Source organism: Somniosus microcephalus, chromosome 14, assembly GCF_052327205.1.
Source record: "Somniosus microcephalus isolate GS21.2 chromosome 14, FLI_Smic_1.0, whole genome shotgun sequence".
NCBI lineage: Eukaryota > Metazoa > Chordata > Chondrichthyes > Squaliformes > Somniosidae > Somniosus > Somniosus microcephalus.
Window position 1 is genome coordinate 89,175,167 of NC_141000.1, and position 118,206 is coordinate 89,293,372.

At 44.4% G+C, this 118,206-nt stretch overlaps 1 protein-coding gene across 2 annotated transcripts; it reads left to right on the plus strand.

The window, feature by feature from the left end:
- The first annotated feature begins 20,804 nt into the window (after nt 1-20,804).
- cip2a (cellular inhibitor of PP2A) lies at nt 20,805-102,726 on the plus strand. 2 transcript variants are annotated; one of them, XM_086006903.1, is made up of 22 exons: nt 20,805-20,985; nt 23,214-23,317; nt 26,284-26,431; nt 38,850-38,959; nt 39,501-39,595; nt 44,465-44,561; nt 45,886-46,008; nt 47,183-47,328; nt 53,121-53,196; nt 63,290-63,517; nt 67,037-67,196; nt 67,923-68,064; nt 75,646-75,745; nt 77,094-77,212; nt 78,949-79,129; nt 79,662-79,736; nt 94,992-95,102; nt 96,992-97,188; nt 97,719-97,832; nt 97,980-98,062; nt 99,420-99,559; nt 101,533-102,726. In XM_086006903.1, exons 2-22 carry the CDS (start codon nt 23,216-23,218, stop codon nt 101,701-101,703), a joined length of 2,718 nt encoding a protein of 905 aa, XP_085863029.1. In that variant the 5' UTR covers nt 20,805-20,985; nt 23,214-23,215; the 3' UTR covers nt 101,704-102,726. The 2 variants fall into 2 exon arrangements, with proteins under 2 accessions (XP_085863029.1, XP_085863030.1); XM_086006904.1 differs by lacking the exon at nt 63,290-63,517.
- Nucleotides 102,727-118,206: the final 15,480 nt, after the last annotated feature.

The window sequence follows — 118,206 nt, forward strand, 5'->3', positions numbered from 1 at the left end:
CACTTCCACGGATAGAAGATATTTTCGCCTAACTATCTGGAGGGAAACGCTTTACAAAGATTGATCTGGCCCAAGCGTATCTACAAATGGAGGTGGAAGAAGCGTCTAGGAAATACCTCACGATAAACACTCACAAAGGCCTTTACCAGTACAATTGACTGGTATTCAGGGTAGCATCAGCCCCGGCTATTTGGCAGAGGGCGATGGAACAAGTCCTGCAAGGGATCCCGGGGACACAGTGTTATTTGGACGGCATCCTGGTTACGGGCGAAAATGACAGTGAACACCTTGCCAACCTGGAGCAGGTGCTCACGAGATTGCAGGAATATGGGCTACGAGCCAACCACCCCAAATGCGAGTTCTTCAGGAGACAAATCTCGTATTGTGGCCACATGATTGATGAGGAAGGGTTGCATAAGTCGCTGGACAAGATTGAGGCTGTAGTCAAGGCTCCAGCACCAGAAAATGTGTCGCAACTGAGGTTGTTCCTCGGGTTGGTGAACTACTACCATAAGTTCTTGCCGAATTTATCTACAATTCTGCACCCACTGAACGCCCTACTGCAAACTGGAGTAACGTGGAAATGGAGTGATGCGTGCAAGCATGCCTTTCAGAAATGTAAATGCCTAATCAGTTCAAAAGAAGTATTGGCCCACAACAATCCAACACTACCGATTCGGTTAGCATGTGATGCGTCTCCCTACGGCATCAGAGCGGTGCTGTCACACAAATTCCCTGATGGTTCAGAGAGGCCAATAGCCTTTGCGTCGCGCTCGTTAACCTCAGCCGAGCGTAACTACGCCCAGATTGACAGGGAGGCCCTCAGCCTGGTGTGGGGGGTGAAGAAGTTCAATCACTATCTGCACGGGCAGAAATTCACCCTACTGACTGATCATCAGCCCCTGGTCTCCATTTTTAACCCAAAGAAGGGCGTTCCGGTGATGACGGCACAACGGCTGCAAAGATGGTCACTTTTTCTAGGGGCACATCAGTACGACATAGAGTACAAGGGTACGAAACAGCATGGAAACGCTGATGGGCTGTCACGCCTACCGTTGCCTACGGTAGATGAAGCACCTGCAGTGGACCCTGTTGAGATATTCCATGCGACCATAGTCGAATGTCTATCTGTTACAAACTCAAGTATAGAGAAGGAAACCCGAAATGACCCGACACTCTCTCGGGTCTATGATTTGACGGTGAAGGGATTGCCAGCACATGGCGACTCACTGTTGCCAGCCTTCTCGCCAAGGAGAGAACAGCTGTCAGTGTGCCGGGGGACCTTGATGTGTGGATCCCGAGTGGTAATTCCACCCAAGTTGAGAGATAGAGTGCTCAATGAGCTTCATGAGGGTCATCTGGGAGGGGTAAAAATGAAGAGCCTAGCCAGGGCATTTGTGTGGTGGCCGGGAATCGATAAAGAAATCGAGGATATGACCAAGAGATGCACAGGATGCCAGAAGGTCCAAACCGCTCCACCACAGGCCCCGCTACATCCATGGGAGTGGCCCTCATCTCCATGGCAACGGGTACACATTGATTTTGCTGGTCCATTTATGGACTCAATGTTCCTAATCACTGTGGACGCCCATTCGAAATGGCCAGAGGTCATCAAAATGTCCTCCACCACCACAGAGAAAACTATTGCAGCCCTACGGACCATCTTCGCCAGGAATGGCTTGCCAGAACAGATTTGCTCCGACAATGGGCCACAGTTTGTGTCAGAGGATTTCCGGAGGTTTCTGAGGAATAATGGGGTGAAGCATTACACATCTGCCCCATATCATCCAGCCATAAAGGCAATGCATAATGACGACATACCACTACAACACAAGGTGGATAATTTCTTGTTTGCTTACCGGAATGCGACACATGCAGTCACCAACCAAGCTCCAGCCATAATGTTCTACAACCAAAGGCTAAGATGTCGCCTGGATTTGCTCAAACCAAACATAAGACGAGATGTTGAGGATAAGCAATTCCAGCACATAAATGAGAAGCCAACCAGGAGCTTCAAGATAGGGCAACCAGTCTTGGCCCGCGACTACCGAACAGAAAAATGACAGCCAGGAACGATATGCACACAGCAGGGACCACTAATGTACACAGTGGACGTTGGAGAGAGCATCGTGAGACGCCATGCTGACCAGATTCTAGAGTCACAGGAACAAGCCAAACCCATACCACGAGCAGGTGCACCTGGTAATCAACCCGAAGTACAGATTGCGTCTACCTCAGAAGCAGTGGTATTGGAAGCTGACGAACCAACCAATGACAATGAGCCAGAATCAACTCCACCACAAGAACAGGATACTCGAGAAAGGCGCTATCCAGTCAGGATCAGGAAGCCTCCTCAAAGACTGAACTTATAAATGATTATTTCAGTTGATGTATATAGTACAGAGAAAATTGTAATTGTAATTAGTTATTATTTAGTTGTTAAATGAATGTTATGTACTGTTTATCTAAAAGGGGAGGAATTGTTGTGTATGTACCTTTAAGAGAAGAACTGATTCTATACTGCAGTACCGGCAGTGACCACCCCTGTATATAAAGCCATAGCAGGCTTCTGTATTTCAGTCTTCAGTACCTCATTCACAGCATTGCTGGCTGTGCAGCTGCAAGCAGAAGGAGAAGGAGCAGCCAGACTAGGAGAGTGGACTAAAGTGGTGGTCCCCTGACCAGGAAGAGGAGGAGAACGCTGGACCACCACCACCACCAACTCCACCATCATAACATCAACTGAGGTGCCTGGAGAGAGAGGACAGAGGAGGAGAAGGAGAGAGGAGGCCAGCAACAACACCAACCAGGGGAGAGGCCTTTCCCATTACTGCCTCCCCAAATTGGCTTCCATTCCAGGAGAGAGGGGAGAGAAACAACCAACAACCACCAACTGTTTGGAAGGAGGGAAGAACAACATCATCTTTCAGGTGGGTGTTGTAATGATATCAGCAAATAGTGATGTTATTTGCCTGTTTGATTATCATGCCTTACCAGCATAGTTGCATGTATTGATTACTTATGCCTGACCAGCAGAGGTCATGTGAGAGACAAGCAGAGGAGTTTAGTTTCAGTTTCACTTTAGATGGATTTCTAACATGATGTCTCCTGTAAATGCTGTTGAACTGAGTTGAACAAACTTTGGATTAAAAGACATTCTCTTTCATAAATGTCTCATCATTGAACCCACAAAGAAATCAATACATGGTGTCAGAAGTGATTGAAAGAGATGAAGAGAAAAAATCTGAAGTTAAATCAGCTCTCCACAAATTAGCAAGCCAAAAGAGAACATCGTTGCTTACCATTGGAGAATAGCTAACGAAGTGAAAAATGGAAGGTTTACTCCCACCGGCGACGCTTCAGTTGACAGGTAATGTGGCTGAAAATTGGAGGAGGTTCAAACAACGTTTGGGGTTGTATTTATCAGCAATCGGAGCTGACGAGAAAGGTGATAAAATGAAAGCGTCACTGTTCTTACATGTCGTGGGTGATGAAGCGCTGGAGGTGTATAATAACTTCACATTCGCTGCTGATGGAGACAAAATGAAGCTAGATAAAATAATGGAACAGTTTGAGGCCTACTGCATACCTAAACGTAACATGACGTTTGAGAGGCACAGATTTTTCACATGTGTACAGAAAACGGGTGAGACTATTGATCAGTATGTGACTGAACTGAGAAACAGAAGCAAATCGTGTGAATTTGGGGGACTGACAGACTCGCTGATAAAAGACAGACTGGTGTGTGGTATTCCGAATAATGGTCTAAGGGAAAGACTGCTAAGAGAGCAAGATCTAGACCTGGGAAAAGCCATAGCACTGTATAGGGCTACAGGGACTGTGAAGTTGCAGGCAAAGGAGCTGTTCAGTGACAGTAGCTGCAACGTGGATGCAGTGAGAATGAACGGATACAAACCGTTTAACAAAAAGAGCGCCAATGTGAAAAAAGAGGCGTGGCCAGCGAACGAAAATGAAAGGGACAATCGAAAGTCATGTAGTCGATGCGGTACACAGCATCCACCAAGAAAGTGTCCAGCATATGGTAAAACATGCAATAGTTGCAACAAGAACAACCATTATGCCCGTTGCTGTAAGAACCAAGCGCAACAAAGCAAGGTCCATGCAGTAGATGAAAGCGACATAGAGGAGTTCTATGTAGATGTTGTGTCTGAAAACAAAAAAGAACGAAGAGACTGGATGTTGACACTAAAAGTGAATGACATACACATTCCATTTAAATTGGATACTGGAGCACAAGTTAATGTGATATCAGAGACTGATTTTAAGAAAATTAGACCCAGACCAAAGATACATGGAATCAAAGTGAAAGTGACAGGATACTCAGGTACTGAAATACCAGTGAAAGGAAGATGCATTGTCAAAGTGACACACAAGGACAGAGAGCACACGCTAGCATTAATCGTGGTGCCAAAGGAGGTGCAAGCCATACTAGGTTTAAAAGCCTGTGAGAGACTGAACCTGGTAAAGAGAGTCCTCGTTGTGGAAAGCGAAGGAGAAACAGTCTATGATGAACTGAATGTTGCGTACACACCGGGTAAGCTGATGTATACAGCAGACACGTTGTCCAGAGCTGTTGACCCAGGAGAGCCCGCAAACACAGTGAAAAGACTGATGTACAAGGCAAAAGACAGTGGAACTGACTTCTACCAGAGCATGCTTGTATACCGCACAACGCCGCTCGAGTGTGGTAAGTCACCAGCCCAACTCCTGATGGGACGTCGGCTAAGGTCAAACCTACCCATCCCGGAGAACCTCCTGAAAACAAAAGAGGGGGAGAAAGTGAGGAAGTTCAAAGAACAACAGAAAGAAAAGCAAAAGTACTACTATGACAGAGGAACACAAAACCTACCCGAACTCCACACTGGTGACCAAGTAAGGTTGAAAGACAAAACAAACACATGGACTCAGAAGGGAACTGTCCTGAGTGAAGTTCAACCAAGATCATACACCATTCAGACAGATGAGGGTGCTGTTCTGAGAAGAAATCGTCGAGATCTTCTCATGGGACCAGCCACAGCAGGTCAAGAGACTGATACTGTTGAACAACCTGATCACACAGCTGAGAAACAATCATCTGAGGCAACAACTCAGATTCAAGGACAATCAATCAGAAAATCCTCAAGACATGTGAAGCCTCCTGAGAGACTCATTGAGCAAATTTAAGGACTATTGTTATAGAAGGAAGTAATGTTATCTTATTCTTTCTTCAAGTTCTAGTGTATTTACATATTTCATGTGAACACACAAAGCAAGGTTAAAAAACCTTGATCATGATAATGATAATGTAAGTTCATTAAGTGTTACAGTTAAAATGCAGATTAATACAAAGAAAAGGCAATTGTCTTTTGACAATGGGGAAGTTTCTAAAGTGATCATTAATTAACCAAATTGTACTGATCACAAATAAATTGAAATAACATAACAACTTTTAGTTATATAGTGCCTTTAATGGAGCAAAATGTCCAAAGCAGTTCAAAGGAGCGTTATCAAACAAAATTTGACACCGAGCCACATAAGGAAATATTAGGGCATATGACCAAAAGCTTGGACAAAGAGGTAGGTTTTAAGGAGCGTCTTAAAGGTGAAAAGAGAGGGAGAGAGGCGGAGAGGTTTAAGGAGGGAATTCCAAAGCTTAGGGCCTAGGCAGCTGAAGGCATGACTGCCAATGGTGGAGTGATTAAAATCGGGGATGCTCGAGGCCAGAATTCAAGGAACGCAGATGACAAGGAGGGTTGTAGGGCTGGAGGAGATTAGAGATAAGGAGGGGTGAGGCCATGGAGGAATTTGAAACCAAGGATGAGTATTTTAAAATCGAGGTGTGGCTTAACCAGTAGCCAATGTAGGTCAGCGAGCACAGGGGTGATGGGCAACGTCTCCTGTAAGTTGCACTGCCTCCTGCGTGGCCTGCCTCCCCCAATGTACAGCCCATCCAAATTTTTGCGCATGCAATGGAAAAACCGGTGAGCAGCCTGCGCAGGATCTTGCAGATGACTGCACGGTCACACAGCTAAGCAGGAACGTAGTGATGGGTGAACAGGACTTGGTGCGAGTTAGGACACGGGCAGCAGAGTTTTGGATGAACTCAAGTTTATGAAGGGTAGTATTAAATGAGTTGTGGTTTGGTTCATTATAAGAAATTGATTACTAGAAACTATGGGCTGAATTCTGCCAGAGCTGCACGTGCCAGAAGAAACCAGCCAGAGGACCAGCCAAAATTGATCCTTGGGCCTTCTCTTTATAATTCGGGCAAGCTGCTGACACCTGTTATACCTCCAGAGGCAGCTCGCTGCTTTAGTGCCCTCCAATTTGGGCTGGCTGCCTCATCAAGAGCAGGAGGGGCTGTGTAGGAATTAACAGCGGGATTGGGGTTATTTGTCTCTTGCCAGTCAGAAGCCTCTGAGCTGCTCCAGGGATCCCCTTGCGGTTTCGAAGCGCTCCCCTATTCCTGAGTTCTGACCACCGGACTTATTCGGTAGCAATGTAGACAGAAAAAAAAACGTGACTCGTGGTTTGGGTGCAAAACAGACCAGTATTTATTGAAAACAAAAGAAAGAAACAACTTAAAATAATCGATATAGCTCTTATGCCTGGTACAGCACTTTTGCTTAACACAGTACCCTCAGTGTCCACTAGACTGCTCCCTGCTCAGTGCAACACTCCTTTATTTTAATATACACACAGTACACTCAGTGTCCACTAGAGCGCTCCCTGCTCAGTGCAACACTCCTTTATTTTAAATCCAGCACTTTAAAAATAGAAACCCCTTGCTCACTACAGCACCTTAGCTTAGTGGCTTTTACTTAAAAACCACACTTTAATACAGCTGTACAGTGTTCACTGAAGCACTTCTCTGCTTAGCGCAACACTCCTTTAAATACAATGGGCCAGAAATTAGGATTGGGTGCTTGCCGCGCATGCAAGCCCCCGATGTGCACTCACCCGACGCGCCGACATCTGAAGCCTGGGCCTGCTTGGAATTCCTGTCACTGGCCCGGTTCAGATGTCGGCACGATGTGCTTGCCTGATCCAGCGGCGTAGTTAGTGCGATGTGCCGGCTGGGATCAGGTGAGCACTGTGCAGCCAATCAGGGGAGGGGAAACTTCATTCATGAGTTTGACAGTAAGAACTGTCAAACTCATGAAAAGTACGGGTGCCCAAAAGACTACTTTAACTTTAAATAAAATTTTAAAAAACATCCCAATAGTTAAATAAACTATAAATAACTTTAAAAAACTATTTTAAACAATTAATCAAATTTTTGAAAAAAATAATTTTTTAAGAAATCGAGTCTAAAAATAAACTTACCTTACTGTAAAGTCCTTAAAAACAATGAAGCTGTGGAAAAAATGTAATAATTTTAAATAATAGACCACTTACCTTCAAGAATCCAGTCCTTACGCCTCCTTTTTATATGTGTAAAAAGTTCAGGCCCTTGCACACGGGCAAACCTGTCAAAAAGAAGGAAGTTCAACGCGTGCGCGCAGAGTCCTGCGCGCACACATTTGACCTCTGAAACCCTTGGAGGAAATGCCGGTTTCCCGCGCATGCGCTGTGCATGCTGAAATCCGGCACTTCCAACGGGCCCACGCGTGAGTACCCTGTCCGTACTCATGTGTTGGGACCGGAATTACTGGCCCAATACTTTAATATCGAAACACAGCGTTCACCACAGCACTTCTCTGCTTGGTGCAACACTCCCTTTTAATACAGTTACTTTAAAAATAGCTACACAGCATTCACCACAGCACTTCTCTGCTAGGTGCAACACCCCTTTTAATACAGTTTTAAATACAGTACTTTAAAACAGCTACAGCGTGTTCACCACAGCACTTCAGCTTGATGCAACACCCCTTTTAATACAGTTTTAAATACAGTACTTTAAAACAGCTACTCCCTTTTAATACAGTTTTAAATACAGAACTCAGTGTCCAACTGAAGCACTTCCTCTGCTCAGTGCAACACTGTCTTACTTAAATAGGGGAGGAGAGACAGACACAACGAGGGAAAATCGACTAAAATCACAGTTCTAACAAAATTCCCTTTAATTCTCACCCCTATACCTATCCTAAGTTGCCTTGTGAAGGGCCAGAAAAATATATGCTCACCACTGGAATGGCCTGCTCCGTGCCCTGCGAACTTAGATCTTCACTGCCCCGAAGTAAAAACACCCCAGTGTTTTAAAAATAAACTGCTGGTGTTTCACTTCTTTAGGCAGGCTCCCACACTGTAGAGGGACACGGAGGCAAGGCCAGAGAGAAAGAGCTTCTGGGAAGCTATCTTTTATACCCCCTTTTGGGGCCCGCCCAGATCCGGATGTTTCTGGGCTAAAACAAAAGGGATCCAACTGCCCCATTGTCCAGTAATGGGGTTGGATGAATCACCCATTCATTTTAAACTGTTCCTTTTCTCAGTTTAAATGTCTCTTCAAATTGTCTGTGCTGAGCTTTGAATGTATTTTCCATTCATGATAGGTTTTGAATGGAGCTGTCCTGGTTTGAAAAAAACATGTCTTTCTGTGTTTACTATGTAAACAGCTTGGGAGGCTAGTGTAAACAGAAGCCATTGTTAGCCATTGTTCTTGTGGTCAGGCTGAAACCGCAGTCAAGTGGTTAATCCTTTGTGCAAACATCTTGTAGCAGTTTCTGTAAACATATCGATTATCTGCTGCAGGGGGGTGGGGACTCCCCTTTGATTGGCAGCTCCATTGAACCTTTCTTCCACAGACACAGAAAGCTGTTTTCCAAGTCCTTTTGTCTTCGGCCATGTGGTCTGACGGCCATTTTGATCCCTGGAATTTTAAAGGCATATCACCCAGGGATTCTTTAATCAAAAAATTAATCTTCAGAGCTGTAAATTATTGCGAAATCTTACAGCTGCCAGGGATGCCTGAAAAATCATCTGGCCCATTATCGGGTCCAATGATTTTCATGCATCCTTGAGGCAGAGGACATAGTGCCGCAAAATTGGTCCTTTTTACCCCCGAGAATGTGTGCAATGAAATCCGATTTCTCTCCTATAAATCAGAGGAAATAATAATCAAATTGTATAGTGCTCTGGTCAGACTGCACCTTGATTACTGTCTAAAGTTCCATTCACCAAGAAACCAGAGAGACTTGCAAGAGCTGGAGATGATGCAGAGAAGAGCCACGCGGCTGATCCCCAGTGTAAGGGGCCTGAGTTATGAAAAAAGACTGGAGGGACTTGAGTTTTCAGCCTGAGAAGGAAGGGTCTGAGAGGTGATTTTATATGGATAGTTAAGGATATAGAAAAAGTTAACCTGGAATATTACTTTAAATTAAACTGTGCAAGTAGAACTAGGGGACACAGGGTCAAGCTAGTAAAAAGTTATTTTAGGACGTAGCAGGAAATTCTTTTTCACACAGTGATCAATGTGTGAAATAAACTGCTAGATAGAGAAGTTGAAGGTAAAAACAACAACTTGCAGTTATAAGCACCTTTAATGTAGAAAACCATCCCATGGCACTTCACAGATATCTAAGGAAAAAAAGACACTGAGCCAAAAAACAAATATTAGGAGGGGTGACCAAAACCTTGGTCACAGAGGTGTGTTTTAAGGAGGGTGTAGGAATCAACAGATTCCTATCTAAATCACAGGTCGAGGCAGTTCAGTAAATTAACCGAATTTAATTAAACTGGTGAACAAAACAAAAACATGCAGGAGCAACAGCAAACAGGTCTACACAGTAACTAGTTCCACGAGGTCTGAACTCAGAACCTCCCACCTCTGACGTCATGACGTCATCACGTTTCCCGCCACTCGGGGCACCACGTGACCAACGTGATGACGTCATCGCGTTGTTTCAGGGTTTTTACAGAAAGCTTGTTTACACTCAGCAAACGGACATAGGTGCTGTAACATTGCTTTAAAGACAGTTATTCATTTGTACAGGAGTTCATTGGTGGTTTTACCACATGCGCCCCCCCAGAAGTGTCTTTAATCATCAAAGTCAATCGCCGAGGAGGTCGGACAATCCTGTCGGAGCGACTCCGATATTCCCAGAGAGGAATGGATGGTGCAGGAGAGGAGCTGGGCTGATGGGCCAGGCGTAGCGGCCGCGGGCGGTCGTCCACGACACGGCGGTTGCGCTGTTTCGACTGGCTGGCCGAGGTCCAGGTGTGCAGCCTTGAGGCGGTCCACGGAAATGTAGTCGGGCGTCCCGCCGACGTCTACCAGAAAACTCTTGGCGCCCGCCTTCAGTACCCGGAAGGGGCCCATGTATGGAGGTATGAGGGGACTACGGTGGGCATCGTGCCGTACAAAAACAAATTTAGCCCTCATGAGCGTTGGCGGAACATGTGAGGCAGGCAGTCCATGCTGTGAAGTCGGAATGGGCCGGAAAGCGTGCGCCGCGGCTCGGTGAGCCTTCAGCTGTTCAGTGGCGGACCACGGACGCGTCGGCGACGGGAGAAACTCGCCGGAGACCCTGAGCGGCTGGCTGTAGACCAATTCGGCGGCCAACGCCTGCAGGTCCTCTTTAGGCGCCGTGCGCAACCCGAGCATTACCCATGGCAACTTATCCATCCACGCGGTCCCTTGGAGGGTGGCCCGCAGCGATGCCTTCAGAGAACGATGGAAGCGTTCGCATAACCCATTGGCCTGCGGGTGGTAAGCCGTGGTGCGATGAAGCTTGGCGCCCAAATCTGAAGCCACGGCATTCCACAGAGCAGAGGAGAACTGCGGCCCGCGGTCCGATGAAATGTCCGATGGCACGCCGAAACGGGCAACCCAGGACGAAAGAAAAGCCCGGGCGACGCCTGCGGAGGTGGTGGACATCAATGGAATGGCCTCCGGCCATCTGGTGGTACGGTCGACGATTGTCAGCAGATGCATGAACCCTTGTGACGGTGGTAGTGGGCCCACGTGGTCGATATGAACATGATCGAATCGCCGCTCCAGTACCTCGAAAATGGCGACAGGAGCTTTAACATGGCGCTGCACCTTCGCTCTCTGGCACACGACACAGGTGTTGGCCCAGTCGCGCACATCTTTTCGCATTCTCCTCCAGACAAACTTGGATGCTAACAACTTCTGTGACGCCCGCACACCTGGGTGGGCGAGGTTGTGCATGATATCGAAGACTTTCCTGCGCCAGGATGATGGAACGATCGGGCGTGGGTCTCCCAGGGAGACATCGCAGAGCAAGGATGTGCCATCTGAGTGGAAAAGTACGTCCACTGGCCGCAAGAATCGGAACGGAAAGCGTGCGTCTCCGGGTCAGCCACTTGGTCGACCGCCATTAGTGAATAGTCGAGACCCAGTTGGACGGCCTGGACGGCCGCACGCGAAAGGCAGTCGGCAACCACGTTGTCCTTGCCGGCCACATGACGGATGTCGGTGGTAAACTCGGAGATGAACGTGAGTTGCCGTTGCTGTCGGGCCGACCACGGCTCAGTTGTCTTGGCCATGGCAAACGTCAGGGGCTTGTGATCCACGAAAGCGACGAATTGGCGTCCTTCTAATAAAAAACGAAAGTGGCGGATGGCCAGGAACAACGCCAACAGCTCTCGGTCAAATGTGCTATAGCTACGTTCGTTACTACGTAACTGGCGGCTAAAAAACACCAGCGATTGCCATGCCCCGTCGACCCATTGCTCTTGCACGGCGCCGACGGCGTAGTCCGATGTATCTGTCGTGAGCGCGATGGTGGCACCGGGCAGCGGGTGCGCTAACATCGTCACATTGGCGAGGGCCTCCTTCGTGTCCCCAAATGCGCGGTCCATGACCGACGACCAGATCACCGGTTCTTTCCCCGGTTTCCCTCGGAGTGCCTCGTAGAGCGGCCGCATGAGCTGGGCGGCCCGGGGGACAAAGCGATGGTAAAAGTTTACCATGCCGAGGAATTCTTGGAGCGCCTTGACGGATTGCGGCCGTGGGAACGCCGCGACGGCTGCCACTTTCGCCCTGAGTGGCAGTGCCCCTTCCGCGGTGATGCGGGGGCCCAGAGAATCGATCTGCCTCAGACCAAATTGGCACTTGTTTGGGTTAACTATAAGGCTGTGCTCCTGGAGACGACGGAAAAGGACACGCAGGTGACGTAGGTGTTCTTCCTTTGATGCGCTGGCGACGAGGATGTCATCGAGGTATACGAAAAGGAATTTGAGGTCCCGGAGCACCGAATCCATGAGGCGTTGGAATGCCTGCGCCGCATTTTTAAGCCCGAAAGGCATCCGTAAAAATTCAAAGAGGCCAAATGGGGTAATGACCGCCGTTTTCTGGACATCCTGAGGGTGGACGGGCACCTGGTGGTATCCGCGGACGAGGTCGATCTTGGAGAACCACGACGTGCCGGCCAAATGGGCGGAAAAATCTTGAATATACGGTATCGGATACCGGTCTGGAGTTGTGACCTCGTTGAGGTGCCGATAATCACCACAGGGCCGCCACCCGCCGCCGGGCTTTGGCACGATGTGTAGCGGGGATGACCAGGGACTGTCAGATCGGCGAATGATGCCCAACCGCTCCATAGTGGCGAATTCCGCCTTCGCAGCCTCGAGTTTACTGGCCTCTAATCGCCGAGCCCGGGCGTAAACCGGGGGGCCGGTTGTCGCGATGTGGTGTTCAACACCGTGTTTGGCGGTCGTCGCAGAGAAAGTGGGTCGAGCGAGCTCCGGAAATTCCTTGAGCAGGCGGGCAAACTCGTCGGGCGGCAACTCGGTGCGGGCAACCGCGTGGGTCGCGCCGAGGCCCCAAAAACCGGGGATGGGGGCTCGTGAGGTGGCATGGATCAGGCGGCGATTACGTACGTCGACCAGTAGGTCATGTGTGCAGAAAAAAATCAGCACCGAGGATTGCCAGTGGTATCGTGGCGGTGATAAACTCCCAGTGGAAGAGTTGGCCGCCGAGATACAGTCGGATACGCCGCTTCCCGTACGTACGGATGGTGCTGCCATTGGCGGCCTGTAGTGGAGGACCGCGCCGCCCAGATCGGACATCGAGAACCGAAGCGGGGAGGATGCTGCACTGAGCGCCCGTGTCGCATAAGAAACGCCGGGCCGAAATGGAGTCAGTGATGTACAACAATTTCCCGGAATCACCAACTGTCATTGTGGAGGCGAAACCGACCTCGGGGCTTCCCTTCCGGTCGCGCAATCGGTGTTGCTGCTTTCTCGGTGCCGGTGGCACGAATTTACACGGGGGTCGGCAGCATCTGGCTTTCTGACCAAAACGGGCGTGGTAGTAGCAAAAGCCGGTCTGTGGAGGTGCCGAGGCGGGGTTCTTGGAGGCGGGGCGCGTCGAGGTGGTGCAATACTGTTGCATCACCGCGTAAATGGTGTCGGCTTCGGCCGCGAGCGCCACACCGTCCGTAGCCGTCGACCTGGCCAGGTCTGCTTGTACCTGCTCAGGGAGCTGGCTGAGGAACAGTTCACGAAATATAAAACACTACGGCTCAGACTCGAGGAGGGTGAGCATGTGGCTCATCAACTCGGAAGGCTTAGCATCGCCTAACCCGGGGAGTGCGAGCAAGCGTCGTGCGCGCTCCGCCTTTGTGAGACCGAATAACTGCAGGAGGCGCGCCTTGACCGTTTCGTACTTGTTCTCCGTGGGCGGGGTCTCCAGCAGGCTGATAATGCGGGAAGCCGTCGAGCTGTCCAGTGCGGAGACCACATAAAGGTAACGGGTCTGATCCAGCACTATGTTTCGCAGTTGGAACTGAGCCTCCGCTTGAACGAACCAGGAGGCTGCCTGTTGTTCCCAAAATTGAGGGAGCTTCAAACTCGCTGCATTTACATCCATCTTGTTCTCGAGCTTGTCTCCGCGAAAATCGTCCGCGAAGCTTCGGGGTCACCAATGTAGGAGCTTCGGGGTCACCAATGTAGGAATCAACAGATTCCTATCTAAATCACTGAGGTCGAGGCAGTTCAGTAAATTAACCGAATTTAATTAAACTGGTGAACAAAACAAAAACATGCAGGAGCAACAGCAAACAGGTCTACACAGTAACTAGTTCCATGAGGTCTGAACTCAGAACCTCCCACCTCTGACGTCATGACGTTTCCCGCCACTCGGGGCACCACGTGACCAGCGTGATGACGTCATCGCGTTGTTTCAGGGTTTTTACAGAAAGCTTGTTTACACTCAGCAAACGGACATAGGTGCTGTAACATTGCTTTAAAGACAGTTATTCATTTGTACAGGAGTTCATTGGTGGTTTTACCACAAGGGTCTTAAAGGAAAGGGAGGTGGAACGGTGAAGAGGAGTAGCCAGGGTATTGCAGAGTGTGGAGCCGAGGTGACTGAAAGCATTGTTGCTAATGGTGAGGTGAAAAGTGGGGATGTGCACAAAAATCCAGAGTTGGAGGAACAGAGAATTCGGAGGGGGGTTGTATGTTAAGAGGCTTACAGAGATAGGGAGGGGCAAGGCCATGAAGGGATTTAAACACAAGGATTAGAATTTGAAATTGGAGCCACTGGAGACTTGGAGCCAATGTAGGTCAGCAAGGACAAGGGTGATAGCTGAGCAGGATTTTATGAGGGACAAGTTACAGGCAGCAGAGTTTAAAGAAGGTGGAGGAAGGGAGACCAGCCAGCAGATCATTGGAACAAAAAGAAAATACTGCAGATGCTGGAAATCTGAAATAAAAACAGAAAATGCTGGAGATACTCAGCAGGTCAGGCAGCATCAGTGAAGAGAGAAACAGAGTTAACGTTTCAGGTCGATGACCTTTCATCAGTTCTGACGAAAGGTCATCGACCTGAAACGTTAACTCTGTTTCTCTCTTCACAGATGCTGCCTGACCTGCTGAGTATCTCCAGCATTTTCTGTTTTTATTTCAGATCATTGGAATAGTTGAGTCTGGAGGTGACAAAGGCACGGATGAAGGTTTCAGCAGCAGATGGGCTGAGGTAGGGGCAGATACAGGCGATTTTACAAAAATGGAAGTAGACAGCCTTTGTAATGGAGAGAATATAAGGTCATAAGTTCAGCTCAGGGTCTAATAGGATGCCTAGGCTGTGAACCATCTGGTTTAGCTTGACACAGTGGCTGAGAAGGGGGCTGGAATCAATGGGAAGGTACGGAATTTGTGGCAGGGACCAATCATCGCTTCGATCTTACCAATGATTAACTGGAGGAAACTGTGGCTTATTCAGGATTTGAAAACATAGAGGCAGCAGAGGGGTTGAGAGGGTGCAGAGGATCTCTCTGGGTTGATGAACTAAGATGGGAAAAATGGCCTTTGCCGTCTGTAATTATCTTGTGGTCTTTAAAGGGAGGTTGTTCCTTAAGTGGTTTTTCTCAAGGATTTGACTGAGTGCATGCTCAGTTCAGCTATCCTTGAAGCATGAAGAGATACACATTCAAAACGTAAATATCCTGTTTTTTCTCCTTACAGATGCTGCCTGACTTGCTGTGCATTTCCAGCATTTTCTGTTTTAATTTCATATATCCAGCATTTGCTGTATTTTGTCTTTTTATTTTATGTTTGTTTCTTAGAAGAAAGATGAAGACTCTACTAATCTCCACCGTCTCCAGCTACTGATCTGCTCAACCACACCCTCACCACCACCTTTGCTGCCCTAGTCACTAGTAAAACCATTACTCTCTCTCTCTCTCACTCTGGCTGTTCCCCCGGTACAGCCCTCATCTTCGCTCCCTTAAGTCAAAGGGGTGCAGACTTGAACGGATATGGCGGACAACTGGTTTCGCCATTCAACGCCAGATCTGGCTGGACCACATGAAGCATTATCGGGTCCTGCTCGTCTGCCAAAACTGCTCACTATTCCGGGATCATTTCTCTACTGCTTCTTTTCTCTACTGCTAACTGTCTTCTTAAACCCCTCTCCCCTGTCTCCTCCAACATGTGCGAGGAGCTCATGGATTTCTTTGTCTCTAAGATTGAAACAATCCGATCAGCTGCCTCTGCCACTTCCCTTTCTTCCCCTAGCCCACTGGGCCAAACTTCCTCTAAGGTTCCTCCCTGCCCTAGCCCTGAACTCGCATCTTTCTCCAGTTTTTCTCCGATCACCCCCCATGACCTCTCCATGCTCATCTTGTCCATGAGACCCACTTCCTGCTCCCTCAACCCTATTCCCACTAAACTGCTGATCACCCAACTTCCTTTTCTGGCTCCCATGTTAGCTGACATTGTTAATGGTTCTCTCTCCTCAGGTTCTGTCCCCCTCTCCTTCAAATCTGCCATCATCACCCCTCTCCTCAAAAAAAAAACCTTGATCCTTCCATCCTTGCAAACTACTGCCCCATCTCCAACCTCCCTTTCCTCTCCAAAGTCCTTGAGCGTGTTGTCGCCTCCCAAATCCGTGCCCATCTTTCCTGGAACTCCATGTTTGAATCCCTCCAATGAGGTTTCCGCCCCGCCACAGTATCGAAACTGCTCTCATCAAAGTCACGAATGACATCCTTTGTGACTGTGGCAAAAGTAAACTATCCCTCCTCATCCATCTCAACCTGTCTGCAGCCTTTGACACAGTTGGCCACTCCATCCGTCGTCCAGCTGGGTGGGACTGCACTCGCCTGGTTCCATTCTTATCTATCTAATCGTAGCCAGAGAATCTCCTGCAATGGCTTCTCTTCCCACTCCCGCATCGTTACCTATGGTGGACCCAAGGATCTATCCTTGGCCTCCTCCTATATCTCATCTACATGCTGCCCCTCAGCGACATCATCCGAAAACAGATTCAGTTTCCACCTGTACACTGACGACGCCCAGCTCTACCTCACCACCACTTCTCTCGACCCCTCCACTGTCTCTAAATTGTCAGACTCCGTTCCCTAGCCATCGACTCCATCCCTCTCCCTGATAACTGGCTGAGGTTGAACCAGACTGTTCGCAACCTTAGTGTCATATTTGACCCAGAAATGAGCTTCCGACCAGGTATCCGCGCCATAACTAAGACCACCTATTTCCCCCTCTGTAGCATCGCCCGTCTCTGCCCCGCCTCAGCTCATCTGCTGCTGCAACCCTCATCCATGCCTTTGTCACCTCTAGGCTTGACTATTCCAATGCACTCCTGGCTGGCCTTCCACATTCTACCCTCCGTAAACTGGAGGTCATCATAAACTCGGCTGCCCATGTCCTAACTTGCACCAAGTCCAGTTCACCCAACACCCCTGTGCTCGCTGACCTACATTGGCTCCTAGTTAAGCAACACCTCGATTTTAAAATTCTCATCCTTGTTTTCAAATCCCTCCATGGTCTCGCTCCTCCCTATCTCTGTATCACCTCCAGCCCCACAACCACACCTCCACGAGTTATCTGCGCTCCACTAATTCTGCCCCCTCGAGCATCCCTGATTATAATCGCTCAACCTTTGGTGGCCGTACCTTCTGTTGCCTAGGCCCTAAGCTCTGGAATTCCCTGCCTAAACCTCTCTGGCTCTTTCTGGCTTAATTGGCTGTAAAGCGCTTTGAGACATCCAGTGGTCGTGAAAGGCGCTATATAAATGCAAGTCTTTCATTCTGTTCTCTGCTGCCAGGAGCGTGAGTCCCAAAGGCTATGTTGCCTACCCGGTGCCAGGGTAAAGGACATCTCCTCCAGGTTGGAGAAGAACTTGGAGTAGGAGGGGGAGGGGGAGGACCCAGTTGTCAGGTCCATCTCTGGATTATTACCGGAGCCACGAGCAAATTGGTATAGGGTCAATAGGATCAGGGAGATGAATGTGTGGCTCAAAGATTGGTGTGGGAGAAGTGGGTTTTGATTAGAGGGGCACTGGCACCAGCACTGGGGAAAGAGAGAGCTGTTCTGTTGGGGCGGACTACGCCTGAACCATGCTGGGACCAGAGTTCTAGCGAATCGAGTAACTAGGGAGGTAGATAGGGCTTTAAACTAAATAAGGCGGCGGAGAGTTCCGGTGGAGAGAAATCTAGAATGCTAAAGAGAAAAGACAAGGAAGCAGTGCAGGAAAGTGATTGGGGTAAGGATAACCAGATTGTGTCAGAAAGGGACAGAACGTACAAACAAAGGAGTGCACTAACAAATAGGGTCCAGGTAAGAAAAAATGGTAAGACAAATAGCGCCATAGTACAAAAAAATGTTAAGATGTCTAAAAATGTTAAAAAGACAAATCTAAAGGCACTGTATCTGAATGCACGAAACATTTGTAATAAGGTAGACGAATTAACAGCGCAAATAGATGTAAATGGATACGATATAATTGCGATTACGGCGATATGGCTGCAGGGTGACCAAGGCTGGGAGCTGAATATCCAAGGATATTCGATATTTAGGAAGGACAGGTAAAAAGGAAAAGGAGGTGGGGTGGCATTGTTAGTAAAGGATGAAATAAGAGCAATAGTGAGAAAGGATATTAGCTCAGAAAATCAAGATGTAGAATCAGTCTGGGTGGAGCTAAGGTGGGAGTTGTCTATAGGCCTCCAAACAGTAGTGGTAATATAGGGGATGGCATCAAACAGGAAATTAGAGATGCATGTAACAAGGGTGCTACAGTAATCATGGGTGACTTTAATCTACATATAGACTGGCAAAACCAAATTAGCAATAATACTGTGAAGGATGAATTCTTGGCGTGTGTACGAGATGGTTTTTTAGACCAGTATGTTGAGGAGCCAACTAGGGAACAGGCTATCCTAGATTTGGTATTGTGCAATGAGAAGGGGTTAATTAATAATCTTGTTGTGCGGGGTCCTTTAGGGAAGAGTGACCATAACATAATAGAATTCTTCATTAAGATGGAAAGTGAAGAAGTCCAATCCGAAACTAGGGTCCTAAATCTAAACAAAGAAAACTATGAAAGTATGAGGAGTGAGTTGGCTATGATAGATTGGGGAGCTTCATTAAAAGGCATTGATAGGCAATGGCTAATATTTAAGGAATGAATGCATGAATTGCAACAGTTATACATTCCTTTCTGGCGCAAAAACATAAAAGGAAAAGCGGCCCAACCATGGTTAACAAAAGAAATTAAGGATAGTATTAGATCCCAAGAGGAGTCATATAAAGTTGCCAGGAAAAAGTAGCAAGCCTGAGGATTGGGAGCAGTTTAGAGTTCAGCAAAAAAGGACCAAGAGATTGATTAAGAGGGGAAAAATAGAGTATGAGAGTAAACTTGCAAGGAACATAAAAGTGGACTGTAAAAGCTTCTACAAGTATGTAAAAAGAAAAAGATTAGTGAAGACAAATGTAGGTCCCTTACAGTCAGAAACGGGAGAATTTATAATGGGGAACAAGGAAATGGCAGAGCAATTAAACAAATACTTTGGTACATCAGTAGTAGGGAAAATGCTAGTCTATTATAAAGGATGTGATAACAGGACATTTAGAAAATATCAACGGGATTAGACAAAGTCAACATGGATTTATGAAAGGGAAATTGTGTTTGACAAACCTACTGGAGTTTTTTGAGGATGTAACTGGTAGAATAGATAAGGGAGAACCAGTGGCTGTGGTGTATTTGGATTTTCAGAAGGCCTTTGATAAAGTCCCACATAAGAGGTTAGTGTGCAAAATTAAAGCACATGGGACTGGGGGTAATATACTGGCATGGATTGAAAATTGGTTAACAGACAGGAAAAGAGAGTAGGAATAAATGGGTCTTTTTCGGGGTGGCAGGTGGTGACTAGTGGCGTACCGCAGGGATCAGTGCTCGGGCCCCAGCTATTCACAATATATATCAATGATTTGGATGAAGGAACCAAATGTAATATTTCCAAGTTTGCTGATGACACAAAACTAGGTGGGATTGTGAGTTGTGAGGAGGACGCAAAGAGGCTTCAAGGCGATTTAGACAAGTTGAGTGAGTGGGCAAATACATGGCAGATGCAGTATAACGTGGATAAATGTGAAGTTATCCACTTCGGTAGGAAAAACAGAAAGGCAGAGTATTATTTAAATGGTGATAGATTGGGAAATGTTGATGTACAAAGGGACCTGGGTGTCCTTGTACACCAGTCACTGAAAGTAAACATGCAGGTGCAGCAAGCAGTCAGGCAGGCAAATGGTATGTTGGCCTTCATTGCAAGAGGATTTGAGTATAGGAGCAAGGATGTCTTACTACAGTTATACAGGGCCTTGGTGAGACCACACCTGGAGTACTGTGTGCAGTTTTGGTCTCCTTACCTAAGAAAGGATATACTTGCTATAGAGGGAGTGCAGCGAAGGTTCACCAGACTGATTCCTGGGATGGCAGGACTGTCGTATGAGGAGAGATTGGGTCGACTAGGCCTGTATTCTCTAGAGTTTAGAAGAATGAGAGGGGATCTCATTGAAACGTATAAAATTCTGACAGGGCTAGACAGACAGGATGTAGGGAGGATGTTTCCCCTGGCTGGGGGGGTCTAGAATGTCCTACCCCGTATCTCAGGATACGGGGTAGGACATTTAGGACTGAGATGAGGAGAAATTTCTTCACTCAGAGGGTGGTGAGCCTGTGGAATTCTCTACCACAGAAGGCCGTGGAGGCTAAGTCACTGAATATATTTAAGAAGGAGATAGATTTCTGGACACAAAAGGCATCAAGGGGTATGGGGAGAGAGCGGGAATATGGTATTGAGATAGAGGATCAGCCATGATCATATTGAATGGCGGAGCAGGCTCGAAGGGCCGAATGGCCTACTCCTATGTTTCTATGTTTCCTCCTTTAAGACGCTCCTTAAAACCTACTTCTTTGACCAAGCTTTTGGTCACCTCTAATTTATCCATAGGTGGCTTGGTGTCAAATTATTTGTCTTAAAATACTCCTGTGCAGCACCTAGGGACGTTTTACTACGTTAAAGGCGCTATATAAATACAAGTTGTTGTAGTAATTGTTGTCTGCACTCTGGTCAGGAAGGAAATCCCCAGCTGCAGTTCAGAAAGCTACACGTTGTGACGTCAGGCAACTGTTAGTGACAACATCACAATCCACTGCGCATGCGTCGAATGGCGAACCGCTTCAAGCTGGCGGAGCCTGTAACGTACGAGGCGGCAATTGTTCAGCTCTTGGGGAAACTTTCTGCCGCGGTGCATAGCTTTTCGAGCAGCGAAGAGGTCAGAAATCCAACTATTCTCTTTTAAAGCTGATTGCAGCGACGCACTCAATTCCAATTATACAACCTGCCAAAAACGCTCCACTTGTCGGGAAGTTTAAACCGTTGGACGTTGTAAATTGTGGGTGTGGGGAGGGGGTGAGTTCGAAAACGTCCACCATGTTTACCCAACTTTCTTGATGATTATAACAAGTGAATTTAGTGGATTCGTAAGCAACAGAGCGTCAATAGTTGCAGCAGTTCTGGATTAGTATTTTAGGGGATCGGTTTGCTCTAATTCCTCCTCTCCCCCGCGCCCCCCCCCGGCGCCCCAGTGGTACGTGCCGGCGATTTAAACTGGGAGCGCGAGGTGGCGACGGCTGGAAGGCGCGCGATGGGGCCGGTGATCGTGAGAAGCTGCTCGAGCGCCGACTCCAGCTGCAGCTCCGACTCGCCCTTCCCTTCCTCTTCTCCACCCCCCCCGGGTCTGGCCTCGGAAGATCCTCAGTCCCCAGGCCTTTTTTTTTTGGAGAGAGCGAGAGGGGAGAGGGAGTTTTGGTTGGCACTCTGCATTAAGACAGAATTAGTTCTGTGTCACAACTACTGACCCATTTACTTCTAGTTGTGTTGTTTCAAATATTGTCTTGTACAATATATTTTCGCAGAGGATACAGAATTATAGAAGGAGGATTAATGGAAAAAAATAAATTTTTTCAGGTTTTTGCTGTCATTTTAGGTAATGGTCTATTTTTTGTTTTATTTTAACTTCATCTCAAAATCAAATCAAATCAACTTTTATTGTCATTGTTAGTGCACAAGTGCAGTACAACGAAATGTAGGCTTGCGGCTCCCGAGAGTACATTTGGATTAAGACATTTAAACATTCAACATACATTTGGCTTGTAGTATATTAACATAACATAACCATAATAAAGTGCATTGGCAGATGTGCAGGCTTTAGAGTTTGTTTGTGCAGTTCAGTAGGATGACAGCCCTGGGAAAGAAGCTGTTCCTAAATCTGGTCGTACGGGTGCGAATGCATTCACTGGTACGGGTGCAAATCCATTCACTGCTTGTACCTACCACCCTGTGCAACACCTCAGAAACATACTTTTATAACATTTTAAGATTTATTAATTAAGAATTTTTGCATTTGTGTTTGTCACGCTTTACATTTTTCCAAAAATGCCAATCAGACCCACTCCAAGAATAGACATTTTGTACAAATTCAAAAAGAGGAGTGAGTTTTATTTATTTAATAAACACAAACATTACTGAATATGGTACAAGAAAGACAGACTTGCATTTATATAGCACCTTTCAAGACCACTGGACATCTCAAAGCGCTTTACAGCCAATGAAGTACTTTTGAAGTGTAGTCACTGTTGTAATGTAAGAAATGCGGCAGCCAGTTTGCACTCCGCAAGCTCCCATAAACAGCAATGTGATAATGACCAGATAATCTCTCTTTAGTGATGTTGTTTGAGGGATAAATATTGGCCATGGCACCGGGGAAAATTCCCCTGCTCTTCGAAATACTTTTACGCCCACCAGAGAGAGCTCTGTTTGACGTTTGGAAAAAAATCAAAGTCCTTCTGTGTTTATTGCAAAGAGTGACTTTTTTAAAACAAATGTTAATTTTCTTATCCATTGGGAGACACATTAGGCTGCCCTATAATGACATTGACGGACGGGGACTGTCTCCAGTTTAAATGTCTTTGACCTGGTAATTGAAATCTGACTTTGGATTTCCTTGTGGGAGCCTGATACTTTCAGTTTGACAGACTCCAAACAGACCCACAATCGATGTTGATGGTTAGTATGTTAGTACATGGCTCCATAGAATCAGCAGAGTGTTTCTGCACTTTTGGGTCTCTTAGATAAACTTTAAATGAAGTTCCTCATATGCCTATGTTTTTTTTAAAATTAGTAATTGAATGGGAAGTATTTTGCACAGGAACTTGCTTTGACTGACATCTCAACATAAATATTCCTGACTGGAATATGAAATGGAGGTGATTAAAGTATGTATAGAAAGTGCAAATTGAAGTCTGCAGTCTCCTGGTCACAATGCAATTTGTGTGTGGCTACATTATAGCCAATCTGCCATTTGATATGGAGCCCCTTTCAGAATGTATAGTTTTTATATTTACATTGTGCTGCAAAGATGGGGCTAAGGTTTTTTTGATAGTAATGCTGTTAAAATTGTGAAATCTATTAATCTGCCTTGAATTCCCTTTTTTTGCCTAGAAATGGATGTAACTTCTTCCATGAAATCTCTGTTACTGGCTATCACCCAGTATAAAAATGCCAAATCTGAAAACAATGCTTTACAAGTCCAAAGGCAATTGGATGTAAGTACAGCACCTACTGTATGAAAGAAAAGTTCAAATATATTTGTTTGTATCTATCTACCTATGTATCTATCCGATTACACTACAAAAGCAATTAATTAATTGGCTGTGGAGTGCTTTTGGCACTATAAAATGCTGGCTCATTTGTTCTTTTGTCTCCCACTCTTTTTTTTTCTCCCCCTCCTTCTTCCTTCTCTCTTTGGCATGGCACACATTTCCTAGCCACAGTTTTGGCTCTAACATTTTATGTCAACATTTATAATGGAATCTTTCTGTGTCAACATTTAGAATATGTAAACTCTTGTTTAAATGTGTGAACATTTTATAATTGGACAGCTGTACTTGGAGATGGGTTTTAGGGTCTGGGATGATTTGAGAGGGGTAGAGTATGGAACTCTTGGGTGATGGCTTAGAATGTGGTTATGTTTGGGGGGGCTGGTAATGTTTTGGAAGGGGGATGAAGAAATTTCCTTCATGAATTTCCCCTGCACTCAGCTGAGCTGCTGTTCAGTTCTTTAAAGCATTTAGTGCATGTATTGTAATTACCAACTGTACGCTGGCAAAAGGGAGTGAAACTAATTGGATAGCTCTTGCAAAGAACTGACAGACACAATGGGACGAATGGCCTCCTTCTGTGCTGCATGATTCAATGAATTGCAGTTTAAGCACATTAAGCATTTTAGGTAACTAAAACATGGCTTTTTGTTCATTTTTGAAAAAAATCTTTGCCTTTTTTTTCTCTAGCTGAAATGTCCAATATCCAAAATAAGGATATAAACAAAATAAAACACTGGAGAAAAAAATAGATATTTCACAATAACATGATGCAATTTACCTCTTTGAATTGTTTTGAGCTTTTTAATACCTTCATTGAAGTGTTTGCTTGAAGGCCTCAAGCTCTCCCAAAAGCCTGAGCTTAGATTGCACATTTTTGCACTGCAATAGTGACTGTTTTAGATGAAGGCAGATCCTGCAGACTGAGTATGTACAGTGTGAATAATTTTCCATAATGCATTAGTAGCAAATGAGCTCGCTAAATGATGGAATGCTTCTTTCTCCGTCTCAAACAAAATATTATTCGGTTGTTTTCAAACTTATTTGAAGAAAACCTAAAGGACCAATTTCAAAAGCTTTATTCAGGTAAAATTTATATTGTATTTATTTTAAAATAGAGAGGGCGCGAGTGAGTGGGGGGGAAAATGTTGTTTTTCTATCTCGCAGCCTTCCATTAGAGAATAGTGTGAAGTAGTTGAAGGATTCTTGGGTTGATAAACAGGCCAGAATATAAACGGTACTTCTATGGCTGTAGCAATCATTACACAAGCCGATAAGTTGGTTAGTCTTATACAGCAGGAGGGTTTTATCGGCTCCTACAACCCATATGATGAGGAGGGGCCACCCCACAGTGGGGTAAAATGGCAGACTACTAATGTTTTTTTATCCCTACAGAGCACTTTCGGGCCCATGTCTTCCCCTTCCTCTCACTGCTGACAGACAGACAGCAGGAATCCACTATTGAGCCAGACTCCATATTTGGACACCACAACTCCTCCAGTTCTGGCAAACTTCATGCTCTCCCTCCACAATTCTGCCAAATCTCATGTACCCCTCCAAAGTGATGATAGACCAACAGATTCCTCCACTCCAATACTGAAAAACCTCAGCAGCCTCCTGCAGTTCCCCATCTAGGTTTGCCAAAGCCCAGGACAATTCTTAAGTGCAGTACTGGCCCTAGTGCAGCTAAACATCACTCCCCCTACCCAGTATTACTAAATACCAAGGCCTGGAAATTCCTGGGAGCCCGTGCCACCGACGCAAGTGCTCAGAGTGGAGCCTTCGCCCAAGACCGGAGTCAATTACATAGCCAGGGCAGGCCGCAGATGCCTGCAAGGACAAATCAGCAGCAGCCACCCTGGACCGAGCCATCCACTCTTCGAAGGCAGAGTAGAATCCACATGGCTCCAAATGGGCCTGAAGGGGGTTGGGGGGGGGGAATTCTTTTAACCCCTTGGCTTCCAGTGGAGCCATTCCAAATAGAGAAGGCCACTGATCCATTGTGAGAAGGGTTTGGGCCTTCAAAAGACTGCAAAGGAACTAATGCCGGCTCATGACTGATGTAATTTCCGCTAAGGCCTTTCAAGGGAGGAACTCCCCGACCTGTCACTTTGACATGTCCTCAGGTGCCCATGGCTCCCAACTGGAATTTCAAGTCCTGGTCAAAAGAGCAGCATCTCAGCGCACCCAGGATCTCGCCCATATTCCAGGTCACACTCCCAGTGTAAATGGGACTTGTGCCCCCTCCAGCCCCAGGAATTGTGGAGCCCAGTTGTCCACCCGTAACTGGTACATTTTGCATACTGTATTGCTTTGTATTTTTGGTTTTAAAACTAGTAAGGGATAAAAATTAGATACATTAGCAAAGAAGGAAATTATATAAAATAAGGACCACTGATTTATGGCTTTCACAGGATAATGGAGTTTTGATCCCCAAAGCATCAGCAAAAATTCCAGAGTACCATTTGATACAAATGTAATTTGACTTGTTCAGCCACTCTTAGTGGCCCTGATGTTATTTCCTACATGGCTTAAACACCCCTATCTTATATAAAACAATATTTTCCAACTGTAAGCAATGTATTAATGCTGGTAAAAATTCCAATGATCGCAAAGTGTATAACATTGTCTTTGTGAAGTCAATGGAGGAATACAGTATATGCAATAATGCATCAGTGTTCACGGCAGGGATCCAACCTTTAGGATGGCTAAATCCTGTTCTTGTTTAATAGACAGTTTAAAATACTATGTACTATGTATTGATATTCCTATGAACAGTAGAATAATGGATAAGCAGATTTGAAGGGCCAAGGACTATGTTTATTGCACTGTCCTTGATATAAAATTAAACATTTTCTAGCCTAGAAATATCTGGGAAACAACTTTTGAAATATTCTTTCTTATCTTTCTAGGTAATTTGTGGAATGAAAGCAGTAATGGTATTTGCAACAAATCAAAGTTTACCAAGTGAATGTCTGAACAGCCTTGTGGAACTTGTTGGTGATCCAAACATAAAAGTGACACTGACTCTGAAAATTATTGGATTACTCACACAGTTAGGTATGATATTTTACTAGATTAAGTTGAATGCTCTGGTTCAATTACAACCATTTACATTTTCTTTTTATGATTTGTTTTATTTTCACAAATATAATACAAGACCATTGCAGACTTTATACTGTAATATTAATATTGGCCTTGACAACATATGCATGTGTACAAGTATAATTTCAGCCATGTACTTGTACAGATCTGTGAAAGGTAAAGAAAGAGAAACCAACCTTCTCCAAAAACATTTTTTTTAAATTACCAATACCCATCATGGAAATGCTGTACACTTCTGATTCAAAAGAAAAAATAAAACAACTTTATAAATTAAATCACTTCTTTTGGGTTTCTGTGTTGCTGCATCGAAGGGGTGTATGATGCCAAATTTTAGCACTCCTGGGTCTCCTTAGAGAATAATTTATACCACTGGTTCACAAACTGTAAAGTGTGTCTACTGGTGGGTTGCAACATGTATCCAGGGGTGATGTGATAAGCCACAATAAGAATCAAACTGACAGCATTAGTGGAAGGTGAAAGAAAGGGAAAGGGGATAATTGCAGAGAAGTAAAACATTTGCAGGGACTTTGAAAGTAGAAGTCTGAAGGAGATAAAGCTCAAAAGGGGAATAGTAACTAGCAAAAGACACGAAAACCAGAACAGGAGTAATTAGTATAAAATAACTTTAGCGGAGCACAGAGCTATATGAGAATTTTTTTGCCGGGGTCTGGCCTGAAAAAGTTTGAGAACCACTAGTTTGTATCCTTTGCTGAATGAAGGTGAATATCGCTTTAGAAATAATGGATATTACTGTTTGTTTATTTTAAGGGAATGGTATACAGGGGGGGGGGGGGGGGAAGAGAGAGAGAGACTTGTCATTCCCTCTCCCCTGAAAAAGAAAGGGAGGGGAGGAAATTTGAGAGAACCCCACGGTTCCCTGTTTTCTGTTTCCACAATTGGTATCTAGGACTAGGAAGGATCATTCTTGTTTACTTCAGTGACAGTTGGATGAAGCCAGGTTTGTCAGATAAATGATCTGAACAGACCTCCCGTGAAGCTGCTTTTTGGCAGAAGACTGAAAGAGAAAACTGACAAAAAGTGAGTATTCTTGTCTAGTTTTAGCTTGGTGGTGATCACTTTAAATCCAGTCACAATACACAAGGAATTTAAAAGCCAGCTGCCTGAAAGGATGGTAGAGGCAGGAACCCTCACAATATTCAAGAAGCATTTAGATGAGCACTTGAAACTGTAGTGTCCGCGCCTTAATAATACACGGACTGCAGGAGAACAATAAAACAGGTATTTACTGAACAGAGGGTAACTTAAGACTGACGTACAGAAGCCTGTTATGGCTTTATATACAGGGGTGGTCACTGCCGGTACTGCAGTATAGAATCAGTTCTTCTCTTAAAGGTACATACACAACAATTCCTCCCCTTTTAGATAAACAGTACATAACATTCATTTAACAACTAAATAATAACTAATTACAATTACAATTTTCTCTGTACTATATAAATCAACTGAAATAGTCATTTATAAGTTCAGTCTTTGAGGAGGCTTCCTGATCCTGACTGGATAGCGCCTTTCTCGAGTATCCTGTTCTTGCGGCGGAGTTGATTCTGGTTCATTGTCATTGGTTGGTTCGTCAGCTTCCAATACCACTGCTTCTGAGGTAGACGCAATCTGTACTTCGGGTTGATTACCAGGTGCACCTGCTCGTGGTATGGGTTTGGCTTGTTCCTGTGACTCTAGAATCTGGTCAGCATGGCGTCTCACGATGCTCTCTCCAACGTCCACTGTGTACATTAGTGGTCCCTGCTGTGTGCATATCGTTCCTGGCTGCCATTTTTCTGTTCGGTAGTCGCAGGCCAGGATTTGTTGCCCTATCTTGAAGCTCCTGGTTGGCTTCTCATTTATGTGCTGGAATTGCTTATCCTCAACATATCGTCTTATGTTTGGTTTGAGCAAATCCAGGCGACATCTTAGCCTTCGGTTGAAGAACATTATGGCTGGAGCTTGGTTGGTGACTGCATGTGTCGCATTCCGGTAAGCAAACAAGAAATTATCCACCTTGTGTTGTAGTGGTATGTCGTCATTATGCATTGCCTTTATTGCCTTTTTAAAGGTCTGAACAAACCTCTCAGCCAATCCATTTGTGGCTGGATGATATGGGGCAGATGTGTAATGCTTCACCCCATTATTCCTCAGAAACCTCCGGAAATCCTCAGACACAAACTGTGGCCCATTGTCGGAGCAAATCTGTTCTGGCAAGCCATTCCTGGCGAAGATGGTCCGTAGGACTGCAATAGTTTTCTCCGTGGTGGTGGAGGACATTTTGATGACCTCTGGCCATTTCGAATGGGCGTCCACAGCGATTAGGAACATTGAGTCCATAAATGGACCAGCAAAATCAATGTGTACCCGTTGCCATGGAGATGAGGGCCACTCCCATGGATGTAGCGGGGCCTGTGGTGGAGCGTTTTGGACCTTCTGGCATCCTGTGCATCTCTTGGTCATATCCTCGATTTCTTTATCGATTCCCGGCCACCACACAAACGCCCTGGCTAGGCTCTTCATTTTTACCCCTCCTAGATGACCCTCATGTAGGGTTGCAAAATTCTGGGAATTTTTAAGAGGAAACTTTCCATGGGAATTTTCGGGAATTTATGGGAATTTTGAGTTTTTTTGCACACTGATGGTTTTTGTCTCTGACCCTTATATTATCTTTGTCGTCAAAATAGACATACTGTTCCATACAAATAAAAACAGGCTTTCAAAACTTTATTTAGGTTATAATTTTGAACTTTATTGAACCCCCACAAAAAAGACCCATCTAAAATAAAATAAAAAGAGCGTCAGCTTATTTAGCCTGTAATTTGTCCTTATTTTGTCCCTTTGAGTCTTCTACTCATGAGTCTTCTGAGTCTTCTACTCCTCATTGCTCCTCCTGATTCTCTGGTTCTGACGTGTCCATTTCCTCCTCTGTGTCAGTGTCTAGCTGTGTGGTGGACACTTCTGTATCTGGCTCAATAAGTTGTAGGTTCGCCCGGATAGCCACCAGTTTCTCCACTCTCTTGTTAGTCAGCCTGTTGCGCACCTTTGTATGCGTATTCCCAAAAAGTGACCAGTTTCGTTCAGAGGCTGCTGATGAAGGTGGGATTTGGAGTATCACCGATGCAATAGGTGACAGGGCCTCGGATGCACAAAGTCCCTTCCACCAGGTATGTGCACTGATATGCTTGCATGATTCCCATATCCCATCCCCATTCCAAAGACCTTGCTTGGTAGAGAACTTTGCCAGACTTCCCAGAACTTTGCCCACATCCAGATTGAGATGGTGTGAGAGGGTAGAAATCACACTGTAAGCGCTGTTGATCTGTTCTCCAGAAAGTTTTGGTCTCTCAACATGCTTTGGGTCCAGCATGTATGCTGCAGCATGAATCGGCTTGACACAAAATTCTTGACGCGTCTGTATGAATTGCCTTCTCCTCTGCTTTGAGCAGCAGGGATGTGGGTAGGGCAATGCTGATTTGTTCTTTTAAATCAGTAAAAAGCCTGAGAACATCTGACAAGACAGCGTCATCTCCTTCAATCTGAGCAATTGCAGATGCTACTGGTGAGAGTAGTTTAAGGCTGCTAACCACTCTCTCCCAAAACACATCATCCAGCAGCATTTTCTTGATGGTGGTTTCCATATCCCCAGACTGGGATATTGCCATTTCTTGCAGCGACTCCTTACCCTCCAGAAGGCTGTTGTACATTATGACAACACCACCCCATCTAGTGTTGTTGGGCAGCTTCAGTGTGGTGTTCTTGTTCTTTGTCATTTGCTTGGAGTTGTAGGTTGCTGCAACTACCTGTTTTCCCCTGACATACTTAACAACTTGCTTGGCTCTCTTGTACAGTGCTTCCATGGTTCTCAAACCCATGATGTCCTTGAGGAGCAGGTTAAGCCCATGAGCTGCGCACCCAATAGACGTAATATGAGGGTAGGCCTCCTCCACTTGAGCCCAAGCAGCCTTCATATTCGCAGCATTGTCAGTAACTACTGCAAAGACCTTTTGTGATCCAAGATCGTTGATGACCGCTTTCAGCTCATCAGCAATGTATGTGCCTGTGTGTCTGTTGTCCTTCGTGTCTGTGCTCTTGAAGAACACTGGGAGAGGAGTGGAGACGATGTAGTTTATGATGCCCTCCCCTCGTACATTTGACCACCCATCTGAGATAACTGCAACACAGTCTGCTATCGTTTCTTTGAGCTTTCTTTGGACTCTGTTATACTCAGCCTCCAGCAAATAAGTAGACAAAGCATGTCTGGTGGGAGGACAGTATGCAGGGCGAATAACATTGAAAAATCTCTTCCAGTACACATTGGCTGTGAGCATGAGGGGTGAGCCTGTTGCATATACAGCTCGAGCAAGACACTCATCTGCATTCTTCTGGCTACGGTTATCCATTGTATCAAAGAACCTTCCAAGTGGGCCAGGAGTTGCTGATGATAAGGAGCCTGATGCTGAATGAGAACCATCATCTTCTTGAATGGAAGCAGAGGAACTCTGGGCTGACTGCTGTGAGCTTTGAGTGAAGTTGTTGCATTTGGATAAATGCTGCTGCATCTTTGTGGCATTCTTTACATATGGCTTTCTACAGTGTTTGCACATGTACACAGTCTTTCCATCTTTAATGCCTGGGGTAAAATGCTTCCACACATCCGACGGTAAACATGGCATTGTTCTATGCAGAGAAATAAAGGGCATTCATCTCTGTGTCGAACTGCGGTCGATCAGCACGATTGCAACCGGGTGAGTACATTTTTGCTGATGCTCCATGTGATGGAAGCATGACCTGTAACACACACGACGCTACATCACCAATAGTGTATTATTTTGTATATTTTAAATTGAAGGACAACAGAGTTCAACAAGTAACTGGTTTATTTGGTATAAAGTCTGATTTACTTACTGCATCATAACATCAGCAGAAAACAAAATGACTTCCCTCAGGACCCCTAACCTGGATCTTAAAAAAACTATAGCAGTCTTACAGATGCCTGCAGGCCAATCACAATTCGATATGCAAATATTACAAATAGAAGGAGCTAATCGCTCATCCACTCATCCAACCAATCAGTACACATTTGTTCACAGTCACACACAAAACTTGTAATTATTAAAACAAGCCAAGTAAGAAGATAAACATATATTGATTAAGAAATTCCTTAATAATTAAGATTCCATCTCTGTTAGTAATTTTAAGAGAGGACCTGTGGGGGAAAAAAAAAAGAGAGAAATACAAAAAAAACAATATTATGCTAGCATGTGCTTTATTGGGCAAAATTCCCAAGCTAAACTTCCCGTGGAAAATTTCCGTAAATTTACCGGAAACTTTCCACCCCTTTGCAACCCTACCCTCATGAAGCTCATTGAGCACTCTATCTCTCAACTTGGGTGGAATTACCACTCGGGATCCACACATCAAGGTCCCCTGGCACACTGACAGCTGTTCTCTCCTTGGCGAGAATGCTGGCAACAGTGAGTCGCCATGTGCTGGCCATCCCTTCACCGTCAAATCATAGACCCGAGAGTGTCGGGTCATTTCGGGTTTCCTTCTCTATACTTGAGTTTGTAACAGGTAAACATTCGACTATGGTCGCATGGAATATCTCAACAGGGTCCACTGCAGGTGCTTCCTCTACCGTAGGCAACGGTAGGCGCGACAGCCCATCAGCGTTTCCATGCTGTTTCGTACCCTTGTACTCTATGTCGTACTGATGTGCCCCTAGGAAAAAGTGACCATCTTTGCAGCCGTTGCGCCGTCATCACCGGAACGCCCTTCTTTGGGTTAAAAATGGAGACCAGGGGCTGATGATCAGTCAGTAGGGTGAATTTCTGCCCGTGCAGATAGTGATTGAACTTCTTCACCCCCCACACCAGGCTGAGGGCCTCCCTGTCAATCTGGGCGTAGTTACGCTCGGCTGAGGTTAACGAGCGCGACGCAAAGGCTATTGGCCTCTGAACCGTCAAGGAATTTGTGTGACAGCACCGCTCCGATGCCATAGGGAGACGCATCACATGCTAACCGAATCGGTAGTGTTGGATTGTAGTGGGCCAATACTTCTTTTGAAGTGATTAGGCATTTACATTTCTGAAAGGCACGCTTACACTCATCACTCCATTTCCATGTTACTCCAGTTTGCAGCAGGGTGTTCAGTGGGTGCAGAATTGTAGATAAATTCGGCAAGAACTTATGGTAGTAGTTCACCAACCCGAGGAACGACCTCAGTTGCGACACATTTTCCGGTGCTGGAGCCTTGACTACAGCCTCAATCTTGTCCGGCGACTTATGCAACCCTTCCTCATCAATCATGTGGCCACAATACGAGATTTGTCTCCTGAAGAACTCGCATTTGGGGCGGTTGGCTCGTAGCCCATATTCCTGTAATCTCATGAGCACCTGCTCCAGGTTGGCAAGGTGTTCAGTCATTTTCGCCCGTAACCAGGATGTCGTCCAAATAACATTGGGTCCCCGGGATCCCTTGCAGGACTTGTTCCATCGCCCTCTGCCAAATAGCCGGGGCTGATGCTACCCTGAATACCAGGCGATTGTACTGGTAAAGGCCTTTGTGAGTGTTTATCGTGAGGTATTTCATAGATGCTTCTTCCACCTCCATTTGTAGATATGCTTGGGCCAGATCAATCTTTGTAAAGCGTTTCCCTCCAGATAGTGAGGCGAAAATATCTTCTATCCGTGGAAGTGGATATTGTACTGTGTGCAGGACTGGGTTCACAGTTACCTTGAAGTCCCCACAGATGCGAACCACCTTCGGTTCCCCAGGCGTGCTGCTCAATGATTTCTTCATTACAGGAACGATGGGTGTGGCCCACTCGCTCCAGTCCACCTTGGACAGCACACCCGAACGCTCCAGACTCTCCAGCTCTGCTTCAACGGCTGGGCGGATCGCGTAAGGTACCGGTCTGGCCTTAAAAAATTTTGGGTTTGCGTTATCTTCGATTTTTATCGTTGCCGTTACTCCTTTAAAAGTCCCAAGTCCTTGTTGGAACACCTCTTTCGCGTCAGTTAGAATTTTTGACAGTAGTCCCGGTGTGACGTCATCATCCTTTTTATCAGTCACAGTTAGCGCCTGAATGGAATGCCAATCCAATTGTATTTTTCGGATCCATTCACGTCCCGATAATGGTGGTCCTCCATCTGGTAGTATATATAGATACAGTTTCTGTGTTTCCTTGCCGTTGTATTCAACTGGCACCCTTATTTTTCCTCTGGGGTAGACTTTTTGCCCCGTGTATGTCTTCAGTACAATGGACGTGTCCTTCAAGGGTATGTGTGGGAATAGCCGCTCATAGTCTCGTCGATTCATGACAGTTAGGGCTGATCCTGTGTCCAATTCCATCTTTACTGGGGACCCTGCTATCATGAGGGTGACCCAAATGGTTCGGTGATCCTCCTTTGCGATCACGTTGTGTAACTTTAGACAACTTAATCTCTTGCTCCCGGAGTCCTTATCACTCTCCTGATCTTCCGAACTACTGTCTGTCAATTTCTTTACTTTCTTGTACTTTCCTTAGTAGTTCTTGTAGTGTTGGTTTTCTTTCCCGACCTGCAGACTCTTGCTATGTGTCCCATTTTCCCACATTGCCTGCATACTTTGTCCTTAAACCAGCAGTCCTTCTGATCATGGGTTGTTCTGCCGCAGCGATAGCACTTTTCTGCTCCATACGCCATTTCGTCAGCGCTGTATTCTTGCGGTTTCTGTTGTATTTCCGCAGCTCCCCGTGCTGCTGCTTCGTAGGATACTGCCACGCTGAAAGCCTGTTCTAGCGTCCGGTCCTTTTCCGAAAGTAGTCGTTTCTGGGTTCCTTCACTCTGGAGCCCGCAGACAAACTTATCCCGTAAGGTGTCTGCCAGTCCTGCTCCGAACTGGCAGTGCTTCGATAACTTGCGTAGTTCCGTAAGATAGTCAGCATTGCTCTCATCTTTGTGCTGGTTTCTTTTATGGAACTTGAATCTTTCTGCTATCAGCAGCGGTGTAGGGTTTAGGTGTTCCTGTAAGATATTAACAATCTCTTCAAAACTTTTCTCCATTGGTTTAGCTGGGGTAATTAAATTCCGCAATAGGCCGTACGTTCTCGCGCCCATCAAATTTAATAATACCGACGCCTTCTTTCCATTGGCCACCTCATTTGCCTTGCAGTACACTTCAATTCTTTCCACATAAGTGGTCCAGTCTTCTACCTCGTTGTCGAAAGCAGTGATACTGCCACTTTTCGGCATCTTGGATGATTTAAAATGGCGCCTTCCGTGCTTTTCTCCTTCACCAATGGATTAAAATGGCGCCTCCCGCGCTTTTCCTCCTTCCCCAATGGAATAAAATGGTGCCTCCCGTGCTTTTCCTTCTTCCCCTTGCTGCCACGCTGCTCCTAGCGTTCTGCAGGGTAATGGCGGCGACCCACGGCTTCGGCGCGTCTCACTTTTCCTTCCCCTTGTTTTATTTTCGCTACGCTGCCCGGTTCTCGAGCACCGACCGCGCCCTGTGCGCTCCACCCTCTCTCTTTTCCTCCCGACGACGCTGCGTGGCCCCTTTGCAGAGCCACTCGATCGAGCTCGAGCCCGCCGCAGTCCGGAAGGTTCAGCGCACTACCTGCTACCAGCACGATTTGCTGGAACACCTTGACTGGGGAGCCAAGCCCAGCTCTCCACAGCCTCTCCTGCAACTCTCCGAACTCCGATGGATCCTTGGGCGGTTGCCCGCAGTCGACGCCTGTTGTTCTGACTTCGACGTCCAAAAGCTTCTTCTCAGGGAAAGATCCCCGTGAGGTGATGCAGTACTGCAGGTGAGTTCAAACCTGCTCGTCGCCACTGTAGTGTCCGCGCCTTAATAATACACGGACTGCAGGAGAACAATAAAACAGGTATTTACTGAACAGAGGGTAACTTAAGACTGCTATGGCTTTATATACAGGGGTGGTCACTGCTGGTACTGCAGTATAGAATCAGTTCTTCTCTTAAAGGTACATGCACAACAGAAACGCCATAGCATACAAGGCTATGGACCAAGTGCTGGAAAATGGGATTAGAATAGATGGGGCTTGATGGCTGGCATGGACACGATGGGCCGAAGGGCCTCTTTCTGTGCTGTATAACTCTATGGGGGAGAAATTCGGTTGATGGCGCCACCGATTAACGCCTAAAGAGGCCGAGAAGTGGGGCGCTAGCCAATTTCCGGGCGGGCGCAAGGCGCATAGCGCCTCGCCCCATATTGAGCATGCATTTAGCACCGGCGCTAAATCTTAGCGCCTGCTCATGGGCGCAGGCTGATTATGACGTCATTTGAGTGTGCAACGCCTTTTGGGTGTCCCGGACCGGAAATTCAGTGGCGCCCCCCTCCATAGCGCCTGGCGCTAATAGTGACAGCTTACATGGGCCATACCAAGTCGCTCTCGGGCTGGAGGAGCCTTTTTTGGATCACAACTTCCTCGAGAGCTACAAAGAGTTGCTGAGCTGCACACTGAGAGCCATTTGACCACTGAGCCAGCGCAGGCAGACGATCTTCAGCCTTCTGACCATCACCTTGCTGCTGGTGAGCCTTGACAACGGGGACCTTCCTGTGGGCACTTATTATGGGGGCTGCATTGGAGGGGAACGTCCTGCTGCTGAATCATCTGGAAAGGGCACTGAGACGCAGGGAGAGGGGGGGCGGGCATGACCAGATGGAGGAGGGCCAACAGACGTCGCCACAGCAGACCGTACGCTGGCAGGGTTTTCCGACAGCAGTTTTCCTACGTGAACATGCCGGAGGAGCAGTGTGTCAGAAGGCTGCGATTTAGAAAGGAGGTGGTGACTGAGCTGTGCCAGCTGCTTCAGCCAGATCTGCAGCCTCAGATAAGGTGCAGGACATCTCTGTTGGTGGCTGAGAAGATGCCTGCTGGCCTGAACTTCTACGCGAGCGGCTCTTCTCAGGCTGCGCGTCAGAGGCTGATCAGAAGTAGCTTCTAGGCCCCTCTCACGGAATGCTTGCTGCCATTCCAAGAACAGGAATGGAACCGGTCTGATACCCCCAAGCCTGTGAAGGGCAAGATGCATGTAAATAGCAGGCATGGCCATTGTAAATGAAGAAAGTGTTTCATTACACAAAATGTGGTTCCTTCAAACATGAGAAAGCTATGGCAACAGAAAGCAAAACTAATACACTGACACATAACTGCCTCTCTCTCACCCGGGAGACTGTCCAAAACATAAATCACATTCCGACCATCTTCCTTGGCCTTGATTCCACTGCGCCAACCAAAGCATCCAATGGCCCATCAGTGAGGCGTTCCGCCCTCTGCCTCACCCTTTCCATGTCTTGCTAGGCTGGTGCGCCACAGGTAGGCTCCCACCGCTTTGAAGGCCTACAAGGCAGTGAGTGTGTCTGGTGATGCCAATTGACCTGCCCCTTTAAGAGCTGGCCGGCGCCACTGTGTCTCAGGGAAAGTGATTATTGACAGCACCCTCGCTGCGCCCTGCCGCCGCGAAATTGGGTGGTGCTGCCGGGTTAGCGCCTTAAGAGTAGCGTGCAGCGCCTGATTTAGCAACGCAATCACCTTTAGGGGCGCTGCAACCCAATATCACGCTAGGTGGCGCTAAATTGCGCCTGGCGCTAAACTTTGCGCATCGCCAGGACTAGCGCCCCAAACGCGGCTATACCGAATTGCGAGGCCTATGATTCTACAGTTAAAATCCATATCCCAGCTACATTCAGAAATATACAAACTTAGGTTTGTTCAGTTACGTGGATGGCAGCCGGTTATTTTTGAATGTGGTAGGCAGTTATTCAGTACAACAAGCCCGGTGGTATTTAAGGAGCTAGTTGAGTTGAAAGAGAGACAGACACTGTTTGGAACTTTCAAAGGATTTCTTTCAGACTAGCTCCCACAGTGCTAAGAAATACTAGAAATGAAATACTCTACAGAAGAATAGCATATTGATTGCTACCTTTCATTGTTTTTCCTTTGACTAGTTAAATAATGGAATTTCTGCTGCAAATATAAATATGTATCTTGTTGCTATTATGTAGTTGCTTGTTCCTGGTTTGTTTAATAAATTTGCTTAACCCTTTAAACTGAAAACAAGGTCTGATGTGATATTCTACTGCTTATCAAGGATAGAAGAATCCTGAGGAAGTATAGGATAACATATAGCAGTTAAAACAATTAAAAGGTTGTGGGGGAAAAATTCAGTTGGTTGCGCCACCCGTTAGCGCCTTAAGAGGGCGCTAAGTGGGGCACAAACCAACTAGCACCTGGGCACGGCACTGCTCACCCCTCCCGCCAAATTCAGCGGGAGGTTAGTGGTGGCGCTAGCCAGTAGCGCTGTGCCGCTGGCGATGACGTCATCGGTGTGTGCAGCGCCCCACTCACGCCCTGGCCACGATCTTCGGGAGCGCCCCCTGATTTACCGCTGGGCGCTATGTCCGACGGTCAGGGTGGCGTACCTGCAGCCGGGGAGGAGCAAATTAAAGGCGAGGTGCGGGGCGGCCATTTTTGTTGTTGGCCGCCTGCCAGCACCTGCCTGCGCTCCCGTCCCCGGCCTCCGGAACACCACCCCCCCCCCCCCCCCCCCCTTGCGGAGTGCTGGCTGTGCTCCAAGAGCCCGGCACTTCTCTTGGGTGCCGGGCTCTCTTGCCTGCACTCCCGATCCCCGGGGGCCCAGCTGGGCCCCAGATCGTGCTGCACAAGGCCCCTCCCCTTTAAGGGGAGGAAGGCCTGCAATACCGCAGCGCGTAGCGCCACGATATTCACTCGCAGTGCCCCAAGAGGGTTGCGGGGCGCCTCCAGTAGCGCCCCGCTTCCCTTTGGGGCGCAACCGACCAATTTCCGGCGCGGGGGCGCTAATTTTTCCAGGGCACTACTTTTAGCGCCCCGGCAAAGTTAGCACCCCAAACAGGGCTATACTGAATTTCTCCCCGTGCGTTTTATCCTGAGTAGGTTACTTGGAGCTACTCGGCTATCGAGACTACTGGAGATACTTTTGAAGTTGTAGGGAAGTGGGAATCACCTATGTGAATAATCTAAATTGCGAATGCTGAAAAATCTAGAGCAATAAGAGTAGAAAAACCCAAAGATATGAGACATTCTCTTCTGTGTTTCTGCAGTGAGTTCTTGAATTAAAAATGGCCCTCCCTGACTTTTTGAATATTCTTTTAAATTTCTGAATAAAAAGCTGTTTTTGTGACTTTCAGTTTAACACAAGTCACAGTGCAAACATCAAATGAGACTTTTCTTTCCAAATTAATGAACTTTAATATGAACTAAGCTGCTTATTGTGCAGATAATTGCAGGAGTGGACATTTTTGACATGGGACTATTTCCCCTTATTGCACCTTGGATCAGTACCTTTTTTTTCAATGTTTTCTTTTATGTTTCTATTCCAGCATCAGACATTGAGAGCAGAGAGGCTTTGCACACATACAACCTTATCAGTGCACTTGCAGCCGTGGTTCAACATAACAGTACAACCCCCAATGAGCATGTTGTACTACAGGTATGAATCCAATATAATTGACAATCTACCTTTTGTAGTTTTGGTGGGGGTGGGGTGGTTGCTGAGAGGAGAGGATTCCAGGATGGAATAAATCAATAGATGTTTAATTATAAGAAATTTGGAGAAGGATTTTTAAAACTACCTTCTATATCAGACCAAAATCTGCTTGTCAACTGCCCTTCTATGGTATTTAAGGGTTAAACAGGACATCAAACCAGCATAACTATTGTTGTATCCTTAAAGCAGGGTAAAGGGTTTTGGATTTTCTGATTTTAAATACTAACCTGCTTAACAAAGGTGTTACTTTGCCAGTTGAGAAGTTTATTTATTAGCTGTCAAAGAATATTTCTGAAAACAAGTGTCAGGTAAACATAATGAAGCCTTTTCTAGCACACAGTTCTGTGGCCAGGTATTTCTTGCCCTTGAAAGTAATTATATGAACATTTTAACACCAAGGATTTATGTTTAATTACTTTTAAGGTCCATGTTGATTTGCACAGTTTTGAATTTTAATAAATTACTTCACTTTCTTTTTCAACAGAGCCTGCAGCTTCTACAGAAAACGACTTACAATGCCAGGGTTTTTCATTGTAGTGCAAATATTGATGAACTGATTGCATTTCTGGTGAAACATATGTAAGTTTATAATAACTTTATTGCTGTTAACAACCTGAATTGAACAACTCTCGTGAATTATGCAGCTTTGATAGTGCCACCATATTGAAATTATTACTCGCCATTTCCAATTACTTCCATATTACTGGCCCCTTGATATGGTCACCTGCTTTCTCATTCCCCCTCACCATCCCTCCATTCCCCCTCCCCTCAACAACCAAACTGCTGCCTGTCCAACTTCCCCTGCTTGGCTGGTGTAATCAACTTCTCCCTGTCACATCATTGTCTTCAACCCTTTCAAAACGATTATCATCCTTCCTTAAATCCTCCATCAATCCTTCTACTTCCAACTGAGCCTTTCCAGCATCTTTGAATATGTTATAATCACACAACTACATGCTCACCACCTTCATGAATTCTGTTTAAGTTCTTCTAATCTGATTTCCAATCTACCTAAAGCACTAAGACAACTCTGGTCAGAGTTGCTGAAAACATCTTGTGTGACTATGATTCTCGCTTGTTCTATCTCGTCCTCCTTAACCTTTTACACTATTGAGCACTCTGTTCTCGACTACCTTTCTTCCACAGTCTGTTCTCTTGTCGTTCCATGTAAATCTATGCCAATGTAAAACTTCTCAAACAATTTCTTGTCCCATAAACATACTGCCATCTCCAGTATGTTCCAGAGCTCCATTCTTGGTCCTCTTCTATTCATCATTTACAGGTTACTCCTCGGCAATGTCACCAACACAAGCACAGGGTAAGCCTCTGTACAGGCCAATGACATCCAAAACTACCTATCTACCACTGCGACCAAGAGCTTTGTGGCACTTCTGACTGTCCATCAGGGCCCGAATGAGTCAAATTTACTTCAACTTAATGTCAGCAAAATCGAAGCCATCCTTCATGCACCCGCCAGCACCTACATGCCCCTGGCCTCAACTCTGTTCTGTGCTGTCCTCTAAAGTTAAATCTAGTGGTGTCTTCTTGCTTCACATTCAGTCCAAGATTGCATTTTCCATCTGCAGAGCATTGTCTGCTAACACCTCTGTCTCTTCCCTTACTGCTGCTGAAATATAATCCATGTCTTCTTCACCTTTGCAGTTGATATCTGCAATGCTTTCCACACCAACCTCCCTGATTCCACCCTTCACAACATTCAGCTAATCCAGAACTCCAGGCTGTGTCCCCTCTCCTACAATATCCTACTCACCCATCTTTCCTTTCCTGTTCAGTTTTGTAGCATATAAAACGTGAAATGCTATTACGTTTTATCTCCTATTCTTGGCTAAAGAAACCGGGCATGGCTTATAGAATTGATGTTTGAGCACCTTAAGTGGAACATTTGTTAAGGTCAATGATTCTAAATTAGAAATGGCTACAAACAAGAACAGGAAGTGAACATATTGGACAGCATTATCTAACATCAGGGAAATTGGATCTTTTTTAACTTTTCAATTTTTGTATTGAAAAACACATAGATAGAAGTATTATTTATAACGTGAATTTAAAAGAAAATTGTACTGCTGACTCGAGGATAGATTATTTTGGTTTTGGCCACCAGATAATCAAGCTCACAACAACAGATTGGCCTAGAAATTCGGTATAGCCGCGTTTGGGGCGGTAGTCCTGGCGATGCGCAAAGTTTAGCGCCACCTAGCGCGATATTGGGTTGCAGCGCCCCTAAAGGTGATTGCGTTGCTAAATCAGGCGCTGCACGCTACTCTTAAGGCGCTAACCCGGCGGCGCAACCCAATTTCGCGGCGGGGCGCAGCGAGGGTACTGTCAATAATCACTTTCCCTGAGACACTGGCGCCGGCCAGCTCTTAAAGGGGCAGGTCAATTGGCATCACCAGACACACTCACTGCCTTGTAGGCCTTCAAAGCGGTGGGAGCCTACCTGTGGCGCACTAGCCCAGCAAGACATGGAAAGGGTGAGGCAGAGGGCAGAACGCCTCACTGATGGGGCATTGGATGCTTTGGTTGGCGCAGTGGAATCAAGGCCAAGGAAGATGGTCGGAATGTGATTTATGTTTTGGACAGTCTCCCGGGTGTGAGAGGCAGTTATGTGTCAGTGTATTAGCTTTGCTTTCTGTTGCCATAGCTTTCTCATGTTTGAAGGAACCGCATTTTGTGTAATGAAACACTTTCTTCATTTACAATGGCCATGCCTGCTATTTACATGCATCTTGCCCTTCACAGGCTTGGGGGTATCAGACCGGTTCCATTCCTGTTCTTGGAATGGCAGCAAGCATTCCGTGAGAGGGGCCTAGAAGCTACTTCTGATCAGCCTCTGACGCGCAGCCTGAGAAGAGCCGCTCGCGTAGAAGTTCAGGCCAGCAGGCATCTTCTCAGCCACCAACAGAGATGTCCTGCACCTTATCTGAGGCTGCAGATCTGGCTGAAGCAGCTGGCACAGCTCAGTCACCACCTCCTTTCTAAATCGCAGCCTTCTGACACACTGCTCCTCCGGCATGTTCATGTAGGAAAACTGCTGTCGGAAAACCCTGCCACCGTAAGGTCTGCTGTGGCGACGTCTGTTGGCCCTCCTCCGTCTGGCCATGCCCGCCCCCCTCTCCCAGTGTCTCTGCCCCTTCCAGATGATTCAGCAGCAGGACGTTCCCCTCCAATGCAGCCCCCATAATAAGTGCCCACAGGAAGGTTCCCCGTTGTCAAGGCTCACCAACAGCAAGGTGATGGTCAGAAGGCTGAAGATCGTCTGCTTGCGCTGGCTCAGTGGTCAAATGGCTCTCAGTGTGCAGCTCAGCAACTCTTTGTAGCTCTCGAGGAAGTTGTGCTCCAAAAATGGCTGCCGCTTTTAAACCACACCAGTCCCCTTTAAATAACGCTCCTCCAGCCCGAGAGCGACTTGGTAAGGTTCCAGGTAAGCTGTCACTATTAGCGCCAGGCGCTACGGAGGGGGTGCCACTGAATTTCCGGTCCGGGGCGCCCAAAAGGCGCTGCACACTCAAATGACGTCATAATCAGCCTGCGCCCATGAGCGGTCGCTAAGATTTAGCGCCGGCGCTAAATGCATGCTCAATATGGGGCGAGGCGCTAGGCGCCCTGCGCCCACCCGGAAATTGGCTAGCACCCCACTTCTCGGCCTCTTTAGGCGTTAATCGGTGGCGCTATCAACCGAATTTCTCCCCCCTTGTCTCTTAAATCTTTATTAATAACACTGTAAAATATAGAGCGGATATAATTACCCAGTCTAGCGAACAGAAGTGCAGTGGCTTCAGCGTGCTAGCTTCTCATGTTTGTTATGCTACCTAAATACACTATGCATCATGGGAAATGTAGTTGTTTTGACTGTCTATAGACCCCTTCCTTAACTTCTGCTTATTCAAAGGAATGCTTGTAACACACACCTGTGAACTTCTTCCAATTCCATTGGCCCAGATATTCCGATCCATAGGGACATTGGAAATGCTGGTTTCAGGCATGCACAGCGCATGTGCTGAAAACCGGCATTTCCGATCTGTCAAGAATCCTCTTGACAGATCCTCCGGCTGCCCTGCCTTCTGCGGGCGGATGGTTCTGCTTTTTGGAGACCCTCCGCCCGTAGAACACCCTTAACAATTCTTACGCCTGCTTTTACCAGGATAAGTTTTTAAAAATGTTTCACTGATTTATCATTTAAAAATACTTTAAAAAAAAAAAAAGTTGTTTATTTTTAGCCCTGTAAAAAAACTTTAATTACTTTTTTCAAAAAATTAAATTTTTGTTTAAAGTGCTTAATTTATTGTAATTTCAAGTCATTTTAAAAATGTGATTTAAAAAAAAAAATTATTTAAAGTTTTACTATTTTTTCATTGATCTCCATTCATATATTTGACAGGTCTTCCTGTCAAATGTATGAAGGGAGATTCCCTTCTGTGATTGGCTCCACATGGCCCACGTGATCCCAGGGACGCTGCGAACTACAGGAATCCCTCCCCAACCGCGGGGGATACGTCCTTGAAAACCCCCGTGGTTAGTAAAACTGTGGTTGGCAAATTCACTATAAACACAATAAAAAAGAATATAAAAAGCATAAAAATCATGTTTTTTACCTTGTTCCTAAATTAAAAACTGCGGATACGCGACTTTCACTGCCGCGGTTGACAAAAATTGTCGCAGAGTGGAAACCGTCTATGTGAAATTCGCGTATGGCTAACCCGCGGTTGGGGCGGGATTCCTGTACATGCACTTCTGGGATACGTGGGCCCTGCGCACTTCAAGTTTGGTGAGGCCCAGGAGCAGAAGCGTGTACATCCCGGGAGCCGTCGGGTAAGCGCGCAGATTTTTCCAGATTGCAGGCCTCTGCCCGTGGGAGGCTTGCGATTGGAAAATACGGGCCATTGTCTTTTTCAGATTGGAACATTGCCTTATGCATGGTCAGGTCATTCTCCAGTCATCCTTTATCTTCATTTCATATTGCAAATGTTTATTTTCTACCATGACACATTATTCCACGTTTTAGTTGCAGCAACTTGTACACAAAATAAGCAACTCATTTCAGTATTTTCAGAAAGTAGTAGTATACAACCATATCACAACAACTCTATCAACTAGTTAATTGCACCAAATATAAGCAAGTTAGCAATCTTAACTTCTGCAGTAGCTCTGATCTTAATTTATCAACTTCTTTTTAATCCAGTTCTGTTTCTCCAAGGGAGTTAGAGTTCTGCTTTACAATATATACACTTAAGCAGACCAGATGTTGCATAGCCAAATGATTATCAGCTCTAATTTGTTATTTACATTGCAGTTGACATTGATGTAACCAGTCCTTTTATTTGCAAGCTTAATTTTTAGCACCTTTTGCAGAGAGCAAGATGCCACTTTAATATCGTCAATGGATTAATTCAAGATGAGCTAATTAATGTAAATTCTGTTCTAATATAGTCAAACCCCAGAAGATGAGCTAACTATGCCATGTCTAGGGTTGATGGCAAACCTGTGTCGTCACAACCTTTCTGTTCAAGCCTATATAAAATCTTTGGTAAGAAATTTACTTATACATTAATGTCATTTTTTTTCTGTTTGGAATATACTAAACTGAAATTATGACTGCAGCAAATCTGATTGTAGAGTCTATTCCTATTAGTTGTAAATTCTGCTCTGCTCAAAAAAAATCAAATTGTCCAGTACATTGAATAGAGTAATTTTAATGAAACCGTACAGGAACACACTTTTTTAACCATTGAACACCAAACCAACTATTGAAATGCATGTAATCAAAACTTGAGCTCTATACAAGCTGTGCAGTGCAAAGTTCAATCATTTCACAAAATATTCATTGTGGTTTGCTTCCTGCACATTTGTCCACAAAATTGAACCATTCTCTCTGCTAAATAGAATGGATAATCAGAACATCTAGCTTAATTGTATCGGTCAAGATCAGACGTCAGGACTTCATTATTGATGCCGACAATGTATTGAAAGCAGAGGGCAGTTGCAACAGCGAACTTGATCGTTCATGTTCTGATTGATTGGACCTTCTATTTTTTTTTTTTTAAAGCCTGTTTCATTAGCATTAAAGATGTCTTCAGGCTTGTAATGAGATTAAAAACTTGAATTTTATCATGCACCCAGCTGTTGACAGCTTCTACATGCAGGTTACTTGCCTTCCCATGTTTTGACCTGGAGTTGATTGAGCAGTGGTTTTTGAAGTGGCTGATCCACAATGTAGAAACTCTTTGTTCCAAATTTTTCAGTGACTTTATTCATCTTTTCTGGCCAGACAAGGTTGTTTAACCTAGGAAGGTTAGTTGTTCTGGCCTGCTTGAACTAGCTCAGCAAAACTGATCTGGTACTGGATCAAGCTGATGTGTTCATCCTTTCCTTTTGGCTGGAAAATTCTGCCTGTAATCAGCAGTGATTCTCTCTTTGTATTTTCCAGTAAGTTGAGAGGATGGTGGTAGGATGTTAACGTTCTGTGCTACGACTTTCATTTCTCCAGGGTGTTCCTTCATATATTTGATCTTTTATTTGTCTTGAATGGCAAGGGTTTTGTACTTCTGGCTAGCCATGTGCTTGATCTGCTCCCAAAACTACTGTCTCCACTCAGTGATTCTGCTTGATATTTATCACTGTTAAATTTAAATTAAGCAGCAGAATTTACTGGACCCATTTGGGGATGGAATTTGAATTAAGTAATGACATTTAAAGTGAGTTTTTTTGTATTTTCAATTTGAATTAACATAATTCAAACTAAAAACTTCACATTAAGAGTAGACTGCAGTAATAGATGTTATGGTGCTTGATTAGCAACTGAATAAATGTTCATTTGAATTTTCTCACCTTTTATGTTGTCATTTCCACAGAACTACATAAAGGGATTTTATCGGTCTCTTATTAAATTCTTAGCTCACAGTAGTTTGACTGTGGTGGTTTTTGCACTTTCTATACTGGCAAGCCTAACTCTCAATGAAGAGGTTGGAGAGAAGGTAAGATCTAAAATGCCTTTTATTGATCTAGTTCTTGACCCTTCGTCAAAAAACCTATACTACTATACATTGTACTGCTAACTGTTAATGAAGAAGCATTTTATGGACTAATTGAGTAATATTACAGTCTGACTGTCACCGAGGCAGTGGAGAGGTCGAGAAAGGCAGTGGTGAGGTAGAGCTGCGTCTTGTCAGCATACGTGAAACTGCACGTGTAGTGAGCAAGGCCCAATATTGCTCGATGTGGTCCAGTTAGATTTGGCAACGAATGGCTAAACCAGTTGTGTGCCATAAATGTTCAAATTTGCGACCAGGGAACCACCAGGGTGAGAGAAATTAAGGGTTTTACTGGGGACAAGGACATTGGAGGTGAGGGTGTGATTGAGCGGATTGGTAGCTGCAGAAGTATCGTGGCGAATGGAGAGCCAAAGGCTAGACAGTTGTGAGTTTGAAAGTTCTGTTCTAAGTGACTTGGATGGCAGAGTTTTTTCTGGGGCAGATACAAAAGGAAGTGATGTTAGAGGGGGAATGCGAGTGGTGAGGATGCAAGGAAGTGATCAGAGATGGCCTTGTGTGATTTGAGATGATCGGAATAGAGAGGCCACGTGAGATGGCAAGATCTAGGGGAGTGGGCATGAATATGGGTAGGAGAGTTTATATGAAGCGAGGTAGGTAGGCTTGTAGTTGCTGGTAAGCTGTGTAGTTTTAGCTGGTTAAACTCGAGCAGAACCCTACACACACCTGGGTCCCTAAGCTTTAGATTTGCCAATCTGCACTTAAGCTGTCTGGACTTGGGTAAGTGGAAAATGCTCCTATAGTGAGAGTGTGTGCACTGTATTGCACAGCAAAATTCTACCTGCACAAATTTCTTAGTACTGTAGCTGTTTGGAGACTCCTAAATGTGGTGGTGGGTTTCTGTGAATGGTGCACATCTGGCTGATTGGTGGAGGGGGCAGTGTGGGCTGGATTAAAAACATTGTAGTAGAGGTGAATACCGATTGACCTGCTAGCATACAGAGCTTCCTCAAATGCTTTTAGAGGTGTTGCGTGTTAGAAGCAATGTGACCTATTCAAATTATTGTAGGCAAGTTCTTTGTCAATAGAATGAGATACCAGGGTGTTCATTCTCTCATTTTGATTTTCTCCCTTAAATTTTCTTTGTTTTTAAACACAGCTGTTTCATGCCAAGAATATTCACCAGACCTTTCAGCTTATATTTAATATTCTTGTCAACGGAGATGGAACACTGACCAGAAAATATACTGTAGATCTGCTGGTGGATCTCATTAAGAATCCCAAGATTGCAGATTTCCTCCAAAGGTAGAGTATTCTTTGCTGGCATTGTTGTATGAGAATTGCACCTGTGAACTTCTGGTCAGGAAGCTCCAAACTATTTTTTGAACCATTAGCTGTGGATCTACGTTTCTCTCATAATGGCTGCAGGTCTACAATTCCTAAGCAGGAAGGAAAGTCTAGGGAGAGTACTGTCTGTTCAAAATGCCAGTCTAATCTTTTTTGTGCAAAATACAATTGTAAAAATGTGCCACAAGCTTAAAAATGTCATTTAAAAAAATTCATGTAGATCAGCTATTTCAGATCTCTTCCACCCTCAGGCACTTGAAGTAAAGGTCACCCTCTTAATTACATAGAATTCCATAGAATATATAGCACAGAAACAGGCCAACCAGTCCATACCAGCGTTTATGCTCCACTCGAGCCGCCTTCCTCAGAATAACCCTCTAATCCCTTCTCCCTCGTATGCTTATCTAGCCCCCTCTTAAATACAGCTATACTATTTGCCTCAACCACTCCCTGTGGTAGCGAGTCCCACATTCTCACCACTCTCTGGGTAAAGAAGTTTCTTCTAAATTCCCCATTGGATTTCTTGGTGACTATCTTATATTGATGGCCTCTAGTTTTGCTCTTCTCCACAAGTGGAAACACTCTCTCTCTATCTACTCTATCAAACCTTTCATAATTTTAAAGACCTCTATTTGGTCACCCTTCAGCCTTCTCTTTTCAAGAGAAAAAAGATCCATCCTTTCCTGATCGGTATAACCTCGCATTTCTAGTACCATCTTTATAAATCTTTTTTGTACCCTCTCCAGTGCCTCTATATCCTGTTGTGACCAGAATTGTACACAGTACTCCAAGTGTGGTCTAACCAAGGTTCGATACAAGTTTAGCGTAACTTTTCAATTCTATCCCTCTAGAAATAAACCCTGGCGTTTAGTTTGCTTTTTATGGCCTTATTTACCTGCGTCACTACTTTGTGATTTGTGTATTTGTACTCCGAGATCTGTTTGTTCCTCTACCCCATTTAGATTCTTATTTTCCAAGCAATACGTGACCTCCTTATTTTTCTTGCCAAAATGTAATACAGGTAGACTACCCTTTATCCGGACTTCCGAAAACCGAAACCCTCTTAAAAACCGAAGGTTTTTTCGTTCAGCGTAAGTCGTGCGTACGACTTACGCTGAACGAAAAAACCGAAGGTTTTTAGAGGGTTCTGGTTGCGGAAGTTCGGATAAAGGGTAAGTCGTGCGCACGACCCCCCGCCGACCCCCCCGCCAGCCCCGACAACCGCCAGCCGCCGACCCCGCCAGCCCCGACAACCGCCAACCCCCCCGCGGACCCCGCCAGCCCCGACAACCGCCGACCCCGCCAGCCGCCGACCCCCCCGCGGACCCCGCCGGCCCCGACAACCGCCGACCCCCCCGCGGACCCCGCCAGCCCCGACAACCGCGGACCCCCCCGCGGACCCCGACAACCGCCGACCCCCCCGCGGACCCCGCCAGCCCCGACCCCCCCGCGGACCCCGCCAGCCCTGACAACCGCCGACCCCCCCCCCCCCCCCCGCGTACCCCGCCGGCCCCGACGCCGACTGACTTACGCTGAGCGTCAGCGTAAGTCGTGCGCACGACCCCCCGCGGACCCCCGCCAACCCACCTTCCGAAATCCGAAATTCTCCTTTATCCGAAACTCGGCTGGTCCCGAGGTTTTCGGATAAAGGATAGTCTACCTGTACCTCACATTTATCTGTGTTGAAATTCACTTGCCAATTATATGTCCATTCTGCAAGTTTATTAATGTTGTCTTGTAATTTGTTGCAGTGCTCTTCAGTATTGACTATAAGAACATAAGAAATAGGAGCAGGAGTAGGCCAATCGGCCCCTCGAGCCTGCGCCGCCATTCAATAAGATCATGGCTGATCTGATCCTAACCTCAAATCTACTTTCACTCTCCATCCCACCCGAACCCATGTGATCTCCCGGGAGAGGCGAAAAACCAGATAAAAAACCCAAGGCCAATTTGGGAGAAAAATCTGGGAAATTCCTCTCCGACCCATCTAGGCGATCGAAACTCGTCCAGGAGATCACTCTGTCCCTGTATTTCCTGCAGTACTTACCTTCTGTAAGAGGTGATCTCCACCCCAGCCAGGAACAGGCCCAATTTACTCTTGAAGGGCTCCTAGCTGGCAGCCTGTTCCCGAGGTCTCCACTAATCCCCGTGAATAGAACCATCTCCTGAAATCTAACACAGAATTAGAACACAAGAAGCAGGAGCAGGACCAGGCTACACGGCCCCTGGGCCCGCTCCGCCACCCACAGGGCTATGACCGATCCGAACCTAGCCTCATGTCCGATTTCCTACCCGCTCCCCGTAACCCCTAATTCCCCTTACTTCTAGGAAACTGTCTATTTCTGTTTTAAATTTATTTAATGATGTAGCTTTCACAGCTCTCTGGGGCAGCAAATTCCACAGACCTACCACCCCCTGAGTGAAGAAGTTTCTCCTCCTCTCAGTTTTGAAAGAGCAGCCCCTTATTCTAAGATTATGCCCCCTAGTTCTAGTTTCACCCATCGTTGGGAACATCCTCACCGCATCCACCCGATCAAGCCCCTTCACAATCTTTTATGTTTCAATAAGATCGCCCCTCATTCTTCTGAACTCCAATGAGTAGAGTCCCAATCTACTCAACCTCTCCTCATATGACCACCCCCTCATCCCCGGGATTAACTGAGTGAACCTTCTTTGTACTGCCTCGAGAGCAAGTATGTCTTAAGTATGGACACCAAAACTGTATGCAGTATTCCAGGTGTGGTCTCACCAATACCTTGTACAACTGCAGCAATACCTCCCTGTTTTTATATTCCATCCCCCTAGCAATAAAAGCCAACATTCCATTGGCCTTCTTGATCACCTGCTGCACCTGCATACTAACTGTGTTTCGTGCACCAGGACCCCCAGATCCCTTTGTACTGCAGTACTTTACAGTTTCTTGCCACTAAGATAATAACTTGCTCTATGATTTTCCCTGCCAAAGTGCATAACCTCACACTTTCCAGTATTATATTCCATCTGCCAAATCTCTGCCCACTTACTTAGCCTGTCTATGTCCCTTTGCAGGTTTTTTATGTCCTCCTCACTCACTACTTTCCCTCCCATCTTTGTATCATCTGCAAACTTTGATATGTTACACTCGGTCCCTTCCTCCAAATCGTTAATATAGATTGTAAAGAGTTGGGGACCCAGCACTGACCCCTGCGGAACACCACTAGTTACTGATTGCCAGTTTGAGAATGAACCATTTATCCCAACTCTCTGCTTTCTATTAGATAGCCAATCCTCCACCCATGCCAGAATATTACCCCCAATCCTGTGATTTTTTTATCTTGAGCAATAATCTCTTATGTGGCACCTTGTCAAATGCCTTTTGGAAGTCTAAATACACTACGTCCACTGGTTCCCCTTTATCCACCCTGTATGTTACATCCTCAAAGAACTCAAGCAAATTTGTCAAACATGGCTTCCCCTTCGTAAAACCATGCTGACTTTGTCCTATTAAATTATGTTTATCCAAATGTCCCGTTACTGTCTCCTTAATAATGGACTCTAAAATTTTACCAACCACAGATGTTAGGCTAACTGGTCTATAGTTTCCAGCCTTCTGCCTACTACCCTTTTTAAATAAGGGTGTTACATTAGCAGTTTTCCAATCTGCCGGGACCTTTGCTGAGTCCAGGGAGTTTTGGAAAATGATTACCAATGCATCCACAATCCCTACCGCCACTTCTCTCAAGACCCTAGGATGTAAGCCATCAGGTCCAGGGGATTTATCTGCCTTAAGTCCCATTATTTTACCGAGTACCACTTCCTTAGTGATTTTAATCATATTTAGCTCCTCCCCCCCCCCCCCAGAGCCCCCTGTTTGTCCAGTGTTGGGATATTCTTAGTGTCCTCTACTGTATAAAGACTGATACAAAATATTTGTATGTCACCTGAAAATTTAAAAATAGAAATTATGTTTTTAATCGTTTTGAAAGAAAAGCTTTCATGACCACCAGTCGTCCCAATGCGTTTTACAGCCAGTGAAGTACTTTTTGAAGCATAGTCACTGTTGTAGTGTAGGAAGACTGAGGAGGAGCACTTCAGACTGATCCAGAGCTGCTTGACCACTGGCTGTGTGTACAGCACCACCCAGCTGGTAGTCTTTTAGATTTTTCTGTGCTTTCTGTAACTCTTAACTCAAACTCCTGAGATATGTATCTTTATTACCTCAGAATCAGAAGGTTTAAGGTTCGAATCTTACTCCAGACTTGAGTACATAATCTAGGCTGATATTCCAGTGCAGTGCCGAGGGAGTACTGCATTGTCAGCTGTGATGTCTTGCAGATTGGGCATTAGGGAGAGGCCCTGTCTACCTGTTCAGGTGGATGTAAAAGATCCCATGGTCCTATCCAAGGAAGAGAGGGGTTCTCCTAATGTTTTGGCCAACATTCATCCTTCCACCAAAATTATTTATTTATTTATTTATAGAAACGTGTTCCTAAGATTGGCTGCCACATTTCCCTACATAACATACACTTCAAAAGTAATTTATTGACCGGGATGTCCTGGGGATGTGGCATGTGCTATATAAATGCAAGTTTGTTCTTTGTATTTGACTTCAATTATACAAATTAATTGGGAGGCTAAATTATGTTTAAATTTGCATTTAACAATACTAGTATTTACTGTGGAACTGTCAAAATATTAAGATAAATCTATTGAGGAACCTAAACAGCCTTGGCTCTGAGTCAGAAGGTTGCACTTCAGAGACTTTGAGCACATAATCTAGGCTGACACTTCAGTGCAGTACTGAGAGAGTGCTACTGTCCGAGGTCCGATCTAGGCTGACACTACAGTGCAGTGCTGAGGGAGTGCTACTGTCTGAGGTCCGATCTCTCAGATGAGAAGTTAAACCGAGACCTTGTCTGCCCTCTCAGGTGGACGTAAAAGATCCCATGGCACTATTCAAAGAAGGGCAGAGGTGTTCTCCCCGGTGTCCTGACCAATGTTTATCCCTCAACCAACATCACAAAGATTATCTGGTCATTATCTCAATGCTGTTTGTGGGACCTTGCTGTGTGCAAATTGGCTGCCTTGTTTCCTGCATTACAATAGTGACTACACTTCAAAGGTACATCGTTGGCTGTAAAGCGCTTTGGAACGTCCTGAGGTCGCGAAAGGTGTTATATAAATGGAAGTTCTTTCTTTCTAAACTTGGTTTTCCTTTAGTAACTCTAAATTTAGATATACAGATCTGAAGTTCAGTCTTGAATTTCCCTTAACTGTACTTTACTCTTTAAAAAGTGGTAAATGTAGTCATTTAGGTTGACTTTTTGGAAAAATTGACGAATTTTGTTTTCTATATGTAAGTTCTTTGAAGATGGCACCAACACCAAACACCTGCTTAATTGCCCTACTAGCTAAGAGTATAACTGAAGTGATGACAAGACTTTCCTTTTTAAATATAAATTAACTTTGAACAAGATGGTTCACTGGTTCCTAAAATAACATAACCCTGTTTCTTTGCTCAAATCTACAATGAAATAAGTAAAAGTTTATTCTATCGTGTGTACGTGCCTGTAATTGCTGCTTTCCTACCTTTCAAATTGTTAAACCTCAAAAGTGCAAATTCCTAGTAGTGATTGTATTGTCATAATTCAAAACAATAGAAAAAATTGAGAAGTTATGAAGACTTTTGATGTACATGTTGGTAGCAACAATTTGACATGGTGAATGTTGAAAAAGTGACTTGATGTTCAAGTTCTTTTCTCTCATCTTAGGTATGAACACTTTAAATCATGCCTGTGTCAAGTACTAGGTCTTCTGCGTGGTAAGGACTCAGATTCAGCAGCCAAGGTATGTGATATTTAATTCTCTGGTGTATCACAAATGTAACCATAAATGTTTCATTTTTATTTAATTTAGAAAGGGTTTTGAAGTCTGGGATTGCAGTATCCGCTGGAATGTTATCTTTGAAAGTGGTTTTGCTCATACTATTCTTGTTACAGCATGGTGTTTGCTTTGTAATTTACATAACTTAACTGAACAACTTGCTCAAATCTTGAAGAAATTTTCTATCCCTACTCAAAGAAAGGAATGTATATGATACTTTTTCTCTTTCCATCTTGTCATTTTCTCCCTGCATGTAGTGCTCTTACGGTGCTGTTATGCTGAAGGTATTTCATTTCGAGGTTCAATTTCTCTAACGCTCTCCTACCCAGCCTGCACAGTTTGCAACCTATTCAGAATGCTGCAATTTGTGTCCTTATCCGCACTTCTGTCGTCTTCATTCTTTCCAAGCTTCAGTAGCTCCCATAAATTGACCTGATGGTCCCGATCACCTCTTTCAAATCTCCATAGCCATTCCCACACGACCTCAGCAATCTTCCATTCCTCTGAAACCAGCTTATTTCTTATCCTCCACTTCCTCTGCTACTCATTCAACCACTACACAACTGTCCTCTCGAACTGCCTTCCTAGTTCAGCCTACCTTGCCGCCTCTTTCCCTGCTTTCAAAAACCACTCCAAGACACTTTTTTTCTCTCTCGGTTGGATTTTGCCTGCGCGCCCCCCCCCCCCACCCCCAACACCAACCTAACCCACCCCATTTTCACATTTCCCACATCCTTAACGTCCACTGTATCTCCTTAATAAAAAGCGCTTTGAGGCATTTTCCTGCATGTGAGGAGTGTTACAGAAATGGCTGTGTTGGTGGTTGTTCACCGCACCATTGTATCAGTCACTATCCTCGATCCTTCGGAACTCCTTTCTAAATCCCTCCATTTTACCATTTATTTCCCTATTTGTCAGTGTTCGCTGTGGCTCAGTGAGTAGCACACTGATGAGGTGGTGGTTGCTTGAGTCAGAAGGTTGTGGGTTCAAGTCCCACTCCAGGGACTTGAGGCAAATAAATCTAGGCTGGCACGCTAGTGCAGTGCTGAGGGAGTGCTGCACTATTGGAGGTGCCGTCTTTCGGATGAGACGTTAAACCGAGGCCCCGTCTGCGCTCTCGGGTGGATGTAAAAGATCCCATGGCACTATTTTGAAGAAGAGCAGGGGAGTTATCCCCGGTGTCCTGGCCAATACTTATCCCTCAATCAACATAAAAAAACATTATCTGGTCATTATCATATTGCTGTTTGTGGGAGCTTGCTGTTTGCAAATTGGCTGCCGCGTTTCCCACATTACAACAGTGACTACACTCCAAAAATGTACTTCATTGGCTGTAAAGCGCTTTGAGATATCCAGTGGTCGTGAAAGGTGCTATATAAATGCAAGTCTTTCTTTTTACTTACAAAAACCTCTTCAAAACTTTTTTACTCCTTAATTTTTCTGTTTAGCTTATTTTTCTCTGCCCTATAAAGTGTTTTGAGACATCTTTCTGTTTGAGGAACACTATAGACCTATGAGGTGGTGGTTGCTTGTGTCTGAGTTACTTGGGGTACTCCAGAGCCACCAGTGTCAGGTTATTGGCTTTGCACCATGTGGTAAACCACTGTTTGTATTCCACTGTGTACATGCCTGGACATGCCTCGGCTGACTCCTCCCACAAGTCCTAGTATAAAGGTGACTGCTCCCCAGCCCTTTGTATTCTGGACCGGTCGACCACTCGAGGCAGACCTTCATTCTTTTGTTAATAAAAGCCTTTAGTTACTCTCTTAACTCTCAGTCTTTTATGAGTAATTGATAGCGCATCAATTTTATTAACAAAATTTTTATAATGGAGAAGATCCTCACACCAGCATGCCTGGACTTAGATCATCGGGAGGCGGACTCATCCGCCAAGTTTACTCACTGGCTTAAGTGTTTCGAAAAATTCCTGACCGCCTCCGCAGCAATCAAATCGGACGAGGACAAACTGGATGTCCTGACCGCCAAAGTGAACCACCGAGTGTACTCGGTCATCCAAGACGCGACCTCGTATGCGGACGCTATCAAGCTCCTCAAGGACCAGTACACGCGCCCAGTGAACGAAGTGTACGCCAGGCACCTTCTGGGGAGTCGTAAACAACAACCTGGGGAATCGACCGTGGAATACCTTCAGGCACTGTCTGTGCTTGGCCGGGCCTGTGGTTGTAAGGATGTAAAGGCCGCCGTGTACACAGAGGAACTTATCCGGGACGCTTTTGTAGCGGGCCACAGATCCAATTACACCCGACAGCGACTGTTGGAGCAGAGTGACCTCGACCTCAACAAGGCCTCTGAACTCGCACTATCATTGGATGCAGCCTACCGGGGCATGGATGCCTACTCCTCTGCACCGTGGACGCCGCGGGGAATGACAGCCTGGGACACGGTAGGACCGCCTCATAGCGCTGTGCCACCCCAGCAACGGCCCAACTACCGCAGCAGTGTCCCAAGGCCAGACAGCAGTGCCCCAAGGCCAGAAATGCTACTTCCGTGGCCAGGCAAAACACCCCAGAGCGCGCTGCCCGGCGAAAAACGCGATCTGCTCGGGCTGCGGGAAGAAGGGACACTACGCTAGCGTCTGCAGGGCCAAAGCCATCCCGAACCCCAGCAGCGCCGCGTGTGGGCCATGCGGGCCGCCATCTTGGGCCTCCCCGGCCATGTGCGAACCACCGGTACAGCAGCCATTTTGGACGCCTCCAGCCACATGGGGATCATGGACGCCGCCATCTTGGACGACAGCCGGAACGCAGCAGGCCCCCAACACCGCCTCATCTGATACCCGCAGCGACACACCGACCCCTACGCTGGCATCCGTTACACTGGACCAAGCGAGACCGCACCAGCTGGCCAGTTCCACAATGGACATTAAGGTAAATGGTCACGATACAATCTGCCTTTTTGACTCTGGGAGCACGGAGAGCTTCATCCACCCCGACATGGTGCGGCGTTGCTCTCTCCCAGTCCTGCCTGCGCACCAGCGGATTTCTATGGCCTCCGAGTCCCAGTCGGCGGACATCGGCGGCTACTGCGTGGTGACACTCGTAGTAGACGGGACTGTGTACGATCATTTTAAACTTCTGGTCCTGCCCGACCTCTGCGCTGCCGTCCTGCTGGGGTTAGATTTTCAGTGCCACCTTAAAAGTGTTACGATGGCGTACGGTGGACCCCTACCCCCACTCACAGTCCGCAGCCAGCAGCTTCCAAATTGCCCGCCGCGCACCAGGTGCAACCTCTCCACACTCAGAATCACCCCCCCCCCCACTGTTTGCTAACCTCACCCCCGACTGTAAGCCCATCGCCACAAAGAGCAGGCGATACAGTGCCGGGGACAGGGTTTTCATTAAAACCGAAGTGGAGCGGCTCCTGAAGGAAGGGATTATTGAGGGCAGCACCAGCCCCTGGCGAGCCCAGGTTGTGGTCGTTAAGACCGGCGAGAAGCAGCGCCTGGTCATCGACTACAGCCAGACAATAAATCGCTACACCCTGCTGGACGCCTACCCACTCCCCCGCATGGCTGATATGGTCAACCAGATCGCGCAGTACCGCGTCTTCTCGACCATTGACCTGAAATCAGTGTACCACCAACTCCCTATCCGCCCTGAGGACCGCCAGTATACTGCCTTTGAGGCAAACGGCCGCCTCTATCACTTCCTTAGGGTTCCCTTTGGCGTCACCAACGGGGTCTCCGTCTTCCAAAGGGAGATGGACCGGATGGGAGATCAAAATGCGTTGCAGGCCACTTTCCCATATCTGGACAATGTGACCATCTGCGGCCGTGACTTGCAGGACCATGACGCAAACCTCGAAAAATTTCTCCGCACCGCCCAACTCCTGAACCTGACATATAACAAGGAGAAGTGCATATTCCGCACAAACCGCCTCGCCATCCTTGGCTGTGTTGTGGAACACGGAGTCATCGGCCCCGACCCTGACCGGATGCGTCCCCTTATGGAACTCCCACTGCTTCAAGGCCCTGAAGAGGTGCCTAGGGTTTTTCTCCTATTATGCCCAGTGGGTCCCCTACTATGCGGACAAGGCCCGTCCGCTGATCAAGTCCACCTCTTTTCCCTTGACGGCAGAGGCCCGCTTAGCCTTCCACCGTATCAAGGAGGACATTGCCAAAGCCACCATGCACGCAGTGGACGAATCCATCCCCTTCCAGGTGGAAAGCGACGCGTCCGACTTTGCCCTGGCCGCTACCCTCAATCAGGCGGGGAGACCCGTGGCCTTCTTTTCACGAACCCTCCAAGGCCCGGAGACCAGACACTCCGCTGTTGAGAAGGAGGCCCAGGCGATTGTGGAGGCTGTGCGTCATTGGAGGCACTACCTGGCCGGAAAACGATTTACCCTGCTCACTGACTAGCGTTCAGTTGCTTTCATGTTTAACAACAAGCAGAGGGGCAAAATCAAAAATGACAAGATCTTGAGGTGGAGAATCGAACTTTCCACCTACAATTACGAGATCTTGTACCGGCCCGGGAAGCTCAATGAACCCCCGGATGCGCTATCGCGTGGCACCTGCGCCAGCGCGCAGATCGATAGACTGCGGGCCCTCCACAATGACCTCTGCCACCCGGGGGTCACCAGGTTCTTCCACTTCATCAGGGCCCGCAACCTGCCTTACTCTATTGAGGAGGTCAGGACCATGACCAGGAACTGCCAAGTCTGCGCTGAGTGCAAACCGCACTTTTATAGACCAGACAGAGCCCACCTGATAAAAGCCACTCGCCCCTTCGAGCGCCTGAGCGTGGATTTTAAAGGGCCTCTCCCCTCCTCCGACCGCAATGTGTACTTCCTCAATATTATTGATGAGTACTCCCGTTTCCCGTTCGCCGTCCCCTGCCCGGACATGACCAGTGCCACGGTCATTAAATGTCTGAACGACCTCTTCACCCTGTTCGGTTTCCCCAGCTATATCCATAGCGACCGGGGCTCATCGTTTATGAGCGACGAACTCCGTCAGTACCTGCTAACTAGGGGTATTGCCACAAGCAGGACCACCAGTTACAACCCCCGGGGGAACGGACAGGTGGAAAGAGAAAATGCGACAGTTTGGAAGGCCGCCCTGCTAGCCTTAAAGTCTAGGGGCCTTCCAACCTCCCGCTGGCAGGATGTGCTCCCCGATGCGCTCCACTCTATTCGGTCACTGCTCTGCACTGCCACTAACGCCACCCCTCATGAGAAAATGTTTGTCTTCCCAAGGAAGTCCACATCGGGGACATCGCTACCGCCATGGCTGACGTCCCCAGGGCCGGTCCTACTGAGAAGACACGTGAGGACCCATAAAACGGACCCCCTGGTCGAGAGGGTCGACCTACTCCACGCCAACCCCCAGTATGCTTACATTGCATACCCGGACGGGCGGGAGGACACAGTCTCCATAAGAGACCTTGCACCCTCGGGGGCCGCAGTAACCCACTACCACCCCCCCCCACCCCCCCACGATCCGATATCCAGCCCCAGCAGACGGCAGGCCTGGGCCCCGCGACCCGCTCGACATCTACGAGGACGACACGCCTGTGTCACAGCCTACGCAGGACTCGACGCCGGAAGCTCCACTACCCCTGCTGTCGCCACGCCGATCACAGCGGCAGACAAGACCTCCGGAGAGACTCCAATACACTAACTTTTAATACACTTCACCCCGCCGGACTCAATTTTAAACAAGGGGTGAATGTGGTAAACCACTGTTTGTATTCCACTGTGTACATGCCTCGGCTGACTCCTCCCACAAGTCCTAGTATAAAGGTGACTGCTCCCCAGCCCTTTGTATTCTGGACCGGTCGACCACTCGAGGCAGACCTTCATTCTTTTGTTAATAAAAGCCTTTAGTTACTCTCTTAACTCTCAGTCTTTTATGAGTAATTGATAGCGCATCACACCACACAGGCATCCAAATACCAGTTTCATTTTTAATGTTGGTGGAAAGCTAAGAGGACAATTGGGCCTTTGCCAGTTAGCTGTCCTCCAGTCTTCTGGCACCTCCCCTGTGGCCAGAGAGGTTCTGAAAATGTGTGTCAGAGCCCCTGCAATCTCCTCCCTTGCCTCACACAGCGGCCTTGGATACATCTCATCTGGGCCTGGAGATTTATCCACTTTTAAGCCCACTAAAACCGCTAGTGCCTCCTCCCTCAATACTAATTTGTTCAAGTATATCACAAACCCCTGCCTGATTTCTATGCCTACATCGTCCTTCTCCATAGTGAACACAGATGCAAAATATTCATTTAAAACCTCACCTACATCTTCCGACTCTACACAGATTGCCACTGGTCCCTAATGGGCCCTACTCTTTCCCTGGTTATCCTCTTGCCCTTAATATACTTATAAAACACCATGGGATTTTCCTTTATTTTGCCCGCCAGTGTTTTTTCATGCCCCCTCTTCGCTTTCCTAATTTCTTTTTAAGTACCCCCCTGCACTTTCTATACTCCTCTAGGGCTTCCACTGTTTTTAGTCCTTTGTATCTGCCAAAAGCCTCCCTTTTTTTCCTAATCTATTCTTGTATATCCCTTGACATCCAGGGTTCCCTGGGCTTGTTGGTCCCACCCTTGACCTTTCTGAAAGACTCCCACTGCTCTGATGTGGATTTTCCTGCTCTGATGTGGATTTTCCTGCAAGTATCTGATCCCAGTCCACTTTGGCCAGATCCTGCCTTATAGTATTAAAATCGGCCTTCCCCCAATTTAGAACCTTTATTTCCGGTCCATCTTTGTCCTTTTCCATGACTACCTTAAATCTCACCGAATTATGATCGCTGTCACCAAAATGCTCTCCTACTGACACTTCCACCGCTTGCCTGGCTACATTGCCTAGAATTAGGTCCAGTACCGCCCCCTCTCGTAGGACTTTCTACATGCTAGCTCAAAAAACTCTCCTGGATGCACTTTAAGAATTCCGCACCTTCTAAGCCTTTCACACTCTGACTATCCCAGTTAAGTGCTGCAATGTAAAGTGGTAGTTTAAATTTATTCCTGTTGGCACCTGGTAAAATTTAAAACTAGAACAGCAATCGACTTTGCATTAACAGAAAATGAGTATAACAAGCATGGAAATCTGGACACTGGAGTGGCATTGGGTGACATGCTTGCTGAATTTTCTTAGTCTGTGGCAATGCTCCGAGCTTTCATTGATGTCTCAACTGATTGTACTGCTGCCTTTTTTAAATTAGACTTTTAAAGGTGGGACCGGACAAAGAATTAATACTGCAAGTGTGCCCTTTAGGAGGCACCACTAAAAATAATCTAACCAGGTTTAATAAAACTAATAGAGACTTAGAAATAATGAATTATTTACTTAGATTATCAGTTATGCAATGACCGTCCTGCGGTGCCCACTGGTTGTGTAAGGCCTTGAGAATACCGGTGGACACCGCATTAGCCCTCTCCAGAGCAACCCGGGTGCGGACAAGATCGCGGAAGAGAGGCAGGCAGCCAGAGCAACACTCCCTGCAGGTCATACTCATCCTGGATCTGTGAATGGATGTCTTTGTCAGGCCAAGGAGCAGACCCACGAGATGGTCCTCCAACTTGTCCGCCCCATTCTCTACCGGGTGGCCAAAGATCAGGAGCACGGGACTGAAGTTAAACCAAGCATTGAGGATCAGCTCCCTTAGATAGTAAAACAAGGACTGCAACCTCTCGCACTCCACATATTTGAAGTATGGTTTTCTCCAGGCCGCAGAAATTACATGCAGCCTGGGTGTCTGAAGTGGTTCAGCACAACGTTTGACGCCACTGCTCCGTGCAATACTCTCCACTCCAGATTCCCAATGGTGTAGGGAAGGATCCCCACAGGGATAGCCTTACATTGGGGGGAGGCCTCTGTCGGACGGCAGGATGGAACACCAGGACATGCCCTGGCGGTAGACGAGAGCAAGGAAGTGGAGAGTGATCAGGAGCATCCCATACAGGAAATCCCTCCATGCAGAGTGGAATGACATGGAGGGAATTTTAGAGAGACTGCTCAAGTTGTGAGGCAGAGATTTCTGAGGGAGGTTTCGGGACTTCATACTGAGAAATTTCGCTCGAACGGGGATGCTGCACACCCTTGAGTCTCTTCAATACACCTGGTGGAGTCGGGACCGAGTGATACTCAGCGCCTGGATGGCTTTGGCCGCAGGCTGGGTGTGACGCCAGTACATCCTGGCTGCTAATAGTTCTGGTGAAATCCAGCCTGCTGCACCACCATCCAGTATGTCCCCGACTCGGCCTTCCTCTCCGTCAGCCACGTGTAACTAAATCTGACCATGCAGAAGTATGGTTTTCGAAGCAGCGGCTCCATCACAATGGCCGCTACCTCTGACTGGGGAGAGCTCGTGCTGGAGGCAGCCATATTCCAGACTCTGATTAGGTCCTGATAGAAGACAGGCAGCTGCAAGAACGCAAATATTCCATGTAACTTTATGAAAAGAGCTGCCTGCCATAGTTCAGTCTGTGTATCTGGCGGGAAAAAACGTTGCCAGATTACACTATTTGGGAGGATCCACTATGTACAGGATTGAAGGTGGAAAGTCGCAACCTGGATACGGGTGATTCCCAACAGAGCAGCACAGACACAGTGCTTCCTTTATCCCAGAAGAAGTCTGAGCTTCCTCTGGATCTTGGCGATTAAACTTGAGGAAGGATCAAAGTGACCAACTGGTACCAAAACTGTACTGCTGTGATTTTTGAATTGGCTGTGGTGAATTGTGGCTCGAAATCAGTGTCATGTCCGTCCATAAAAGTTAGAGTATGAACATGCTTTTATTTTTATGCATTTCTCTCGTTCTGTGTTCTTTTATTTCAAAAATATTGTTACACTGGGGTAGGAACAGGTGTAGGTCATTCAACCCCTGAAGCCTGTTCCGCTGTTCTCTTAAGATCATGGCTAATCTATACCGCAACTCCAGTTTGCTTCACATCCCTTAATATCGAGTCCAACAAAAATCTATCGATTTCAGTCTTGAAAATTTTAAATAATCCAGCATCCGCAGCCTTTTGGGGAGCAAGTTCCAAATTTCCACTACCCTTTGCATGAAAAGGTGCTTTAGGATTTCACTCCTAAATGGCCTAGCTCTAATTAAGATTATGCCCTCTTGTTCTGGATTCATCCAGAAGAAGTCGTTTCTTTTTATCCACCCTATTGAATTCCTTAATCTTTTTAAACATCTGTATTAGATCACCCCTCAACTTTCTAAACAGAATGGACTACAAACCAAGTTTATACAACCTGTCCTCATAATTTAACACTTTGAATCCTGGTATCCTTCTGGTGAATCTGCACAGTACCCCCTCCAAGGCCGATATGTCTTTCCTGAGGCTCGATGCCCAAAACTGAACATCGTTTTCCAGATGGGGTCTGACCAAGGCTCTGCACAACTGAAGCATAATTTCTGAATTCCACTGCCTTTTTAGATGAGGCTAACATTCAATTAACTATTTTGACTACTTTTTGCACCTATGCATCAGCTTTTAGTGATTTGTGTACATGGACCCCTAAATTCGTTTGCTTCTCCACAGCTGCTAGTCTCTCCTCATTAAGAAAAATATTCTGATTTGTCTTTCTCTGATCCAAAATGGATGACCTCACAGTTATCTACAAGGATGTAGCGCTGTAGAGTCTCAACACTTAATAAACCTAGTGTTGAGGTTTTATCTCTTGAACCTGATATTTCAAAGATTTTGATAAACTTTTCTCTTGCATCTCTTTTATATTCAGAACTTGCAACAACTGGAGTGAAACAGTTCCTTTTACTTGATTTAGTATTCATGGAACCAATTTGATATTTCAGTAAGGTGCAGGCCCAAGAAACACATTAAACAGAAAGTGTAGTACAGACCACATTGTCCTTTCTCTGCTATAATCAACCAAATTTAAAACTTGAAGCACAGCTGTAATGGAAGGCAGACAGAAACCGTTTGATGGTCTTCAGTGATGTGTCGCTAATAGTCTACTGATGGATACAGAAAAATAGAGGCTACAGTTAGACTGGCACTGCACTGATTCAGTATCTCGTGCTTGAAGTCTGTATTAAAATTTATACTTTTCTCCCCCACAGATCCTTGAATTACTTGTTGCTTTCTGTTCAGTGAGCAGTCTCAGGAGAATATTGTGTCATGCAATGTTTGGAACTTCCTCGGAGCAACGATTTACAGCAGCTAAGCTCAAATCACAAGTTAAACCTTCAGAGCCAATTGTTACTCTTATCCACTGGTCAAGCCAACCACTAGAGAACCCTGAGAGGTGTTCATTGCTGGCTCTAGTTCTTCTAAAGGAGCTGTTTGAGGTACAGTCTTTCAGTACACCTAAATGGATAATTGAAGGGTGAAAGAAGAGCTATTTAACCATATTTAAGATGCCTAATGGCCAGTGAAATATCACACCTTTAGCTGTATTGGCCAGTTAGAGCAGTGTGACTTAGGCGTGCACTTTGTCTAGAAGTTGTAGTTCTGTAGAATAAAGTTTAGCAATCACACATTATAATGCCCCACTTCAGTACTGGACCAAACCTATACTTGCAACAACAGTTACGACAGACTAGACTAGGAAGGTTCAACAAGCATTAAAACTGTTGGGGGAGAGGAAAGCAAGAACAAACATCCAACTTTACTTTGACATCTGGATCTCTAAATCTGCTGTAAATAAACAGTGTCTGGCTAGATAAGTGAGCCCATTTGATGCTAAGCTAATGAATTATCAGTGTTGATACAGGAGGCTAGTGCTGTTGCCGTTATCATAGAAATTTATGGCACAGAGTTTCAAGTATGCGTGTAGTTTTGAAGGTTATCTAAGGCTGCCATTTGGAATAATAATCTCACCATTGCCAGGCAGTGGTGTTTAAATCTCTAAGCTCAGTGGAAAATCCAGTTCCATACATTTGTTCTCTCTCCCGAACTCTACTTATAGAATGTACCTATGCTCGAATTACCTATGTTTTGTGGAGGAGAGTAATGAAAAATAAAAATCACACTTTAGTCATCCCCTTTTAAATCTGCACATGGTGTTTCCCTTTCCACTTTCCATTTTTCTGGATTATTGTATGAAATTTCTCCCTATTTCCATTGTTACCATAGCATGTCTAATGTTTGGAAAATTTCTATTAATTGCATTGCGTCCTGCTAGCAAGGAAAGTAAATATGTGTGGGTTGCAGATTGACTGATATTGCTCACGTCTCCAATAGCAATCTAGTCCCAAGGGAAAAAAGTTCAGTGCTGCAAGATTTGCATTTATATAACGCCTTTCACGACCTCTGGATGTCCCAAAGTGCTTTACAGCCAATGAGGTTGAAGTGCAGTCACTGTTGTAATGTAGGAAACGCAGCAAAGTCCCACAAACAGCAATGAGATCATCTGTTTTTAGTGATGTTGGTTGAAGGATAAATATTGTCTTTGACCAAGTTTTTGGTCACCTGTTCTAATACCTCTTTGTGGCCTCTCCTTTTGTCCGATGATGCTCCTGTGAAGCGCTTTGGGACGTTTTACTACGTTAAAGGCGCTATATAAATGCAGGTTTCTGTTCTAATTTCAATGCACCCATCCGTACCTGGGTGATCATATTGAACATCTAATGTCATTTCTGGCACAACAAATCCTGGTTAGCAAGAAGCTGATGGAATGGCTTCCTGCCCAATTTTCTACCTTTCCTTTCTGGAGTTAGGCCAGGGAACAGGAGTAAATCCAGAGAGAAATGAGCCCCCAATATTGTTAGTGGGTTTGACTTGTGATCATGAAAAGAGTTGCTGGGTGCTTTTACTTTCCCCCAGATAATTTTCCAAAGAGCTCTTGTGAAATTAGCATTAACTTGATGAAAATTAACTTAGAATTCCCCGTCTGTGTTAGTCAGCAGTATAGGCGTTGGATAGTCATTGGCCCAGAAATTCGGGTCGGAGGCTTCCCGCGGGTGCAGGCCTCCGACCTGCACTTGCCTAGCGCGCCAGCCGTTGAGCTGTGGGCCCGCGTGGGATTCCGATCCTGGGCCTGCTCCAACTGCTGGCGCGCAGTGCTTGCGTATCCCAGGGGCGCAGTTAGTTTGATGCGTCCCCTGGGATCACGTGGGCCATGGAGAGCCAATGGTAGCAGGGAATGCCCATTCATAAAATTGACAGGAAGTGCTGTCAAAACTATAAATATTATAGCCCCAAAACATCACTAAAACTTCAAATACATTGTTTTAAATCACATTTTTAAAATAACTATAAATTACATATATAAAATAACTATTTTAAACAATTTAAATTTTTGAAAAAATTAATTACATTTTCTAACAGGACTAAAAATAAACTTACCTTTCTTTAAAGTATTAAAAAATAATAAACCTGTGGAAAAAATGTTTTAATTTTAATTAATTCACCACTTACCTTGTTAAAAGCAGGCCTTGTGCCTGCTTTTTACATATGTAACTCCTGGAGACTTAGCCTCCTGCAGAAACCTGCAAAAAAAAGGTAAGTTCGATGCGCACGCGCTGCCTCTCCGGCGCATGCGTTCCACCTGTCAACCCCTTCCTTTAAGGGAACGGAAGTTCCGGTTTCCCGCGCATGCACAAAACCGGCACTTCTGTTGGGCCTGCGCGTGAGTACCCCGTGCGTACTCACCCGTGGAGACCTGAATTTCTGGGCCATTGTGCCTGTGTAGGACCTCGGATAGGTAATTTCTAGTTCTTTTTGTGGCCTAAGTAATTGCTGAACTTACCTCAGGATTGACTGTTCAAGTGTAGTAGCTGGAATTGAAGTGGGGGAAGGAAAAACAATTGGCTAAAACAAATTAGCATATGACTGTAGAGAGGAGATTCTGACAGAGCAGCATTACACCCCCAGTGTACATAATATTGTCCAGCAAGATCCCATAACTGCTATAAGCTCTGCTGCCCATAAACTAACTTGCCCCTAGTCCTGTTCACCCATCACCCCTGTGCTTGCTGACCTATAATGGCTCCCAGTCCACCAACACCTCAAATTAAAAACTTTCACCCTTGTGTTCAAATCCCTGGGTGGCCTCGCCCCCTCCCTATGTCTAGGGGAGTTGAGAAGAAATTATTTTACGCAGCGAGTTGTGATCTGGAATGCAATGCCTGAAAGGGGTGGTGGAAGCCGATTCAATAGAAACATTCAAAGGGGAATTGAATACTAGAAAAGGAAAAAATTGCAGGGCTATGGGGGTAGAACAAGAGAGTGGGACTAATTGGATAGTTCTTTGAGAGCCGGCACAGGCACGATGGGCCAAATGGCCTCCTGTGCTGTATCATTCTATAATATACATTTTTTTTTAAAAGCCTTGCGCTGTCGGCAGCAGCAGGAAAGTAAATGCCTCACTGGACAAGATGGTTGTTTATATTTTCAGCTTGCATGCTGCAATGATGAAATGAATGCTAATGTAGTAGCAAAATAATGCTGTTAAATATTGAATGACTTTATTACTGTAATAATCCTAAACTAGTAAAATAATTACTTACTCAATTTAATTCTAATTTCAACACTAGTTCGGCTCATCCTGTTGTCTTTTCCCCACTCTTATGCTTTTTATTCTTTAACTTTTTTTGCAAATTTGACTTGATGGGGAAGGGAAGATGCAACAGATGCAGTTGAACAGATGGCTTCAATCTTAGTGAGCTGCTTGCACTTGTTGGAGATGAGGGTGGAGGGGGCAGGGGTGAGGGATTTAAGGAGATGGTTGGTAGTGGAGGAAATAAACCAGGGATTATCTCTGCATTCCAGAATGATCCTGGAATATTGAGAAGTTTAATAAAATAATTTATCCCAGGCTTGGTTTTATTCTGTGACTAAACCTTATTTTCTGTAACACTGTCCAGGAAACAATAGACTCTACCCTTTGGACTACAGTTGAGCCATTTATGGAGCTGCTTTTTCCTGTTATCTTGGAGCAGTTACAGACTCCAGACTATGCTCAAGAGGACACACTGGTGAAAAAGAAATATGATCGAATTGCAAAGGCTCTTGATGTCCTATTAGATATCCTTTTTGATTAGATACAGCTGTCTAAAGTATAAGTAGTTAAATGAATACAAGTAGTGATGGAATTTAAAATTCTGAACTATTTCTATCCATTTGTTATATTCATTTCCAGTAATTGAAGTTTGCCCTTGTTAATTGAATTTATATTACAGTTCAAAGAGGGAAAAATATTTTTGCAAAATGCAGCAAAACCGATGTGCATAATCTTCAGTCTGGAAACTGTCAACAGACACAATTTTCCTCAATTCCTGATGAACAATATTCTTCCTCATGATTTCAATGCCCATATATAAGTAAATATGCTTCCACCCTATAAGTGAGGGCTGAAGAGATGTGATCATCGGCTATTTATTTGCGTCTATTGAGTGTTCATATGTGCATATATAAAAATAAAAAGGTTGTTTTTATACTTCACTAATTTGTTGCTTCCTAGTTGAATGTAAAGGCTTGACTGTTGCAGACTTTTTCTTGTTTGGAGAGTAATCAAGTTTAGTTGAGGTTGAGTGACAACATAATTCCCTGGTGCTAAAACTATGGGTATAATTTGATGAATACTAAGAATTGGCAGTGTTTTTTGGGTCATTACAATTCTGTTTTTTTACCTGACTAAAGGACAACCTAATGGCATGAGAATGAATCTCAGGCTATTAAGATTGGAGAATGTGACGCTAATGAAGGAGGAAGTGAACAAAAGCTTTGTCCTTTTCCTTAACTTTATTCTACTGCTTTGTGGCGATGATACAATAAAGTTGCAGGTTGCTAAGGTTCTCACAGCCAGAAACTGTCTCTCAATTCTGGAATATCAGTTCACGTACAATAGGATGGAAATTGGCTACAGGAGCAATATAGCAGATGTGGAGCTATGGTAAGCTATGGGATTGTCGTAGAAAGTACATAAGAACATAAGAAATAGGAGCAGGATTGGGCCATTCGGCCCCTTGAGCCTGCTCTGCCATTCAATAAAATTATGGCTGATCTTCTACCTCAACTCCATTTTCCCGCCCGATCCCCATATCCCTTGATTCCCTTAATATCCAAAAATCTATTGATCTCTGCCTTGAATATACTTAATAATGGTGTGGAGATGCCGGAGTTGGACTGGGGTGGACAAATGTAAGAAGTCACACAACACCAGGTTATAGTCCAACAGCTTTATTTGAAACCACAAGCTTTCGGAGCGCTGCTCCTTCGTCAGGTGAAGTGGAGAAATGCATAAAGACACAGCTTATATAGTCAGAGAATAATGCCAGATGATTACAGGTAATCTTGCCAACTGCCATTTATCACACCTCGGCAGAGAGATAATCACAGCAATCAAAGGTGTGAATGGTGTCCAAACAGGTCAGTCAGGAAAACATTACATCAAAGAACAATGAGGTGGGGTCACAAGGGGTCAAATATTGCAGATGCTGGGGTCTGTATGAAAAACAAAAAAACAGACAAAAAACATTTTTTTTTGCTGGAAATCACAGCAGGTCCGGCCACATCTGTGTAGAGAGAACAAGCCAATGTCGACTCGAGTCTGGATGACCCTGCGTCAGGTGGGGTTACATGTAGCGTGACATGAACCCAAGATCTCGGTTGAGGCCGTCCTCATGGGTGCGGAACTTGGCTATCAGTTTCTGCTCGACGATTTTGCGTTGTGTGTCTCGAAGGCCGCTTTGGAGAATGCTTACCCGAAGATCGGAGGCTGAATGTCCTTGACTGCTGAAGTGTTCCCCGACTGGGAGGGAACACTCCTGCCTGGTGATTGTTGCGCGGTGTCCGTTCATCGATTGTCGCAGTGTCTGCATGGTCTCGCCGATGCCCCGGAGCATGGTACATCGGCGAGACCATGCAGACATTGCAACAACGGATGAACGGACACCGCGCAACAATCGCCAGGCAGGAGTGTTCCCTCCCAGTCGGGGAACACTTCAGCAGTCAAGGACATTCAGCCTCCGATCTTCGGGTAAGCATTCTCCAAGGCGGCCTTCGAGACACACGACAACGCAAAATCGTCGAGCAGAAACTGATAGCCAAGTTCCGCACCCATGAGGACGGCCTCAACCGAGATCTTGGGTTCATGTCACGCTACATGTAACCCCACCTGACGCAGGGTCATCCAGACTCGAGTCGACATTGGCTTGTTCTCTCCACACAGATGCGGCCGGACCTGCTGTGATTTCCAGCAAAAAAAAATGTTTTTTGTCTTTTTTTGTTTTTCATACAGACCCCAGCATCTGCAATATTTGACCTCTTGTGACCCCACCTCATTGTTCTTTGATGTAATGTTTTCCTGACTGACCTGTTTTGACACCATTCACACCTTTGATTGCTGTGATTATCTCTCTGCCGAGGTGTGATAAATGGCAGTTGGCAAGATTGCCTGTAAACATCTGACATTATTCTCTGACTATATAAGCTGTGTCTTTATGCATTTCTCCACTTCACCTGACGAAGGAGCAGCGCTCCGAAAACTTGTGATTTCAAATAAAGCTGTTGGACTATAACCTGGTGTTGTGTGACTTCTTACATTTATACTTAATAACTCAGCCTCCACAGCCCTCTGGGGTACAGAATTCCAAAGATTCACCATCCTGAGTGAAGAAGTTTCTCCTCATATTCTGAGACTGTGACCCCTGGTTCTAGACTCCCCAGCCAAGTGAAACATCCTCCCTGCATCTACCCTGTCAAGCCCTGTAAGAATTTTGTATGTTTCAATGAGATCATCTCTCATTTTTCTAAACTCCAGAGACTACAGGCCTAGTCTACTCAATCTCCCCTCATAGGACAATCCCCCATCCCAGGAATCAGTCTGGTGAACCTTTGTTGCTCTCCCTCTATGGCAAGTATCTCCTTCCTTAAGTAAGGAGACCAAAACTGTACACAATACTCCAGGTGTGATCTCACCAGGGTCCTATATAGTTGAAGTCTTTACTCTTATACTCAAATCCTCTTGTAGTAAAGGCCAATATTCCATTTGCTTTCCTAATTGCTTGCTGTACCTGCATGTTAACTTTCAGTGATTCATGTACAAGGACACCCAGGTCCCTCCGAACACCAACATTTCCCAATCTCTCACCATTTAAAAAATACTCTGCTTTTCTATTTTTCGTACCAAAGTGGATAACTTCACATTTCTCCACATTATATTCCATTTGTCATGTTCTTGCCCAATCACTTAGCCTGTCTATATCCTCTTGAAGCCTCTTTGCATCCTCCTCACAACTTACATTCTTGCCTAGCTTTGTATCATCAGCAAACTTGGATATATTACATTTGGTCCCCTCATCCAAATCATTGATATAGATTGTGAATAGCTGAAGCCCAAGCACTGGTCCTTGTGGTACCCCACTAGTTACAGCCTGCCAACTGGAAAATGACCCGCTTATTCCCATTATTATCTGTTTTCTGTCTTGTCAACCAATCCTCAATCCATGCGCGTATATTACCCCCAATCCCATGAGCCCTAATTTTGTTTAATAACCTCTTGTGCGGCACCTTATCGAATGCCTTCTGAAAATCCAAATATACCACAATCTACTGGTTCCCCCTTTGACACGGTTGACCACTCCATCCTTCTCCAACGTCTCTCCACTGTCGTCCAGCTGGGTGGGACTGCACTCTCCTGGTTCCATTCTTACCTATCTAATCATAGCCAGAGAATCACCTGCAACAGCTTCTCTTCCCGCTCCTGTATCGTTACCTCTGGTGTCCCCCAAGGATCTATTCTTGGCCCCCTCCTATTTCTCATCTACATGAGGTCCCTTGGCGACATCATCTGAAAACACGACTTCAGTTTCCACATGTACTCTGACGACACCCAGTGCTATCTCTTGACCCCTCCACGGTCTTTAAATTATCAGACTGCTTGTCCAACATACATTTCTGGATGAGCAAAAATGTTCTCCAATTAAATATTGGGAAGAACGAAGCCATTGTTTTCGGTCCCCGCCACAAACTCCGTTGCCTGGCTACTGACTCCATCTTTTTCCCTAACATCTGCCTGAGGCGGAACCACAATGTTCGTATCCTTGGTATCATATTTGACCCTGAAATGAGCTTCCGACCGCACATCCGCAGCATAACCTACTTCCACCTCCATAACATTGCCTGTCTCCGCCTTTGCCTCAGCTCATCCGCTGCTGAAACCATAATCCATGCCTTTGTTACCTCTAGACTTGACTCTTCCAATGCACTCCTGGCTGGCCTCCCACATTCCACCCTACATAAACTTGTCATCCAAAACTCGGCTGCCCGTGTCCTAACTCGCACCAAGTCCTGTTCACCCATCTCCCCTGTGCTCGCTGATCAACATTGGCTCCCGGTTAAGCAGCGCCTCGATTTAAAAATTCTCATCCTTGTTTTCAAATCCCTCCATGGCCTCGCCCCTTCCTATCTCTTTAATTTCCTTCAGCCCCACAACCCCCCGAGATATCTGCGCTCCTCTAATTTTGCCCTCTTGAGCATCCCTGATAATCGCTCAACCTTTGGTGGCCGTGCCTTCTGTTGCCTAGGCCCTAAGCTCTGGAATTCCCTGCCTAAACCTCTCCACCTCGCTACCTTTCTTTCCTCCTCTAAGATACTCCTTAAAACCTACCTCTTTGACCAAGCTTTTGGTCACCTGCCCTAATTTATCCTTATGTGCCTCTGCATCAAATCTTTTGTCTTACAATCCTCCTGTGCAGCGCCTTGGGATGTTTTACTATGTTAAAGGCGCTATATAAATACAAGTTGTTATTGTTCTCTATCCTGCTAGTTACATCCTCAAAAACTTTTAATAAATCCGTGTTGACTCTGCCTAATCCTATTATTATTTAAGTGCCCTGTTACCATGTCCTTAATAATAGACTAGCATTTTCCCTACTACTGATGTCAGGCTAACTGGTCTGTAGTTCCCCGTTTTCTCTCTCCCTCCTTTCTTGAATAGTGGGGTTACATTTGCTACTTTCCAATCCGTGGGAGCCGTTCTAGAATCTATGGAATTTTGGAAGATGACAACCAATGCATCCACTATCTCTATAGCCACCTCTTTCAAAACCCTAGGATGTAGGCCATCAGGTCCAGGGGATTTATGGGCTTTCAGTCCCATTAATTTCTCCAGTACTATTTTTTTTTACTAATACTAATTTCTTTCAGTTCCTCATTCTCGCTAGACCCTTGCTTCTCCACTATTTCCGGGAAGTTTTTTGCATCTTCCGTGAAGACAGACACAAAGTGTTTGTTTAATTTCTCTGTCATTTCCTTATTCCCCATTATAATTTCTCCTGTCTCAGCCTGTAAGGGACCCATGTTTACTTTCGCTAATCTTTTCCTTTTTACATACCTATAGAAGCTTTTACAGTCTTATGTCTCTCGCTAGTTTACACTCGTATTCTATTTTCCCTTTCTTTATCAATTTCTTGGTCTTCCTTTGCTGAATTCTAAAATTTTCCCAATCCACAGGCTTGCTACTGTTTTTGGCAACATTATATGCCTCTTCCTTTGATCTAATACTATCTTTAGCTTCTCTTGTTAGCCACGGTTGGACCACTTTTCCTGTGGGGTTTTTGTGCCTTAAAGGAATGTATATTTGTTGTAAATTATGTATTAATTCTTTAAATGCTAGCCATTGCTTGTCTACCGTCATGCCTTTTAATGTAGTTTCCCAATCTACCTTAGCTAACTCGCCCCTCATACCTATGTAGTTTGCTTTGTTTAGATTTAAGAACCTAGTTTCGGATTTAACTAAATCACTTTCGAACTTAATATAAAATTCCATCATCTTATGGTCACTCTTCCCTAAAGGCCCCTTTACTGCAAGGTTATTAATTAACCCTTTCTCATTGCACAATACTAGATCTAAAATAGCCTGTTCCCTAGTTGGTTCCTCAACATACTGATCTAGAAAACTATCTTGTATACATTCCATGAATTCGTCCTCCACACTATTGCTGCAAATTTGGTTTGCCCAGTCTATATGTAGATTAAAGTCCCCCATGATTACTGTATTACCCTTGGTACATGTGCCTCTAATTTCCTGATTTATACTCTGCCCCGCATTACAACTACTGTTTGGGGAGGCCTATAAACAACTCCCACCAATGTTTTCTGCCCCTTGCTGTTTCTTAGCTCCACCCAAATTGATTCTACTACTTGATTTTCAAAGTTAAGATCCTATCTCTCTACTGTCTTTATCGCATTCTTTATTATCAGGGCTACCCCTCCTCCTTTTCCATTTTGCCTACCTCTTCTAAAAGTTAAGTATCCTGGAATATTTAGTTCCCAACCTTGGTCGCTTTGCAACCACGTCGCCGTAATGGCTATTAGATCAAACCTATTAATTTCTATCTGAGCTATTCATCTATTTTGTTGCGAATGCTTCGCGCATTCAGATATACTTTCTTTAGCTTTGACCTTTTTTCTATTTTTCCCTGATGTCACCTTAATCACTAATGCCTTATTACCTTTGTTACTCTCTCTGTCCCTTCCTGACCCACTCTGCTTATTTTTACCCCAAACTCTGCTCTGGTCTAGAGCCATGCAAGGTTAAAGAAAAATCGAGCAAAATTTTAAAAATATGAAATAGCGATAATTCTTTTGAATAAATACTTGAGGGAAAAGTTCTTCAATGACCTAATGCTGAGATATTTGTTCACCACTTTAAGAGAAATTATTTTGGACAGTCTATCTGATGTCATAATTGATCAGAGCTTCACTAACTGGCACTAATTGAGCAAATTTTCAGAAGCGTGGTTGGAGTGAAGCCTAATGATCACAGGAGTGCTTGATACTGCTACAAAGTGGAAAGATAATTCAGTTTCCTACACTGCTGTCCATGCCTCCTTTATCAGTCCAAAAACACCACCAGTAAGTGGAAATGATAGCAAAATACTGCAGATGTTGGAAATCCGAAATAACAACAGAAAATGCTGGAAAAACTCAGCAGGTCAGGCAACATCCGTGGAGAGAAATTTGAGTTGACGTTTCGGATCGAACCCTTCTTCAAAACAGCACAGAAGGCCGCCATTGGCCCATTTGAAGAAGGGTTCGACCCGAAACGTCAACTCAAATTTCTCTCCACGGATGTTGCCTGACCTGCTGAGTTTTTCCAGCATTTTCTGTTGTTATTATAGTGGAAATGATATGTTTGTAAATGGAAGAGTGTGTAGCGGTTAAATACATTAAATTTAAAATCCTCACCCCCATGGCCTTGCTTCATGGCTTTACCACACCCTATCTTCACAAACTTTTCCAGCCCTATATTTCTCATTAACACTCTGTTCCACTTGCTCTGGCTTCTTGTACATCCCCTCCTGCCCACAAATCCACAGAAACCACCTCCTCATCGATGGCCTTCAGCTTCCTGGTTCCTAATGTTTAGAATTCCCTGCCTAAATCTCTTCCCTCCTCACTCCTTAAAAGCCTCTTCAAAACTATATCTTCAGCCAAGCTTTTGGTCTCTACTCTTCAAGACAGCGATCGATAGATTTTTTAATATTAAGGGAATCAAGGGATACGGGGATAGTGCAGAAAATGGAGATGAGGTAGAAGATCAGCCATGATCTTATTGAATGGTGGAGCAGGCTCGAAGAGCCAAATGGCCTACTCCTATTTCTTATGTTCTTTACCTTTGGTTCTCTGGCTCGCCATCCTTTTTCCCTGAGCTTATTCTATGAAGCACCTTTGGGATATTTTTTACATAAAACTGCTATATAAATGTTCTCCTTGGAGCAGAGAAGGTTAAGAGGAGAGTTAAGAGATGTTCAAAATCAGGAATGGTTTTGATAGTGTAAAGGAGGAGAAACTGTTTCCAGTGGCAGAAGGGTTGGTAACCAGAGGACACAGATTTAAGGTGATTGGCAAAAGAACTAGGGGCAAAATGCAGAAACATATTTTTACACCGTGTTGTTGTGATCTGGAATGCACTGCCTGAAAAGGTGGTAGAAGCAGATTCAATAGTAACATTCAAAAGAGAATTGGATATATACTTGAAGGGGAAAAATTTATAGGGCTATGGGAAAAGAGCAGGAGAGCGGGATTAATTGGATAGCTCTACGCACAGGCGCGATGGGCCAAATGGCAGCCTCCTGTGCTGTATTATTCTATGAATTGGAAGTTCTAAAAAATAAATTGCTAGAACTGTTAAACTTATTCTTGTTATCTGCTCCTATCCCTGATGCTTCTGTGGTAAGAGGATTGTTCAATGTGCATGCTTTCTTTTAAGCCAATAGAAGATCGAGATGTGAACTGCTGCTGACGAGTTTCAGTTTTTTTATTAATAGGTAGAGGAATTGCATTTGTGAAGCTCAAATTTCTAAATTCTTTCTAAATTGCTTCATGGAGTGCTGATATGCTTATCGGGGAGAGTATATGGAAGTTAATAGTTTGAGGCCAAATTATAGTAAGTATTCAGTCTAAGGTTAGCTTGTAATTGACATCTTTCTAAACTTGTGTTTTTTCTCCTCATGCTGCACGTTGACAGGAAAGTAGGTGCAGATGTTGTCTTGAAGACTCTTAGCCTTATGAACAGAGTCAAACAGTTGGTGCCGAACATGGAAGCAAGCTTTTATAAGATTTTGCAGGTAAAACTTATGACTGGGTTTAAAACCAACTTTTTTGAGATGTCTTTTTCTTACTACTTTATTAACCAAACTAGAAATAAAAATAAGGTATTGCTTTTAGCATGTTGATTCTTGAGCTGTGTTTTTAAAAAAAAAAAAAAATGTTGAGATTAGGTGGCACGGGGAAAGACATTGGCCCGGATTTTGTGGTCAGCGGCGAATTCATTGCGCTTACAGCTGTCCACAGACTTTTCGTGAGCTTTTGCGCAGCAGCTTACGATCATCAGGAGTCTGATACAGAGCGGTGTCCTCTACAGAGGATCTGCGACCTGTGTGAACAGGGAAAGCAACAGTGCATCTCCTTAACCAGTCAGCACTTGAGTCTAAACCTGCAAGTGTAAGTTATAATATTAAATTCAAAATAAAATCACGTACATGAAATGAAATAGAGAGGGAAAGCAAGATGGGATTAAGAGAGAGATGAAAGACAGCAAGAAAAAGTTTTTTTAAATTTGAATTTGAAGTTTTAATTTTTTTTAAATCACCAACAATAATTAAAATCTGTAGGAATAAGACTCCACACTTGTAAAAGTAAATATTCAGTGTCAGAGAGGTTGTTTGGCAGTAATCAAGACTTCTCACGCTGTGAAAAATTCACTTGCACTTGAATGGACAAGCCCCAACTCTTTCTGGCACATTTAGTGGGTATAAGAACATAAGAAATAGGAGCAGGAGTAGCCCTACGGCCCCATGAGCCTGCTCAGCCATTCAATAAGATCATGGCTGAACTTCTACATCAACTCCACTTTCCTGCCCTATCCCCATATCCCTTGATTCCCCTTAGTGTCCAAAAATCTATCGATCTGTTGAATATACTCATTGAGCATCCATAGCCCTCTGGGGTAGAACATTCCAAAGATTCACAACCCTCTGAGTGAAGAAATTTCTCCTCATCTCAGTCCTAAATGGCTGACCCCTTATCCTGAGACTCTGACCCCTAGTTCTAGACTCTACAGCCAGAGGAAACAACCTCTACCCTGTCAAATTCTCTAAGAATTTTATGTTGCAACGAGATCATCTCATCTAAACTCCAGAGAATATAGACCCATTCTACTTAATCTATCCTCATAGGACAGCCCTCTCATCCTAGGAACCTGCTGTGGTAGCCTATTACATATGCTGATCACCTTTATAAAGAAATTCTGTATAAATTGTCTATTATGTTTAGTTTTCATTATCTTGTATTTCTGCCATCTTTCTCTGGCTTCCTTCAGGAGGGAAAGAGGAAAATAAAAAATTATACACCCAAATTATGTTACAAAGCACTGGCTTTATTGCTTTTTACAGTTTTTTTTAATGTTTCCCCTAGGACCAACGACTCACTTCACCTTTGTCATTTGCTTTGACATCCGAACACACACAGCATGTACAGTTTGCATTAAAGATTCTGTTTGAGGCGGCACCTTTGCCTGATTTTCCTGCTATAATGTAAGTGTTAAAGGTGTCTTGTTTGCTTTTTCTGTTGCTTTCTTAGAATGATCACTGTGACTGAAGCAATCATTTTGTATACAACTATGCACCATCAGTTTTGATAACCACTGTAAATCAATAAAAATACATTATATTATTGTGGTTATTAATTGCATCGTACAGGATAACGCCTCAGCTAAAATAGTTGACAGAGGAATGACATATAAGCGAATTAAGCATTCATCTGATATTGCCAAAAGTAATTATCAGGCTTATATTTTGACGATCTGTAACTTTTGCTGTTGGTGTTGCTGTCTTTGTTACTATCAAATGAGTAACTGGTAGCTTAACTTTTGTATGAGTAACTTATAAGAGTTGCATTACATTACAAAACATAGGCAAAAAATTTCGATTCATCTTGTCATGCACAAATTACACACAGAAATTGTAATTGAGCTACATGCGCTATGTTGTAGTAACAGCCAATGGACATTTTAAATTGAGTTCTTAGTGTCCTACAGTATCCATTCTGATTTTTGAATCACAAGTGCACCACAGCCCCCATAGATCATAAGCATTCCAAAATGCCACCTATTGGGCGCTTCTAGAATTATGGCTTGGGGGTTTAATTAACTGAAATGAATGATTTGGGGGCGGGGTGGTACTGATAAATTGCCTACTTTTTAAAGTAGAATACAAAAACAACACTATTGCAAATTGAATTACATCACTGGCATTACTTTTTTTCCCCATTATATTTTACCCTAAAATATTGGAGTACAGGAAACTTCGCGATATCTGGGACCGACGGGACCGAGCTGCTGCCGATCTATCAAAACTTCCAGATAGACCAGCGCTAATGTTGAAGGATACGGAGGTTTTCATCTCCGTATCTGACAACAAACACTGTTGCTTAGCAACAGCTTGTAAACACTCGGCCCGTACCTTGGAAGCGTCTCTGAAGCTGTTGCTAAGCTCCAGAGACGCTTTCCAGAGCCTGACTTTTTATTTAAAATTTTTTTTTAAATGCCAGGAGAAGAAAAAAAACCTAACCAAAACGGCTGCTGATTTCTGCCGTTAGATTGAGGTTTCCGGACATACAACCTCCGGATAAACCAAAGTTTCCTGTATATAGGGGTACGGTAGCATAGTGGTTGTTACTGGACTAGTAATCCAGAGGACTGGACTAATAATCCAGAGAGATGAGTTCAAATCCCACCACGGCAGCTGGGGAATTTAAATTTAGTTACTTAAATAAACCTGGAATAAAAAGTTAGTATCCGCAATGGTGACCATGAAACTAATGGATTGTTGTAAAAACCCATCTGGTTCACCGATGTCCTTTAGGGAAGGAAATCTACCGTCCTTACCCGGTCTGGCCTATATGTGACTCCAGACCCACAGCAATGTGTTTGACTCTTAACTGCCCTCTGAAATGGCCTGGCAAGCCACTCAGTATCAAACCACTACAAGAAACTATAATGAGACCTTCACCACAAGGACGGCAGCGGTTCAAGAAGGCGGCCCTTCTTGAGGGCAATTAGGGATGGGCAATAACTGCTGGCCTTGCCAGCGATGCCCACACCCCATGAATGAACAAAAAATAAATTCCAACTTTTAGTAGATTTTGGGTGTTGAAACTTTTAACACAGCTCAAACAAAAATTATGTGGTATGAATTCTCATTCTGCTTGGGTATGTACTCTCCTGAACATAGGGCAGAGGGGGAGATTAATGCTGCTTTGTTCTTTTCAGGCTTGGAGAAAGCATTGCTGCCAATAATGCATGTAAACAACAGAACATTGACCATGTAATGAAAAAAATTCCAGTCCAGCAGCATTCAACAAGCCTTGTAACATCAAAATATTCAAGTACAGCCAGTGCTACCAGATCCAATATTCATGAGTTGATTGATAAATTGCAATTAGGAATGGAGGTTTGTACTGCATGTTAATTGGGTTTACAGGTTATTTGTTTGTGATTATAAATTATAGTATGTATTTAATATTGTACTCCTATTTCTGGTTGACACTTTTTTAGGGGCTCTATGAATATTATTGAGCCACGATGTATCATTAATCTGTTCAACTGATAACTTAATTAAATAGTCTAATTGAGGAAAGTGGAGCAGTATCAAATGCTTTATATTGATTACTGAGTTTCATTTAAGAAGCTTGGCTGTCGAGAGTTGTGTGGAAAAAGTGAGGGTTTATTTTAATTGTAACAGTTTCCTGAAATTGTACGTCTTGAAAGCTGGCCTAATAGCACGATTGTTGAGGTGCTTTTATCTGCCATGTGGTCATAAGTTTGTGTCCGAGGGGCAGGTTTGTTGTCAGCTGTATTATGTAAGTAATGAATATCTGTAAAATGATCTTTTTTTTAGTTTTTTGCTGTGAATCATAAATTAGATTTGTTTTTATTTAGCTGCTTAAAAATACATTTAACAACATGATTTTATCTTTTCGCAGCTGAAGGAACAAGTCAAGGATGTGAGGCTTTCAGATGTGATGGATGTATATGAGCAGAAGCTTTCATCTCTAGCAGTAAGTACTTCTTGCAAATGATGGTAAATCTTTTTACAAAAGTAAAACTGGTGAAAATTGGTAAAACCAATATTCTAAGTACCACAAAGTTATAGAAACAGAAATCATGGCCTAGAAATTCACTATGGCCCCGCCAGCTGGCTAGCGCCCAAAAGTTAGCGCTGGGCGGGAAGCCTATAGCGATCGTCAGATATTCATTGTTAGCGCCCCAATTCGGAAGCGGGCGCTATACCAGGGTGTGCCCGCCTCCGCTTGGTGCGCTGACACTGAATATTGGCGCCGCTGCGCCAGGCGCTGCGCAGCGGCAGGCTGCGGTACTGCAGGCCTCCTCCTTCTCAAGGGGGAGCTGCCTGCAACAGGGAGATCGCCGCTGGATAGTGCCGGCAAATGAGCCTGGCACCACGGAGAAGTGCCGGGCTCGCGGAAAGCAGCCGGCAATGCCGCGGGGGGGGGGGCGGTGGAGGAGGCCGGGGAAGGAGGTGCGGGCAGGCGGCCGCCGCAAAAGCGGCCGGCCGCACCTTCCGCTTTAAAGCGCCCCACTAAGGCAGCAGGACGGCCCTGTTTTCTGGTCGCTGTTTGCGGCCGCTTCGGAGGAGGCGGCCGCAACTAAATATGGGGATCGGCGCGGTTTCGGGGCGGAACCGGGGCACTGCGCACACCGATGACGTCATCGGTGCTGGCGCAGCGCTAACGGCTACCGCCGCCAATACCGCTGCGCTGAATATCTGCGCAAACTCATTTTTGGCGCAAAATCACCCTTTAGGTGTTAACTGGGCGCAAAGCTGGCAGCGCCTTAATGAATTTCTAGGCCCATATGTTATTACATCAATGATGCTGTTTTTTAAATTCAGAAGCAATAAAGAAATCTTGGACACGTTTTAAGATTTCCTCTCGATTGGTTTCAGTGGAGTTTCTTTTGCAGCTTAGTGTGAATACTGTGATGATGCATCTTTAGTTTTGCAGAATGTTTAGTGATTATGTTTTGTGAGAACAGAAGTCCAGCGTGGTGGTGTGATTTTTGAACAATTTTTGGTTAGTCTAATACAGCAGTTGCACAGTGGTAGTGGGTAACATGAGCTGCAATATTTTATTAATCACTTCAAGTTTAAATTAACATTCTTAATGTGATGATGTAGCTTTTTAAAGTCAGCCTAATAATCTACCTCACTGCCCATATAGCCTAGAATCATAGAAGTTTATGGCACTGAAGGAGGCCAATCGGCCCATCATGTCCGTGCCAGCCGAAAGAGAGCCATCCAGCCTAATCCCACTTTCCAGCTCTTGGTCCGTAGCCTTGTAGGTTACGGCACTTCAAGTGCATATCCAAGTCCTTTTTAAATGCGATGAGGGTTTCTGTCTCTCCCACCTTTTCAGGCACTGAGTTCCAAACCCCCACCACCCTGTAATCATAGAATGGTTACAGCACGGAAGAAGGCCTTTCAGCCCATCGAGCCCCGTGCTGGCTCTCCAAGAGCACTTCAACTAGTCCCACTCCCCCGCCCTTTCCCCGTAGCCCTGCAAATTTCTTTCCATATCCAACTTCCTTTTGAAAGCTGTGACTGAATCTGTCTCCACCACCCTTTCAAGCAGTGCATTCCAGATCTTAACCACTCACTGCGTAAAGTTTTTTCTTACATCGCCTTTGTTCCTTTTGCCAATCACCTTAAATCTGTGTCCTCTGGTTCTTGGCCCTTCTGCCAATGGGAACAGTTTCCCTCTATCTACTCTGTCCAGACCCCTCATGACTTTGAACATCTCGATCATAAGAACATAAGAAATAGGAGCAGGAGTAGGCCATTTGTTCCCTTCGAGCCTGCTCCACCATTCAGTAAGATCATGGCTGATCTTCTACCTCATCTCCACTTTCCTGCACTATCCCCATATCCTTTGATTCCCTTAATATTCAAAAATCTATCGATCTCTGATCAAATCTCCTCTCAATCTTCTCTGCTCCAAGGAGAACAACCCTAGCTTCTCCAGTCTATCAACGTAACTGAAGTCCCTCATTCCTGGAATCATTCTCATAAATCTTTCCTGCACCCTCCCTAAGGCCTTCCCATCCTTCCTAAAGTGTGGTGCCCAGAATTGGACACAATACTCCAGTTGGGACCCAACCAGCGTTTTATACAGGTTCATCATAATTTCCACGCTTTTGTACTCTATACCTCTATTTATGAAGCCCAGGATCCCATAAGCCTTTTTACTGCTTTCTCAACCTGCCCTGCCAGCTTCAACAATTTGTGCACACATACCCCCAGGTCTCTCTCTCTTCATGCACCAACTTCAGGATTGTACCATTTAGTTTACAAGTTCTCTCCTCATTCTACCAAAATGTATCACTTCACACTTTTCTATGTTAAATTTCATCTGCCACGTGTCTGCCCATTTCACCAGCCTGTCTTCCTGAAGAGTCTCGCTCTTGTCCTCACTGTTCACTATACTTCCAAGTTTTGTGTCAACTTCAAATTTTGAAATTGTGCCTTGTATATCCAAGTCATTTTTATATATATATTAAGAAAAGCAGTGGTCCTAGAACCGACCCCTAGGGAACACCACTGTATACCTTCCTCCAGTCCAAAAAACAACCGTTCACCACTACTCTCTGTTTCCTATCACTTAGCCAATTCCGTATCCATGCTGCCACTGTCCCTTTTATTCCATGGGCTTTAGCTTTGCTGGCAAGCCTATTACGTGGCACTTTGTCGAATGCCTTTTGGAAATCCATGTACACTACGTCAACTGCATTACCCTCATCAACTCCCTCATAGAGTCATAACGACAATGAAAGAGGCCCATCGAGTCCGTGCCGGCTCTCTGTAGAGCAATCCAATCAGTCCCATTCCCCCGCTTTATCCTCGTAGCCCTGCAAGTTTAACCCTCTCTGTTACCTCATCAAAGAACTCAATCAAGTTAGTTAAACACGATTTGCCTTTAACAAATCCGTGCTGGCTTTGCTTAATTAATCCACACTTGTCCAAGTGACTGTTAATTTTGTCCCTGACTACTGTTTCTAAAAGCTTCCCCACTACCGAGGTCAAGCTAACTGGTCTGTAGTTGCTGGGTTTGTCCTTGCACCCTTTTTTGAACAATGGTATAACATTTGCAATTCTCCAGCCCTCTGGCACCACCCCTGTATCTGAGGATTGGGATATTATGGCTAGTACCTCCGTGATTTCCTCCCTCAATTCCCTCAGCATCCTAGGATGCATCCCATCTGCTCCTGGTGATTTATCTATTTATCTTTAAGTACAGCCAGCCTTTCTAATACCTCCTCTATCAATTTTTATCCCATCAAGTATCTCCACTACGTCCTCCTTCACTATATCTATGACAGCATCCTCTTCCTTGATGAAGACAGATGCAAAGTACTCGTTTAGTACCTCAGCCATACCCTCTGCCTCCATGCATAGATCTCCTTTTTGGTCCCTAATCGGCCCCACCCCTCCTTACTATCCTTTTACTATTTATATGCCTATAGAAGACTTTTGGATTACCTTTTTATGTTGGCTGCCATTCTATTCTCATACCCTCTCTTTGTCCCTCTTATTTTCTTTTTCACTTCTCCTCTGACCTTTTCTATATATAACCTGATTCTCGGATGTATTTGCAACCTGACATCTGTATTACGCACTCTCTTTTTCTCTGCTTCATCATATTCTCTATCTCTTTCGGCATCCAGGGAGCCCTAACTATAGTTGCACTGCCTTTCCCCCTAGTGGGAATGTACCTCAGCTATTTCCTCTTTAAAGGCAGCCCATTGTTCCATTAGTTTTGCCTGCCAATCTTTGATTGCAGTTTACCCGGGCCAGATCCGTTCTCATCCCACTGAAATTGGCCTTCCCCCAGTTAAACATTGTTGTGGAGTATTTTAAACCAACACTCGACACAAGGTTTTTAGATCGTTATTCAAATGGTTTTTAATATACCAGTGGGGAGACAATCTTTAACTGGCGCACCAGTAAGGACTTCTCCAAAATTATACAGTAAGAGTTACATATTTATACGTTCAACTAACGTGTTAACCTCGTGCATATTCCGTTACACTGTTTTAATTGACTTAAGGCCCGCGTGCACAGTTGCTGTTTGGCTAATTCCCTATCTCGCGTCACACAATCTTTCGCCTATATGTTGTTATCACATGATCTTTATGATCTTACCTGTTACTGTATTTTGTGACCGTTAGTAAAACCACATGTCCATAGTTTGTGGTTGGTGTTTGAGCTAATTTCATCTAACATTCAAAAGCATCGAAACTTTGTGGTCAACATGTCTGATCTCTGCCGGTCACTGTCTCAACCGTTTCTAGTGTGCAAGCTGCATTGTTAACCCCTTAATTCCTGAAGGGTGCCGATGTCCCACTTCAAACATTTTTACTCTAGATTGCTCCCTGTCCTTTTCCATAGCTAATCTAAACATTATGATACTATGATCACTGTTCCCTAAATGTCCACCTACTGACACTTGCTCTACTGACACTTGCTCCACTTGACCTACCTCATTCCCCAGAACCAGATCCAGCAATGCCTCCTCCCTCATCGGGCTGGAAACATACTGATCAAGAAAGTTCTCCTGAACACACTTCAGAAATTCTTCCCCTTCTCTGCCCTTAACACCATTACAATCCCAGTCTATATTAGGATAGTTGAAGTCCTCCATTATTACTACTCTATAGTTCTTGTACCTCTCTAATTTCTCTGCAAATTTGCTCCTCCCTATCTTTCCCACTATTTGCTGGTCTATAGAACACACCTAGTAGTGTAATGGCACCTCTCTTATTTCTTAACTCTAGCCATATAAATTCTGTCCTTGACCCCTCCAGGACATCCTCCCTCTCCAGCACTAACATTCTCCTTGACCAATACTGCCACACTACCTCCTATCTTTCCTTCTCTATCTTTGCTGAACACTTTTTCACCAAGAATGTTTAATGCCCAATCCTGCCTTTTTTGGAGCCAGGTCTCAGTTATTGCCACAACAACATATTCCCATGTGGCTATTTGTGCCTGCGGCTCACTTACCTTGTTTACTGCACTTCGTGCGTTCACATATATGCAGTGTAAACCCATCTTAGACCATCTTGTATTCTTAGTTTGACCCCACCTATTACCTTACTATTTCTTACTTTAGTGCTCTTGGCCTCTCCCAACCATTGGTTCAGGCCCTGTTGAGGTGCAACCCATCTGACCTGTACAGATCCCACCTCCCCCAGAACCGGTCCCAATACCCCAGGAATCTAAAGCCCTCCTTCCTGCACCATCTCTCCAACCACGCATTCATCTGCACTATCCTCCTATTTCTATACTCACTCGCGCGTGGCACTGGGAGTAATCCAGAGATTACTACCTTTTGATGTCCTGCTTTTTAATCTATTTCCTAGCTCCCTAAAATCTGCCTGCAGGACCTCATCCCTCTTTCTACCTATGCTGTTGGTACTGATATGGACCAGGACCTCTGGCTGTTCACCCTCCCCCCTCAGAATGTTCTGCAGCTGCTCGGTGACATCCTTGACCTTGGCACCAGGGAGGCCACATACCATCCTGTTGTCACGTCTGCGGTTGCAGAAACGCCTGTCTGCTCCCCTAACTATCGAATCCCCTACCACTATTGCTTTCCCCTATCTTCCTCCTTCCGCCCCCCCCCCCCCCCCCCCCCGTACAGCTGAGCCACCCGTGGTGCCACAGACTTGGCTCTGGCTGTACTCCCCAGAGGAACCATCGCCGTCACTAGTACTCAGAACTGAATACTGGTTGGAGAGCGAGATGAACTCGGAGGGACTCCTGCACTACCTGCCTGGTTCTCCTCTTCTGTCTGGTGATCACCCATTCCCTTCTGCCTGCACACTCTATCTGCGGGGTGACCACCTCCTGAAATGTGCTATCCACGAAGCTCTCTGCCTCATGGATGCACTGCAGTGACGCCAGCCGCTGCTCAAGCTCCAAAACCAGAAGCTCGAGCTCCTCCAGCTGACAACACTTCCTGCACATGTGGTTGTTCAGGATACTGGAAGCGTCCTGGAGTCCCCACATGGCACTGAGCTGCCCTGCCATGCCTTTACTTAATAGACTATTAGCTAGAAACACTTACCAGCTACTCACCAATCAGCACCTTCCTTGGTTGTAATGTCACAGTAGCTGCTCTGCAATTGTTGCTTTTGTTGTTGTTGTTTTTGCTGGAAGTACTCCGCCTCCTCACTACCGCCGCTGCTCCAGTCTGCACTCTTTGGACCCTCCTGCGCGATTTATACTCCGCCTCCTGCTGGCCTGTGACGTCATTCCTTGGTTTTTTTAAGTCGCCACTCCGCTCCCTTTAAGCTGTCGCCGCTCCCACTCAGGTCCGCGCTGTGTTCTGGGCCTTCTCTGGTGCTCCCTTTAAGCCACCGCTCAACTCCCTTCTAATCCTTCTACCAATTACTTTAAATCTATGCCCCCCTGGTTATTGACCTCTCTGCTAAGGGAAATAGGTCCTTCCTATCCACTCTATGTAGGCCCTTCATAATTTTATACACCTCAATTAAGTCTCCCCAAAGCCGCCTCCTGTTCCAAGAAAAACAACCCCAGCCTATCCAATCTTTTCTCATAGCTAAAGTTCTCCAGTCCTGGCAACATCCTCGTAAATTTCCTCTGTACCCTCTCTAGTGCAATCGCATCTTTCCTGTAATGTGGTGACCAGAACTGTGTGCATTACTCTAGCTGTGGTCTAACTACTGTTTTATACAGTTCAAGCATAACCTTCCTGCTGTTACATTCTGTGCCTCGGCTAATAAAGGAAAGTGTCCCATATGCATTCTTAACCACCTTATCTACCTGTCGTGCTACCTTTAGGGATCTGTGGACATGCAGTCCAAGGTCCCTCTGTTCCTCTACACTTCTCAGCACCCTACCATTTATTGTGTATTCCTTTGCTTTGTTAGTCCTCCCTGAATGCATTACCTACCACTTCTCCAGATTGAATTCCGTTTGGAACTTTTCTGCCCACCTTGATATCTTCCTGCAGTCTACAGCTATCTTCCTCACTATCAACCACACAGCCAATTTTTGTGTCATCTGCAGACTTCTTAATAATGCCCCCTACATTGAAGTCTAAATCATTGATGTTTACCACAAAAAGCAAGGGACCTAATACTGAGCCCTGCGGCACCCCACTGAAAACAGCCTTCAAGTCACAAAAACACCAGTCGACCATTAACCTTTGCTTTTTGCCACTGAGCCAATTTTGGAACCAACTTGCCACTTTCTGTTGGATCCCATGGGATTTTACTTTTCTGACCAGTCTGCCATGTGGGACCTTGTCAAAAGCCTTGCTAAAATCCCTGTAGACTACGTCAAATGCACTACCCTCATCACATAGAAACATAGAAGATAGGAGCAGGAGTAGGCCATTCGGCCCTTCGAGCCTGCTCCGCCATTCAATGAGATCATGGCTGATCATCCAAATACAGTACCCTGTCCCTGCCTTCTCCCCATATCCCTTTAGCCTCAAGAAATATATCCAACTCTTTCTTGAATATATTTAATGAACTGGCCTCCACCGCCCTCTGTGGCAGAGAATTCCACAGGTTCACCACTCTCTGGGTGAAGAAGTTCCTCCTCATTTCAGTCCTAAATGGCTTACCCCCTGTCCTTAAACTATGACCCCTGGTTCTGGACTCCCCGGCCATCCGAAACATCCTTCCTGCATCTAGTCTGTCCAGACCTGACAGAATTTTATAGGTTTCGATGAGATCCCCTCTCAATCTTCTAAACTCCAGTGAGTATAAGCCCAATCGACACAATCTCTCCTCATACGTCATTCCTGCCATCCCAGGTATCAGCCTGGTGAATCTTCGCTGCACTCCCTCCATGGCAAGAATGTCCTTCTTCAGGTAAGGTGACCAAAACTGCACACAATACTCAAGGTGCGGTCTCACCAAGGCCCTGTACAACTGTAGCAAGACATCCTTGTTCCTGTACTCGAACCCTCTTGCTACGAAGGCCAGCATACCATTTGCCGCCTTAACCGCCTGCTGCACCTGCATGCTTACCTTCAGCGACTGGTGCACAATAACACCCAGGTCTCTTTGCACTTCCCCTTCTCCCAATCTATTGCCATTCAAATAATAATCTGCCTTCCTGTTTTTGCCACCAAAGTGGATAACCTCACATTTATCCACATTATAGTGCATTTGCCATGTTTCTGCCCAATCACCCAACCTGTCCAAATCGTACTGGAGTTTCACGACATCCTCCTCACAGCTTACCCTCCCACCCAGCTTTGTGTCGTCTGCAAATTTGGAGATATTACATCCAATTCCCTCGTCCAGATCATTAATATATATTGTGAACAGCTGGGGTCCTAGGACCGATCCTTGCGGTACCCCACTAGTCACTGCCTGCCACTCGGAAAACGACCCGTTTATTCCAACTCTTTGCTTTCTGTCCACCAACCAGTTCTCTATCCAAGTCAATACCTTGCCCCCAATCCCATGTGCCTTAATTTTGCACGCTAATCTCTTATGTGGGACCTTATCGAAAGCCTTCTGAAAGTCCAAATACACCACATCCACTGGTTCTCCCTTATCTATTTTACCAGTTACATCCTCAAAAAATCCCAGTAGATTAGTCAAGCATGACTTACCTTTTGTAAATCCATGTTGACTTTGTCCGATCCTGTCACTGCTTTCCAAGTGCTCTGCTATTACATCTTTTATAATAGACTCCAGCATTTTCCCCACTACCGATGTCAGGCTTACCGGTCTATAATTCCCCGCTTTTTCTCTACCACCTTTTTTGAATAGTGGGGTAACATTAGCTACCCTCCAATCCATGGGTACCGTTCCAGAGTCTATCGAGTTCTGGAAGATGACCAGCAATGCATCTACTATCTCTAGGGCCACTTCCTTAAGTACCCTGGGATGTAGACCATCAGGCCCTGGGGATTTATCAGCCTTCAGTCCCATCAATTTTCCTAACCCCATTTCCCTACAAATACTGATTTCTTTCAGTTCCTCCCTTTCATCAGACCCTATGTTCCCTGACATCTCTGGGAGGTTATTTGTGTCCTCCTTTGTGAAGACAGAATCAAAGTATGTATTTAGTTGGTCTGCCATTTCCTTGTTTCCCATTATAAATTCCCCTGATTCTGACTGTAAGGGACCTACGCTTGACTTCACCAATCTTTTTCTCTTCACATATCTATAAAAACTTTTACAGTCAGTTTTTATGTTCCCTGCAAGCTTACTCTCATATTCTATTTTCCCTTTCTTAATTAATCACCCTCCTTGTTACCTTCTCAATAAAAATTCAATCATGTTAGTCAGACACGACCTTCCCTTAACAAATCCACGCTGACTGTCCTTGATTAATCCATGCCTTTCTAAATGATGATTAATGCTATCCCTCGGAATCTTTTCCAATAATTTGCCCACCACCAAGGTTAGGCTGACTGGCCTGTAATTACTCGGTCTAGCTCTTTCTCCCTTTTAAAACAATGGTACAACATTAGCAGTTGTGCGGCAACACGCCTGTGGCCAGAGAGGATTGAAAAATGATGGTCAGAGCCTCTGCTATTTCCTCACTTGCTTCTCTTTACAGCCTGGGATACATTTCATCCGGGCCTGGCGATTTATCTACTTTCAAAGTAGCTAAACCCCTTAATATTTCCTCTCTCACTATGTTTATCTCATCTAATATTTCACACTACCCCTCCTTAACAAAATGTCTGCATCGTCCCTCTCTTTTGTGAAGGCAAACGCAAAGTATTGATTAAGAACCATACCCACGTCTTTTGCCTCCACACACAGGTTGCCTTTTTGGTCTTTAATAGGCTCTACTCTTCCCTTAGTTATACTCTTCCTCTTTATGTATTTATGAAACATCTTTGGGTTTTCCTTGATTTTACTTGCCAATACTTTTTCATGCTCACTTTGCTTTCCTAATTTCCTTTTAAATTTCACCCCTGCACGTTCTATACTCCTCTAGGCTTTCTGTAATATTTGAGTATTGCCTGTTGTAAGTCTGATGATTTAGGGCTGGATTTTGTGGTAGGTCAGGGGGTGCAATCGGTGGCAAGTTGGGTGGGAAAGTTTTTTTTTCCCCCAGCCGGTCGGGACCCCGCTGTGAACCCGCCGCCACGCCCCTTTACCAAATGTCGGGTCTGTCAGCACTGAGCAGACCCAACACACAGCAGTAGGGGAGGCAATTAAAATCATTAGTGGCTTGTTTACAGCCACTTATCAGTGGTTTTGTTCCCATCTTTTTAGATTTAACAGGTCACCCACCGGTTTCCCGCTGTGCCTAGACCTCGCCTGTGAAGCTGAGGCAGGAGGTCAGTGGCCATTGAATCAGCTGATGAGTTGACAGCTTCAAATGTACAGTAAAAGCTCCCAGCTGATTTAGATATGTTCCCTTAACCACTAGCTGCTCTAAACTGCATTTCCACTACAGATTCAGGATGCTGCAAGTCTTTATACAAGTCTCCATCCAGTCTGACCTCATTACCTCTCCCACCATTGACAGATCGCTTCTATCATCTCTACTTCACTGCCATCTATTTCATCAGCATGGGTGCCCTTTATACTCTCTCACCTTGGTATTCAGAATCCCACCACGATCAGCCCCAACACCAGCATCACTCAGCACACCAGCAGCACCAACAACAACACCAACCTTCTCCGCAATCAACTGATGCTGCACAGGGCATCAGCACCCGACCACATTGCTGCCCGGGAGACCAGGGATGGCCTCACAGTGGCCAGATTTACTTCACTTGATGCTGTACACCCTGGCTGCCACATGATGAGCCAGGTTGGCACCAACCAACAACATAAAGCATCCCTACAATGCCCAAGCCATTCCTTTCACACTTATCACCATTGCGGGGGGTATCATTATGTCTCACCATTCACTGCAACTCACTAAGCCACTTCTAAAGGTGCGCACAAATCTGTCCAAGAATGCAAAGTGTTGAAGATAAAGGTTTCAATGTTTCACACCACATTAACAGAAACTTTGCATGAAAATTGTATAAAACACCCAAGTCATAGTCATAAAGTCATATCAGCACAGAAGGAGGCCATTCGGCCCATTGAGTCCATGCCAGCTTTCTGTAGAGCAATCCAATCAGTCCCATTCCCCCGCTCCATCCCCGTAGCCATGCAAGTTTATTTCTCTCAAGTGCCTATCCAGTCTCCCCTTGAAAACATTGAGTGTCTCTGGTTCCACCACTTCCGTTGGCAGCGAGTTCCAGGTCCTCACCACTCGCTGTGTATAAAAAAAAATTAAAAAAAAAGTTTTTCCTCGCATCCCCCCTGTATCTCCTGCCCAAAACCTTAAATCTGTGTCCCCTATTCTTTGTACACTCTAGTGTCTACCATTGTGTGTTGTTAGTTGGTATAATTGCACTAGGATGAGTGTGAGGGGTGGCTAGTGAGATGAGGATGTGATAATATAGATAGAGAGGGATGTGTGGAGGTGTAAGGTAAGTTGATGCGAGTATGGATGTGCAGGAGTAGGGTAGGGAAGGCAGAGTGATGGGGATGTGATGAGAGGCACAGCAGGATCAGGTTGAGTGTGGCTTTGTACTAACGTTTCATGATCTACTGAGATCATTGAAACATTAGTGGCACTGCACCTAGGTCCTCCTGACCACATTTCTGCTTATGCTCTCCTGCAATATGTAACCAGGCTGTGTTGATCTCCTGGGGAAGTCTCTTCCGCCCATAGGAAGGGAAGAGGACCTTCCTGCGTGCTGTGACTCATGGGAGAGCCTGGATGCAGCTCTGTGCAGTGCTAGTCAGTGTTTGCAGCACCTCAATGCTGTAGAACACTGACAGCACAAATGTCAGAATAAATTTGGACATGGTCCCTTTAAGGAAACCGGCAAATGATGCGTCCTCAAATGACGTCACCAGACCCGCTTCCTCTACTTGGCCGGGAAACACGCTTGGTGAGCTTAACAAGCCCAATCAAGGGAAATTCATTTCAGAGGCTGGGATGGAGCCAACAGCGGTGTCGGGACCCGCCACCGACATCGCCTGCCATGGACCCGCCGAGGTTCATAAAATCGCGGCCATTGTGTTCTTTCATGAGTGTGTAAAACAAATTGCATGCAACAAATTGCATGCAAGTTGTAATGAGCTTTTTAACTGTGGAAAAACTGTATGGAATAGTAATCTTTGCTCTTCGAGTCTTTCCTTTCTTGTAAACATGCTTTTTGTGTACCTCAATACATTTTTGAACAACAACTTGCATTTATATAGCGCCTTTAACGTAGTGAAATGTCCTAATGCACTTCACAGGAGTGTTATCAGACAAAATTTAATACTCAGCCACATTGGGACAAGTGACCAAAAGCTTGGTCAAAGAGGTAGGTTTTAAGGAACGTCTTAAAGGAGGATAGAGAGGCAGAGAGATTTAGGGAAGGAATTCCAGAGCTTGGTGCCTAGACAGAACTACTGTTGACTGTGATACTATTAGATTTTATAGTTACACTGGTGAGGGAAAAGGGAATCTTGATTTTACACCGGCTGCGTTTTCTAAAATGCAGCTAACAGTTTAATTGTGATGTGGGTTAACTGCAGAGTAGAGACCAGATGATGTACACAGCTACTACAGCATCAATGTTTAGTTTGCCATGACTTATTACTGTACTCATGCCATTGTAGCATGGATGCATTTTCTGGTGACATTTTTAAAAGTAGCTAATTAATGTAACATTCTTGATGAGCGTTTACTCTGCATATCTACTACTGTTCGGGATAAGCAGGGACAGTGGTGAGGATTGTACCTCGATTACATCGCCCCATCAACCATCAAGGAATAGTTTCTACAAAACAGCTATGGGGTGCGTACCAAAATTTTCAATCGCAGCCAATTTCAAAAAAGATCAGGGGAAACCAAGAATGATTGTGTAGAAAAAGAAATGTTGGAAGGTTATAAATTTAGTAACTTAATTGGAAAGAAACTCCATAATATTAAAGAAAAGGTCTTGGGTAGAAAATAAGATACCAATGCAGACAGACTTGGGAAGGAGAGGGAGAGATGGAAGATGAGAAAATAATTGCCTTCTGTTACTAAATCACCTAAATAGCATTAATGATTATTAAGGTATTGGACTTAGACTGTTTTTAGTCCAACAACCAACTTGTATAAAGTTGCTAGATAGATAAAATTATAAAGCCTCTTGCAAGAAAGGAGTTTTTTCTCACGAGCCTAAAATTGTGTTGTTTTTTGGTGTGGAGATGCCGGTGTTGGACTGGGGTGGACAAATGTAAGAAGTCACACAACACCAGGTTATAGTCCAACAGTTTTATTTGAAATCACAAGCTTTCGGAGCGCTGCTCCTTCGTCAGGTGAAGTGGAGAGATGCATAAAGACACAGCTTATATAGTCAGAGAATAATGCCAGATGATTACAGGTAATCTTTCTAACTGCCATTTATCACACCTCGGCAGAGCGATAATCACAGCAATCAAAGGTGTGAATGGTGTCCAAACAGGTCAGTCAGGGAAACATTGCATCAAAGATCAATGAGGTGGGGTCACAAAGGGTCAAATGTTGCAGATGCTGGGGTCTTTGACTTTCCTCTTACATACACGTTTCAAATCTTTTTGTATTGTGGATTCAAAGACTTCAAATTTATCCATTCTTGCTTCTAAGGCTACACCCTCATTAGTTGAAATCTAGTTTTTGATGCGGTTGCTCTCTTTCTGTAATTTATTTCTTTTGCTTAGTCTGGTGTTTCTGCACATAAGAGGGTGGGTGCATGGATGGGTGCCACTAATGTCTCCTGTGGCTGTCACGTTACTAGGAATTGTCGAGGTTCATGTAGAGGTGGCTCTCCCCTCATTTATTCCTTCACATACCTCCCCCTGTGGCATGTGAACAGAGTGGGACCTTGCCCAAAATAACAACAGAAAACGCTGCAAAAACTTAACAGGCCAGGCAGCATCCGTGGAGAGCGAAACAGAGTTAACATTTCAGGTCGATGACCCTTCGTCAGAACTGGAAAAAAGCAGGAAATGGAAAGCAAGTTTAGGGGCTGGGAAAAGGGGGAGGGGATGAAAGAACAAAAGGGAAGGTCAGTGATAGGATATAAAGCAGGAGAGGTTAAGAGATATTCAAGGCAAGAGGTGGTGTTAATGGGACAGGTTAAGGAACAAAGGATGGCTCTAGACGAGGTGTGAATTGCGCTGGCAGAATGAAGGACAGCTGCCATGTGGGAAGGAAGAAAAAAAGGGCCAAACAAAAAGTGGATAAAAAATTTTTTTTAATTAAATTACATTAAAAAAAAAGAAAATAATGTACATGTGATAGGGGCCGAGGTTATGATCTGAAATTGATGAACTCTATGTTGAGTCCAGAGGGCTGTAGAGTGCCTAATCGAAAGATGAGGTGCTGTTCCTCGAGCTTATGCTGAGCTTCCGTGGAACAAGGCAAGAGGCCGAGGATGGTGAGGTCTGAGTGGGAATGGAGCGGTGAATTAAAGTGACAGGCCACCGGGAGCTCGGGGTCCCCCTTACGGACTGAATGGAGGTGTTCCGCAAAGCGGTCACCAAATCTGCATTTGGTCTCCCCAATGTAGGGGAGACCCAGTCGCGAGCAGCGAATACAGTATACTAAATTGCAAGAAGTACAAGTAAATCGCTGTTTCACTTGGAAGGGGTGTTTGGGGCCCTGGACAGTGGGAAGGGGGGAGGTATAAGGGCATGTGTTGCATCTCCTGCGCTTGCACAGGAAGGTGCTTGGCGAAGGGGAAGGGGTGCTGGGGTTGGTAGAGTAGTGGACTAGGGTGTCGCGGAGGGAGCGGTCCCTGCGGAATGCTGAAAGGGGAGGTGAGGGGAAGATGCATTTGGTAGTGGGATCACACTGGAGGTGGCGGAAATGGCGGAGGATGATACGTTGAATGCGGAGGCTGGTGGGGTGAAAGGTTAGGACAAGGGGAACTCTATCGTGGCTCCGGGAGGGAGGGGCAGGGGTGAGGGCAGAAGTGCGGGAGATAGAACAGACACGGTCGAGGGCCATGTCAACCACAATAGGGGAAATCCTCGGTTGAGGAAAAAGGAAGACATGTCGGAAGCACTGGTATGGAAGGTGGCATCGTCGGGGCAGAGACGGAGAAACTGGGAGAATGGAATAGAGTCCTTCCAGGGACCTTACCCATCCTTACTTCATGATGCTGAGAATTAGATTTCCACATTTTACAATACTACATACTTTTTTTTAAGTGTGCTTCAATATTAGCATTAATATAATTGAAGAATAACTTTTTTTTGTTTAGTCCAAAGAAAACCGTTTACAGGACTTATTGGAAGCCAAGGCACTGGCCCTAGCACAGGCTGATCGTTTGATTGCCCAGTACCGCTGTCAAAGAGCCCATGCAGAAGCAGAGGTATGTTGACTATATCATGAGATAAATAACTTTACAAGATACAGTGTCCTCTTAATTCTGTCATTTAATTCAAATTATCTTTTGATTTGCTGTGTTATTTATATTGCATAATTCAATTTCTTTAGGGGAAAAATTGACTGAATTGTCAGGGATAGGCTAACTCTAGGCTGTAAGTTTCTAGCTGTATAGATTTGCAAAATGTGCAGAGCAAGGTACAGTTTGATGGTTTCACCATACTAATGTCTATTATGGGCAAGGTAAAAATGGCTGTTATCAAATGTGAAGTGTCAAAAGTGTGAAAATCTATTTTGCAGCTACAATTTTATTTATTCTATGGAAACAAGGGGCAAAAATAAATTATGGTTAAACATTTTTGTGAGTATTTTAGTGTGTGATTAAACAGAAAATTGTATAGTGTTTGTGAGAGAATTGCTTATAAGTTATCCATTCAGTTTAACTGGGAAGAATGTTAAAAACCACAGTAAATCAAAACATTTCCTTTTCATTTTGCTGGTGTTGAAATTCTGATCAGGAGTCAGATCTCTAACATCAACGGTTGTTCAGTGTTCTTCCTAGTTATTAATCTTACCTATTCAAACACTAGCATTTTAATCGGTATATTGGTCTGGAGTTTTGGTTGAACCAGTTTAAGCTGATACCAGTTTTAATTGGAAACGTTGACAATATTAGGATGTGTAACTTCATCTGATAGACATACAAGAATGCCAAGATTGGCTTTTTTTTAAAACTGAGTTTTACAGAATGGATTAAAATATCCCCTTCATTACCTGCATGCTGCTCCTCAGAGATATCATCTGCAAGCATGGAGTCCACTTTCACATATACACAGTTGATAGCAAACTCTACCTGTTCACCACCATCATAGACTCCAGAGCTGCTGTTGTTAGACAGACAATCAAACATTACTACATCACTTGTCACTGTGACATCTGGTGGTTAGTGGGGAACAGGTGGTATTCCCTGACCATTGTTTTATGGCCCGGATTTTGCGGTCAGCAGCAAAGGGACGGCACTCACCGCTGACCTTGAAGAAAGCTGCCCACAAAGATTTAGCGGGCTCTGTGGCGTCGATTTCCCCTATTCCGACATCAGTTTCAATCTGGTGCCATCTGTAGGGGATCTGTGGTATCCAGGGACAGTGAAGTCATCAAGCAGGCTAAGCAGCCAATCAGATTGAAGAATTTTCACAGACAGCAAACCAGGAAGTAAAAAGCACGGATTATCATTCACTTTTTAATCATTTTACAGAGAATAAAATAAAGATTGGGACATACACGTGGGATTAAGGTAGAAGCTGAAATATAAACAATAAAAAAAGTCTTTTATTTTAAAAATCTATGGAATTTTTATCATGAAATGGAAGGAATGACACTCCACACTTACAAAATTCAGTTTTTCAGGGCCAGAGAGGTTGTTCAGCAGTAATTATGACTTGGTACACTGTTTAAAAACTCAGTTACACCTCCTTTAATCAAGGCTTAACTTTTTCGATGGTTTTTACGGTGAGAATAGTGCATAAAAAGTTGAAGTTCCAGTCAAATCACTGATTCTAAGTTGCTTGCATCTGTGAAGACTGCAACAGCGCACCCTGTGGAGGAGTAAGGCATCACTGACGGCAACTTCGGATTTCTGCGTTTAACTGCACATGTGCAGACGCCAGAAGTTGCTGTCAGTTTTACACGGTAATGACGGCAAGCGCTGACAGTTTCTCTGTCATTGCAACCACAAATTCTGGGCCAATGTCTCATGCATTGGATTTTCAAATAAGATTTCAAAATTTATGTGGTAATGTAGCTGCAATACCTTGTCCATACATTTATTCTGAATTGCTTTTTATAAATTATTAGGCATTTTTTTTTGAGTTGTAGGCACGACAGTTAGCTTCACTTCTGATGGATGCAGAGAGGAAAAATGAAGAACTTGATGGAGTGCTAAAGACCCAACTGCTGGAATCTGACCGTGCCAAGGCTGATATTGAACAGCTTTATCAGCACAATTGTAAATTACAGGCCATTGCTGAAGAACATGAATCCTTAAAAGTTACTTCAAAAAGTCTTGTTCAAAAGTAAGATTTGGTGTTTTCTGCGGTTTTTTTTTTTTTGGTGTGGATTTCCCTTGTCATTTTCAATAAAAATTAATTTTGCAGTGGCATGAGGGTACATGTACAACAATTAAATAATTGATTTTGTGTATGGCATAGAGCAGTAGTTACAGTAATTTTAGGCTTGCAAGTGGAGGCCAAGCACTTGCCTATAAGAATTGAAAATGAGAGGGGGACTTATCCTAGACCACTGTCATCCATCTAGAACCCTATTTCAAAGTGACATTAATGGGTGCATGGAGTAGTATGCCAGAAAGGATGAATTGGGGCAGTGAGGGGATTGCAGGAGAGGAAGAGGACGCGAGGAGAGAATGTACCTCATGGGGGAGGGCCTAATGAGCATGAAAAGGTATCGCATCCCACACGAGTATAATTGCACCAATGTAATTTTTTAATAGGTTATATAAATTGTATTTTTCACTGAATAACTGCTTGAATGTACAATCCATAAATTCAGTTCCAGCTTTGTATGTTTACATAAACTTTCTTTTTAGTCTAGAGACTGTCGGAAGGCAATTTAAAGAACTTCAGATTGAGCACAACTCCTTAAGCAAACAAGGTGAATTGTTCAAAAAGCAAATTGACTCCCTTAAGCAACAGAACGATAGGTAAGTCCATCTTCTAACCTGTGATTAGATGTGGTATTTATAGATCCTAATTGAGTCACAATGGCTTGAAGTCTTGTTTGTCAAGTGGAATTTTTTTTTTAAACAGCAAAATATCTTGTTTTTGATTTCTCCTTTTTTGAATCTTAGATGCCTTGCTCAGTTGGCAGAGTTGGAAGGGCAGAAACATAATTTGTGCTTTCAGTTACAGGAAAAGAACAATAAATTATTGGGTATGTCTTTGATTTGTGTCTCACTTATATGCTGTTACCTGCTTTAACATTTATTGAAAAGCACTTTGAACACTAGTGCATGAGAGCTAAAACCATAAAATGTTACTTTTTTCTTTTTAAAAATTGGTAATGAGAAATATGGTGGCATACAGTGATGGGATGCGGCATTAGATGCTTACAGATTTATTTTGTTCGCTGAAATAAGCCATTCAGAAGCTTTTATTTCCTCTCCTACCTCTCTTGCTCCCACCCCCATATGGGCTGTTTTACTCTTGAGGAATTGTTCCTATTATCTTTACTTTGGGGGGTGGGGTCTAGCCTTGTAGAAAATGGACTATGTATAGATAGTAAGACTGGACATGCATTGTATTTTGTACCCTCTACTTCCAATCCACACAGATGAAAATGTTATAGTTTGAACAGAAGAGTGAAGTATACCAATATACTGTGCCATGGAGTGATAAGACACGTTTCGTTCATATGGTTTTCTGTGCTCCAAATGGCTAAGCTCGTGGAGTATGAGGCAGTTGTCAACAGGGAGGGATAGTCAGTGACAGTTCTTCCCCAGTACATTTTCTAGTGGCCATTTACAACATGGTATAGGTCTGACAACATACTACTTTACTGCTTTCCGGATTCTGAAATTTGTGTGTGGTCCTATTCGGAACTTAAAAGGAGAGGGAATGGTAGGAAAAATGAGTGATAACAAAACTTCCCACTCTCAACAGCATTTCACTTAATTTAGTTTTGAATTGTGCTACTTTTTTGGTGTGGATTTTCCTTGCTTCATCAAACAAATAAATTGTAGCAGCTACATCAGGGTATGTGTACAACAATTGCAGAATTCATTTTGTGGATGACAGAGCAGTAGCACAGCAGTTTGTGTGGTATTGCAAAGCAAAATACTTTGCCCATATGTTATATGCCAAGGCGATTGCATTCTACTTTGTCAGAACCCCTGATCTTGGCTGGGGGTTTTGTCTTCTGCCCCAACCTGAACTTAGCCAATTATCTGATCTGCTATTTTGCATATTGAGAAACCTGTCTGAGCGGGCAGAGAATTGCTGCAGGAAGCCTTGGGCACTTGATGCATTGTAGTGTGGGCAGTAGTCTTTGCATGGCTTTTCTTGGCTACGCAAGGATGCAAATGACAGGAAATACGTTGTGAGATGTAATTTACATATTATAATCTGCCCATCTACATTTGGGTGGACATCTTGTACGTCCCCTGTCCCTTCTGCTGGAACATGCCAGAAAAATGGGGAGAGACTCCCAGTGGAAAATTCTGCGCAGATATCTGCAATTTTCACACACAAGCCACTAACTAAATTTATTTTTTTCTGTAAATGATTGACAGGTTTGGAACAAAAGCTCCAGGCACAGCAAGAAGAAGCAAAAACAATAGAAAAGGAGAAAGAGGACCTGGAAGAAACTATTGACGTTCTCAGAAAGGAGCTTAGCAAGACTGAGTTAGCAAGGAAAGAGCTCAGCATTAAGGTAAATGATGTATCTAAAATTGTTTCACTAAATTGTTAATCAATCTGCCTTTCAGAAGATTGTTGAAGCAAATGTGAAGGCATTTGTGAGGATCGCGATATCCAGTTTGTTGCTACCCCATCTCCCGAGTTATATTATTGTATGACTAGATAGTGGATAGCGAGGGATGCAAGTCCAATTACAAGAGAGACCAGTGACTGATTTTAACTGAGAGAATGTCTATGTCAGACTTGACATTTATGACAGAAATCTAATTGGGGAAATGAAGCAACTGCATACAACAGTGGGTTCAAAAGCTGCCCTTTCCCTCTAGATTGGGATATATCCAAAGGGAAAGACAGCTTCCGAACTCACTGCTTTGAACCCAGCACAGTAATTTGCTAAGTTCTTTTTCTGTTGTTTTGGATAGGAGTCCCTTTCCAAGGAGGAGCACATTCACGGGTAGAAGCTGTCCATAATTTTGCATAAATTGGCACTCACACTTGGAAGCCTTAATAATGGCTGATGTGGGAAATGGAGAAATTCGTTGCTCACACAATAGGGAATTCTTTTGATGTTAATCCAAAGTATAAGAAGCTTTACATTTACATTGACTCTGTCTAAAGTGCCAGGCAGTCAAACTTTTCCTTTAACATCTTTTTCCTTAGCACAAAAGTTCACCAAAAGAAATGAACCTAGCAGGCAGTATATATTTGGGGTTTGCTGGAATCATAGTGGAAAATAATTGCACGTGTGTTCACACATTTTTCATTTATGTGAAATAGTACATCAGGTTTTAGTTTGCTCTTGCCTTTTGAATAAAGAAAAAATGAACTAATCACTCCTATAATTTACTTATGAATTAATTGAGTTGTCCAAAATTGTAATTTCACTTTGTTTCTGTTAAACTTAAAAAAAAAAAAAAAAATTCACTTATTTTGCATACACTCGGGAATTCTCCGTTGAAAGTTACTTTATGCAATTTCTTGCATTATTTTAGCTGTAATGTCGCATTCTGTTTTAATTTGTTGTAACATTCTGGAAGACATGACTGATTTGGGCTGTAATCTGAATAAAATATTGGCCTGGAGTTTCTGCTAGGTGTGCAATTCGACCAAACCAGCGCAAAAGATTGAGTAATTTCAAGCACAAATTACGTCCAGCACAAATCGAGTTTCTGCGATCTTTTGCGCTAGTTTAAAAAACTGCGCTGGAAGCTGGCCCTGCTCTCAAAACTGACCATGCCCCCCCAATCAAATTAATCGCCATTGTGAATTTCTGCTAATTGCGCCCATTTGCAGGCCTTCAAGGAGGCTCTTAAAATTGAGCTTTTTTTTTAAATAGCAAAGACACTAATAGCTTTTAAATATTAAAAATTGAATTACTACAAAACTGACTAGTGTACACCAATGAAACTAGTAAATGCTTCAATATAGTTTTTTATAGTAATTTTCAGTTATTTAAAATCAGATTACTGAGAGCTGGTGGACTAGACACTGATTAAAAATGCTAATTTTCTGTAATAACCCCAATTTCAGCTGTATTAATAAAACTGCACCAAGTTACCACTGTTAAATATATCAAGGAATATTGCCCGATTGTGCTGGTTCATGGCAGATTTTACATTTGCTGATTATACAAATGAGTTTGAGTGGAAACTTGAGCAAAAAAACCACTTCTGAAAACTAACGGAATTTATGCCCAGATTGCTGATTGTGCCCAAAGCGGAAGCTCTACCCCAGGAACTTGATGAAACAGAATGGATGCAGTAGGTTTAGATAAAAGTATTTTGGGATTTTTAATTTATGTTTACTTGGAACTATTCTCTGGCATTATGTACCATTTTGGTTTTTTATGTTTCCTAAATATAGGATTAAGGAAATTATTTGTGTTCTGGAACAGATATTTAGAAATTAATTTTGTTTTACATTAATAAAGTCTTTGTTTCCCAGTCCTGCCTAATATGTATATTTATTTTGTCTCTTGCCCTGCAGTTGTCATCCCTAGAAGTACAGAAATCCCAGTTAGAGGCACGATTGCAACAAAAAGAAGCCCTTGTCCAAGCTCAACAGGATGAACTCAGCAAGCACTCTCAGATGATAGCAATGATTCACAGTCTGAGTAGTAGCAAACTACAATCAAATACTGTAAATCTCAGCCTGTAGCCTTGCTTCTTGTTGTGATTTTCAATGTTGAGAGGAATAGGGATTGACTCCGATGTTAGTTTATACTCCTTGCAGCTGATGGATTAGATATTTGCCCTATGGGATTAAAGCTACAAATTATTTTTAACTAAGAATTTATAACCATTAAATACTAGCAGTATTTTAAAAATGTTAGCTTCAGGAGTGAGTGTTTGATGTTGCTGAGGTGCTGAATTGCACTGTTTTGAGCACCACTATGAGCAAGAAATTGATGGCATTGCAGTCCTTAAATTTAGTGTAGTGATTCAAAACCATATTTTTGATTGACTGCATTCAGTTTCAACGTGTAGCACATTACTGCCTTTAACCATAAATTGACTAACTGCATAGATAGTTCAGGTGAAACCATGTACTATTTGGTTAGTACTGTATATATTGAGTAGATGTCACTTTGGAATTGGGAGATAGCTGTTTCATACTTGAGCAACTCTGTGCCCCAGTGCTAAGAGTACAATACTAGAATTCTCCAATTATATTAATACTAGATGTAATTCTGTCTTTGAATAGTACCATCCTGGATCCTGATACCCAATGCATCAGAGCTACAATAATTCTAGAAACGATCTATTTTATCGCAGTATTTATAATGAGTAAAATTATCTTAATCGTGCTATTCATCAGCAATGTAAATGTATGTAAATTTTATATGTTTTTATGAATGTCTCTGACCAAATTGAAAAAAGCACTGCTCTAAAAATTGAAAAATCGGCTTACAGATTTTGGGTTTAAAGTAGCCAATAGTATTCTACTAAAAATACATAGAAATAATTGACCATGCACACTTCTGTCACTTGTTTGATTCCTGTTCACCTTTTGTAATCAATTTTGATGCTGTCTTGAATCTATGGTGTTTTCTTTATATGTACTGTCTCATTTTCAATTGGTAGTGTACAACCAGACATTAATTGCGGTATATCCTTTTCCTCCTTTCTCCCCACTGAGGAAATAATTTTTTTTTAAATTAAAAATGTACTTAAAATTGAATGCAAACTATGGTTTATACTGCACTTATTATAAATACAGGAACACTGTTTTTACACACAAGGCCAGTATTTAAAGCTTTGAAATTTGTGCTAATCCAAGTAAAGCTGCTAATGTATTGTTCAAGCTTCTGCTAGTGGCACCAACTATTGACGCACAAGTTTCATGCGGCTGACTGAACTTGCCAGTATTCCAGAAGCAGATGGCTTGAGACGCTATGGCCCCGATATTAACTGGGAGACACACACTGAGTGGGGGGGTCAGTATGTGCAGCGCGTTTGTCAGTGGTTTTTTACCTCTGACACCTCGTTATCATTTTATTTCCGAGTTTGCCGTCCAGTGGCAGCGTGCGTGATGAGGACTCATGATGCGATCTCAACTCCAGTATTTAAAGGGCCAATCCAAAGATGCAATTTGGAGGAGTGGGAGTTGGCAACAGAAGAAGAGGAAGTTAAAGAATGGAGTTGAGATGTTCCAAGGCTGCACCCTGGTTCACTGATGCCTCCCTTGATGTGCTGCTGGGGGCTGTGAGGAGCCGGAGCAACATGCTGTTCCCCAGTAATGGGAGGAAGAAACCTATGGCAGAAACAAAGAAGGTGTGGTTGGAGGTTGCCCAGTAGGTGAGCAGCAGGAGCGTCGTGCCATGCTCCTGGATGCAGTGCAGAAAGCAGTTTAATGACCTAACCGGGTCAGGAAAAATGAGTACAGTTATGCATTCAGCTACATCCAGCTGTGTGCATCATCCCAACCCCCTTGCTCTGCCTTCTCAAGTATACTTCATCACATCCCTTCTCTCACCCACTTACCTTGAAGGTGCACCCATCCTTCCCTGTGCACATCCTCACATCACCACCTATCCATCCACCACTCCCACACACCCTCATCCCTATTCAATTTCATGCCTCTCGCTGATACTCGCCCTCAACAAATGAACTCCATCTATCAGCTGAACACATGCCATTATACTCTTGGGTCTATTTCCCTTGTTGCAGGAGAAGAGAATACACACCAGCGAGAGGGAGAATACTGAAGGTGGCCCTCTAGCCATCTCTCAACTAATAACTGCTGAGGAGGAGGTACTAGCGATTAGCGGAGTTGCGGCGTGCCTGGCCGTGTGAGACGGAGCTCCCAGTTACCTGGTGACACAATTAAATATCAGCCATCCACATGTCATACAGCACTCGGCCATGTTGACTTGATTTCAAGAGAGTGAAATATGATCATCAGTTGCAATATTCTTACCTTTCTGGTACTGTGTCTGACAGGACCTTCACACGTGCAGCAGGAGTTGCTGGAAGTCACTGCTGATGATTCCTCAGAGGAGCTGAATCCTTCTGAGGGTGCACTGTCACAGGACGCATGCACCAGCTCAGATACTCGCACTTCGGTGGGACCTCAGACAGACAGGTTTTCACCTGGTGACTCACACTTAACAAGTGAGCAAGAACAGATGGTGGTGGCAGGGACAGCAGTGGCGAGTCTGCGTCACAGGACGCAGCCCTCTCTAAGCTCTGCTCCGCTGGACACATGCTGTACCCTGGGGGCTGTCGATGAAAAGGAGAATCATTGAGCAGCAGTAGACAATGTGATGCACTGACAGGCCTTCCAATCCCACTCAAGACAATTGCTTAGAGAATAGAGGAATCCATCTCAAGCATAAGTGGGTTGATGTCGCTGTGGAACATCAAATGAGCCTATACATGCTTTGACCATAGCTGGGCAGACTGGGTGCCAATGTGTCTGCCACCTTAAATAGGATGACATACTTTGGCCTTACAGCGCCCCACTGATCTGCCTCAAAATGTTCTCCAGCACAATGGTAGCAGTGAAATGTGGCTGGGCATAAGAGGGATGATGGTGAAAAGGGACATTGAAGTAGGGACTCCACTCAAAGTGCTTCCACTTCTCACATGTCTTCCCACACCCCGAGTCAGTAGCCCACATGCTGCCTCATCTCTCAATGGCCAAGTCTGCACCTGCACAGGTGCAGGTGGAGCAGTCTTTGCCGAGGCCCTCGGGCTCCAAAACCCAGAGGACATCGGTCAAGAGCATCTCGGCAGTCAGAACAGAGACCTGAGCAGACTGCCTCGACCTCTGCTAAAGCCACAGGGGTTGTACCATGTAGGAGTTGTAGGAAAAGGAAGAGTAAGGCTTTGTAGTTGCACAAGGGCATGCATGTGGGTGTATGAGAAAATGTTAAGTTTCTGTTTAGTTAGGTCACATAAATATTTTTCTTTTGCACCATTTTACAGTCTTGTCCATTCTTGGGTGTGTGGTAAACCACTGTCATACCTGTCTGTGTCTGTATGTGTATTCCACTAGGTACAGGTCTGGACATGCCTCGGCTGACTCCTCCCACTATTCCACATATATAAGTGACTACCTCCCAGTCCCTTAGTATTCTGGACGGGTCGACCACTCGAGACAAGACCTTCATTCTTTAGTTAATAAAAGCCTGATTGTTACTCGCTCAACCTCAGTCTTTTGAGTAATTGATGGCGCATCAGGGTGCTAGGTGGCTTTTTAACTTGTTTGATGATGAATGGGAAGACATGAATTTATGGGGACCAATGAGGTATGTTTAAGGGGTGGTTGATTGTTTGCAGGACTGCTTTGTGTCAGTCACATTAGGTGGGTGGGGGGGCAGGAAGAGTGGCCATTGCACGTGCTTGTGACATGGGTTCACTGATGCAACCTAAGTGAATCTTGAATTAATAATTAAGGGAATCCAAGGCAGCAATGTAAGCAGCTAGTGGTGCATTTCCCTCATCACCCTGCTTCTCATCTTCCTCCTCCTCCCCCTCTGAATCATCCAAGGGGAATTTGAGCTCTTCACCTTGTTCCTCCTCCAGGTCCAAACCTCATTGCTGTGTAATGTTGCCAATTTTGAAGTGGGTATCCCTTGTCTCCTAGCAGCCACCCCTTAAGTGTACTTGCAGGTCCAAAGACACCAGGGAGCTTGGACTGCCACAGCTCCTAGGGAATCTTGCACACACCTGCACTAATATCTTTTTGTGGTTGCACACCAGCTGCATTTTGATGGAGTGGAAGCCCTTGCAGTTGACGAATACTCCTGGGAAATCTTGGGGTGCCGTCGATGACACCCTGTACCTGTGGGAAGCCAGCCAGAGCCGCAAACCGAGCACCTGCTCATTCTGACTGGCGTCATTGCAGGCGAAGTTGACATGCTGTCACGTGTCTTATGCATTTGTGGGCCCCAACTGGGAGATTCTGGATGTTTCCAGCAGAGCCCTGGAAGGATCCAAGGCAAAATGGTTGAGGGTGGTGGTGACTTTGACAGCCACTGGTGAAGTGTGGCCATCAGGTCCAGCAGGTAGGGAGCAGGTCTTCTAGGAGGCTGCAGATGTCTGCCACCACCTGACATGATAACCTAAGCCTCCTGAGACACTGCTGTTCAGATAATTCAAGGAAACTGAACCTCTGCCTGTAGACCCTGTTTCGTGGGTAGTGCCTCCTGTGTGCTGCAGCCCTTTGCTGTTGCCCTCTCTCCTGTACAACTACAGGTCTCTGACCAGCAGGCTGCTGGTGCTGCTGCTAGTCATGTTGCTCCTCATCTGAGGCCCTATCTAAGGCAGTCAAAGCGCCACACATCCTGATGTGATAAAAGAAAGACTTACACTTCTATAGCACCTTTCACAATCTCAGGATGTCCCAAAGTGCTTTACAGCCAATGAAGTTCCTTTGAAGTGTAGTCACTGTTGTAATGTAGGAAACGCAGCAGCCAATTTGCTCACAGACAGCAATGTGATAATGACTAGATAATCTGTTTCTAATGATGATGATTGAGGGATAAATATTGGCCAGGGCACCAGGGATAACTCCCCTGCTCTTCTTCGAAATAGTGCCATGGGATATTTTACACCCGCCTGAGAGAGCAGACAGGGCCTCGGTTTAACATCTATATCTGAAAGACAGCACCTCCGACATTGCAGCACTCCCTCAGTACTGCCAGCCTAGATTTTTGTGCTCAAGTCTCTGGAGTGGGAATTGAACCCACAACCTTCTGACTCAGATGTACCACTGAGCCACAACTGACATGGCTAAAATGTTTACAACCTCCAACGTGTAGAAGGTAAACTCTCAGCAAAAGTGCTGTGAACACCCTTTCCCACTAGCAGGTAAGAAAGCACCTGTGAGTAGGAAGTATTTATTGCCATATTTCCAAGAGTTGGATTGACCCCCTCAATTTTTTTTAAATTATTTGTTTATGGGATGTGAGTGTCGCTGGCAAGGCCAGCATTTATTGCCATCCCTAATTGCTCTTGAGAAGGTGGTGGTGAGCCGCCTTCTTGAACCACTGCAGTCTGTGTGGTGAAGGTACTCCCACAGTGCTATTAGGGAGGGAGTTCCAGGTCTTTGACCCAGCGATGATGAAGGATCGGTGATATACTTCTAAGTCAGGATGGTGTGTGACTTGGATGGGAACTTGGAGGTGGTGGCGTTCCCATACGCCTGCTGCCCTTGTCCTTCTAGGTGGAAGAGGTCGCGGGTTTGGGAGGTGCTGCCGAAGAAGCCTTGGCGAGTTGCTGCAGTGCATCTTGTAGATGGTACACACTGCAGCCATGGTACGCCAGTGGTGGAGGGAGTGAATGTTTAAGGTGGTGGATGGGGTGCCAATCAAGCGGACTGCTTTGTCCTGTATTGTGTCGAGCTTCTTGAGTGTTGTTGGAGCTGCACTCATCCAGGCAAGTGGAGAGTATTGCATCATACTCCTTACTTGTGCCTTGAAGATGGTGGAAAGGCTTTGGGGAGTCAGGAGGTGAGACACTCGCCGCAGAATACCTAGCCTCTGACCTGCTCTTGTTGTCACAGTATTTATGTGGCTGGTCTATTTAAGTTTCTGGTCAATGGTGACCCCCAGGATGTTGATGGTGGGGGATTCAGCAATGGTAATGCTGTTGAATGTCAAGGGGAGGTGGTTAGACTCTCGCTTGTTGGAGATAGTCATTGCCTGGCACTTGTGTGGCGCAAATGTTACCTGCCACTTATCAGCCCAAGCCTGAATGCGTCCAGGTCTTGTTGTATGTGGGCATGGACTGCTTCATTATCTGAGGAGTTGTGAATGGCACTGAACACTGCAGTCATCAGCGAACATCCCCATTTCTGACCTTATGTTGGAGGGAAGGTCATTGATGAAGCAGCTGAAGATGTTCTCATTTTGCTTTCACTGGCGAGTTTCAGGAAGCCCATGAACCTGACGTTAAACTCAAAAGTCTGTGCAAATATTGCTCTAAATGATAGATTAACATATAAAGAAAGACTTGCATTTATTTAGCATCTTTCACGATCATCATACATCCCAAAGCGTTATACAGCCATGATGTACTTTTTGAAGTGTAGTCACTGTTGTAATGTTAATTAGCAACCCGCCTATCGTGAGGGGCTGTGCGCACGCAGCCTAAAGTGCTCGAGTGAAATGCGGACGTCGGCGGGTTTGAGGCGGCTTCCCGATGTGCTGTCATTTCCCCCGGTTTTAACCCCCCACCCACACCCAAACCCACGCACTCCTCCATGTTAAAATCCCCCCATAAGTCTAGCACAGGTCTTGGTATAATATTAAAAAATGCTTAAAAATATAAAAACAGAAAATGATTGGAAGCTTAATTTTCCTTGTTACATTTTCAGGAGCAATAAAGAGGGGATAGGGTGCAGTATTAATAAAGGATTGTACTAGAACATTAAGTAGACCTTGCATCCCTTACTACTCTGAATGTGTTATTTCCTACTGAATATCTATAAATAAATGTAATGAGACCCAGGATTCAACAGAGAACACTTGTTTTGGTTGCTTTACTTGCGTAGCCATGCGCAACCATGGAGCCTTTTGATAAAATGTGCATGCAAAGCTGCAACAGGTGATTTAAAGTTCACTTTAAAAGAGAATCCACATAGGTTTGGAGATATGTATGAAGTTGTTCTTGGTTTGTGGCATTCACTACTCTGATTCTGTTCAAACTCTTGTCAATCTTAGCAGGCCTGTTATTTTCACTGTTTTGTAAGTTGCCTTTCAAATGAAAATCAGGCAGTTCTCTATTTAACTCAGAAATATTGAGAAAATGCTTGTCTGATAAAGAACATCATCCTAATGCTGCAAAATCACCACACCAACCTGCTATAAGGTATTGAATCCAGCTGCACAACCAACAAAAGGTACTCTGAGTTACATTTCATAAACGTTGTACTGATGTCAAATATTCTTGTGATAATATTCAGTATGTGATTGCCCAAAAATGCCAGTAAGTATATACATGTGTCCCTCTTTCTCCTTGAATCTCCTACTGCCTAGGTATTCTACTGAGGTAGGTGGAGGAGAAAAAGTTGGCAAAATCATCATTGGGCCGGAGTTTCCGATCGGAGGCTCCCTGCATGCGGATGCCTCCAATCTGGAAAAATCTATGCACTTAAAGATGCAGAGGTCCAGGTATCCCAGGGGCGCATGTGGTTCGCAAGCGTCCCTGGGATCACGTGGACCATGAGGAACCAATCTAAGAAGGGAATCCCCCTTCATACTTTTGACAGGCCTCTACGCACAGATCTGCCAAAAGTATGAATGGGGATCACTTAAAAAAAGTTAAACATTAAATTATTTTTTTTTTTTAAATCATGTATTTAAAATTAGTTAAAATTACATTAAATTAAATATTTTAAATAAAAATTTATTTTTTGAAAATAGCTTTTTACAGGGCTAAAAATAAACTTACATTTTTTGAAGTATTTTTAAATTATAAATGAGCGAAAAAAAAATTTATTTTTATTTTTTTAAACTCTTAGGCTGGTAAAAGCAGGCCTTACGCAGGCTTTTACCAGGTGTAAGATTTTTTAAGATTTTCAGCGGGCGGAAGTGGTACAGAAAGCAGAACTCTGCCCACGAAGGCCCTTTTCCCGGGCAGGCTGATGATTTGTCAAGAGGGTTTTAGTGTTTTAGCGTATGTGCATCTGAAACCGGCACTTACGCGGCCCCTACGTAATACGCACCCGCGGGGGTCGGAATATCCAGCCCATTACAATCTCACGGAAGTATATGCCCCATTAGATGATTAGGGAACAGCATTGAGAGTGGTTTCATAAGCGGTGACTGCACTTCAAAGTATTCTAGTTGTCTTCAGACAGCCCAATGGCAAAGGTTGGATAATTTTTGTTGGTTTGAGGGCATACCTTGATATTTCCTTGTTCATATACTTTGAATAGAGTGTGGATTATATGCTGGCTGTGATATCAATGTATGGGGAGTCTGAATTCACTGAATGTTTGCATGCTTTTTCTGATTTTGAAAAGCTACTATCACAGAAATTGGAGAACAATGTACAGTCTACTTGCTTAAAACCTGTTACAGCTCTAACTTTTTCCAGTTCTGATGAAAGGTCATCGACCTGAAACGTTAACTCTGTTTCTCTCTCCACGATGCTGCCTGACCTGCTGAGTATTTCCAGCATTTTCTGTTTTTATTTTGTATTTCCAGCATCTGCGGTATTTTGCTTTTGTATTAGTCTCAAAATCTAGTCTGATGATGTCCACTGATGTGATAAGATTTTAACACATTCTAGAGTTAATTTAAATCCATATTCAGCAGACTTAACAACCATCACTGGAATCTAGATTGTCAGTCATGAAAACAGGAGAGTATCTGGAACATTGATCTTCACCAACAGTTGGTCTCACGTCACACAAATGTTCGTGGTAACAGCACATGTAATTCCTGTCAGTGTCTGGGTCTACAATGCTTGTGTAAAACAAATCAGTACGTTGCTGTGCAGGATATTGATGTCAACAGAAATAGCTGAAAATTTGAGCTGTTCACACATCAGGATCTTCATTTCATTTTTCATCTTCCAGTGTGTATCCACAACCTAAGAAACAGTGGCAGAAGCATGAATGTTTTATGTAGATTCTCCGCTCTCCCCTTCTGATATCTCTTGAAGGCATTGACTCCTTGCTGGGGTATACTTCTACTGCTGTAAATTACCCTCGGACCCCTCACCTGATGAGCCTTGATGATCAGTGTTGGTACATAAGAGCATAAGAATTAGGAGCAGGAGTAGGCCATACGGCCCCTCGAGCCTGCTCCGCCATTCAATAAGATCATGGCTGATCTACGACCTCAACACCACTTTCCCGTCTGATCCCCTTATCCCTTGATTCCCCTAGAGTCCAAAAATCTAACTATCTCAACCTTGAATATACTCAACGACTGAGCCTCCACAGCCCTTTGGGGCAGAGAATTCCAAAGATTCACAACCCTCTGAGTGAAGAAGTTCCTCCTCGTCTCAGTCTTAAAAGGCCGACCCCTTATCCTGAGACAATGTCCCCTAGTTCTGGACTCTCCAGCCATGGGAAACAATCTCTCAGCATCTATCCTGTCAACCTCCCTCAAAATCTTATGTATTTCAATGAGATCTTCTCTTATTCTTCTGAATTCCAAAGAGTGTAGGCCTAATCTACTCAATCTCTTCTTATAGGACAACCCTCTCCTCCCAGGGATTAGTCTAGTGAACCTTTGTTGAACCGCCTCTAAGGCAACTGTATCCTTTCGTAGATAAGGAGACCAAAACTGTACACAGTACTCCAGGTGTGGTTTCACCAAAGCCCTGTACAATTGTAGCAAGACTTCCTTACTCTTGTACTCTAACCCCCTAGTAATAAAGGCCAACAAGCCAGTTGCCTACCTAATTGCTTGCTGTATCTGCATGCTAACTCTTTAGGTTTCCTGTACGAGGACACCTAAATCTCTCACTCACTTAACCTATCCATATCCCTTTGCAGGCTCTTTGCATCCTCCTCACAGCTTACTTTCCCACCTAGCTTTGTATCATCAGCAAGCTTGGATACATTACACTTTGCCCCTTCATCTAAGTTCATTAATATAGATTGTAAATAGCTGATCCTTGCGGCACCCCACTAGTTATAGCCTGCCAATCTGAAAATGACCCGTTTATCCCAACTCTGCTTTCTGTCCATTAACCAATCCTCTATCCATGCTAATACATTACCTCCAATCCCATGAGCCCTTATCTTGTACGTGGCACCTTATCGAATGCCTTTTGGAAATCCAAATATACTGCATCCACTGGTTCCCCTTTATCTACGCTACTAGTTACATTGTCAAAAAACATAAATAAATTTGTCAAACACGATTTTCCTTTCATAAAACCATGTTGACTCTGCCTAATAATATTATGATTTTCTAAGTGCCCTGTTACCATTTCCTTAGGTAATGGATTCTAACATTTTCCCAATGACTGATGTCGGATTAACTGGCCTGTAGTTCTCTGTTTTCTCTCTCCCTGCTTTCTTGAATAGCATGGTTACATTAGCTACCTTCCAATTCATTGGGACCTTTCCAGGATCTAGGGAATTTTGGAAGATCACAACCAATGCATCCACAATCTCTGCAGCAACCTCTTTTAGAACCCTAGGATGTAGGTCATCAGGTCCTGAGGATTTGTCGGCATTTAATCCCATTATTTTCCCAAGTACTTTTTCTCTACTGATATTAATTACTTTAAGTTTCTCACTCTCATTAGCCCCTTGGTTCCCCATTATTTTTAGTATATATGTTGTGTCTTCTACTGTGATGACAGATATAAAATATTTATTTAGGGTCACTGCCATTTCCTTGTTCCCCAATATAAGTTCTCCTGTCTCAGCCTCTAAGGGACTAATGCTTGCTTTTGCTGCTCTCTTTTTTACATATTTGTAGAAGCTCTTACAATCTGTTCTTATATTTCTTGCTAATTTACTCTCATATTCCATTTTCTCCCTTTTTATCAATGTTTTCGTCATCCTTTGCTGGTTTCTAGAGCTCCTCCAATCCTCAGGCTTACTTTTATTCTTTACAACATTTTATAAGCCTCCTCTTTTAATCTAACACTATCCTTAACTTCTTTAGTTAACCAGGGTTGGATCACTTTTCCCGTGGATTTTTTATTTCTCAATGGAATGTATATTCATTGAGAATGTTGGAGTATTTCTTTAAATGTTTTCCACTGCTTATCTACTGTCATACCTTTTAATCTAGTTTCCCAATCTACCTTAGCCAACTTGCCCCTTATACCTACATAATTGACTTTATTGAAGTTTAAAACTCTAGTTTCAGACTTAAGAATGTCACTCTCAAACTTAATGTGAAATTCTATCATATCATGATCACTCTTCCCTAGAGGATCCTTTACTATGAGATTACTAATTAAGCCTGTTGCATTACACAAAACTAGATCTAAAATAGTCTGTTCCCTGGTTGGTTCCATGACATATTGTTCGAGGAAACTGTCTCAAATTCTATGAACTCGTCCTCCAGACTACCCTTGCCACTTTGATTTGCCCAATCTATATGAAGATTAAAGTCCCCCATGATTGTTGCATTACCTTTGTTACAAGCTCCTATTATTTCTCGATTAATACTCTGTCCTACAGTATAGCTACTGTTAGGGGGGGGTCTATAAACTACTCCCACCACTGTTTCCTACCCCTTGTTATTTCTTATCTCCACCCATACTGATTCTACTTCCTGATCTTCCTAGCCAAGATCCTTTCTCGCTACTGTCCTTAAGTCATCCTTAATTATCAGGGCTACCCCACTTCCTGTTCTAGCCTGCCTATCTTTTTGAAACGTCAAGTACCCTGGAATATTTAATTCCCAACTTTGGTCACCTTGCAACCATAATGGCTGACATAAGAAAACTACTAGGCACTTGGTCTAAGCGTTAAACAAAGCTTTAATCAACTGTTTTACAACATGGAGGTCTAGTTGTGTCCTTCACTAGTTCCTGTTAAGAATGTCCTGCGCAAGCTGGGCCCGTGCCCGAGTATTTATACTCTCCCTGGACAGCGCCACCTGCAGGCCACTCAGTTGATTCATGTCAATGGCTATTAAAGCAAAGCCATTTATCGCTATTTGTGTCATTAATTCATCTATTTGACCACAGCTTAGCCCGATTCTGACCATCTCATATCTACGTATGTGTACTTACAGTTGAGGGTCACTGGATAGTGATCAGGAGACAGTACCTTAAGTGATTTTCTCCTACCCAATCCAGGAGCTCTAAGTCTATTTGCAGTGTCCCCTCTCCTCAGCTGAGAACAGCTATCTCAGTACAGATCAAGCCTGAGACCTGGTCTGGATGGCTTAGATAAACTAGCAGAGTCAGCTAGGGAGTTGGATAATTTATGCAATTTGACCACTTTCCCAGCACATCACAGCACAGTTCCTGTAGCACTGAGGATGGTACTTGGATCTAACTAATGCATGCTTGGCGAGGGAGGAGATTCAGAAGCAGAAAGTAGGAGGAATAATCAGGCATGGGGGTGTGGGAGAGTAGCTCAAGCATAAATGAACAGACCCATTCCAGGACTCTCACATGCCAGTCTTGTAATATGTTACTGGAGCAGTTCTATTTACCGTAATGAGAAATTAGCACTTTGTATTGGTGTAGGTAGCTGGCCAGTTGTCTGACCCAGAAAATCTCTGTATCAACTGAATACGCAGCAGTACGCGGGTGGCACTGATTTTATCCTGAGTTAGGTAGCTTTAGATCAGCCCCCAGGCTGGTTGGTACAATCGTCCCATTAAAGCGAAATAATTATTTTCAGGACCCTAATACGCGCCACCTGGAGAGGAAAGTTGTGACACAAATCTTAGGCTTCATAGCAGTTAAATAAAATCAGTAATATTCTATAAAAGATTATATATATGTATTAATATCTATTTAATTTTTAGGAATACTCCTTGCCTAGACTTTTCCCCCTTTAAAGTACATCCATGTACATAGTATGTATAAAAAAGGGCCATGAATAATCATATGTAGGACTTAATAACAACTGTATATAGCAGGCATGTTTAGCAGGCATATATAGCAGGTTAGGTCACTAATGGTACCGGTGTTATGGCTTTAACTATATTTATGCTACTACTATGGGTTTGTTTGTGCAAATTCTGCCTTTAGTGCACTGATACAAAGCAGTAAATGATTCTAACCATATTATTCCAAAAATTAACAGAGTAATCGCTACGACCAGCAAAGCAGCAATTATTCCAAAATGTCGCCGTTTTTGGTTTTCCTCATGTGCTGAGTCTGAAATTTGAACAGAGTACATTTTAGCAAACTTCATAGAAATCACACATACAGTACATCAGTAAATGTAAAACTAAACAAACACAATGAATAGGGAATTTAAATAAAGAGAAAAAAACTGCAAATGCTGGAAATCTGGAATAAAAAATGGTAAATGTAGGAAGCGCCCAGCTTAGGCTTTTTTGAGGACAGCTATATTAATACACAAAAGAAGGAAAAATGTGCGAGGCATGTACTCCATGAATAATGTTGAAATAGACCTGGGATTCTTAGTAGACTTACTGCGTAACATATCCCACCAATGCAGAACAGCAATCAATAAAGTAAATAGAATGCAAAACTAGATAGCCAGGAAGTCACACTCAAACTGACTAGTGCTCTGGTTAAACCACTCTTTTGAGCACTGTAACTAGTTCTGTCCAGTGAGTCACATTCAAACACTGGAGGCAGTGCAGAGAAGAGTCATGAGGCTTTGAGGTCTGAGTTATCAGGAAAGACTGGAGAAACATTGCCTGGAACGCAGTTGGCTGAGAGGTGATCTTATTGAGGTATACAAGATTGCAAATGGTATAAAAAAGGTATATCTGGAAAATTACTTCAAACTAAATTGTGTGAGTAAGACCAGGGCAACAATTAATCAAACTAGTAAAAGGCAAATTTAGGACTGATATCAGAAAGTTCTTCATACGAAGGGCAATCAATACATGGAATGGGCTTCTGGAGAGAATAGTGAAGGCAAAAATACTGGAATAATTTAAGAAACAATTGGATGCTGAAACAATTGTAGGCTCTTCCTAGATGGATAAACTAAGATGGACTAAATGTCCTTCCTGATCCTTAAATATCTTGTGATTTTTAAAAAAGTATTCACTCGGGAAGACTACAGACACACACCCTACTGTGATGAAAGTAATTCATGCATACTCAAGGACCTCAATATCAACAAGATGAAGTTTCTAAGCAGACTTCACTACAAATTGGCATCTCATAATAAAAGGGAGGATAAAATACTTTATGAAAATATAAGGAGGATATGTGAAAACAGGAAAGAAAGAAGGACTTGCATTTAGATAGCTCCTTTCATGACCACCGGACGTCCCAAAGCACTTTACAGCCAATGAAGTGCTTTTTGAAGTGTAGTCACTGATGCAATGTAGGAAACGCAGCAGCCAATTTACACACAGCAAACTCCCAGAAGCAGCAATGTGATAATGGCCACATGATAATGTAATATTGGCCAGGACACCGGGGATAACTTCCCCTGCTCTTCTTCGAAATAGTGCCACAGGATCTTTTACATCCGCCTGAGAGAGCAGACGGGGCCTTGGTTTAACATCTCATCCAAAAGACGGCACCTCCAACAGTGCAGCACTCCCTCAGTACTGCACTGGAGTATTAGCCTAGATTTTTGTGCTCAAGTCTCTGGCGTGGCACTTGAACCCACAACCTTCTGAGTCAGAGGCAAGAGTGCTACCCACTGAGCCACAGGTGACATGGAAGGAATTTCAATCAACCAAATATATCCTAATTGGGAGGACTGGTCTCTTTCATCTGTATACATCTTATGGTCTGGTGGACACACAATTCTCTTTTCTACCTCAGTATTGTAGTTTTTGAAACTGCATTATGTAATTGTATATGTGTCCATCAGAGGGAGATAGTCATTGATGTAATGCTTTCATTGATTTGGTAAGCTCTTGGTGGATGTTATATGTGAGCCAAGAAATTAAGAATAAAAGCAGATGGATTGAAATTGTAATATTAACATGTCAATGTGTCTATATTAAATTCCTTTGCCCCTCTTTTAACAAAGGTACTAGACTGTTTATTTTAAGTGGGTAGATATCTTTGCTAAAACAGAAACCAGAAGTTCATACAGAATTAATCTTTTGTAGTTTATATCACAACATGCAATTTCACCCCCATATAGTCATTCCTCTGCAGAGCCCAGTATGAAGAATAAATATCCACAATCCTAAACATGGACAATAATAGCATGACACAACTTTTAAGACTGAATAAAATCAGTCCTGCAAGGAAATGAGGTGACAAATTATGCAATACACAAGTATCTCATACAAAGCTAAAAGACAGTGAAACAGCATCATACCAAATTAGATAAATTATTAGACACAAAACCCTGCAAAGTTCAAATTCATCCAGACAGTCAAATCTCAGGCATTCTTTCCTCATTACCTAGGGCCAAAGAACACAAATAAAAATTGTACAAAATGTCTCCAACAGAAAAGATTCTGAACTAATACAAACATCATCAATTCCATAGTTACCAGTGAAATGCTCAATGGAAATGACCGCCAGCCAAATCAAACCACTCACTAAAAGGAATCAGGCAACTGTTAGCAGAAACATTAATTATTAACTGAATAAGGGGGAAAAAGTGACAAAAATATCTCCAACTGCCTGTCTATTTTTCAGATTTTATTTCTCATTTCACAATTAAATGAACATGTTTTCCATGTTTGAAAAATCAGGAAAGTAAAATCAAGTACTTCAAATCTGAAAACAGCAAAAGTTGAAACATACAGCAGTTGTCCAAAAGATGACATAATTTCTCCTGATTATCAGTTATATTACCCAACCATGAGTCAGTGTCTTCAACTGAGTAAGGGAAAACTGTGTGTGTGTGTGAGGGGGTGGGGGGGGGGGGAAGGGGGGGGGGGGCGGTGCAGCGGGAGATCCTGCCTAACAAACATACATAGAAATAGAATACAAAATTGGGGGTTGTTGGTTTACAGAAAATAGGGCACTTATGTTGTTGCTGTCATATGCACTTCCACTTGTTTAAGCCATGCAGCTGGTACTTTTCTTAAACTACTGATCCCCAGTGCATGTCCTCCATTTAGGTTATTGAATAAGACTTCAGCCACTACTAATTTTATTGAGTAAGAAAACTATAAGACGTACTCTAAATTACATTAAGGCATTTATTATATAAAATTGAGGATGGATGGTGATTGGTGCTGACGCCATCTCCCTCTCTGGCCATTGTCTCAGGCTGAGGCATACTGTTCACAACTTTGGTGTCCTTTAAACCCTGAGCTGAGTTTCCAATCCCATATTCTCACCATCACAAAAACTGCTTACTCCCACCTCTGAAACATCGCCCACCTCCATCTTTACCTCAACACATCTGCTGCTGAAACCTCATTCATACATTGGTCCACTCCAGACTCGATTACTCCAATGGGCCAGCCTCCCATTCTCCACCCTCTTAACCAAATCTCCACTGCCTGTATCCTATCTTGTACCAATGTCCGCTCATCCATCACTCTGTCCTTACTGACCTACATCGGTTCCCAGACTCCCATCGCCTTCAGTTTAAAATTCTCACCCTCATGTTTAAATCCCTCCATGACCTTATTTCTGTAACCTC

Coding starts and splice junctions, on each gene's coding strand:
- cip2a (XM_086006903.1), top strand. CDS start 23,216: ATGGATGTAACTTCTTCCATGAAATCTCTGTTACTGGCTATCACCCAG. Junction 46,009..47,182: donor ATGAAGAGGTTGGAGAGAAG/GTAAGATCTAAA, acceptor TTTTAAACACAG/CTGTTTCATGCCAAGAATAT. Junction 77,213..78,948: donor CCTGATTTTCCTGCTATAAT/GTAAGTGTTAAA, acceptor TGTTCTTTTCAG/GCTTGGAGAAAGCATTGCTG.